This window comes from Colias croceus, chromosome 4 (genome assembly GCF_905220415.1).
Source record: "Colias croceus chromosome 4, ilColCroc2.1".
In the NCBI taxonomy this organism is placed as follows: domain Eukaryota; kingdom Metazoa; phylum Arthropoda; class Insecta; order Lepidoptera; family Pieridae; genus Colias; species Colias croceus.
In genome coordinates this window covers 5,576,758-5,698,653 of record NC_059540.1, presented here as the reverse complement: position 1 = coordinate 5,698,653, position 121,896 = coordinate 5,576,758, and the positions used below count along the sequence as shown (strand labels likewise).

General features: G+C 34.0%; 6 protein-coding genes across 8 annotated transcripts; 2 read left to right on the top strand and 4 right to left on the bottom strand.

Moving 5' to 3' along the window:
* Positions 1–214: 214 nt before the first annotated feature.
* Positions 215–60,592, top strand: LOC123690883 (transmembrane protein 132E). Of its 2 annotated transcripts, none has more exons than XM_045634999.1 (20): positions 215–619; positions 45,861–46,692; positions 48,946–49,092; positions 50,430–50,697; positions 52,630–52,773; positions 53,240–53,414; positions 53,667–53,815; positions 54,910–55,111; positions 56,131–56,303; positions 56,636–56,804; positions 57,217–57,489; positions 57,821–57,955; positions 58,099–58,139; positions 58,225–58,426; positions 58,586–58,895; positions 59,018–59,120; positions 59,356–59,477; positions 59,587–59,882; positions 60,085–60,174; positions 60,408–60,592. In XM_045634999.1, the coding sequence occupies exons 1-20, from the start codon at positions 589–591 to the stop codon at positions 60,590–60,592; spliced, it is 4,047 nt and encodes a 1,348-aa protein (XP_045490955.1). In that variant the 5' UTR covers positions 215–588. The 2 variants fall into 2 exon arrangements, with proteins under 2 accessions (XP_045490955.1, XP_045490956.1); XM_045635000.1 differs by lacking the exon at positions 215–619 and adding an exon at positions 44,733–44,771.
* A 3,624-nt stretch (positions 60,593–64,216) lies between these two features.
* Positions 64,217–66,456, bottom strand: LOC123690894 (39S ribosomal protein L16, mitochondrial). The gene is made up of 5 exons (XM_045635013.1): positions 66,294–66,456; positions 66,141–66,218; positions 65,905–66,062; positions 64,862–65,104; positions 64,217–64,471 (listed from the first exon to the last, which is right to left on the bottom strand). The coding sequence occupies exons 1-5, from the start codon at positions 66,322–66,324 to the stop codon at positions 64,256–64,258; spliced, it is 726 nt and encodes a 241-aa protein (XP_045490969.1). The 5' UTR covers positions 66,325–66,456; the 3' UTR covers positions 64,217–64,255.
* Positions 66,457–68,381: 1,925 nt separating this feature from the next.
* Positions 68,382–71,247, bottom strand: LOC123690896 (glycolipid transfer protein). Its single transcript, XM_045635016.1, has 5 exons — positions 70,816–71,247; positions 70,323–70,378; positions 70,122–70,234; positions 69,618–69,774; positions 68,382–69,080 (listed from the first exon to the last, which is right to left on the bottom strand). Exons 1-5 carry the CDS (start codon positions 70,946–70,948, stop codon positions 68,913–68,915), a joined length of 627 nt encoding a protein of 208 aa, XP_045490972.1. The 5' UTR covers positions 70,949–71,247; the 3' UTR covers positions 68,382–68,912.
* Positions 71,248–73,140: 1,893 nt separating this feature from the next.
* Positions 73,141–75,380, bottom strand: LOC123690888 (putative zinc metalloproteinase YIL108W). The gene is made up of 2 exons (XM_045635007.1): positions 75,193–75,380; positions 73,141–74,941 (listed from the first exon to the last, which is right to left on the bottom strand). Exons 1-2 carry the CDS (start codon positions 75,355–75,357, stop codon positions 73,289–73,291), a joined length of 1,818 nt encoding a protein of 605 aa, XP_045490963.1. The 5' UTR covers positions 75,358–75,380; the 3' UTR covers positions 73,141–73,288.
* A 32,546-nt stretch (positions 75,381–107,926) lies between these two features.
* LOC123690890 (cytochrome P450 306a1) lies at positions 107,927–113,135 on the top strand. Of its 2 annotated transcripts, none has more exons than XM_045635010.1 (8): positions 107,927–108,023; positions 109,621–109,941; positions 110,015–110,160; positions 110,681–110,880; positions 110,973–111,423; positions 111,496–111,642; positions 112,460–112,634; positions 112,914–113,135. In XM_045635010.1, the coding sequence occupies exons 2-8, from the start codon at positions 109,623–109,625 to the stop codon at positions 113,093–113,095; spliced, it is 1,620 nt and encodes a 539-aa protein (XP_045490966.1). In that variant the 5' UTR covers positions 107,927–108,023; positions 109,621–109,622; the 3' UTR covers positions 113,096–113,135. The 2 variants fall into 2 exon arrangements, with proteins under 2 accessions (XP_045490966.1, XP_045490965.1); XM_045635009.1 differs by lacking the exon at positions 107,927–108,023 and adding an exon at positions 108,471–108,708.
* A 347-nt stretch (positions 113,136–113,482) lies between these two features.
* Positions 113,483–116,844, bottom strand: LOC123690889 (cytochrome P450 18a1-like). Its single transcript, XM_045635008.1, has 6 exons — positions 116,300–116,844; positions 115,746–115,867; positions 115,434–115,658; positions 115,147–115,351; positions 114,779–115,043; positions 113,483–114,697 (listed from the first exon to the last, which is right to left on the bottom strand). The coding sequence occupies exons 1-6, from the start codon at positions 116,682–116,684 to the stop codon at positions 114,271–114,273; spliced, it is 1,629 nt and encodes a 542-aa protein (XP_045490964.1). The 5' UTR covers positions 116,685–116,844; the 3' UTR covers positions 113,483–114,270.
* Positions 116,845–121,896: the final 5,052 nt, after the last annotated feature.

The following is a 121,896-nucleotide window of genomic DNA, read 5'->3' as shown; positions in this document are numbered from 1 at the left end:
GGTAGAGCTATATAAACTACACGTGGCCTATCTCTCTTGAAGGAAGAAATTGAGGGATTTTTCAAAGGAGAATTCGTAGTGCCTAGTTAAGGATGTTCGTTGTGGGAAGGAGGCGTCGTCGGTCAATACTAGGTGGTGCGGTGCGGGCGCGGTGCGCAGGCGTATCCCCCGGCCCCCGCAGTTGCCGGCCCACTCGGCCAACTCGCGAGTCAGCCGTCGTGCGCTGCGATCGCGCTCGACTGAGCTCTCCTAGTCATTCTCGAGCCATGTGAATGTTTTCATCACAGAAGAGACCTGTCAACTTTTGTTTCCATCGTTTGGAACAATGAATAATTCCCTGGATAATTAGACTTTTTCTGAGCGTCTGCTCCTAGACCTCGAAAGACAGCTTTCGCCGGGTGGCTAGTTTTTCTCAAGCTTGTGGCCGTTGACACTGCAGCGTGCGGGTCCCGCAGTGCGCGAGTGTGTGGTTGATTGGCAAACGAAAAGACGACAGCTGAGGCGCGTAAACATTATAGAGTTTTAATTGACGAGACGATGGCTACAGTTCCAGCGTAGGTCCCGAGACTTTCATCAAAAACTGAAATCATGTGGGGACTAATACTACTATTTATCACAGGTAAGTCATGTTATGCTGCTTTTTTCTGTGTTTGTTTTTATTATTTATCCGAATAGCAAAAAGAAATGAAGGTAATGTGTACAATAAAATAAAATATATATCTACCTATATTGGGAAGGTACCTTCAAACTTCTTGTCAGTTACCTATGTTTGATCGCTTGTTCTTAATTGTTTAAATTATTATCTTAACTTCACTCATTGAAAGTACTTTCCACGCTGCGCTGTTGTATTTTTTTTTAAGTAGAAAGATAAAGTACTTATGGACATGGATTCAAACCGCGGAATGCAAAAAGTTCGCGAACTAACTTTAAAGGAACTCTACTACTATTAAATTTAATTCCCATGAAGACGACTGACTCATCATAAATTGGTTTCGCGTCGTTTGTTTTTTTATGTTGCAAAAAGGCTTAAAGTTGATTACTCCCATACAAAGTTAATGCTTGTCATTTTAAAATGAATTGCCTCCATTATTTCTGGAAGTGGCATTTGTTATTTCACGCTAAAGGATTGGGAAAGGTAGCGTATCAATTATGTTCCAATTTATGGGATTCAATTTCGTATTATTTAATTAAAAGAAAAGTACTCACCACTATTCAACAAATTATACCTATTATAAAGACATCGATAACGTATTATTTACTTGGGGTAACTTAATATTATGTGGATGTTATGATTTCTAAAAGGGCCGATGTGGTAAAAGGAACAAATTGGATCATTTCTAAGAAAATAAAACATTTTTTGCTTACCCAAACATAATTTTAGCATTATTAAGAGGACGAAAAATTTTGGGGTTCTTCAGGAATTTTTTATACTCCTTTATATGAAGGACAATTTAAAAGATCGGAATGAGTGGATACGGAAATCGATCAGCCGTTGAGCAGCTTTTTTATAAATAAACTATTTTTTATATATTGTGCATGAATTACTTTTGTGTGAGATACATTCTTTATAATATGTACTTCTTTAAAATTGTTGATATGTATTCCTTCTTAAATCTGGTCAAGATTTGGGGAAAACTGACAGGTGTTCAACGCAGGTACCAACCTAAATTAAAGAAGCTTAGCCCGCTCGGCAACTCTTAACAAAGATTTGTTTAAAAATGGACGAAAAAGATGCCAGATGCGATGAATAAATTTTACTTGAACATTGTGTAAAAGTTTCCTGATTGAACAAAGTATTATTATTTATGAGTTTGAATAAAACAATCTATACATATATATAATAAATCTGTAGAAGGGTCAATTCTGTACATTGAAAATATTGAAAAAATAAATATCAGGGGGTGTTACTGGATCGATACCAAACCCAAATATGTGATTAAAAAAATTTTTGTCTGTCTGTCTGTCTGTCTGTCTGTCTGTCTGTATGTGAAGGCATCACGTGAAAACTAGCGGTTCGATTTCGATGAAACTTGGTATAATTATACCTTATTATCCTGGGCGTAAAATAGGATACTTTTTATCCTGGAAAAATACGTAGAAAAAAATTAATCTTAATTTTTCAGTTTTATCCATAGACGTCCATAGACGTTCTGTAGAACCGCGAACACACGTTGCGTATTATTATAGGCCTAGCCGTATTTGGGAATTGGGTCCAATAGATTTTTATAAGATTTTATTGTCAGAGGTACCTACTCAAAATGGAGAAATAAACCATCCACGCGAAGACCGACATCCGCGCGGACGGAGTCGCGGGCGGAATCTAGTTCTTAATAAAATAATACTTTTAAGGTACTTATATTGTTAATATTAAAAACATTATTATTTACCTAAATGATGACCTTAAAAATCATGATAAGAGTAAAATAAGTTATGGATCCCCAGAGAATGTACCTACCCTTTTTCTTCGAACAAGTTAGAAACTAAGAGAAATTGCGTTTCGATAGTTTTTTAGGGCGTACCCTTTTTAATTTTCTTACATGAATTTTTTCTTCTAGCCAAATACATATTATGTACTCTATTATTTATTCGTATGTAACCCCTTTCAATCTGACTAACTAACATTTATTGTAGGTAGCAAATATTGGAGCGTAATGTAATAGGCGTTCCAACTCCCAAGCTGCAACTAGTTTTTTCTACAAGTTTAAACTCAAAGGCGGATGCTGGGCGCACCTGGCCTTTACAGTTTTTTTGTAGGCACAAAAATGGCTCAGATTTACACTCTTAAATTGTAGGTAGATCGATTTACGGGTTATATGAAAAAAAACATAACTATGATACGGAAAGGTTGTAAGATATAATTTTGCAAAAGACATAGTAATTCAATTTTCCAAAATTTATTTTATTCATTTTCCCTAAAGATTTGGATATATTTGATCCATTCGTTGAATGTTAAACTAAACTGTATAAATTGAAGCACATTATACAGTTTCGGTTCGTTAGTCTGGTTAAATGGTAGTTGAACGTACTAATAATGAAACTATTGACTATTGAATGTATGTGAAGACACAGTAATGGTACTGACTACATTTTGTTTGCTAATTTGAGAATTTGCATTTCGGTTTAGGATACAACATTAAACGACAATAATAATAAATGTAATGTTGAATCGTATCAAACAATGTCGGTATGGCATAAGTAAAGCTAAATAATTGTAAAGCTTAAATAATTGTAGAATCTGTAACAACGACGTCATGTCGTTGGTCTCTAAAGTCCATATTGCTTGTATAGACTAAGAAAGAGTTTATCATTGAAATATGTACTTTTGATAATGGGACGTAGTTAACATTAAAATTCATAGAACAGATAGGTACATTAAAACTATATTGCATACCTATATATATATGAAAGGAAAGCAACGCTTTGAGTCGAGAGAATGGAGATGTAAAAAAAGTCTAAAAAATAGAGAAATATACGCAACATAACATTTATGGTAAATAATTACAATAAGTACCTTATTATATTTTAAGAGCTACGAGAAAGATATGACACAGAGAAATGGATCCCGAGTTAAAAATAAACGCACAAGTATGGAAACATGCATTTTTGTCATTGTTCTCATAATAATACAATATCTATTTTGGGGTGGTGACAGAGTCTGTTACGGAATGAATGTAGGGAGCCGATAAGTGGTCGGGGCGCCAGCTTTCATCTGGTTTGAAGATATGTGTTTACAATCTTCGCGCATTGGTGTGCGTTTACGCCGGGTATACATTACTTACTAAAAAATACATTTGCTTTACAATATCTTACTTCTTATTGCAGATAAGTTATTTCGGAATTATAAATATTCATTGATGAGTTCGTTTGAATAACTCTTTGTTATTACTAGAGGTTATCGTAATTTCACGGTCATAAAAATATCTTGATATACCTAACTAGTATTGTGTAGAGTCATTTTATTTTTGTAGAGCGAATAAAATATTTGTATGATTTTTGCCTAAAAATTAGAATAACAATGACTAAGCACAACTTAAAATGCGCAAGATTATTTTTACTAGTTCGAGAGATAATACCTTAGTAGTTAATTTGCTCCCAAAAACTGAAAAATCTGTGCTAAAGTTGATTTTTTAACAATATTTCGCCGATACTTCGAACGCAAATTGAAAAACATTGTATGATGTACTAGTGACTCCATAGCTCAAATATTTGAGATCGGGGAACACAGAGGCGGCTGCGAATGGTATTTACGATTACAGTGTCCTCCCCGCTCATTCACAGTAGCGGTGACGTCGGCGACGGGACTTATCTCATAAGATAACCTTTTTATTTATTACCTCCCTCGTGTATCGATATTCGACAGCGCCAAACGTGTTTCTCGTAATGACAATACGCGACGCTTTTGAGCCCTAAATTAATTAAAACTTATCATCTGTTGACCCTTTTTTGTTATATTTCGTTTACATAAAAATCTGTCCCAAGAATATTCGTAGTAAATTGCTTTTTGCTCTTGTATTTCGAATCTTATTTCGAACAGCACGCGTCGGATAAGATTTCCCAGAAGCAAAGAGATTTTATTAAATTTTCTTATTTTCGACCGTAGTACATATATCTCGATGTTTTCGACCAATTGTTCGTTGCTTTAATATTATCAGATGTAACATTATTTAATAAGGCAATGTCTTTTGTTTTGGCCGTATATACATATTATGTTTGTATAAATATTGATACCTACTACATTATTATTTTTTTTTTAATTCTCATATAAACTATCTTTTTGTTGTTGCAATATTTTAATATTGGCCATTTCAAAATACAATAGCAAATTGTTCGTATTTATTTAAAACAGAAATTCTTAAGTAGGTGCTATATAAACAAACAATGAACTACAAAATTTGCTCCTTTTGTTATTTCTGACCTTGAATGAGGGTTGTACAGCTAGTCTCGGCACGTGCATAAAGTAAAGTGATAATGATAGAGTGGCTAAAGGGGACTCTTAATCAACTGAATAACTAATTGAAGTCGGAACACTCGAATATGGGCAGCGGCCCTTTTGCGGCACCCTATGTGCTTTTGTTGTACTCGTAGCGTAACACAGAGCAGTTGGAATCGTTTTATATGAAAATACCTACATATTATGGAAGGCTCATTTTGTTGTAAAAAATGGCTTATTTAAACTTTTGCGTGGAATTTCACCAGATTTACGATGCCGTGAAATGCCAAGCGTTTACCTCGGGCTAGTTTGAAAACAGTATTTTGTGGTAATCTTGATAAGTGTGTCAACTTGTAGTTGTTTATTAAATTAATTAACAATCTGTCATGTTCAGAGCGACGGAGCGCAGCGTGTGACGTTCGTGACTTATTGGGTCAGCTTGTACAATTATAAACGTTTGGGTGGGAAAAGTAAATTAACAAAACTATTAAATTGTCGGACTTATTGGTAGATTTGACTGATAACATGAATAATTGCGTCATCCTAAATAGAGAATCTTAAAAAAGAAGTCTCGGGTACTCTACAGAATGTGCTCACAAGTCACAACCTATGTAGGTACCTACTTGCTCGAACAAATTTTACGGCAAATCGTGGCGAACTCAATCCGTGTTAGTAAATTTACTATCCACTGAAGATTATTTGTTACTAAATTAATTAAAAACAATTTTATAGCCGCGGTCTCAGAGCAAATATTAATAAAGATGGGTGCCGGAATGGGCGTCTCATAATTAATATAAGCCGTTATTTGTGCGGTTTAAAAATGTAATATGTTGCACGTAATTGGGTCAAAGAGACGGCCAAAGAAGGTCGAGGAGGATAAGAAGAGGGTGTACGAGCTTCGTACTGTGCGTAGAAATGTTTATATTCTATCCGACGCGACATTATTACAACACTACATTCCCACTGAAAATTTTATGGTAATGCGACTCACAATCACGACCTCGTTGGCAACAGATCCTGGTATTTGGATATTTCATTCATTCCATGATACTTACATAAAGAAAGCACACATGTCGTTACGTAATGGCGTTGAAATAAATAGTTTTTCACATGGCGCGCTCTTTGAAGTGGAATAGTAAACGACAAATTTCCAATTGCTATTAAAGCACTATGTATGTTTAATGGTATGGGGTCGTACGGACGATAATAAAATTTGATTACATTTGATCATAAATCTTTTTTTTCTCATTATCTCAGTCAGTAACGCCGGGCCGTCGCAGGCGCGGGAGACAGGGCCCAAATCCCCATGTTTTGACATACATACCCGTCGTATTTATGACACACAGCCCGCTTGTAGCGATCTGACACGAGATTTATGAAGTCACCATGTGTGCTTAGAAGATTGGATTGCTTTTACGCAATAGGAATTATGTTTTGTTATTATATCTATATTTTCAACGTCGCGTCGCTTACATTGTCCATAAAAAATTGAATTTGATATTGAAGGTGTTTAAACAGTTTTGGTGTAAATTATAATTTATTAAAGTTCACTGAGAGTAGTTATTAATTTAAATACTTCGTTATTTTTATGAATACCTACAACCAATCATTACGATGCGATAGTTAAAGTTCAGCACGTTTGCATCAGCAATTTATATTTAAAAGTTCAATTACTGACCGCAATCATTCAATAGTATGTGTAAGAGCAGAATTGTATAATGACTAATAGCCACTAATTGAATGTTTAAATTAAAAACAATTATGGTCTAGGAAATAACTCGTTAAATATAAATCGCCTTTATTTGCTATCTCTACTAATAAAGGCGTGTCAAAAGCTGTATTTAAACATGGAACAAATAACAATTACCGTAGGAAAAGGGGAACTATGGTCCTAAACTAAATAATCATAATTTATCAAATTTTACGTAAACAATAGCGGGATTAAAAAGCATAATTAATAATTAATAATTATTTATCATAGTGCTTTGAAATATTTATCCGCAAAATAAAAAAAAAAATATATATATTGAAAATTTCCATAACCAAATACACGAATTTATTGTTGTTTGTACATTTCGTATCTAGTGGTTTGTTCTTGTAGTAAATGTCTTGCAGAATTATTTCTCACGTATTATCTTTTTGAACATATGGATCCACTTGTTACCAAGCTGCATTTATTTGCTCTCATATATTTAGATAAAAAATATTGCACAACAATTTGACTTACGCAGAGTAGGTTGAGCCATGAGTAAGCTCTATTCTCTGCCAATCCTTATTGTGGAATGGATCCATTAGGGTAACATTCTGCAGAGTCATGTAAAACATTTGGGTCGCTACAATTCAAAATTGTCGTACAAAATATAAGAGTAAAAAATGTTTGCCTACTTTCCTCAAAAAGTCAAGAAGTGTTTATTAATTATAGAGCTCACGAGCTCATTAAAGATATTGAAAAAAGCTTGCGACTAGAAAAAATATTAAAATATGAGGGATGGGAATACATTTTTGATATGGCTAATATTGGATACATTAATTAATGAATGTTTACTTTGCTTATCTTACATTTACGAGTAGATTGTATATACCAACATTTGAAGTTTAAAAACTACTCTGAGTAAGAAAATCATTTAATTAAAACTAGAAAGGTTTGTTGCATCATCTATTGTGACGATATAATATTTTATTTATCCCATAGAAAGTAAACTAAGAATAAGAGAAATCAATTACCATAACATTAACTTCGTGACCCGCACAGGTTTATCTCGATAATCGCACCCTCATCTCACATCCTGTTCTCCAGTGAAATTAATGATTTTCTAAACATGATTTATTTTCATTAACTGTTATATTTGTGTACAGATAAGGCTCACAAATATATTACGTTAGTTCCGGTGTAGGGCGAGCGGTCGGCGCGTCGATACATGGAAAGCATTTTAAGCAATTCCAATGATATCGCTTCTTCCATTGTTCCATTTATTTTGAGCGCGACCTATCGATCGGCTCACATAAAGAATGACTTCATAAGATTCAATACCTAATACGGATTATGTCACAAAAGAGGAGTACAATGCATAAGCTCCTTTAAATGTTTAATACTGGCCTTTATTAGTTTTAACTTTTATCGTTCGCATCGATGTCTTTTTTAATTATCTATATTATACTGTAGGATTTTTAAAAGTTAGTTAGGCATAATAATATTTTGATTGATAAGAATGATTACTTATTTTAAAAAAGATTTATTTACATTACTAAAAAATGTAGTTTATTCAGATGTGGATAACCTTTTTTGCTAGCATGTTAACTCGCTATTCGTGAAACTTGCTAAATACATACCGAAATAGATTCATATTTTAATCTCGTACTAACCTACATAGCAAAATTACGCTTTCGTTGGGGTTGTATCAGGAAAGATTAAGCCGGGATGGGGTGGTTGCATGAACGTGAGATTAACTTAAATTAGAACATGCTTAATCTAAACGTAGTCCACATTCCAATCTAAAATGCAAATTATCATAATATACATTTTTTATTCATGAGTGGTCATTGGGTTGCGCATAACTGCTTTAATACGATTAATCGGGCCTGTTTTGTAATGCTAAGCCATTGGCTTGATAGTTGATACCTATTAGTGTTCATAATATATGGAAGTAGGTATACAACTTGCGGCATGAAGCCACATAATGTGGGTAACTCGGTAGCAACTTGATACAAATCTCAAACATTACTCTGAGCTCACTTAACATTCTTACGGTTTTCAAGTTTTCTATGAATGGACTCAATTTGTTTGCTAATGTCGTATTTAACTATAAAATTGTACTTTTTTATAATAGTAATGTTTAGGTAAAGCAATTGAGTAGAATTTGTTGTCAAATAGATTTATTTGCTTTTAGCGTAACTTTCCTTGTCGTCTACGGCTCTACGCGAACTTTTTACCATAAATCGCAAAGATATTTGTTCAATACATAATTTATCGATGTTCCTTTCAATGAGGAGTTACGAGTTATCTTTTATCGATACTTTATATCGGGCTTAGCTGTTAGAAATCTGAGTAGACATTTTTTCCCCACGCCGCGTGTCGCGATACGGGCGCCGGGTTTCTCGAAGAGGGGATTATCCAGACATATGAGGGGTCATACAATAAAACACATTCCCTTCATTCTTAAAACTTTGCAACTTTATCGTTCTCCGAAAAAGCTGAGTAAAATTTGCTATTTACTTTACGTTCGCAATAACGATGTCATTACTTTTTATACCTACATAACATAATTAATAATGGAAAATGTAAAAATAAAAAATGACAGAGAATCACACGCTTGGATTAATATAACATAATAAATCTATAATTCAATATATTTTTACGCGCAAAAATGTACACTGAAAATGATACTGACGTAAATGAATATTCAGTAAAATATTTAAATTTGTTGATAAAATATTATTGATATCGATTCGTCTCATTCAGTAAAAAGTACTTAATAAATACCGTAAAAATATTTACTACAATAATTGAACCTTTGGAACCCTTGAACGTTAAATGGCTCTTGGCGGAGGGCGGGCATCTGTGTCCTCTTAAGGGGATAGTTTGTAGGGACTAGGGAGAGCTCTACTAACCCCTCTATTTAGTTTATTTAGTTACTGAATGCCGAGGTCATTGCGAATTTGTTTTATTCTAATCGTAATAGTACATTTAAGGGCTAGATAGAACGAAAACATTGTATGTATGGTGCCTACTGATTAATACGCTTTTGATAATTATAAATAAAAAAAAGATTTATAATTTGTGTTTAGTAGATTTCTTGGTATATTTTTAGTATATTTTGAATGTATACATTTAGAATTATTATTGTAGATATGTATTTTATAAATATTCGATTAATTAAATTTTAGAACGCTTCGAATTCTTCGAACTAAAATATCATGTTTACATTTATTAAAATGTTTCATCCATCCTGTAAGCATGGATAGCGCAGTCCATTAAATTATTGACGTGATAACAATAGTTGCAAATATTTAAGCTGCGGTGGTTATCAGACAACACTGTCATTTTATGCACCGCATATATATACACCAACTGTATTTACGATAATGTAATTATAGCAATTAATGCGGTCAATTTCACGCGTTATTATAAAGAGATGCAATTTTAGATAAGATTAAATACAGTTTAAAATCGTATTCTAATTTGCATGTTTATTAAAAATTTCAAAGGATATATTTGATTACTTCATTATAGAAAGCAATTTGATAATTTGAAATTATTGCAATCTCATGTTTTTAACTTCGGTATGTACCTAACTACCTACTCAACTAAACTAATACACTCTTCATACAAATATAAATGAATATTCTGACGAGTTTTATATGAAGTTACATCATACACAAGAATATATTTTTGCAGTCACATTAATATAGGTTAAATTATAATAAAGAGTGAGGATGGCTTAGCTCAATTAAAGCAACAGTATCTTCAGTGACAACACGGTGTATAGCCCACATAACTTTTGGCTTTCTTTTCAGACCATAAAACCGTATTATCCCCTTTATAACCGATTATATAAGCCTTTTAGGAGGCCTGGCGCTCATTTTGTAATTCTGTAATAATCCCGGCTCAAGCAGTAATCGTTGTCGCTCGATTTTATTAGCCTATGCCATTGGTTAAGCTGCACTTGAGAGCATTTTAATTAGTGAAATGGACACTGCTAGAACTACGGAGTCTATAGACATTGTAGAAGTTTACTCTTCCTGCTTTAATTAAATGAAATGATATAGTTTAAGTTGTATTTTGTAACTGCTTTAGTAGAGTGCAAAATATTAGCTTTGAAATGCTTGATGATCTTCTACAATCCTTTCTATAACATTTGTAATTAGGAGATACTAGAAAAATTTATTACACATAAAGTAAAACAAATTAGAGCAGAACACAGTTGGATTCCAGGAACAATAATGAACACACGCAGCTCATCTTAGAGATGAAACTGTGAAATCTTACATCATTCAAACGGTCACATGTCTAAACAACAAAACATTGAGCTTCGCAAAGTTGGCGTTATTGCATTACTGGATGCAATTTTGAGTCCATTAATCTTTGCCGACCTGTTTCGTTGTTGTGCCGTTTCAAAGCTAACGTGCATTAATAGGTACCTTTCCTATTTCCGCAAACGAAATAGAATATTTTCTTTGCAAAATACGAAATATATTTTTCTTGAAGCGCGATTAATGTGCTTTTTAAAAAGCGTTTTTTTTTCAACCGGTTTTACGTACTCTAGAGTGAATTAATGTTTATATATTTTGGTAAGAATAAACATATACACTTGTGTGGCAGTAGATAACTATACTATATTAAAAATATCAAAAGATGTTGACAGGTATTTATACCTATTCATGATTTTTCAAGAACACCCAATTCTTTCGTAAAAGCTCAATCAATATAAATCTGTTCTACACAATAATAATATTAACTAGTGAAGTACCTATTTCATAAAAGCACTTAAACTGTTAAAATATTTGTTTAAACAACATCACTCCATAATCAAGATCAATGCATCTTATAAAAATAATCATGGCGATGGATCTATAAACATTGGTCGACAGATCAATTTAAAACATCTTTTAGATATACCTACTTTGAAGTGTCTGTTGCAGGGTTTAACGAAAGCCGATAAAGAGAGCTATTCGGAAGATTTATAACCAGCCAAAGTTAACGACATTCGCCATTTGGGACACGCACCGTTTGTAACTTGCTTCAGTCGAAAAATTTACTTTAAAACTTCCAAGAACAGCTTTGTTTAAGTGCATTCTAGTACGTGACGACAGAATAGAATTCTGTCTTAGGGAGAATTTCGACTATTAGGTAGCAAATGTATTGGTACAAGAGTGTTCAGTTAAAGAGTTGCTTTGGTAAAAGCTTACTCAACCGCTTTTAATTTAGTGAATCGAGTCACAAAAGATTTCATCTGCAAGAATGCTAGCCGAGGTTCCAATAGTGATGATCGTGCATATGCATTAAATAGCTTCTTTTGTTAAATGTTCTACAGCCGCTATATTAAGTTTAATCTTTTATTCCCTACCTACGCCAAACCATAACCAATCGAAATGATTCAATCTAAAATAGTTTCTTAATACTGTAAGAGCTTGAAATGTTATATGCATAGTCAGATAGTCTATAAGTTATTTTCATTATTTTATTCATGGTTATTTACCTTTAACAAGTAAATCATAAACAGTCTGATAAATTCCAGTAAATACGTAGAAACTGAGAAGATAATCTTTTGATTTAATGTTTTATAATAGGCTTTGTTTGACCCTTGCGAAGAATGTACTAGCCGCTAGCGCATATACCTATTATGCAAATTATATTTAATGCATAATTTACATATACTTTGCATATCCCTCTTCCTCTTTCTATATAAATTTTAATTTCAGGTATTATTATGCGGGTCTATAATAAATTCAAAATAAAAAAAAAATCCCTTCTTTAGAATTATTGTAATGTACCTACGCAAAGTTATTTTTTTGGCGTTATGTATCTGGGGGCATGGTAGTGCCCCCGCCAAGACGAGCCAAGCGAACAAGCGAAGCGCACGGGCACTACCTACCTTTTCTCGAAGCGCTTCGACGTTTTTTTGAACCCTCATAACTTGGGTTTGGATTATGCTAGATCAACAAAATTTTCGGGATATATTGTCAATAGCGGACTTATTGAACATATTAAGTTTTAATTACATTAGCTTTTATACTTCTGATTTTATTTATATCTAAAAAACGCTAATTTCGTCACTGACTCACTGATGATCATCAAAATTCTTAAGGTATTTCCTAATGTCCTAGAAAGCTGAAATTTTGTATGTAAGCTAGTATTAGCACACAAACAACAAAAAAATTATAAAACTTGTAACTTTCATCCCCCAACCCCTTAAACTAGGGGTTGGGAGTTTGTATGAGACCTGTAATTTTAAATTAAATTTTGATGACGCTAGAGGTCTAATCTAATAATCTAAAACTTGGTTCCCCTAGATATATATGTATAGGTACTCCTTGTTAAATAAAAAATTAATCGACATATAAAATTACGTTACAAACAACTTACAAAAAGAAATGAAATCCCACCAAAAACATTTTCATGTAAAATGTTGCCAAGACGAGCCCATATGACTCGCACTGTCAAAAAGTTATCAGATCTCATATAGATCTCATAACTCTACAAGGCCTTACTTCACAAACTCTACACCTTAGTCAAAATATGTGGCTTGACCGTTCGTTACTACAAGAACTATTATGTATAACACAAAAGTAATGAACAGTGAATTAATTTTTCACCTTACGCCGATGAGAATGTAGCGAAATGGCCAAGCCACATATTTTGACTAAGGTGTAGAGTTTGTGAAGTTAGGCCTTGTAGAGTTATGAGATCTATATGAGATCTGATAACTTTCTCGTTTTACTTTAACTCGTCTTGGCAACATTTTACATGAAAATGTTTTTGGTGGGATTGTGTATTTCTAGTTTCTACGTAGGTATTTGAATGTCACACGATCATAAAAAGTCATCGATGCTAAAAAAATATATTTCACTTTAGAGACGTTATGAAGTAATATATTTTTTATTGTGAACACCAACGCTTGAACTTAGTGGTTTCTCTTTTGTTACGAGTCCTTTAGGTCAAACATAAAACACCATATAAATTCATCATAATATAATAGTAGGTATTTAAAAAATATGTTCTTATCACAAAATTATATTGTTATCATTATTAATAAAAAAGCAACATTAGAAATTTCCACGCGTTAAATGTCTGTCCGTAAATAGTCCGTATGTATGTAGTTTCGACCCCTTTCGGCTTTCGCAAAAAAGGGAAAGGCTGGTTTTCCCTCAAATGGTATCACGATGCGCCCCCTTTGTTTCGTCTAACGTAATTATGGAGCTTAATTACACGACCACAGCGGTGTAGATAACGATCACGATAAGTCAGCGATACGTGTGGATAATAATAAACGAAGGCGTCTAAGGAACGTTGCACTTTGTTCCCGCTGGAAATCACGGTGAATAAAAGTGAAGTCGCTATCTGTAGGTACACATGTCGAGGACTTTAAAGAAAACACCTAAAGAGAAACTCGTTTTCGTAAAGAAGTGGTAATGCACAATGCGGTGCCGCGCCGTCTACTGTCTAGCCATTCACATTTCAGTGACGCCGGCGAGACGTGTCATGTAGAGGGGTAATGAAAAAGTTACGATTTGGTCTCATATAACTGTAACTATAGTCAGTTTTACATCCTGTTAAAATGTTGCCGAACATTCAGTCTATTTTAAATTGAAGACGCGACATGCGTAAACAAACCTTTCCTTAAATATACCTACACAATATAATGCTGGACAATAAATTTTAATGGCAGGTCAATAAAGGTAGGTGTTTTATCGCCATTCTTCAATAAAATAGAGCTATTCCCCGTGAAGACGATTAGACTTTATGTCCTCAGATGATGCAAGAATGATTCATTACAAAAATAATTTATATTTGTACCTACGTACGGAAATTGTTTAAATATTAAGTCGAATTTGTATGCATGGGATTTAAATCTCGAAATAAATTCTCTAAATAGTAACTTAACTTTGTACAAACGGGTTCAATGTAATTAAAAGATTGCATCTAAATCGCGACTGTCAACAAAACGCTCGCTACAAAACGGCATAGCTAAGATTAAAGAACTATACTTCCTTTGTGGAAGAAAATCAATTATTTATAAAATAACTGCAATTTTTGCAATTTTTAAATGTTATTCGTATTAAAAAATCTGTTATTACTTTGAACACATCTCCACAATTCGATGCGCTTTAATTTAGAGAGATTAGTAGAGCTGAAGGGATAAAAATAAATAAATATATCATTTCTCCATCGCGTCTTAAGTATTTCTTCCTATGTATGTAATTTATTTCTGGAAGTAGATATCTACAAGTATTGTACTCGTGTAAATTCAAACACAAGACAATACGAGCACAACTTCTCTTCAATTTAAATACAGTCAACGTACTACGTCTTAATTTAGGTAATACCAAAAGCTCTTAAGAATTTCAGATGCTACTTCGTCGCGAGTTGTCAAGTCTTGCAAACTCTGAAAATTCGGCATAAGGCTTACTTGCTCTACAAACTTTGTTTTGTATATAAATTTCCTTGAACTATTTGTATCCATCGTGTATGCTTAATCATAATATTCAACGGTTATTTACGTTTAATCAAGTATTTGAATTACTTTTTCTTTCTAGATAAAGAGAGCAGTAATAAGCAACGTAGACTATTTAATCATATACTCGTATTTGTAGAAATCACGAATGTTACAAACGTGATTGGGTTTGTCGATTAGTGTTCAATCAGACGGAACTGATTTAAGCTTAGGAGGTCGAATTTGGGATATAGAATAGAACACCTCTTTTACGTAGTGATTAAGCCCGTCTCTGGATTTAATTCAATCAATAGGTATTCTACTAAACAAAACAGTTTTCCTTACTCGGTTTTATTGATCATCATTAATCTTTTTTTTCTGAAAGAGTATTTGTGTTGTAAGTATACCGCACAACAAGAGTAGATTATATATTGAAAAAAAAAACAACATATTAATATCTATACAAATATTATAAAGAGGAAAGGTTTGATTTTTTGTTTGTTTGTTTGTATGAATTGAATAGGCTCCGAAACTACTTGGCAGATTTGAAAAATTCTTTCACCATTCGAAAGCTACATTATCCACGAGTAACATAGGCTAGGTTTTATCCCTGAAATCCCACGGGAACGGGAACTATGCGGGTTTTTCTTTGAAAACGCGGGCGAAGCCGCGGGCGGAAAGCTAGTGTAAAATATACAAAATTGAATAAAACTTTTCTAGATAAACCATAGGTATGTACTGGTTGTCTTTAAAAAAAGAATGAATAAACTTTTAACAATGCAATGCCTCAGTATTGTAATGGGCTTAGCGCTGATTCCATATTGTTGTTACAGGTATTCATCAGAAAATAAATATTCATACTAAGGTTTTCATTGAGCTCATAACATAAGCCTTTCCGCTTCTGTCTAAAATATGGGGCGCCCATTATTTAATAAAATAATAGCCTTTATGGTGTATAGTGTAAGAACAGTTTGTATAAAACGTAATTTTTAAACATTGGAATGTCACAACAAAGACACCGTGTTGTACAATATGATATATTGTTCTAGATACAAGATAATATGTATTTTATGAAACATTCTTTGCTAATAAAAGACTACAATCTCACTGAAGTCGCATATTTCATAGTTATTGCGAACATTAGCTCGTTTCTACGTTACTAATAACTGAGATGTAACTTGCTCTATTTTCAATATTTTTAAGTTTGTTTTATTTTAAAACTCTCAATTAATTTGCCTTGTTATTCTTTTACTTAGAAAAAAGATGGATTGTATTCCGCTTCTGATCAAACACTGCCTCTTTATCAATTGTCTCTACTCTCTTCTAATTTAGCATTCTTTGCATAAAAATGTCCACAGTCATTAAGGGCTATTAGGAAGAAAGCCAACTCATAACGTAATAAGCTACCCTCAGTGTAGGAAATAATGGTATAATTGAGTCTTCGCAATGGCAGAGAGCTCAGGTAACCTTTATGTGGAGCTAATGAAACGGGACCTTTGAATTATACGACGAAAGCTCCGCAAATTACCGTTATGGATTGTTCAGAATCCTCGGTTTTCCCATTTCTGCAAGCAGAGTTTGTTTATCTAACCAATGTAATTCTATTGACCTTTTGAAAATAAAGAAATGGATTACCTCGATGATCTAATCTAACGATATGAGTTACTGAAAAGGTTTGTTTATTTGCGAATTACATTTGCTAACGATTGGTTCGGTTTTTTTAGAAGCTTTTAGAACATTTTCATCAATAAAGTAATCTATCAATACAATTTGCGTGAGCATTGTCTGATTGAATACAGATTGTAATTCGGTGCATTCATCGTTTTAGGTGCATTGGCCGCGTCGACGTTTTAATTAAATTGACTCGTGTCCACCGCGACTCGCTGACCCGCAGCGAGCGCCCGGTGGAATACGACACAAAACCATTTCATTCCACTCTCGTTATGATGTTACAGCCGTTTATACTCTGTGGCCAATATGTTATTATTCCGTTAATTGCTAGTATCGATTATTACGGTTGCATTTCTCTTTAATACAAATAATGAAGTTGATTTAAAATTTTGACCAAACATTTTTACACTATTTTATAAAATTCGTTAGCTGAAACCAACGCTAAAATATAAGGAAATTGAATTGTCAACCCACTACTCCTACTTTATGTTGTGGAACGTAGAAAATTGGGTTACAAAAATTATATTATACTCGACCCGCTCCGTATCTTTGTACAAATATTGTTGTTGGATAAACTAGTAAAGAATACTTCGAACGTACAATATTTGTTGCGGAGGATAATATTTTGCAAACTATTAGAAGGTTTCTAGTCTGGTGTTCTTGTTTAGGTTGTTCTTGTTACTTGTTAGTGCTAAGTTCTTAAGGTTTATAAGTATAACTATACAAAAAAAAATCTAGTATACAATTCAATATGTAAAAAAATGCATTAAAAATATAAAATTAGTCTACACTGTTCTGAGGGTTTTATGTTAATTCAAATTTCATACTAAAATTATGCAAGATACTGAATAACCGTTATATCTTTGACGAAACGCCGTCGAAGTTTCATTAACAACTTCCTCTTCCTCATTACTTAACATCAGTATTAACGCGGGATACGTGTATGAGGAACTTTTAGTTGTCAACATAATATCTCAACTCCCTGAGCGAACAGCTTTTGTACAAAAAGCAGATGTAGGTACTCACGACTAAAGGCGCCCATACGACCGACCAGGGTCAACGGTCGGTTGCGCTTACGTATGGGAACTGAAGATAAATATTTGAATTTCAACACTTAATACTTCCATATGCTTAGCAAATTGATTATGAAGTGTTCGGGTAAGCAAGTGGTGTTTATGTTGAGGATTCTGGGTCGAGTTAGTGCTCATGCGTGTGCGCATGTGGAGATTTATGTGGAATGCTGGTAAAATATTGCACCAGGTGCACTGTTATATTTTACAGGGAAAGTTTAACAGGAAGCGTTAAAAATAATAAAGTACGAACTTACATGTTTGCAAAGCGGAAAGCTAAATATAATACGACGATGTATTGATAGATTCTCAGACAAGTAATTCATACGTCGTTATGTGTATTTTTAGAAGATCTACGATGCATTGTTTTAGAACGAAAATTAAAGAATACAGGTATAATAAAATTTTATTAAAAGTTTCGATGCTTGTTATCAAATCTCTTGTAAGTTTAGGGGTAACATTTATTCAATCGTATAGTACTTATACGATTGAATAAATGTTATATTCACTTTATTCCGTTTTATCTTTAACAGAGAGATAATGTAAAGCAATCTTACGTTAAAAAATATTACACTCTGGAGAATTCAGAAAACGTGTTATGTGACCCTTACAAAATAAAATATAATCTACATAAAAGTTGATTACCATAATATATTCTTATTTTACTTGCATCTAATTGCGTTCCTATTAAAAGAACAATATGTTCCTTTTTACGAGAATAACAGAAGACGTAAATTTAATTAGCCAAGAGGGAGCGTGACGCACGGATCCGGAAGAAAAGCAAACAATTCTGTACTTAACTAGATTAAAGCCGGAGTAAAAAGGTAAACGATCGTTCTATCAATGTGGTCAAATTATATAAAACATAGACAATACATAAGCATCCTATTATTTGGTTATATAGTCGACAAAGGATAAATTGCAAACCGATATATACATTTTGATGATAATTTTCTGGTCATAAATATTAATATGAAACCTCTGTATAATACTGGACTTACGAACTTGGGTCCTTTGTATTGTATAGAAATTGTTTATTACATTGACATAAGCAACAATAACATTTTGGGGTTTTAGATGATGAATGGTGCCATTATTAACAACAATGCGGTACCTATATTGCACGCCTCATAAGCGAAGCGTTGAGGTGGGTACTACTGTCACTTCGCGCAAAACATCTGATTTTTCAAACTTAAAATGTCTTTATGTATCATACATTGCACTTGTAAGATAATACATACACACACATATTAAGAAAAAACACTATTTTTAACATTCATGATATTTTTGATGTCATTTTTGTTATTTAAACTAGTTAAAAAACAGTTTAAAAAAGTTCTGACTTGGACGTCCGTGTGTCTGTAGGTATGTGCGGAGGATTTTCTTGTTAACACGATAGCGACCGAAATACTTTACTAATCGAGTCTTTTTTTTTTCTCTTACGCTTGAGTATGCTCAGGAATAGAACCCTTTCATTTTTCAGGGTCTGATTCGATGTGGTTTAATTGTTATTAAATAAACAAAAAAAAAAATATCGACTGTTCTCCATAATTTTAGTATATCTATATATTATATTCTTTATTTTATTTTATTTTTTTTTTATATTTATAGTGTACTCAAAATTCACCATTATAAACTCGATTCTTTATACTATAAGCCAAGGTTTAAAAAAATAAGTTGGTAGTTAGTCCCTTAAACCTGCGCAGTTTCACATCAGCTCAATTATTACGGTACCGCTTTCTTTACTTTTCCAACTGTTTTATTTTATTTCTTTTTTATATTTATAGTGTACTCTTTATAAATAATCAATTTTATTGTAAAGGATGAGATTATGAGGCGTGCACTTTTGGATTTTCCAAACTATTTTTTACAATGTTACTGATTGACAACATTTTAATGGCACATGAAAGTAATAAAATAATACATTTGTTAATCCCCTTAATGATACCGATAAAATCAAAATAACAATAACAACAATAACAATAAACAATAAACTTTATTTCCAAAATATAAGATGCACAGAAATTGAAAACCCTTGCTCCCACTGTCCCACACTAGGATTAATTAAATGAAGATAATATATTAAAAATAATACTAAGAGAACACAGCTTAATATTTGAGGCGTAATTATAACAGCCGTTATTGTCATGTCTATTCCTCTACACAGATGAGCGTCTAATGAATAGTGAATATGTATCTAGAACAATATTTATATTGGTCTCATGTAGAAGAATGTAACTGGAGAGCAAAGGCACTGGATCTACCCACAAACGAGATACCGCACTGCTTATTCATCGTCACTTAATCATTCGATACAGATTTCACTGTATGCTGTTACTCCTCTCACGAAGGGAATTTATTTGAAAATATGAGCGGTAGAATAAATTTATTACGTACCTACCTAATCCAGCGTTCTGTTACAACATTTTAGTTGGGATGCAGTTTCAAGTTTTTAATGATAACACTTTTTAAACAACTTAATAATTTGTAAGAAACATCTTGTGATTCGTAACTCGTAAGATTTTTCCTACTATGTATTGTTAGAATAAGTTTGTAAAACAAGAAACTATAGGATTCTTCAAAATTATATCTTCTAATGATAAAACAATGAATCGTTATCAATAAATAAAAAATAGTGACTGTAAATTAGAATAAAGATGATATTTAAAATTTGAGAGCTTTTTAGTACCTATTTATAAGTGATGAGAGATGATCTCATAAAAATATTTTAACTAGGCATAGAACAAAGGTCTAGCCAAAATAGTTCAAACAATCGATTTCGGTTGCCTAAAGAAACACAATAACAATTAAATCATCTTGCATATTCATTATGTAAATAGCATGCATATAATAAAGCAACATTTATCTGTATGCGGAATACGATTTGCGTCTATGTAGAGTAAGGACTTCCGATTACGTAATTACATTTCATGGAATCGCATCTGATACAAGGACAAGAATGCGAGTTATGCTGCTTGCATTAAAAATTATCGAATTCCTGATTATAACGTAGCTAGAATACAAATTAGTATACTATCAATCGGAAATGTATGTTTAGCATTGAACTTCCCTTCGCATAAAAGTTTTAAAAGGTAAAAGGTAGAATAATGCTTATTGCTTAGCACAAAAACTAATCTGAGCTATATTTAATTAAAGAATTAAGTTCATCGATCCTTTAATCTAAATTTATATACGTCAATCATTTACTAATAAACATTTAGTATTTACCAACGTAATTGTATTTACAAAGGTTCTAAACTTATCTTTTGAAGTTAGTCTACTCCAGATAACATCATTTGGACTAGTTACCTAACTCCACTTAAATTAACTTATCCAAATTTGGAAATTAAAATAAATTATCAAGACCACTATAACAAATTAAATATCATGGGTAATGGGGTTATGCTTATAAATAACAGGATAACATCTGCTCTTTTCACAGCGTCAAAAGAAGATTCTCCTATATCCAAACTAGAATTTATATTACGTATTGTTGAAAATTCAAAGTGTATTAGGTATGCATTGTTACTATCTCGTACGCTTTAATGGTACTTTATACTCCGAACATTGCAGAGACGAGCTAGTTATGATAATAGAGGAGGTGCAGGCGTGCATGTCAATGGTGGTGCATGTGAGATTACACCTTAAATGGCTGTTTATCACAACACGAGTTTAAATGCTCCTACTCCCACTTTTACATAATATATTAACTGTTCCATATTGTTATTAATAGAGCATTGTCTTCGAAACAAGAAATAACATGAGCCATGTTGTGACCACTCACGTAGTGGTGTTATTTTTCCTTCTACCCCTAGTTACGGTTTGTAATATAAAAGTTATGGCGTAATCGGCATGCAACGTGTGTCCGCTCACGCGATCTTATGACCTTAACAAAAACTTTACTACCTTTCTAACTCCGCAGGGCTTAATTTTCGTATGAAAATACACCCTACAGGACAATAACCACTTCAGCTTGATTACGGCGCTGTTATGCGTGTTTATTTATGTTTTTGTGTTTACTAAAATGCAAAAGTATTTGGTTGGTACTGATAGCGTAATGTTTTAATCAAACCTTAGTAGATAAGAACAAAGTTACTTAAGTGGTGGCTAAATTCTGTAAGATGGTTGAGCTTCTTGTTCATAAAGATCATAAAGAAATCAAAAATATTGGATGTAGCGTAGTCCGTAATTGTTCATACTCCCATTCGTTTGTTAATCCCCTAAGTCCCACATTAATTAACACGTTACGAAAAATTTTAATATCATACATAATAATTATTAAATTAAAAACTGAAAATTAAATCTGAAAATTTCAAAAGCGAGTTGATCTCGACTTTCGAAGTTAGTTACTTGTCAATTTTTGTAGACATTTCTAATTAAACTTTCCAACTCAGACTTTCCTACTTGTTTAAGTTTTACGTTGGCGTTATAACTTTATGCCGGTTCATATTCGTATTTATGATAGATATTGTGTATAATATGTTATCATTTAAAATATTTCTTTCATAATAAGCATTCATTTCATCAATTACACAACCGCATTCTGCACAAGGAACAAGACCGTAAAATTAGATAGCAAATCAGTCCGTTTTTAACGCTTTTCATACGGAGAGCCGCCTATCTATATATTTTAAACTTATCACGGATGACATCAATATTAAAGGATGAATACATCTAATAGAAGTACATATAATATATACCCAGTATAATTATTATTACTACTTAGCTCTTTCCTTACACGTGCCTTATTTTACGTTGTCTAAGAATTTAATTTAACGATGAAAATGTCTGAAAGCTTAATTAACGCCCAGGAAGTGAGGCGTTTAAGAAATATAGCTATGTATGTAGGATACGTAGAAACCTAGGGATCTTCTCTCCCCCTGAGTATTCAAAACGAAACCATCCATGAGGACACGTCGTTAGGAAATATAAAATGTTATGTAGTGCAGAAATAGAAAATGTTATGTAACTCAATTAAGGCTTGAGCTACACACCCACACATATTTTAAGATAAAGAAAAGTGTAATAATAGGCTCGTTTATCAGTACCTATAATAGTCTGAATAATACATGATATTACTTTATATAAATTAGACTAGAAATTTTCTAGTAAGTAAACGAGAGAGATGAATATCGTTTAATATCAAAATGTTAATAAGTACAAACCTCTTTCAGATTTATTTCTACGCTACCGAGAACTTAATACTTTGTAGAGAGAGCTTTAATTATTTTCAGAAACGCCGTGTGCACCTCTGGAACAAGTTAAAATTCGAAACGAAGTATCGATTTTTCTATTTTTATATACGTAGGTACCTACTCTTTATTTCAACACTGCTCACCTCGTTAGCGTCTTTTAATTGACTAACTAAATTCAGGACTGGCAATAAGTAGTTCATGAGGTCAGAATAATTGGTTTATTTGTTATTCCTTAATCCTTATGAGCTCTATGGTTTTTTGTGATATTTTTATGTAAAACTTTCAAAATGTACCTACTAGGTTAATATTTTTTTTAAATGTGTTTTTTCTAATGTATGATACATTTAATTACATATTCTATTTTATTTAGGCTCTATAATGCTAATGCTTCCATTCCGTTAGGTATTTTGCAAAGCGGCCGCGCAGCGCTCTCGGGATTTTCATTTGGTAGCATTGTATTTTAGGTATGCTGAATTATTCAACAATGGGATGCAGATAGTGCAGAAATACGTTTTATTTCACTCTGAAACATTCTAATAATGAATTATTAAAAAGGAGTTTTGGTATAAATAAATGACACGCGTAACGTATTAAAACCATTCGTTACGCGTGTCACATTGATATTTTTATCTCATCCAAATAAATGAATTTTCTATACTCTGAACTCGGAAATTAAATTGAACGTTATCGTCCAAGTTATATGAGGAAGAGAAACATTTTCTAATTAAAGTTTTCCAGTGAGTTTTCGACATACTCTCTCCTAGCTCCTAGCTTTAATAGTTCCGATGTCGATATCACAGTAGACTTCGCCAGGCTTTTACATTATCTATGTAAGCAGACTTGCCGGGTAATGTATGTGTAAATAAGCTTGACGCTACGCGGTTATGACGTGTACGAAAATGCGATGTTACAGAAACGCTGCACGTTTAGATCTTCGAAGTTCTGCTAAGGAAATGACAATTTTAACAATATATTCCTGTGCTTTTGACAAAAGTAACTTCATCATCCTTTAATATACCTGTACATCGCAGGGTAGAGGTAGTAGGTAGGGCAAGCTGGGTATGGTTGCACTGATCGATATTTCGACACAAAGGCGAATAGCCTTTTGTGTCCTACTAACTTGTCCCCACATTCAAGCTGGACTTTGCGTCTATATCTATTCAGATTTGAGACTTAATTAAGCTTTCAATAAAAAATTACAATGAGGTTGATAAATAACTCTATTACAAAACTCTTGAAACAAGATACGTACGTAGGTACCTATTTGTTTCATTAATTAAGTATTCATTCTAAGAAAGTTGCAGAAATGAAGGCGGAACAATTTTCATCTCGCTTTGCATTTCGCAGGCAGCAAATCTTGGCCGCCTCAGGGAATATTATAGAAGTCTCGCGTTCAGGCGCAATATCTTCAAATGAAACCTCCGCCTACGCTGCGTAAACTTCCGTAAACAGGCTGAAATAACTCCAGCTTTTTCTAAAAATATTCTCGTAAAATTACACCATAAAAGCAATATACAGGAGTAAATTAATGTCTTGCCGTAGATATCAAAAATTTTGATTGAATCGTAAACTTCCTCAATTTCGAGGTTATTCGAGCTTTTCTTCAATTGTTATTTTCTTTAGCAAGTTAATGTACTTTTTATGTATGCTTTTCGGTTTTACTTTTCTATATACGTATAACGGCGGCTAATATTTTTATTTTATTTTATAGACAAAAAAAAACTCTAATATTCCCTCTTATAATATTTATTATGATTCATATAAATATTAGCAACTTGTTTAAAATATGTAACGGGGTGTGCGCCTACAATTGTCGAGATTAGAATACATGAGTAAATGCTCACTGAGCATTGCATGTTAGGTATTTCTAATCAATAATTTCAGTTTCGTGACAATGGCTATTATAGTGAGCTGAGTGTCGTCGTAAAACAACCAAATCAATAAAAATTATTTTGTTATGTTATCTTTAGGAACATAGGTATGCATATTAATGGTGTGTCTCTAATCAAGTTGCGAAGTGGACGATAAAAACAAACAACATTTGTAAAGTACCTTTCTGCTTGTATTCTCCAAAACTACAAATATGATAAAATCTATTTTTTGAAATAACCTTATCTAAACTATACCAAATATAGTTACATAATTTTACATAAAAGTTGGGCAGTTATATCGTATACCCAAATCTTTTTATCACTGATCACGTTTCGATTTAGGCCATTCTAGGAAATTGAAGCGATTCAATGCCTTCCACCTTAGGTAGGTATTCCTATTTCATTGTGTATGTATTTGTAGACCTAGTACCTACACTACAAGATACAATTAAATAGACAGAAAATTGGATAGTGGAACGAATCCGTTGTTTTTTAACTAATATTTTGATATAAACCTATTATTATTTACAATATATGAAATTTTGTAATTTGAAAACTGCAAGATGCTAATAGGCCTCAAAAATAACAGAAATAGAAATCTAATTATACTGAGACTTCATCTAATAAAGTGAACTAAAAATCAACCCAAGCTACAGTCAATCCGTTGAAAGCCTCTCAAAAATAGCTTGTAGAAGTCGATATTTCTAAAACCAGTCTTCATTACTTTATCAGGTCTCCATTAGCTTCTCCTGGAACCAAGAATAGATCGACTATATGTGTTGCGGACGGCGATTACATAGACGACGGCGTTGCCGAGCTACAGGCAACGGGGAGCGCGCCTATGTAATGCGCGCTATACCCTCTGGTACGGACGGCAACTACAGGGACGACGGCGGCGCCGAGCGACGGGCAACGGGAGCGCGCCTATGTGATGCGCGCTATACCCAGCGAAAACGGCACCGGGCCGCGGTAGTGGGGTCGAGTGGGCGGGGCGTATTGTGCCCTTACGCTCAAGTTGCTCATTATACCCACTGTTAGTTTTAAGTAGGATAGAAATGTACTTAAGCTGTAAGATTTGTAAATATTGTATGGTAAATAAATCACCTTGGAAATCGCTGCGAGTTTTAATCAACAAGTGGGAACCTCTGCGCCTCACCCTATTCAAGAACATACAGTCCACTGACCGGGGCTATAATTAATAGTGCCTGGTCCATCGACGCGCCGGATTTTGTTGAAGCAAACTTCACTGCGAAGACGACGTGCTTATTAAGAAGAAAGAAGATAATACGCCGAGCTACGAACGTTGCGTATCTTCAGTCTTAAGCACAAGACGCTCAGCCGAACGACGACTGCGCTGCGTGTCTACGAGGCTGATTTATCTAACGCGGTTTACCGCGGCTGTGTGTTAGCCCACCTAACGGTGCCAAACGGGCGCACGCAGTTAACGCCGCAAGGCGGGAGTGACTGTTCGAACGCAGTCACCAGTTCGCATCCAACGCGACTGTACAGTTCGACTTCGCCGGTAAGGCGCGAGATCGTGTGAGGGCCGGACTGTAGGCACGCTGACGGGGCAAGGTGTTCCTCCTTGTCCTCGAGCAACCTCACGCACTTGCGTCCTCTGCTGGGTAGTTCCTTCCTACCTCATCCACCTTTTCCATTCTCACGGTGAGCGAACACTGTTGCTACAGCACCTCGCCGTGGGCTGTTAGGGCTGCTAGGGACGTTAGGGACGTTAGGGAAGATGATGACCCGCAACCGACCGAAGAAGACAGACGAGGCGGATGCAGCGGCCGTTACACATACAAGACCGCCCGCATCACCGTCTGAGCTACGAGAAACGACGACGACAGCACCCGCAGAAACGGAAACGCGAGTAGACGACACTCAGTCACAGGCCTCAGTCAGAACGACGAGATCTGTGAGATCGCGACTGAAGGAAGCACAAGCAGAGGCAGGAAGCAAGCTACTAGCGCTCGAAAAGAAAATGATAGCGCTCGAAAAAGAACAAATACTTAAAGAAATGGAAGCGAACATTGCAAGAATTGCTGACGACGCTAGCGTTGTTGACAGAACGGACGCGCTACCGATAGAGTCAGAAGATCGAGTACAAGACTGGCTCAAAAGACACAGCCAAGAAGCGACCGCTATGCCACAAAGACACGGTGACGCCCCTTTTCCAACACGGGGGGAGTCATCGCGACAAGTCGCGTGGACTAAAGATACGGTCGGGCAACGTAGAGATGAGTTACCCGTCGTAGAACACGACACAACGAAAGTCGGAACACCGAGAGCAAGATCCCGAGATCGCGGGATAGAAAAGCTAACTGAAGTCTTTGAGGAGCTGACGAGACAAAGGCCGCCTCCAAGACAAGGCTTCGATTTACCTCAGTTCAATGGAAACGTAACAGAATGGCTATACTTCAAGGCCGCGTACGAGGACACGACGCGACTGTACAAATATACAAACATTGAAAATCTAGCCAGGTTACGTGCTTGTTTAACTGGAGCCGCACGCGACACTGTTGCGGTTCTATTAAGCACAACGAACGATCCTGAGCTAATAATGAGAACGCTTAACCAATGCTATGGTCGACCCGAAATAATTATCGACCGTGCAATGGACGAGATAAAGAAGCTGCCGCGACCCGGCACGACGGCTGTAGAACTTAACCAATTCGCCGTGAAAGTACAAAATATAGCTTGGCTGTTAAACAGCATAGAGGATAGAAGCTACGTTAATAGTACGATGCTCGTCAGAGAAATATTAAATAAACTGAGCCTGCACTATCAAGCACGGTGGACGGACTACGGTCAAGCACATGGCACGACATATGAGCCCATATTTCTCACATTGTCGAATTATCTCATCAAAGAAGCGGATCTACAACTTACATACAACTACAGTAAGAAGACAGAGACAACAACAGTTGAAAAAAGAGAGAGTCGACCGCTACGCCGCGCGAACATTTATGCGACTAATAACGATGATAAAAAGATAAGTTGCTTATGTTGCGGGCGCGAGCATGAAACACCAAAGTGCAAAGAATTTGCAAATATGTCACTAAGCCAGCGTTGGGAACGAATGAAGAAGGCGAGAGCCTGTTTTCAATGCATTGTTAGCACGCACCTGCGATCCCGGTGCAAGCATAAAAGGTGCGACATAGACGGGTGCGATAAACCGCATCACCCGATGTTACATGAAGAAAAAATAGCGATCGAAGAGAAACCGACTGAAGTTGTACTCTCGACTACTATTAACAGCAACAACCAAGCTGTTTTATTAAAAGTATGTCCGGTGTACATAAAATCGGATGGTGAAAAGCAAATCAAAACTTATGCTTTATTAGACGAGGGATCAACAATATCATTGATCGACGAAGACCTCGCACGAGAGCTTGAATTAAACGGACCTACGCAACCCCTACGAATAAGCGGGGTGGGGGCGTCAAGCGACATTATGAACAGTAGATCGGTGCAAATTAAGATAAGCCGACGACACAATGGAGCGACACACGCGATCCGTGTGCGAACAATGACAAACCTAGCAATAGGTGGACAAACAATAAGCGCGAACACGCTGAAATACGATCATTTAAAAGGATTGCCTTTGAAAGACGTCATCGGTAAAGTCAAACCGAAGTTGTTAATCGGGTCCGATAACTGGGACTTGATTATATCAAGAAAGCTGAGAACCGGCAAACGTGGCGAACCCGTAGCGTCACTCACACGACTAGGGTGGGTCATACACGGCACCACACCCAAAACAACATTAAGTCGTGAAAATGTGTTACATACGTATGAAAACGACGATGACTGCGTTAGTAACAAATCATTGGAAAAACTAATGAAGAAAAGCTACGAAATCGACGCACTCGGTATAAAAGTAACACAAAGAAAATCGAGTGTCGACGAGCGCGCTATACGCATATTCGAAGAAACGGCACGTCGCATTAACGGACGTTTTGAAGTAGGCCTGCCATGGCGAACCGACAAACCTACGCTACCGTTAAACTATGAGATGGCTAGAAAAAGGTTAAAATCCATTGAGAACAAAATGGATCGATGCGAAGAATTCAAACATGCATACACGGCGGAGATTCAAAATCTCATTAACAAGGGATACGCCGCACCGGTAACAAACGATGACTTACCGGCGACTACTACATGGTATCTCCCGCACTTCGCAGTCGTTAACCCAAACAAGCCGGGAAAACTCAGAGTAGTGTTCGACGCGGCCGCAAGAGATAAGGGCGTCTGCTTAAATGACGAGCTGCTAGACGGCCCCGACTTACTTCAGTCACTGCCGGGAATACTCTACAAATATAGAGAAAATGAAGTCGCAGTGACGGCCGACGTCAAAGAAATGTTTCTTCAAATTAAGATTAGAAAACAAGATCAAGGCGCGCAGCTTTTCCTTTGGCGAGGCGATGATAGAACGAGCCCTCCGAAAACGTTTAAAATGACTTCAATGATATTTGGAGCTCGTAGTTCGCCATTCATCGCACACAGCGTTAGAAACAAGAACGCTGAAGATTTCCGATTATCGCATCCGCTAGCATATGAAGCGATAACGAAAAATCATTATATGGATGACTTCGTCGATAGCTTCAGGACCGAAGACGAAGCTATACAAACAATCAAGGAGGTCATACATGTGCACGCCCACGCTAGCTTCACATTAGCTGGGTGGAGTAGTAATCGCGACACGGTGATACAACACACGCCGTTCGACCTGCGAACACGGGCGACCGCGAGTCTAGTGGCCACTAACCACGATATGAATAAGACATTGGGAATGGTGTGGATCCCGCGAGAAGATAAACTTTCTTTCAACACATGTTTAGCGAGGATTCACACCGACGTGAAAGAGCGCCGTCGACCTCCTTCAAAGAGGGAAGCGCTAGGAACGGTGATGTCAATCTTCGACCCGCTGGGACTCATAAGCTATTATACAATCACGGCCAAAATAATACTTCAAAATTTATGGAGGCTGAAGCTTGATTGGGACGAGCCCATACCGGCAGAAGACTACGCTAACTTCGATGACTGGCTGAAACGATTAAATGACATCACCAAGCTGCGAATACCACGATGGTACGGCAATACGGGGGGAGTTAAAGTCGAACTCCACGTTTTCTGCGATGCCTCTGAGCAAGCGTACGCAAGCGCCGCCTACTGGCGCTCCGAAGAGCCGAACGGAAACGTACGCATAGCGCTGATATCTGCTAAAGCGCGAGTAGCGCCGTTGAAAACACAAAGCATTCCAAGACTCGAGCTGCAGGCCGCACTAATCGGCGTACGTCTTGCGTCCGCTATACTAAAGGAGCATAGACTAGCCGTGGCGAGTCACACATATTGGACGGACTCAACAACCGTATTGCAGTGGATTCGAAACGATAAAGCTCGTCACACTCCATTCGTGGCGAACAGGCTGGGTGAAATAGCCGAATTAACGAAGATAAATCAATGGCGGTGGGTGCCTACCGCCGACAATGTGGCGGACGACGCGACTCGTATCAATAACGAAGAAAAGAACGAGAACGACCGTTGGTTCACCGGCCCTGCATTTCTACGCGAACCGAAGGAATCATGGCCCGAACAAGCACCGTGGCTAGAAGTGGCGGCTGTTGAACATCACACAGCCACAGAACGAGCCGACATACGACAGAGCGTACCGGATGTAACACGCTTTTCAAAATACGAGCGTTACATACGAGCGATCGCCTATGTGCTTATGTTTATAAATCGAGCGAAGAAAATCAAGACGACGCTCGACGCTAATTTGCTAGAAGAAGCCGAACGCTTAGCAATAAAAGCCTCACAACGTGACAAGTTTGAGGAAGATATAGAAAGATTGACGAACAAAAAGTCAATATGTCGAAGCAGCAGACTAGCCAAACTTGACCCCGTGCTAGACGAATACGGCCTCCTGCAACTGAACGGCCGCTTGAAGCACGCAGCCATACCGAACGTATGCAAGTTTCCCGTCATATTAGACGGCGGTCATCGCTTCACAAGACTATTAGTGCGAAGAGAACATGAAAGAGCGCTGCACGCGAACAATGAGCGTGTGGTTAACGACCTACGGCAGCGATATTGGATATTGCGAGTCAGACCGACAGTTAAGGCCGTAGCGAAGGAATGCTCGACATGTCGTATAAAGAAGGCCACGCCCACTATGCCGAACTTCGGTGACCTACCTGCGGAGCGGACCGAGGCATTCGTGCGACCATTCACGAATTGCGGACTCGACTATTTCGGTCCAATGACGATCACAATAGGACGCCGAAGAGAGAAGCGCTGGGGGGCTCTATTTACTTGCCTTTCAACACGGGCTGTACACATAGAGTTAGTCGGCGCTCTCACTACTGACTCTGCAATAATGGCGATGCGGCGTATGGCAGCGCGACGTGGGTGGCCGCGAGTTATGTACTCAGACAACGCAACTAATTTCCGCGGCGCTGATACTGAGTTACGTCGAGCCATTGAAGTATGGGAAAGTGAACTTAAAGACTATGGCCTACAACAGCGAATGAACTGGAAATACATCACTCCCGGCGCACCACATCAAGGCGGCGCGTGGGAGAGACTTATTCGTTCTGTAAAGACTTCGCTTCTCGCCGTACTTTTCCAAAAAGAACCGCACGAAGAGATATTAATTACGCTGTTAGCGGAGGTTGAGCACACGATCAATGCTCGACCGCTAACACACGTGCCGGTGACACCAGAGGACCCGGAGGCACTCACTCCGAACCATTTTCTGTTGGGTGGCCCTTCCGACATGCCATTAGTAGGCGCATGTGAACATGTAACAAAAAGAACATGGAAGAAAGCTCAAGCGCTAGCGAACGAGTTTTGGCGGCGGTGGGTACGCGAGTACTTACCAACACTCAACCCACGCGGCCACCTGCGACATGATAGACAAGCGCTTAAGGTTGGCGATATTGTCATTGTTGCCGACGCTGCGCTTCCAAGAAATGTATGGCCACGAGGAAGAATTACGCAAACATTTCCCGGACCGGATGGGGAAATCAGAAGCGTCATGGTGCAATCAAGAGGGCATCAATTAAAGCGACCGGTAACAAAGGTCGTCGTCCTTCCCGTAGAAGAGGCTGCGTCCCGAGGACTTCACCGGGGGGAGGCTGTTGCGGACGGCGATTACATAGACGACGGCGTTGCCGAGCTACAGGCAACGGGGAGCGCGCCTATGTAATGCGCGCTATACCCTCTGGTACGGACGGCAACTACAGGGACGACGGCGGCGCCGAGCGACGGGCAACGGGAGCGCGCCTATGTGATGCGCGCTATACCCAGCGAAAACGGCACCGGGCCGCGGTAGTGGGGTCGAGTGGGCGGGGCGTATTGTGCCCTTACGCTCAAGTTGCTCATTATACCCACTGTTAGTTTTAAGTAGGATAGAAATGTACTTAAGCTGTAAGATTTGTAAATATTGTATGGTAAATAAATCACCTTGGAAATCGCTGCGAGTTTTAATCAACAAGTGGGAACCTCTGCGCCTCACCCTATTCAAGAACATACAGTCCACTGACCGGGGCTATAATTAATAATATGCGTGTTCGAGCCTTGTATTTGCATAATGGACACAACATCCAATAAAATAACATAGGGATGCGGAAAACGAAGTAATATAACATTGTAAAACTGTTGTACGTACAGAAATGTCAAAGTTCTGGGGCGGGTTGAAGTTGGAAAGAGGAAAACAGACTGTAAAACTTTCCTCGGTTTCCAACCATTTGTCGAGTCACGCAATAGATTGACCGATTTCATATTAACCTACTTTGTACCATAGAGTTTGTATTTTGAAAGGACGTATTTGATGTTTTAGTGAGTATGTGAGTATTTATATCTGATTTTAGTCTGGAGTTAACGATAGTATGGGCGGAATAATGAACAGAATAATGTAATGAATTTCATATTTTCATCTTCGTTTCCACTATCTAATTCCAGCAGAAGTACCCACGTAGTTTTTACTTTGTATCAACTAATATCCGTATTTATGAATATTATACAGTACTTTTCTTATTATTCCGTAAATAACACTGCTAAGAAACATGCTTTAACAACATGAAAGTCTATAATTTTCTATGCTGGCATATATGTGAAACATGTTATGCATTCAGTAGGTAGTAGGTTGAGAAGATGCATAAAACAACAGTTCTTCGATATCCTCCTATATTTCAACGTTCGTTACATCATTCATATGGGGTTAAATAACAAGGAAATAAATCGAGACTGTCTCCCATGGCAGATATTGTTTTAATGGAAGAAAAAATATTCGAGATTTCTTTGTGTCGCAATCGGTAAGAAAACATCTTTCTTTGGAACGTATATTGTGCGTTTATTATAACGCTTTGTTCTTACATGTAAAGTATATATGTAAATGAAACAATGTAACGTTTTATAGTGACAAGCAATTTTCCTGTTTCTGCAAGTTTCGGGCTTACACACGCTCCATCATGTACGAAGTAAGGGTGTTCGCAGTTTTTATCGCGTATCCTGCAACATCCTCCCGTCATTTACAAAACCCTCGTGGTGTCGACAATGGACTTTTTATCGGCTTGCCGCCTTCTTCACTCTCTCACAAACATGTCGTTTGCCGGTCATAACGTTCCAAGCAATATGGTGTGTATCGTGCCGCAAAATTTTGTAACTCGATTTACACTCACTGTTAAAGTATTCTGGCACATCAAACTGCTTCAATTATCGTAAATTCCAAAGTTGTTACGTCAATAACAATGGTTAGGTTAGTTGTTGTAATATTTTTATGGCGGAAAATAATACACTGCCCATCGAAAATACTTATTGCACACAATAGCACATAAAAAGCTTGTCAGTAAAATATATATGGGTCCAGCAGTTTAAAGGATTTTAACAGCTTTGTAATATGTGCTTCCAATTTAACAAATGATAAATATTTTTATGTCTGTCCTTTTAAATATGGATTTTTAGCGTAAATGAATGAACATTGAACATCGAACCTTTTAATGAATTTGAGATTAACCCAAAATATGTAAAAGTGTCGTGGAATACCTAAGCGTTGTCCAAAATTGAATCACAAATTACTTCGGTGTAAGTATGTGCTTTTTATAGCTGATTTAATACAAAGTGCCGTGAGAAATTGCTCTTATGCAACCTTTGAGAATAAGTTGATAAAAAGCACTAATGTGCCGCATGCGCGTGGGAGATAAAAGTAATTTAGTGGCCCCTCAACGGGAAAATGTTATCGGAAGGTGCTCTAGTTGCGAATGTTTGCTCGTTCACCTTACAAAGCAACTTAATATATCAAACTGTCGACTTGGGACTTACCCTGTGCTGAGCCACATGATGTTACATGAACGTTGTTTGTCCCCGTTTAGTATAGAACTTTGCTACTGTATTTTATTGGACTGTTTTCTGTTTTGTCTGTTTTCCGATATCCACATACGTGTATCTACGAATATTTTGAGTTTAAAATGAAGTTTGTTTGTATTGCTTAGAAGACCTAAAGCCCTTTCACTTCCTTCAGTTCAATATGGGATACAGTTTAATCGAAGCTCATCGAATGCAATTGTATATTGTTAAAATCAGGGCCTCCTGCTGTGCATTCGTGAGCTTGCTGACAGATCAGGTACCTACGTAACCTTTGAAAATAAACGAACATCAATAAAATATGTTGCTTGTGGAATAGGAACATTTATTGTTGTAGCATCACAACCAGGGCCTTCTTTGTGAATAGATTATTGTATGGTGATTTTTTAAACGCTATCTTAACTAGGTAATAATGAATGATAAAGATAAGTTAGTGCCACTAGTAATTATTGGAGTAATTTTTAACAGTTTAATCAGGTAATGTAAAATAATTTGAAAGCTCTAAATTTCAAGTTATTACGTTTTTCATTGGGAATAACATATAGCCATTAAATTAGGTATTCAATAAAAATGAACATAATATAGTAGATATACTTTTGAAATCAATTCCAATTAATAAAATATTTAAACTATGGTCTACCTAATAAAGTGGAAATCACACTCTTCAATATCACCTATTTTAGCCAATTAACAAAATATCACCTTAATTAAAACGCAAATGAAATCCACAAAGCAAGGTAGGAACGGGGTTATTAAAATTTCATAATTTAAAAAAGAGCAAAAATTAACTGTTTGTTGAAAAATGCAAACGTGCAATTTACATAAATTCTCTGAATTGAACGGCACCTCGAAAATCCGCAGGAAAGCTCCACTTTTAACTCTTTACTGGAGAGGTTTATTTACTTAAGCCTGAAAAAGAACTTATTTGAAAACGTGCCTACTAAAAGGAATATAAGATTATACGGAATACGTTATACGATGTGTTTATGTTGCCTTAAAATTGCACCATGTCTTTTCTTTTACGAAAGTAGATAATGGTCTTTGATATTGTCTAATGTGTATGTACTTTATGGATTTTTAAGGATGATGCATTTGAGAAAGTCTGTTTCTGAATTTTATGTGAATATGAACCTACTGGCAATATGCAAATATTATTCATTGCCAGAATTGCACAGAAATTGGTTATGTTTCGTACGTTGGTTTCATATATCGTCTTTACACGTTTCAGATGATTAAATGTATACTTTTAAAACTTAATAATGTTAATGCATAAGATAATTTATGTGCATTACAACCTACGTAAATTGTAAGTCTACTTTCTTAATATATCTTAAAATGGTATGGAATCCATTTATTACAGAATCTGGCGAGAAAATGAATCAAACCGGTATTTTTACCTATATCTGTTTACTCGTTCACACTTTATAAGATGTGAGATATGAGGTTCCTATTGTACTGTGACAAGTTTCTATTTTTTACATGTTTCGTATATTTAAAATTATTATGCTAAACCATCAATATTTTCTTGAATTCGAAAATAAATTAATACATCATTACCTACTTTGAAATTTTATGAAAATAATTTATAGGTGGCTGTAAACCTAACTACAGTCACGGTAAACTACATCACAAAGAAAATTCTAATAAATTAGGTAGGTACAATACTTATAATATTATCTAGTATAAGAATGAGATTAAATTTACTGCGCAATAAAGCGAAATTCTTCCAAGAAGTTTCCGTACAAACTTCATAAAGTACAGCTCGGAGTTCTTTGCATACATTTCCGATCACGAAAGATTTTCAATAAGTAACTCTTTGAACGGGACTGCACTTCTAGTCGAGCAGTAATTTGATTAAGCCGAGTGCATTAGTGATGTCGACGTAAACGGAACTACGCTTTTCTCTCCCAGATATATTCCTGAGAACTCGTTTATTTCGACGACTGGAAACTAGCGTCCGTTGTTTGAGAAGTGTTTGAATCGTATTCTAATTGGAGCGTTTCTGAGAATTTTCAGTGTTAGACGATGAGTTTTTAACGAGAAAATGTTGACAATTTTTCAAACGTGTTTTAAATTTTTAGTGCAATATTTTTAAGTTGATAAATGTGGTGATTTTAAAAAATGATTGTGAAAATTGACTCTTAAAAAGGTAGTTAAATATAATTTTATTCTCTCGTAAAATGGTGTAGAATGTTAACGTAATAGGTACGGTACCTACGTCGATAATTATTGTAAAACCACATCCATTATCTATGATTCTGTACTCCACAGGGTACGCTGAGAGTTGTCGACGCCGGCCTCTGGACCAATTAATAGCATTTACGTTTTGAAAGTCACTATTTAGTAGGTACCCAAATTGTGTACGATAAATTTGCGGTTTAGGCAAACAATTATTTATACCAATTGTACTTAACTGCTAGTTACGAATGAATTGTGAGTTGGCATGTAATGTTTGTATACAATTTATGATGTTAGATTACTTTGTAATTATCGAAATAGCGGAAGAACAATTGGAAATAATCATTCCAAAAGTTCAGGTTAAAATCAAAATTCGTGAAAGCTTTTTCCGGGAACTTTAATTGACAAAATATACCTACAAGCTACAGGCAAAATGTCTTGTCACTCGTATTCTATATTGGGGCATGGCGCTGATGTATTTCTACATCTGTTGCCCTGATCGATTTTACATTAGAGGAGGTTTAAGTTTAGCGCTATGTGGTTATGCAATATGCAATATCGAAGGATTCATATATAGGCTTTTTATATTCATCGCTATTGAAATGCTAACGTAATATAGGGTTGGTTTTATTCGATAATACTGTCTCCTTTAGACTTTGAGAGGACAAATTTAATGTATATACTCGTCTCAGCAAAACGTTCTGAAGATGATTTATAATCTGTACCAAAACAACTAAATGTAATTGGCGTTTTCACACAGGCATCGGGATGGGAGCTCATTTTGCTACAAAGTCGTTTGAAAATGGTAATGATAGGGTAGTGATAGGTGGATTAAACGTGCATGATAGCTCCAGTGGATGGTATGGCGTGTGAACTCGCAAACGTTAGATGCGGCCCTTATTTGCATAACCGGACGTGTCACGAATAAAATGGAAATCACCTAACAGCGAGAGGAACGACGCTTAACTGTGATGCTCTCAATATTGCCTGCATTAGCCAAGTTCGCTATTAACGCGTATTCGCTTTGAATGTACAGGGCTTATTAGCTTTCAGTACTCAGTACTGACATTTGGCTATGAAAGGTATTGTGTGCATACGAGTGCTGCCATGTTATCATGTTCTAATACTAAATTATAAGCTTACATAAACAGCAGGGTGAGGCCAGAAATATAGAGTGATTTAATATATTATGTTTGTTTTTTAATATCTCTAAGGTAATTATTTAATTTAGGATTTATATTTTCCGATTTAATTCCGTGAATACCTGTAAGTATATTAAATAAGATAGGTAGGTATTTGTAATTTAATGAAAAGAGCGAAACAATTTTTTACAAAATAATTAAAACGCATTAAATTATGAACATGATAGATGGGAATAACTTACATACGCAAAATGATAACATCATTCCAATTAATTAATTAACATTTATGATAAACGAGCCGCTCGGGCACACTCGGGGGCGGTTTGCTCTTAAAATATGAAACTTTGCGACATCTTTACCAACCCCCGAATCCAAGTTATGAATTATGGATACTTTTAACTTTTTCTACGGTCATTGAATTTAAAGTAAATTACTCTATGTCAAAATGCTTTTAGGTTTGGTAAATAGCCATTTACTACAATGTTTTTCCATGATAAATAAATCGATTTAATGTGCAGGGCAAAATAGTTATTTTAAAAACGAAATTCGACCCCAGTGTCGACTTGAAGTCAATATCACGGGTGATTTGCACAATCTTGCTTTATTACCCAAGCCTAGCCCAGTGCCAGCAAAAGCTGAAACAAATTACAATAAAGTAAAGTGTAAATGGAATTTTCTACCGTACCAATGTGCTTTGCTCTCTTGAGACCTTTGACTCTAATAATTTTCCAGTCCGTAGTTCTTCGGATTATCTTTGGTATCTTTAGAAAAGTTTAAATTATCCCTTCCGTCTTAATTCTGGATATTTTTTCTATGCATAGTTTTATACTTTGTATTAACTTTAAGTATTATTTCGACAATTATATAAATATAGTATAAAAAGTACCATGTGAAAATATAACAAAAAGTAGATACATACATTTTACAATACGTTTCTTGTTACAATGTTTTTCACGTTTCAATATTCATTTCCAGTCAATGTATGCAATGTTTCTCATCTAGAGTCATTAAAACAACCCTGCAGTATGCCAAAGTAAGCCTTACAAATCCTTATCCCGCGACCCAACAAATAAGGGATATGAAAACAAAGATCAAGGGGTGCCACAGTTGTATTTGCATTTAGATGGCGCGACAAGTTATTATAGAGACGTAAAAGAAACGTGAAAAAGCGCCAGTTATATTTTTCTAATTATAAACAAACCATTTTCCAGACGTTCCCACTTAATGAGGCTTTCGTCTGACTCATTTCCATAAAACCGAATTTTAAAAATGTACACAACCGAGCCTTTTGTTCACAACGAGTGATAAAAACTTTCCCAACAGTTCAAACATGAGTTGCAGTGCGTCACATGAACAGGTGTACAGTAAATCTTTGTCGTCAAACAACAGATAAAGAGCACCGTTACACGACTTGGACCTAAGGGCCTAGGTGTGAAAAGTCGATGCATGTGTGTGCCAAGTTGGAGCTAAGACGGATTAATATGCAGACGTGTGAACAAGACTGCTTTGTAAAGAGGGTGATCTGTCTAGGAAACTGATGGGCCGATTAGTTAGTTACGGCGTTGCGTAATCGTTCGTGAAAAGGCTTCCATTTGTAATTGACCCTAATCTACTTAGCTTGGAATGGATCGGACAAACTATCAGGGATCAGGCGATATTTTCTATGCATACATAGATTCTCTGTTCTTCCGAGTGTCCTTAATTATTCAGGATATTTATCTCCAGTCTTGACCTCATAAATAAAACATTTCATATAGCATTAGTACTTAATCACGTATTTATGTAAATAATATGATAATGATTTTATCTTAAGAACTTTACAGTGTGTTTGACACATTTTATAATCTCATGCAATCGATAGTTTAATGATAGCTGTAACTGTAATGTCTGGTTTTACCACTTCTTGATATGTTCTGTTTAGTTTATCTCTATGTTAAAATTATAATTAATAGTGTATAAATGTTTGCGTCAGAAAATTTTTCCTGAATTTTTTTTTTTATATGTAAGTACAATGAATTTAGGATACCTTTTGGAAAACAAATCATTGAACATTAGAATATGTCTATAATCTTGCATTACAATTCAAACATTGATTTGAAATTATATTAAAAAGCAGTTTAGTGCAAATAGAAACTACGAGAAATGTAAAAGATAAAGCAAATTCATAGTGGTGCTCTTGAACTATTCTCAAGAGGTTCATGTGCTGAGTGGAGACATTTTCGAGATGTCTTCAGTCTTCACCTAAATAATGCTGCAGGGAGCATACAGAAATCTTAGACTTGAAAACTTAATCGCACATTTTCAAAATCTTAATTTCTATGATAATGTAGAATAGATTATTAATATAGAATAGATTTAACTTAGAACTTAAGAAGTAAATGAATATAAATATTTAAAATAAATCAAAGTATCTACTTAATTATTTTTAACAATTGTTCGTGAAAAGGCTTCAATTTGTAATTGACCTAAAATATTTGATGAGTGATTCTTTGTTGCTAAACGACAAATAAGTTTTCTTGGTTGATATTGCTCGATAAGAGAAAAAAAAATAGCAGTATATTACGCGCTTTAATTCATCATAGTACGCGTTTGTTACGCGATAATTGTTTAAAACAAAAAAGCTCTTGTGTTTATGTAGAACGTTTGCTTTATCGAATAACTTTGTAAATATTATCGCATGACTCAGAAAATGCACGGTTCCAAGAAATTTATCTCAAACATACAACCGATTCAATATAAGCACATGACTTTTCACCTGTTTCTTTCTCTTACAGTATGTGTAACAGTGACAGCGATTGTTTGAGATCGATTCTTACAGCGTTGACCGTAATCGTAAGTTATTCGGCCAATCCCTGAGTACATAAAAATCCTTTATGCTGTAACCAGTAATAAATATCGTTCATAAACAGGTTTACGAAATCGTAAACGATGCACAAATGGTTTTGTTCTTTGAGCACTCTTTCAAATACATATAGATAACATAAAAGGATCAAAGATTTACAAATAGCTCAGGTGGAAGTTTTTTCGTGCAGTGTTTAAAATTGATTGCTTTATTGTTAAATATAAGTATTATTTAATTATTTTAATACTTAAATTGTACCATAAATGACTTAGATAAACTAAACATAAAAAACTGTATGTTGCTCTCAGATCAGTTACAAAAAATTACTGTTTTCAGGAGCCTGTTACGCACAAAAAAGAAAATATTATCGTGGTTCAGATTTATTCTCCCATAAATGATTTAAAAGACAAATTACGTTTCAGTATCTCCTGTAAATGTGACAATACGGCAGAAGGTATTTAATTGAATGTGGTACTATAAATATGCTAATGTTGGCTTTCGTTATTCAAATTGAAAGAAACGGAGCAATTTATTTAGTGGCCACCCCGCCATGCACGAAGGGTGAACCATAATTTTTTATGCGCCGTTCTGTTACCTCGATTTTCTTCGGTTTATTGTTATTTTATACAAATTTTGAAAACCTCCATCGGTTTATGTTTAAAGAATATTGTTACAGCTACATTCCGGGGTAAAAGATGAGATAATAACAAAACGATTAGCCTCAAGCTATAACATTTCATTACGAATCCTGAAATTATAATTTGAATAACATTTCGAAATATTATTTATTTGTTGAAATATATCAGTAGGTATTTTACAAAGAAACATTCAAATTGTACCTACATTAGACCGTTAACGATTAAATGAAAATGCGTAGTTTTCAAGTGTGATCATTCTAATGGTAGCTGAATTATTATGAATAAGAATTACATTTATTATATGAAAAGCCGTGTTGTGTTAAAAGTGTTTAAAATAACATTTATTTGATAATGAGAGATAGTCGTAGTATCTAAGCAAACAAAAAAGCTCTTAAAATGAAGACGTCAAAATGAACACAGAAAATATTTATAACAAATATCTAGGTATTTTCTGAAAAACAATTTCAAATTACAAGAACCGCAGATTTTTATTACGACAAAGTATTCGCACTTCGTTAAATTCCCGGTTCGCAGTTTTAATTGCTTTTACTGTTGTCGTAAAAAGAGAACATTCGGGAAGGCTTTAGTTTTTCCGATCGATTGGAGCGTAGAGGGTGATAGGCGTTAGGGTGAGGCACAAAGCATGATCGTTATAGTACAGATAATATATCTAATACTATAGGTAGTATATTATTATTAGTCTGTGCTATAGGTAACAGCTCCAGCCTAATCCAAGATAAAGCAGGCGTGACCGCTATGCGTCTTTATTAGGCTGACCTTTGAAGGCCACTGAGACATTCTCCTTCAGTTTTAGGTTTTTCATGTATAAAAAAGTCGAACTTTATAACTTGCCAGACAACGTTTACAACTTAAGTTTTGCTATCGATATTCTGCAAATTGTGGAAAAATTAATGTCTATTAGTAGTTTCAGACTGGAAGATTTTATCATAATTGATCTAATACAAATAAATAAAAGACGTGTGGCACTCAAGGACTGCCGCGGTAAAGCTATTGCATGCTATGCCTTCAAGCCACACCTCCGCCCGTCGGAGTGGGAAGCGTGAGGTTTTTTCGTTACGGAATTTCTCGATTCGGTCCCCGCGCTCAAGGCCCGCGATAGAAGCTATGCAATAGCTTAAAAACAAAAAATCCTATTCAGTTAAATATTTTTCAATAGCCTGATCCAATTTTGTTTTAATCAACTCGACTTTCGAGGGTTCTCAAATTAAAATAACAATAGCGGGACGGAGTTTAGTGTTATTTATTATAACAAGAATTGTTTTACCACTTATATCATACATTGTCATAAGAAAATTATATTTACAAAGGAATTTAAAAATATGAGCATTAATACACAAATTAAAATAGTCATCACTACAGAGTATAAAACAAAGTCGCTTTCTCTGTCCCTATGTCCCTTTGTACGCGTACGTAACGTACTTTGTTGTATGTATCTTTAAAACTACGTACCTAACGGATTTTGATGCGGTTTTTTTTAATAGATAGAGTGATTCAAGAGGAAGGTTTTAGTATATAATTTATTAGGTTTTAGACAAAGCGGGCGAAGCCGCGGGTGGTAAGTTAGTATAGTATATAGCTTTTAAAGATTGTTAATTAACGTTAAAGCTGTACAGCGACGGAAGATTCCATTAACGTACAAATATTAGCTCATTTATTACGGCTTCGTATTATGATGACAGTATGACCTCATCTATTTCAGAAATTAGCTGTCAGTACATCTGCCTCATTTATTATTTGTCTGTACATTATGTGCCCTGAATGTTTGAATATGAAACCGAATTATATCTATAGAATCATTGGTAAAAAATCATATAAAACTCTATTATACTACATTAATACATTTATAATATTATTAATTAAAATTATTATCTTTTTTTTACTAGACTGGTTCCTCAAAATTAATGAAGCTGTCAGTACATCTGCCTCATTTATTATTTGTCTGTAGGTACATTATGTGCCCTGAATGTTTGAATATGAAACCGAATTATATCTATAGAATCATTGGTACTAAAATCATATAAAACTCTATTATACTACATAATACATTTATAATATTATTAATTAAAATCTTAGATTACAAAATAAAAGACAGATGGAGCGTTGCCGAACTAAACCGAATAATTTATCGTCATTTTCAATAAAGCTATGTGTGCTGTCATTTCGCCGCTGCACTGTACGTACACGGTGCTTCTGTGTGCGTGTAATGTTGCCAGATATTGAAAAATTTCCCAAATTTTTCCCCGACTACGGAAAAAAGAGGGTTATGTTTTTCGAGTTTATGTATGTATGTATAATATTTCTTTGACACGCCCTGCAGTATAAACCGTTGGACCGATTTTGAGTTGTGAGGTTTCATTGCAATGATCTGAATTATTAAGTTAGTGGCGGTAGTGACATAGGCTATATACATAAATGAGAAGTCAAGTTTTAATTTTTATTTAAATTCTTTTATTACATAAAGTACCTGCCTACTAAAGTTATATATGGACAAAATAATTGTATTCAATTTTTTATTAAATAAATTACATAAAAAAAGTTTCAATATTAACTATAATAATTATATTATTTTTTATTTTTCATAATATATGAATACGAATAGCGGTAGTTTTTAGTCGAGAATACGGGACATTTTATTTTCATCATATCCATCATGGAGTTCACATAAATTAAATCGCTAGCGAAAACGACTCTGACGTTTTTAAGCTTTATAAAAGTAACAAAATAATGTATTATGCTTATTAAAATAATCTAATAATTATCATGAACCTTTAGTGCACTATACAAATAATCACATTCACGATAGAAAAATCCAACAGCATTACCCTGAAGATCTTTTAACCATTTTACCGTTTTACCAATAAAAATGGCAAATTCATTTTCAAAATACTGGCAACATACGTTGAAGTTTTGTATTCCTTCATATCTGTAAAATTATTATTCGTATTAAAGAAATAAATCAGCCAAATAATCTACAGAAAACCTGTGAAACGATGTTTTATCTTTTTTTTTTGTTTTCGGGAACAAATTTTTCAGCCTTTTATTATCACAAGACGGCATTTTTTTACTAAAATTGCAAACCCTTTTTGACGTATTGCATGACACTATATGCGCTATAGCACTGGTGCAGCGACGTATTTGTTTTTGATTTCGTATTTTCTTTGACAGGGGCGACGAGCGGTTGTCATGCTCCATCTGTACTTTATTTTGTAATCTAAGATTAAAATTATTATCTTTTTTTTTACTAGACTGGTTCCTCAAAATTAATTTGTCATTGCGTCATCGATGATTAAAAAAATGCCAATTCCATTTTCAAATTTACGCGCCATGACGTGCTAGAACATACAACACAATAACAGACGGAAAATTAGAACACGTACTGATATCGTAGGGAAATATTTCTCAAAATGCAATAAAGAGTACCTATCATATCTTAGCGGGATTGAAAGCCGGGTATTCTTTGTTCTAAGCGCGTCACGTGCTAAAGCTTTTTATTATACGTGCTCTATCCTTGCGACGGTGAGAGCTCTACGGCGCGTGTTCTGAAGAGTCATTCCGTTGCAAATGAAGCCCTCCCGTGCTCAAGGAAACCACTATTATCATATAACATTGTTTTAATAAGTGTTTGAAGTTGGAATTACTTTTATTGCTACTTTAGAAGACGAATGGCGATTCTTTGTGAACATGAGTTAATAAGTGAGTTGATAAGTTGTGACTTTAATTTTTTTAAAGTTTCATATAAAATAATAAAATATGGAACGTTAATATATTCGTGTGCCTGTGTTAAGGTAAATAAGTGCAGTTTTCACGTTTGATTGAATTGTTAGCAAACTTAATTACATACTATAATCAGAGTAAAGTTGTGTATAAAATTCGTTGAACATAACTAAGTATTTACTTTCAGGTTTAATTAACAATTTATATGGAATCATGCAATTTTCACCTATGAATGTAATCCTGTAAATCATTATGCATACAAATGCACAAGTGGAGTTATAACTGCGTTAAAAACAACCGACTTCAAACTTGCACGTTTGCAACATTTACAAATACAGATAAAAATGCTCATAAAATAAAAAACTACTGGGCCTTTCCGAATAAAATTTTTATGGGACCAATTCGACACCATCCCGCTTCGAATAAAAAAAGAATCACGTAAATCGGTTCAGAAATCTCGGAGTAATCGGTGTACATACATAAAAAAAAACATACCGGCCGAATTGATAACCTCCTCCTTTTTTTGAAGTCGGTTAAAAATGAACTTAATGAAGAGCGTAGAGGCACGTTCCAATTGGAGAATGTGACACAAATCCCCGCAATCAGTGAGACGGCTGACGATGCGACGCCTGACGATGCATTTGTCAAAGAAATTGTATTCAATTATTCATTCAATTCAGACCCGCTTTTAATATTAATGAGCCTTTAATTATTGCAGAATGCTAATCATAAATTTACATTAACGTTCGCTAAATGTTATTATTTAGGGCTAGTATAAATTAATACTAAACATTCATAATTCATTATATTGTTATTTCTTGTACTAGTTTGCAACAGCCTTCATAATTAAAAAAAAACTAATAATACATTCAATTGTTTGTAAACACTGAGGCACAAAATATCTCACTGCATTATACGATTGCAGTTGGAAGCTCGCCAACATTTAAAGCGTTCTTTTATCTCTTGTCAACCAAAAAAATAAAAGTGTGCATTTACGTATGTCACGGTATTTACTAGTGATGACAATGTTATTTTATTGTTGTATTCATTTACAATGTTTGTTCACAGGTTCTGTGGTAGCTGTAGAAGTCCACTTCGAGAATAAAGACAGTGGATTTTTTCTAAAACACACGGCGAGATGGAATGGAGCTGGACCTCCACCGGAGCCGATGGGTACCGCTCTACCTGGTGCCCTTCTTTCTCTCGACCGTTTCACGGTTCTGCAAGGTTCAGCTCCGGCGTCAGTTAGAGCGACTTACGGGCCTTTTTCAACAAAGCAGACAGTGCCGGCTCGATATGCCGTACCTGATCCGTTAGAACCACCTCGAAGGAACGCAACATTACTTGAGCTACAAGACGCGACTGCTCACAGGCTCGACGTATCCGCCCACCTTGTATTCAGAGAATTACCACGCGATGCTCCTGTCCTGCGGGTTTTGTTCCACACTGGTGGCGAAGGAGGTGCGCGTAGAGCTGCCTCACGACTACGCAGAGTGTGTATAACTCTACATGCAAGCTTAGGATCAAAAGTATTAACCGCAACATGTGGCCCAGAAGGAGAAGAAGGTGCATGTCTTGCAGAATTGACTGTGCCTGCGGCTTGGTGGCCCGCTGACGGCAAGGGGAAAAGGCCTCCACGAGCGCTTAAATTAGCTTATAGTGCAGCAGAAGCTAATAGCGGTGAAACTGGAGAAGGAGTTTGTGGAAAAGTGTCAGTTCAACCCGCTTGGCCCTTGGGAACTGTGACGCTGGCCGGCGCACGTGCTGGGTACAGAGAGGCTCGGGCAGGCGACACAGCACTCCTTTTGCCACGCGCACCGTTATATCCTCATTTTCGTTTGCACATTCCTTTTGTGGTGCGCCGAGATGCGAGTCATTCGATCGGACATGTAGTAATCAGGTTAGTATTGTTCTAAATACCAATATTTTAAATATCTAATTAATTACAGTTAAAGTGTTAACTTACTAGCTTACTGTTAATCAATTGTTAATAACACATGAATAATAATTATAACATTTATTGAATTAATTTTTATAATCGATATGATTCATATTTAATAAATTTACTTTCAAATTTGAATTAGTATCAAATAAGACACGAGACGAAAATATTTCCATATCCTTGTTTACTTACTTCAAGTAAAATCAATACCAATCAGCGCTACCGAGTTATAACGGCGCGGTCGTATATAGGTCTACCAGAATCTGATGGCATATTTATATTTAAGAAATATAAGATTTTCATGTGGCAACTTATTTGACAACTATCAAAATGATTGTCAAATTATTTGTCTTTTTTGCAGTTGATGAATAATTTTTAGGATTTTGCCTAAAAATTCTTCGAAAATGTCGAAAAAGCCGCTGCGATCACAAGCAAGAGGTGTTGTTTATAATGTGTATAGAAAAACATTCGATGAAGAAGGGTCAAACACATCACAATTTTCAATTTTGAAGATTTTATTGGTAAATTGGACTTACCCGTTTTGATACTTTAAATTAAAAAAGATTATAATATTTAGGTAACTATAATATTGTTTGTTGATTAGAATATAATTTTATGAAAACTTATTAAAGGAGTTTCCAATACGGCTATTCGTCAAATCCAAGCTGTCCAAGTCAATTTTATAATGTGTGTATAAGTTAATACTTATGAAAATAAACATAGTTTTATTTTATTTTTATTTTATTTTATAAAAAATTATAAGCAGTTATGATCTACATTAACATTATATCGATATTTTCACATGGCATACTGGTAATGAATATACAAATATAGGTATGTGTAAATAATAATATGTATTACCTGTATAAAAGTAATATGTATAATTGTATACTATACATGTAAGTATGTACCTTTAAAATATTAAGTGGATATCTCATTATTAAGTACAGTATTGTCCACTTATGTAATGTGACTATTGATATTGAGGACAAAATAAAAAATAAGCAGTATCAAGATCGTTCAGTCCATTTTCCCCAGGGTTGCACACTCAAAATTTTGATTTCCCTAATTGCCATCAGAGAGAGCTCTTAAGTCCTGACATTGACGTGCAAATTGCTGTCACCATAAAACCTCTTTGAGTTGACATCAACTACGGCCCACGCACTCTGTAAAATAACTACATATAGAAGAGGTAACTTATTATGTTGGTACACAAATACCTAAGTGGGTAACTATTTGTAAAGTTACATATTATATGAATCTGTAAGGAATAGTTAATAGCTTTCTATATTATTTTTTTAACTATACCTAGGTAATTTTGTAACAGCTTCCTAATATCGCTCTTGATATTTGTAATTTTAGCTTACATGTCTTCATTGAGATTGAAAAATTAACAACTAGGTTTATTGCTTGAGCCTGAGCCAGAACAACTCGATATTAGAACTACGTTAATGAAGAGCTTTTAAGCAGTGCTTGACTTTTCGTTCAAAATCAGGTCAACGCGACATTTAAAATTCTCGATATTTTTGTCACGTTAATATAAAAAAGTGAAAGTTTTTTTTCTATTATAAAGAAAAACATTGTAGAACAATTATTCAAATATCTGCAAACCAGGTAATTGGAAAAAGTCTTTCATCAAAGGCGAAAAGCAAAAAATAAAGGTTGCAAGGATGAACATCGCAATTTAAATAATTAACTATTCAATCTAGCTTTGTTTAATGAATTACAATTTCAGATTTTTTCCTTCCCGATCGTTCGACCCGATTCGAACATTTTGTTGACTTTACGAGCTGACTTTTACTTGCTATCTTATAGTAAATTTGCAAGTCACTAATTGAATAAATTCCTTCCTTTGTTTATCTTTAATCATAAAGAACGTGACTTAGAACAGTAATGGTGTTCGGATTTGCGAGAGAAATTATAGTAAAGCTAGGATACACCTACCTACATTGTTTACACAAATCATTCCTTTGTAAATATGTTAAAAGATATAATTGTTATTTGTTCGCGCTGATTGAGTTTATTTGATTGCCTATGGAATAGAAACAAATATGTACAACAATGAAATGCCTAAAAAAAATTCACTGAATTTAAACAAAGCGAGAACGCCGAACGCTGTTATTGTTTCTCAAAATATATTGAGGATTAAAAAGCATTTCCACTGTTTTAATGGAAAGTAAAATTGAAAAAAATAAACGATTGTTTTGGCAGGATGAAAGTGAAATCTGGTTTGAGGTTGGTAAGTGTGACAGCGTCGAACTCTCACTGGGCGGTGACCGCGGAGGTGAAGCCTAGGAGCGCTACTGTGACTGCCACCCGACTTGAGCAACCACTTCGAGACGATAGTGGGTTAGAACTGTAAGTTTTTCTTTAATAAGCACAAGAAAATAAGACTTTAAATGTTTTTCAACATTGACTGTAACTTTTTCACAATATGTTAATAAAAATACCGATTTTTGAATGAGTTAATATAAATAAATAAAATTTCCTGTATTAATTTGAAACCTTATATAATAACATTATAATGATCAAAAACCTAAAAAAGCGAGCAATGTTTTGAGTTTTTTGCAATTTTGATTTTGATTTTGCAATTTTTTGAGCTTTTGAAGAATGAATGATCATTGCTAGAAAAGTGACTCAGTTAATGTTAACAGTTGAAATAAATTCGTATGGGTTGAAATAGTTTCGTATTTTCATATAATTTTATATAAAAGTAATCAGTCGAACACGAAGTTTGGTATTTTTAGCTCTACACAAGAATACACATTTTTGTCAAAACGAAACATTTGAATGATAGGTATTCAATGCGAATGGTGCTACTTCGATATAAAAATGAATTTGAAAAATATTGTAGGTAAATGTAATAGTATCTAGCAGATACAATTTCATAAAGTAAACGAAACGCATTCCAATTGAAGAAAAGCAATTTGAGAATATAAGTTTTATCTTCATAAAGTTTAAATAAAGTACAAAGTTAGGCAGATCTCGGTAAATTTCCCCGAGGATACATTAAAGAGAAAACCTTTTGTTGACTTGATAGTAAAATTAAAATGCGGCTTCTAATAATAGGTACGTTATTTTAGACAGCCTATCTTGTTTGTTATTTTAACGAACCGCTCATTTTTTTTTCAGTGTATATCTAATGTATAAATTGCATTATAATTTTTTTATTAACTTTAAAAAATATTATCAGAGATCTTTGAAAATAAATGTCTCTAAACCTAGATGTTGTTTTGAAACAGTCATTGTTTAAACATTCGTTTAAATACATTGTTAATTTTTCACTAGTTTAACATTTGCAATGAACACGTCGTTCTTGGCAGGGTTTATTGGCACAGTGCCTATTTAAAATGGAGTTTAACGTTTTGCATATACAATTAAAACAAACTAAATGTTAAGTTAAAAGTAAGAAAAGTCACTGTTTACAATGATAAATCTAATTATTTATGTACCCGTGCAAAAATATCTTTAGATACATATTATATTAGTGGATGGCTTAGTATAAATTGCACTTAAAACGATTATGAGATAAATTGCTATAGTTATAGATATGTCAATCTAACTCTATCCCAGATATCATCTAACAGAAAGACGTTACCTTGACATTCATAATCCTAAATCAAAATTGCATATCTAAAACAACAAATTAGTTCCACAATCCTTTCAAATATTGAATAGCTACTAATTCCATACAGGGACGAAGAAGACACTAGTGGTGCGGGTGGTCCAGGATGGGAAGAAGTTCTAACATGGTTAGTGGAAGTCGGAGCTGAAGGAGAAGGTGACGCTGAGGGTTCAGAGGGAGAATCAGGTCGTGGTACAGCTCGTATCAGCTGGTCAGCAAGAGTATCGTCTACACCCAGTGGTACTTCCACTACCGAAGAGACTCCTCATGAACATCGAGTGAATACTCGACTGGATATTGAAAAGGATGATATACAAGCTGTATTGCCGATTTCTAAGGTATGTATTTTTAGTACATGTCATTTACGGTTAAAAAATTATTCTTGTTATTTATAAAGATTGTGATGAGTATTGTAAAGTAGACTTTAAGCTTCGAATAAGATTTAAACGTATAATAGTATTATTATTAATAGTACTAATAATTAGTGAAAACAGAACCTATTGTGTTTTTAATAAGTGGATAACTTAATTTTGAGTACATGATAATACATCTTTGCATAGTTATTGAAATCATTATTACCACAGAGTACATTATTATGATTATTACAAAATACCATAGTTCGTTACTCTTGATTAAACTCGTTAAACGGTTATAAAGTTTCCAATGAGCTACGATAATGTTTAAGCTGATTATCATGCTATTATTATTCACTTAATTTTACGACTACCTCGATCGAGTCTGCCGCACGAAATTCACAATTTATTAAGACACCGATAGTAAAGATAAATTAAGTAGTTTCATCCTCAATAATTAATGGATCAGGGGAGCGAAGAGCACTTTTTAAGGTATTAACGCAATAACGATATCTTTATTGACTCTCAAAGGTTCTTAGATTGACCGAGGATTACTAACTAATTGGGTTGTAATGGTATCGTATTGAGAGATAATATAATACTTAAACACTCACCTTGGCTTTTTAGTATTATTACTGTTACACGATAAGATCACTATCGAGTATTAACCTAGATTGCTAAAATTAAATCAATAAGTATCAAATGAAACAAGTCAAGTACGTACCGTATTATTTTATGTACCTATTACCTATCCGCCTAGATGGTTTTAAATTACAAACCTCAACACATTGATATTTTATGAATGTAGACCCTGTGGTAGAACTAAACGAAACTATTTTTAGACAACAAACATATAATGTGTTGACATAAATAATTGTTTAGTTTATAAAAAAAAATAGTATAATTTAAACCTTTAAGTACCAGGTGTAACGTTTAACAGGTATAATATGTTAAAAAACAAAACCACAACGCTATTACCGTACGATCCATTTCCTTATAATTAAATTTACCCGCTTAGTGGACACAGACTATAAAATGAAGCTATTATAATAATCTTCTTGTGTGGCTCGTAAATTGAAAACACTTCTATCGGTGAAATATTTCTCTAAAGTTATTAGCATCAGTTATTAAGTTTCCCTTCGGGCAATCAGCGGCCATGCGGTTTCATTGATGGACAAAACTCATTTCGTGATGGAATATACCTAGATAATTAAAACAGTCGTAGCCGATACAAATGAATCGACAATTGAACTAACTGTAAGTGCGTGCTCTCAATTAGTATGATATCATTTTATTGCCGCAACATATATAGAAGTTATTGTGAGCCGTTATCTTTCAAATTAATTAGGATACATAAATGCCGACACTTAAATGTGGTGTATATTATTGTGGTGACAATTATTTTCTGTTATATTATGTTCTTTGCTTCACTTTACTCGTGTACATTATGTTATATTGCTAAGTAGAAATTTAAAAATACAAAATCTCCGAAGATCAACGTTGAAATGAATTTATTTCCCTAGCTTTAAGCATTTTACATTTTGTATCCAAAATCAAACTTAGACGTAGACTTCACAAAAAACTTGATATGTAACTACATATTTAAACTACCTACATATTTAATAATATAATCGATACTACTCAAATTCTGTAATATATATTTTATACTAAGAATATTACGCTTTTCAACATAAAAAATTGGACTGTTAGACTTTATTGAAAATATTTAAATTAATATTTTTTTACCACAGTAAAAATCTCAGCGATCATCAGCATAAAATCCCGCCTAATTCTAATAAGTCTTATCCTGCCCCGGGATCTAAATTCTAATTTTTTGCCATTCTTTAAAATTTCTCATTTATAAAGAAAAATTGACTGCAGCAAAGCTAAAATTTTAATTTCTTTGTATTTGTTTAGAACTGGGAGGTGTTAAACACAGCAGTGCTCACGGGTCGCCAAGTTTCGCAAGCGATGAAGGTGCTGATAGTGTCGCAAGCGGGGCAGGTCGCTGACGTCACGCTCCAGAGCTCTTGCCACTCGGAGGACGAGAGCGTCCTCAAAGTGAGTAACACAATAATTAATAGTGGCCGTAATGGGTGCGCACTTCAATAGATTGGAGGCCAATTCGATCGAAGGGTCGCTCTATTTGCTGGTACTCTTATGACCACATCTTACACGTACTTGTGTCAAGGTGCTAAGTGATTAATGTTACACATTATCGACCTAAAGGAGTCCATCATCCAGTAAAAATATTAAGATCCTCTTAGGTCATTAAAATGCTGATCAGTACTTCTCCGCACAGAAAAATGTATACAGACGAAAAATTAAGTGTTCCTGACTTGTTAAGTGCTCTCAATAAATTTTCCTCGAGAAGTCAAATGTTAAGGGACATTTTCGAGGCCTCGTAAAGTACGGAAGGTTAATTGCCTTTCTGAAAAGAAAAATCTATTCACAAAATTCATCCCATAAGGGTCATTAACGCCCTAGAGTACGTACTTGTACCAATACCCATTCTTCTCTTAAATAGGTGTCGTCATCGTGCAGTTCCGTCTATGTGGATGGGTCAGAAATTCGAGGATCTTCAAACGCTTCAGTGATTGTGAAGTATGGAACATATACCGGTCTAGCAAGATTCACTGTTTGGATGCCGGAATACCCGCTTGAAATCGACGTGGATGATAATAGACTATCACAAATTAAAGGTAAAGCCACGTTCTATTTAACTTACAAAACGATACACGTAGTATTAAAAATAACAATTGCTCGTTAACAAAACCAAATGTTTTTCTGAACATTTCTGTTGCGTTCCATTTATTATTCGGCCGATGGGAGCCGTTTCGTGTTTCATGTAAGGAAACAATGTTAAAATCGTCATAGTTTTTTTTTCATACGCGAATGTACAACCTACATTCCATCTGCATATTGACCTAGATGGGGCATTGTTTTCTTCCCAGGTTGGAAAGTTTTAGATGAAACGAACGCTAAAGACAGATTAAAAAGGTCTCTTTCGTCGAGAGGGTGGGGTGCAACCAGACCCGATGGCCCTAATACCTTGACGGATCAGCGCTCTTGCCGGCTCAGATACCAACAAAGCAACGTCGAGGTTAGTACTAAATAACGCTAAAATACAAAAGACAATTTTAATTTTTAATAGGCCTCAATATTAAGTCCATGACGTAAGTAGCGTACGAATCAGGTCAAATCAAAACAATAAAAACTTTACTTGACCTAGCCTTGTGTCGATAAAACTCAGCAGTTCTCACTGAAATGTATCGTCATTTCGTATAAAAGTTTCTATTTATAGAATCTTTAGATATAGACAAATTGGAAACTGAATGGCGTTCAATGTCGGTTAAACAGAAATTTTATACATACTTAATAAATATTCAAGTAATTACTACGTAATGAATTTAAACTAAATACTTAGCTTTAGATATTTTTCGCTTAAATTGTAGCAGAGCTTAATAGCTTCAAGAAATCGATTAATACGATACTGGTGCAATAAATCATCTGTGTACTTCAGTATTTTATTTACGACGATAAATTATTGGTAATCTGTGTCAACACATTTTGCATCCTGGAAGTTAGCCAATTTATGCTTTAGACAAAATAAGTCGAACATGGCCATCCACCTAAATTCCTATATTTATAGAAAATAGAATAACGGATCTTTGAAGTGACTATATGAATTTGGCACTCTATCAAACGGGTCCTGTTTTTAGGGATATCTTTTTTGCTTGCATTTTTATTCGATAGAATTGGTTATATCGAAGAGTAACCGGAAGATTATTTTAGATTGATATCGTTGTTTTCTTCTTTCTTACCTACTATATTATTATTAAATGCTATACATATCATGATATAAGTTCACTTTGGATATTAGGTGGATGCTTGTTAGGTACTCGAACACGCAAAAACTATTGAACAAATTTTGATGATATTTGGAGTGTTTATGTATCAGCTTTTGACGACTTACGCTTCGAGTTATATTTTATTAGTCCGGAATGAAGTCGAATACCTTATAAACATACCTACCAGAATACAAAAGATAAAGAATTATTAGCATTCGCCCGAGAATTTGTCTGCGATACCTTGTTGGTATACTTATATTAGGAAAATGTATAAAAAATTAAACAGTACGTTATAATAATAACATGTTCATTCATATGCAGTACCCAAAAAAATGTATATCCACAGGTTTACGCGCGTTTCCTAGCCAAGGACCACGACTCAGGTCGTGTCTCCTACTTCGTGTCCCGTCGCACGTGGCTCAAAGTGACGGAACTAGTGTTGTCACTGATGCGTGTGTCGGACCCGCGTATAGCGTCACTACGGAACCGCGTGCTACAGGGACGCAGTACTGGACGCACTGAGGTGCAAGTGCTGTCGCCGATAACTGGTAATTATATGTGTTTTTTTATTTATTTTAATTCAGATTATACATCCACATTTGGTTACAAAAGTCATTATATAAGCATTAAGCAGATATAATTATTGTTCTCACTCATTCCAGTCCATTTCTTTCCCGTCGTCAATTCTTTCCTTTTTTTAACCCCTTAAAAGTTGGCATTTGCACTAGGTACCCGCAAATGTTTATGGGCGGGCTTGCTCTATATTAAAAAAATTGATAGTCACCTCAATTTTTATTTATTATTCTGTGTTCTCATAAAAATTGTACAACACACGTAATTGTGTACATATTTTTGTCGCGTGTTCAATCGTTATTGACTAGACAGAAAATACGAAAGAAGTATTGAGTTTGCAAAGTAAATTCAATTAATCAATTATTGCTTTCGTTCCTTAATTTAAATTCATTTCGCAGACTCATAAAATATATTATGAGAGAATATGTCTGTCTGGCTTCTTAATTTTCTTTATTTTATTTTCTACTACTATTAACACGGCGTTATTGTATGCAACATAATGTTTTCTGTGAAAAATCAACTGTGTAACTGAAACGAGTCCGTGTAAAAACAAAATGCGTATTAAATTGCGTAACTCGAGTCTAAGTGTTCGTATTACGACTGCTCATAATTACCACAATTATGGCTAAGAAATGCTTAACCTGGAATTCTGAGCTTTTGTACGGTGTACTGTTTCTATTGATTCTAGAAGGGAAATAATAATATGAATGTTGCAAACAAGTCTTTTAATCAAGCCTCGTTTTAGCCTATAATTACCTCCTACTTGTGTCCGAAAACGCCTACCTACTAAATTTACTCTACTAAATTGATTTATTTTAAACATTTTCAAGTATCCTTGAACAAGTTTGAAATTAAGGTTTACTGGACAACAATTATAAAATACCATTTGATCAATAAAGGCTCTATAATATGATATTTTTGAAAAAAAGTGTCTACGTTTGGTTGTCAATAAAATGCTTGGAATTAAAAAGACATAAAAAAATCTTTATTACAGGCCGTGTAATTGGTCTCCGCGAGGTCCGTGTGGTCAACGACAAGGTGTCGATTACCCGACTCCTAGTGCGAGTGATATCTGGTTTACAACTGAACATTTCTCCAGACACGGCCATTGAAAACGGATACGTGTCCGAAACTACTGTTACGAGACGATTGACAGCCCAATACCAGGTGAGATGGGGCTTCCGAAGCTTTAGTGTGATTTATTAGGGCAGGAAATTGATTTATCGGAACGCAGACGTGAAGGTAGAATCAAATTGTTCGATGAATTTTCGTTTCATAGGATGAAGTAGATTTGAAAAATTGATTAATATGCTCTCCTAAAATAGCTATACGCAATTCACATACCATTTTCAGTTTTAAGACGACATAAAAAATGCTGACGTTGATTTATTTATGCCAAATTATACTTTTTTTAAAATAGCATTTTGTTCTTTTACTATTCTAATTCTGTATCTCCTTCTCAATCAATAATAATTATTATTTTTTCTTATTTATTACAGGAAGGGCTTCTAGACATAGACATAGAGTTTTCCGACGGAACTCACACAGCACTGCGCGATGTGGCCACGTCAGACTATCACTTGTTAGTGGAAAGCTTGGATATTGAAGTTGTGGCCTTTGCGCCCATGTTGGCTTCTGTACATCCTAGAGTTATTGCTGTCGGTGAAGGTATGATATCATTTTTTTGAAAGGTATGATTGAACCTTGATATCTTCAGTTAATATAAGCAGTAAAAGTAAACTTATTCTTCATATGAATAATAATGAGAAATAGGAATTTTTCTTTTAGCAGTATAAGGGTTTTACCACTTTCTGAAAATGACCTTGATATACTTTTTGACACTAGTAAACGTGAGCTTCGTATATTATTTGATACTTAAATAAGCTAAGCAGAATATCCAAGGGTAACCATGATGTCTTGCAGCAGAATTATTTCCAGTTTGAGAAAGAGATGGCGCTAGCCGACCTATATAGATAGCGCTCCTATTTTTCCAAACTGGAAATATGCTTTAAAGACATCTAGATACGACCTCCAGCTGTGAAACCAGGAACAAGACTAAATTAAATTTTATTTTCCACAGGTAGCGGCGAACTACTACGCGTAACCCTGCTAACACCCGATCAGTGTCGTTCCGGTCCGATCCGGCGAGTATCTCTCCCCGGGAAAGGCGACACCAAGACTCCAGCGAACATTAAGAACATTCCCGGGGCTCTAGCCACAGCTGCTGCTAGTGTTGATGTCGACTTCAGTGGAACTGATGCTCCACAGAGACCAGATACACCACAAAATGATGATATCATGGCTAGGGGTGGGATCAGAACTGGAATGAACGACCTGACTGATCTGCTTAAAGGTGAATTGTAGATATGTACGGGTTGAATTAGTAGATATTGAGTTGATTGTTGATAGTTCTGTTGAGTAGTTATTTTTTTGGTGTGTCAAATTAAGTCGTAAAGTAGCATAGTCGTATTTAAAAAATATTTTATGTTATCTTATAAATCAATTTTCTTTTGTTTTTTGAGATATTGAAGTAATAATATTGATATAATATAATTAAAACCTAATAACTCATTGTAATTAAGGTAATATACAATCTTAGTTATCCAAATTACTGTACCAAGTAGAATTATTACTAAAAAAACCCTCTAATAAAACCAATACTAAACTACCATTTGTGTTTGTAGATATTTCACGTATTAAAGATGAAAACAACCACAATCCCACAGTGCAAGCGCAGCAATACGGATCCATTCACCGACCGAACGCCGCTCACCATCCGAGGCATATTGCGCAGAAAAATGAGTCGCAAGTACAAATCGGTTGGTATTACATATAAATATATATAATGTATATTACATAAAAATAGGGAGGACGAAAATTTTTTTTATCTAGAGAAAAAAAATAGTAGGTATTATAAAAATATTACTGAACTCAAATTTAACTCATAATTTTGTCGTTACAGGAATGACTATCTTACTGGGAGCATTTTGTTTCGCGATTATGGTAAATATTATTAAGTTCACTATTCATTCTATTTTCGTTAGACCATCTTTTTTTTCTTATTCATATTTTTTTTCTTTTTTTATAGGTATTTGTAGTGTCATGTGTTGTATATGCATACAAATTGAAAAGAGTGAACAGTCCAGGAGGTGGTGGATGTAGAAACAGTCCCGGAGCTACTGAAAGTGGACGCTTACAAGTTACCAATTTGGTTGGCACTACCCTTGGGTTAGCTAAAGAGAAGCCTTCAAGGGAGTCTACTACTAATGCTCATGATTGGGTGTGGCTTGGTAAGATTACATGAAATTTAATGATAAATGAACAACATGATATAATATCGATCACAAATAACAATCTAACTAGATACAATTAATAATAAAAGTTTTCAGTTTTCAATAAATTATCTGTTAAGACATATAACTAATTTTTATTAAATTGTTCATTTACAGGAAGGGCAACAATCGAAAAGAACGGCAACCGCCACCCAACAAACAGAAACTCGATGCAACCGATGCAATGCGACAAGGGGAACAACAACCAAGAGATGCGCATAACGTCCAACCCTTTGAACTACAACTACGTCGACCCAGACGATGCTATCCGAGACAATGGAAACGTTATGGTCACCAGCTTTGATAACCCCAACTCCATAGAACTACCATCACAGAACGAGAAACGTGACAGGATCATAGATTCGACGACATATTGCAAGAAACCCTCGAGACACGCGCGGACAAACTCCGGAGACGGTCATTGGCAGTAAGATTATCATTGCCATCATTTCTTGCATGCTTCACACAGCCACACAGACATTTTACATGCCGACTAGATTTTTGCTAGGTTATTGTTGCATTTGTGTATAATGTGTTGTGTAATTTTAGGGATACCAATAACCAAGACGAGTATCGACCACCCGTGCCACCGCACAGAAACTCTTCGACACCTCAGCCTCAAGTACCGGTGCCTCCACGGAATTCCAATAAAGTATGTTGCTATTTCATTATTTCTCGTACGAATAAAAAAATAATTAATACCAACTTGATCCCTCTTTTCCTCTAGTACGAATGTATATTAAGATTATGTGCTTCTCCAGAAAATAATCTATCTCTCAACAAAATTTTATTCAGATCCGATCAGATGTTTTTACTTGAAATAGTCACTAAATCAGTATGATTGCTTTTCAAACTTTCAAAACTTTATAATAATGTTCTTATTTCAGATTTTGCCGGAGTCAGTCATGCCACCAGCTAGACGAAGCCACTCCAGGAATCATCATAAGAAACACGATCGCGAGCACGAGCCTACCAAGAGATCTCCGGAAAATCAACGCCACCCAGACCGGTACGTTTTTTTTATAATAACTACTTCTACAACGTCAACGATTTATCGAATAATGTGATCAAAACTATTCATAATACGGTGCTTAATTAATAATATGTCTCTATTTCAGAATTATTGATTTGAATAAAGCCGAGTCCCCATACATTCCGAGCCGAGAAATTAAAGACCAATACAAACGCGATTCTTACCCTCTTCGACTCCGCAACGACTTTGACGACGATCCAATGGAAAACCTTACTAATAAGGACGATTGTGCAAGATTATTTGAGTTTGATAACGATGCTCCTCTTATCATGGAGAATAAGGACTATCGAGAGATTGTTGGCCTCAACAGAGGAACTGATGACTCACGACGCACCTTCACTAAGCCGGAAAGCCCTGACTACATGCACGACTCTGGAATCGGTAATAATATTATGTTTTTTTATTATACCACTTTTCGAAGTAAGCTTATTTACCATTTGATATACTTCCCTTTAAAATTTCTATCTTTTTCCTATTATGTTCTTACGCTATGATTGTCTAATATAAAATGTGTAAATTTTATTACGAGCGAATCTTTAAACATTTTTACTTTTATTGACTTAGTATTCTCTGTCATTTCCAGGTCTACCTGATTTGCAAATGAGACATAAGAGTAAATCGAAGGATACTAATGGCAAAGGAGATTTCGTTGAATTGTCCAACCAAAATAAAGGTGAGTTATGTTTCACTACGTACCTACCAATCTATTATTATTATTTACTAGCGGTCCGCCCCGGCTTCGCCCGTGGTACATATTTCGCAATAAAAGGTAGCCTTCGTTCTTTCTCAGGGTCTAAAGATTGTCTGTGCCAAATTTCATCAAAATCGGTCCAGTACAAGCATTGGTGCGTAGAGCTCAAGGAAGTTATACTGCATATTGTATTTTAAACAAATGGTTTCCACCAGGTACCCCATCCCCCGAAGTGAAGCGCGCCACCATAGTGGGCAACCCGATGTACTCGCGCGGGGGAGCTGGGGTGGGGGGAGCGGGGGTGGGGGGAGCCGAGCCAGCCGTAGAGCCGCTCGGCCTCGACGACCTGCACATGGACTACGATCAAATCATGCACTATTTCCATAACCTCAAGGTATAAACCGCCACCGCCCACCGTCCCCACGCTTCTAGTGTAGACGTTGCTGTCGCTTGCGATACCGCTCGGCTGCCGCGCGTTCTGTCATATCGTACCGCGTACCGGTGTCTACGTAATCTACTTATGAATTAGAGCCTGACTTTTGATGCATTTAATGTCGATGTAGTATAGTATTTTATATGACTACGTTTTATACGAATATACATTGTGTCGTGCAGTATTAATTAATGTAAGGACGTGTAGCTGTGCATTAACGGTATTGTCTCATAGAAGTAACGTTAGTCTTGTCTCAGCGAGTATAATGTACGCCTCGGTAGCCCTACCTTTATATTACGTCTAGTACCGCCTCTATATCGTTGACATCATCCCCTATATTTTATCTCGTAGACAGCTAGAATAGAATCCGTCTCTTGTCACTAACCTAGAAGTAGCACATCTCACCGTCGATCACAATAATCAGTAATCACATTGCAATCGCCGCAAACTATGACTCATTCGATAAAATTTTTCGCAGGAATCGAACGCCTGAGTAGAGCAGATCATTGCAAAGATCCGGCAGATATTGTCTACGTTTAAATATCAGCATATCACCAAAGCTGCTCCGATCGACGTATACAATGCGCCCGCCGGAGCGAGCGACGCCGGGCGCGAGGATAGTACTATTGACTCAGTCAACAACAACCTGCCGCCAAGCGCCGCACACACACACGAGAACGTTACCGGTTCTCGTGCCGCGCCCACGCAGGTGCTCTGTGACTCGATAGCGCACAGAAACACCTTTATGAAACGCCGCCTTAAGTTCCTCCTGGAACACTTAAGCGAGGCGTACGAGTAGAGTTGTTGGTCAATATATTATCCTCCGTACAATATGTGTCCGAAGTGGATCCTTGCAGTGATCGAAAACGATATAAACTATGTAATTGTTTTATACGTATACCTTTAACGTTTAACGTATTTACTCTAGTCATCGACAAAGTTGCACATGTTTATGTAAGTATTTAATGATGTATCTGTGTGCATGTAGTTAATACTCGAATATAATATTATAATCTATGATAATGTTGTAGATAGATCGCGTTGTCTGTTTGACGATATGACTTCTTTGGTTTTGGTGTCTCGTTAATAAAATGATATAATATACGAGCTTTTAGCGGTTGGAGCTACAATTATTATCCAAATACCAAAATAAAAAAACGTTGCATTTTTCTCTGAATAGTATGTACATATTTTCCATTATAGATGATGTGAAAACGCTACCTCACTTATGTCTTAACTTATAGCTTAGCAATTACATAGATCCATGAGCAAAGCAAAATGTATTTATATAACAACTATTTAATACGCCTATTTATTATTTTAGGTTCTACATAATTTATTCCACTTCTTTTTCCCTTAACAAAGACATGAAATAGGCTTTAAGACTGCAGTTTGCCAGTGTTTAGAAAATATAAATTAGTTTAGGGACTATTTATAAGACAAACCTAGTCAAATAATGTTTATTGTTTATCTAAGGGCTAATTTTTATTTGCTCAAATTTACTGTTTTCAATATAATATTCTGACTATAGGTAATTTTACGTTCCTATTGTTTCACCACTTCATTTATTGATGTTGAACAAAATAAAATTTGGCCTAAAATATCTTCCACGTTTGTGTAACTTTATAACTCGGGACATTACTGTACAACGTTCTATACACGCGTACATTAATTTATCTCAATCAATATTGTATAACTTTGTGATAATATGGCTGCTCTTGTTCATTTTTGGCGGCCGACTTTAAATTAAAAAGCCATATCATATTATGAAATCTAGTTGCTTGTATCATATATTGTAATGTATCTTATTAATTTATTAAAATGTAAATTGCATTTACTTGTAAGTTAGTTTTATAGGTTTTGTAAATATTGTTATGATGTTATATAATTTATAGGTATGTGTGCGAAGATACAAAGGAAATAGATGTATAAATGTGGTAGAGTTGCTTATATACTATCGACAGAGTAGGCTGCACTGAATTATATAATAAAAGTTTCATGTCTGTTATTATTGTACACGGAATAGTAAATGTAATTGATCTTGTAATTGTGTATTGATGTGACCCTTCTAGAAGATGTTTCTAGCGAAATCTCTCTTTTATGTTAACTATTTTTTCCTTTTCAAAGCAAACTGTTATAACGATCTATTCAGCTTTAACTTTAATCTGATAATATTGATATTATTCGTAACGTTTGGGCTTTTGTCGTTAGTTTAGGGACAAGTCACAGATCACTTATATACCTATATTATGCAGTAGAATTTGTTACTACTTACTAAGTATAACAATTGTTTTTGTTGGGTTTTTCCTTATATAAAGAAGTTTATTAATAAATTATTGCTACAGACTGAGGCTTGTCACGAGAATCCCTTAATGAAATGTCAAATATAATAAACAATTATGAAAAAATCCAGTTGTTTTTTATTTAAATATCATCCGAAACTATGAGAAATAATTAAAAACGCTGAAAGGTGACCGATTTGATGAAAAATAAAACTGCATTATTATTATTATAGTTTTTTGATAAATCAATTATATTCCTTGCCAGGTATAGAACCCGTTGATTTTGAAAAAAAAACTTAAAGTAACTAGGTACCTACTACCTACTTATTAAACCAATTGATGGCGGCAAATTTACGGAAACCTCGGAGCAATTAACAAGCCATTGCTAGTTAGTTAATTGCTCCGAGACGAAAACGGTTTTATTTTCTACACTACATTTTTCGTAATGCCAAATATTTCAGTATCCCACACCCTGTTAATTTTTAAAAGCAGGAAGGGGAATTGGAAAAAGCCTACTGTAAAATATTATACTTACTCTAAGGAAAAAAGGTTTATATTTTGGTATTCAGTAATTTCTATTTTAAATCGGTGAATATGGTTAAACACACGTTAAATATCGATCGTTGTGAGCATTACCTCAAGAGAAGTGTGGCGTAAAGTTTTTTAAAATATTGGGCAATCATATTAGCATACCTATATTTTTTTCGCTAACTAAAACATCTTTTTTTTAATGGAACTAAATCGATCATGAGCTGAGAGTTGAGAGAGAGCGAGGTTGTGCTTTGTTATCACAAAGCAGAACCTCATACAGCTAGTCGCTACCTTTTCTAAAGTAGAAGACGCAATTAATCTAAGCCGGGCGCTACAGCAAACAGGCTCAAGAATATATTGCCCGCATTCAAATCTATGAAGCAGATACTGAATTCGTAGGTATATTCTCTATATTGTAGGTATGAAGAATAGCAATACTGTTTTCTAATGAGTATTTTGTACACTATTGACTATAATTATGCTGATATGAGTCATTCTTATATTTTGCAAGCTTAGATTTTGCAAGTATCAAAGAGTAGTAGATAATAATAATGTCATACATTTCACATTTTAAATATAGCGCCATCTATTGGAACATAAATTTCGGAGTGATTCAAATATTTACGCAGTCTCCAGACACAAAAATCATATCATGAAACGGCTCCGATGCGACAAACAAACTTAAGTTTTATAGCATCAATTAAATACTTTATTAATTAATGGGGCATTGAGGAATTAATAGGCGAAAAAAATGAGTGACAAAAAAAAAATACAATCATTACTATTCACTAAATTATATTGTCTATTCCATTACATCTTACAAATATTTGCAGAACCATCTATGGTCATATTTCGATATATGCTTGTGACAGCCGCCCATATTGTTTTGGATTAAATATTTCATTGTGTAATTATTTTGGTTATTTTCTTCCCTCCACTGTTCGTCGGCTGCATGTTTCTCCATTATTTCCTGTGACACTGGCTCAGCTTTGAAAGGCAGTCTCTCGGCAATGATTCGTAACATGTTTTTTACCTGTAAGATACAAAGGTGTAAAATAAATAAAGACGGTAAAAAGGAGAGATTGTTGTAAATTTATATTTATAAAGCATTTGAATGCCATTAAAACCAAAAAATATAGATTCATTTTAATTATAATAATAATAGTCAAGACAAATAAGGAAACATTTGACAGTTCAACATAATTCAAGAATGTTGCCTTGTCAAATGTTGCCTATAATGACTCCACTTTTAGTTAAAATTCATAACAAATAAGTGTAATTTTCATATAACTACCAAATGAATTTAAAAAAGGCATACACAAAGATATAATGGACTTATATCATGATGAGAAACTAATGCACATTATCTATTGTTTTATTGTTATAGGAGACTGTACTGAAATTCTAACGAATATTTACATACCTCAGCATATTCACATTTTCCACCGACTTCAAAAATTATGCGTCCATTTTTTATCGGAGTGACATAATGGTCAATAGCGCCTTTACCACCTCCCATACGTTGGCCCTGACCCTTCTTTGTGATTGGTTGCCACGGAGGATCAATACGCCAGATTGCAAACATTTTCTTTTGGTCCAATCTCCTTGCAACTTGAAGACGGACCATCTCAAAATGTTCATGACGCATTCTACCGCCACCCCTTGCCTATTGGAAGATTCCCATGTTAATAAATAAATATTTTGAGGTTGATCCTATTATGGATCAATCTATTAGGGCTGATCTGCAGATGTTTTCTTTATTCCAGTTATTAATCCGTTGTGATGGAGGAATACTTTTAAAGTCAAACTTCTGTAAGTGCAAGTAAAAGTCACTTCAGTAAAAGTTCAAGGTCGCGTCATGGCAATACCGTCACACGGAGTGAGGCGAGGATTTTGGTATTTTTTAATCTTGCCAAAGAGTTTTCACTTCTGACTTTATATGCTTGGTACACACGCCCATTCTTTAGGTGCGTTGAGAGTAAAATTTCAAGGTGGTATCATGGCAATACCGTCACGTCATGCAGTAAGGCACACACTTTTTATCATGAAGTTTGTTTATTTTATGATATTATTTAAAATGAATGATAATAATAATTAGGTCAATGTGGGTAATTGTAAACAGGGGTGAATGAAAACAGTTGTTTTAAAGTGGAAGTAGAGTTCCACTTACACTTTTAATACCAATTCTAAATGACTACAACTGTAAACAATATTTCATTTTATAGATCAGATTATGGTTTTTCAAGTGTTTGGAAATTCATCTGACTGATTATAGAAAAAATCTTGTTTGTTGTTTACAATCACCCCTGTTGACAATTACCCACCCTGACTTTAATGATTGATGTAGCTGAAAAAAAAATTTATGTCATCTTGGAGCTTTTTAATGTAGATTTAATTAACACAACCTTTTTACATATGCATAATATTTATATGTATTATAAAATATATAAAATAAATGTTACTGACCACAACACCATACTGTTGCAACTGCAATGTATTGTGTACTGGTTCAGGTCCTCTCATGTAACGCAACCTCTTTTGCATTTTAGGTGGTTTTATATTAGAAGGATAGAGGGGCACTTTATCATATACTCTCAATCTTTGCCGTTCCGGTATCTGAATATCTGAAATATTTTTAATAATATTTTATTTCATAAGCCCTATTATTAGTTTATTTTTATTTATTACTAAAAAAGTCATACCGTCATAGTTTTTCGGAGGAGGGAAGTATTTTATTCCCGCTGTGAAGATCATCTGAAGTTTTTCAGGTCGTAAAATATCTGTAATTTAATTCAATAAATTAACAAATAGGTTGAGATTGATTATCGAAATATTGTTTCATTTTGATTACACACTTGCTGCGATATTCCACGTACGCCTCATCATTTTGTATGATATTTTATTCTAAAAAGGTATTCAATATTAGACTTTAAATATATTTTTGTATGTAATGCAAAGAAAAATGATATTAATTATTATTTTATTTATGTAAACATTTTAGGTTATGTGAAATTAAATGTAGGCGAGTTTGACGTTTAACCCAATGGGCAATGGCTGTCAATTGTCATTAGTGCCATTTCAACGTGACAATGACATAGACGAAACGTTTTAAAATTGGTTTAATTTGGTTTTGGGTAATTGTGATTCTGTGATAATTATAATAATCGATAAAAAATAAAACAATATAATGAGAACTACGATATATATTATCTGATTTGATAACGGTCCTACTTCTTCTGAGGCTAGGAGGCTAGCAACCTGTGCTAGCAACTAAGCTAGCAACCTTCTGGCAACCAACTAGGTTGCTTAGTGGTTGCCTGTGGTGGTTGCTTAGCAATAAATGGTAAAAAACAAATAATAGGACAAACCTTGGCTCTTGGGACAAACATTATGAATGATAAATTATTTGCAAATAGATGAACCAAATATTAAATGAATAATATATTATGTAGTACGAATAATCTATAACTTTAAAATGTACAAACGTTTCTAACTTCTAATAATAAAAAAGAAAAATAATGAATTATAAAATAATGTTGAACTTACAAAAGTGCTTATTTATCAATAGTTACGTTTATTGTGTATGGACCATTGTTGAATTATTTTATTTTTACGTTAAGGTTTGTATACCTACTAATTTGAATTATTTTTTAAGATATTTTTTCGCGAGAAAAATAGGTAACTAAGTATTTTAGTCAGTGTGTAGAAAAGCTATATAACTATCTAATTAGTTATATGTGAATAGCTGTTAAAAAAACTTACAATTCTCTTTAATTTACAGAATAATGAGTATGATCAGTTAATAAAATATCTATCAATAACATTATTCATAATGTTCACCAGCATAGAAAGCATAAGACTGTATCTTGGACATAGTGGAAATTTATTATATCGGGTAAGGATTTGGTAATTTTAATAATACACAACAAAAAATTAAGGGACATATTATATTACTTATTATTACGGGTGACAAGTGGCAACCCTACCACTAAATAGTACATATTATATAGTATAAATTATTACATGTAGATATTGCCACCACGGTGCAAATAATAATTGTTCCAATTTAAATTATATATCATTTCAGGTCCCAGAACTGGCCAGTTTTTTAATGTTAAGTGTATTCATGCAATTTCCCCTCATAACCTATTTTTTATTCAATCCATATTTAATGAATACACCTCTGGAAGTAACATTGCATGCTATACTCTGGATCACCATTTCGTCAGAAATTCTGCTTAGTTTTCAAGCTTTAAAGCAAGCATCTTCCATAGCAAAAGGGGTTTATTTATCCACTTCGAGAAATAGACTTTTATGAAACTTGAACTTGAACTGGATCATTGAATATCAAAGGTAAAACAATACCTATCCACAAAAAATTATATACCTAAGCAGTCTATGTGAGGAGTAAGAAAATTACAAAATAAATTACATAAATAAATGGAGAAATAAAAAAATTGTATTATTTATCATTTTATTACTTCACATTAAAGCTTCCTCATTGGTTTATTCTGTATATCTAAGTACTTCATAAGCTAAAATAGTACAGAATTTAATAATAAGTGTTACTTTTGGAACTTTACATACAAAAATATTTTAGTACCTTATACACCTTTTCTGTGTTACTTCATACACTACAAAGGCGAAACTCTTCAATGAAAGGTATTTTTAACGTTTGCACAAACAGCACCACATTATTTTTGATTACAAAAAAATAATTAATTTGCTTACACATAATATTATTCAATTGAATTATTTGCACACAACTGTAATAATACGTACTTGTTATTAGGGATTTAATCAATATTATCGAAAACAGATAAATAAACACATATTTTCAATTCAAGGACCATTTTAAATATATTATGAAATGCGTATTATCTTTTCGTGAAATTATTATGAATATTATAATTCTTTAATATAATATGTGTATGTACTTACATTGTAACGTATGAACTGTAATGCCTGCTCCTGATTTGTGCATATCTTATGTCTATTTGAATAAATTAATTATTAATAAATATAATACCATTTACGATTGGGTTTCTGGCCAAAAATTATTAATTCAAACAGTTTTATCAATTTCAATGAAAATCTGGAAGTAAAACAAAATAATAAAATGTAATTTTTATCAGTAGAAAACAAATTATAGGAGCAATGCTTGCCATTATCAAGTTCAATATTTTTTCTTAATTTGTACTTCCAGATTTGTTACATAAAATTTAAAAATACATATTACGATAGAAAATCTTTGTCTTTTCTGTTTTTAATAACTCAACAATCTCAATTTGTTGAATATCAAATTACAATAATTATTGTATTTGTTACTGGTAACTTACACAAAGTTATCATTTCATGGGAGTCAAAATTGCCTACATATAGTAAAAAAAAAGACGTGTGGATGTCATGAGAAACAAAATTTTCAGTGTAACAAAATTTTGGAAAAGATCACAGTGTGTACATTAATAAAGTATCTAAACTTCAAGGAATAAACCACTGTCTTTAAAAAAATTATCAATTTCCGATCTTACAACATGTAAAGATGATGTAAAAGTTGCCATTTTGGTTTCAAATGACTCAACACTGGCCAAGCCTAAAGATGCGATTATTTGCGGAAATGTAGGAGACATTTTGCAGATGACCTGGAAATAAAATATATTTATAAAAAATCTCACAATGAAATGTCTTAAAGTGGGCTATTTAACTAAGTTGGTTGGAGATTTAAAATTGTTAACTATAATGGAGAATTAAAAAGTTTTAATTCTGTAATAAATAAGGGTGGGTCTGTCTTTTTTTTAAATATCAATCAATTTAAAGTATAATAATTTTGCAATATATTTGGAAATGTATGCTACAATTTCATTACTTAATTTAAATTCATGTTAAGTGTAGTAATTCACTAATCTTCAAAGCAATTGCAAAATTAAAAAGACAAACAAATAATGATAAAAATCAACACTATGGATTGAATATAATCTAAATATTATTACTAAGCTGACTTAGTTTAAAAACAGGTAATTACTAATTTAATAAAATGTGTATTTCTATCCACATAATATGTTTCAAGTTAAATATGATATAATACGATAAAATATGATATATGAAAATTTTTGCAACACAATGTCACCACCAATTTTGTGGTTGCAGGGCAGGGTTAATAAAAATATCCAAATATGTACCGAGAAAAGGCGCTGTACTATCCAATTATGATATTTTTTCACAGAGCCTTCATAAGCTGATGAGAAGATAGCCTTCATGTTTATATCATCACTCTTGACTTCACTCTTCAAGCCTTGCAAAATACCATCAAATGTGAGCTCAAAGAACAGCAATGCCCTGAAATTTGAAATAAAGTCATTTTGTAATTATAAATTTCACATAGAGCAGACAGAAAGATTAACAACATACCAACAGAAAAGCTTTAATGAAGAAAATATATGTGAATATCCTAATTTCAATATAATTTTTCTATTTACAATACCAATAACTATGCAAGAATCAATTTAAAAACATCGAAATAAAACCTTGTACACATCTTTTCATTGATACAGTCAAAACATATAGAACTATGAGTGAGATATAAAAGATTTTACAGTCAACCTATATTTAGGTTGAGAGTTGTAGGTCAACAACGGCTACAACTGTATATAACAAGGGCTATTAATTTATATGTACATACCTACCTATTGAGCCATAATGTAGCCTCAGCACCCGTGCATCCACCTTTTGATTTTTCTTTCATTATTAATTCAAATAGACAGGAATTCTCATCATGAGTAAAACTGTTTTTTATTTTCTGGAAAATATAAAAAAAAATCAATCATTTAGTTTTAGCTTGTCATAGATAGGTATAATGATTGCTTTAAAAAATAAATTATACTTACATCTATATTACCTTGCATGTCATTTTTTACAGGACTAAAGATTTTGCCAAGACTATCTGCAATACAAAAATAGAAGACATTTTTTTTTTCTTAGCAGAAATAACCAGATTATTATATGTATGAAACCAATATTGTATATCTTCTTTCATATTATAGATGCTCATTTTCATCAATTCATTTATATCTTTATATTAAAGAAATAACATAATAACAAACAGAATTCAAAGTTTTTTTAAACTAATAAGTCTAACCAAAAATTATTATGATCAGTCAGTCCAATCAAAATGACAAAAATTTTATTTTTTTATGTTTTACTAGAAAACTACTATGTACTTTATTTCCGTGAATATAGAGGGATTCGTTATATCATTAAAATAAACTGTATGTGGTATATATAATATATATTACTAATATAATAATTTATAAACGGTACATTTTAAAGTTTTGTATGTCGATTATCTAACCATGAAAATTACTAGTTAAATTTACTTACCAACAATTGATACTAAATCTGATGAAGCCTTCACAAATTCCATTAAATTAATTCGTCCATTCTGTATAGGTGGAAAGTAATTCAGGTCTTCAAAATCAATTTGTTTTTGCGATTGAGTGGACGGCCCTGCCATGGTAGATAAATAGGGGACATCGTATGTTTCATTGTTAAATAATTTTTTTACAGCTTACTATATTGTTATCAGATAAGCAAAGTGATAAAAACATCATTTCATTGTAAATGAAGATAGGTAGGTATTAAAAAAAATCATCATGCTTTGGTTTGCTAAATTAATATTTTGACAATAATAATTGACTGACATTAAATGTCAACAAAATCTGGTCAATGGGTTGACTGTTGAGCTTAGTGTGTTGCTAGGCTTAAACACTTTAAAATTTGAAAAAATAAAATTTAACACATACATTTACAAAGCCATGTTAATGTGCATGTTAATTATGAAATTATTTATAATAAAATATATACATAATATTGGAGTTTGTCTCTCATAGTAACAATATAAAAAAAATTATTTTATCCGTCTTATGAAGTTATAATAATTATGCTGAAACTTGAAAATATTTTAATGTACAAAAGTTGTATTAAAAAAAAAACACTAAAAACTAATTCACGTTCGGAAAGCAGAGTTATCCCAGTCAAGCAAAATGGTGAAGCACTTCGAAGTTAGTGCAATAAACATTAAATGCACATTAGCTAACTATCAAGTTTAGATGAACACAATATAGCATATGAATAAACGAAATGAGATTTGGTACTATGCAACTACTTTGTCACTGTCGAATATTATTTTAATAATAATTATTGATATTATACTCAATTAGTTAGGTCTAAGCTAAATGGAACAGCTGTATTAGTTAGTACTGAGTACTGACACCCATAATGTTCCGTTTTAGTACCAACGTACTAAGTAGATAATATTCTGTGACCAACGTGATATTATTATTGTATAGGTACATTAAGTATTAGAACTGTCCTATTCGAAATGTAGGTACCTACCTATACAAAATCACGTAGGCAAAATTAACGTAATAAATTACTAGACTTGCTTGCAAAATCCGTGGCGGCTTTTCTTGGACTCGCATTCAGCGGCTGATTTATCTATTTTACTAGGAAGCAACGGAGCAGACGCGTCACCTGATGCTCAGTTTTTTTTCATGTCAGAGCAAGCAAAGGGCCAGGTGGGCCATTTGATGTTAGTGGTCAACACCGCCCATAACTAGTAACACTGGCGGCATTACAGATGCTTTGCCGGTCTTTTATGTACAATTATGCTCTTTTCTTTAAGGCCCTAATGTCGTTGTTGTTCGGGAACACTGCAGGTGGTAAATCGTTCCATAGCTTCAGTGATTAGCGTCGCTCATATGCTCAGTTTTAAAGAACTATCAATAATTTAGTACATTTAAAATAACTTGCAAATGGACCAGAATAAGACACCCGTAAGAATAAATTAATATTTAAGGACAGAAAACGAACGTAGCACTTGCCACTTACTAGGGTATGGTTGTATACACAGGTTGTATATATGCGGCTCTGTTAGAACTCTTTGAGATTGATCTATAAAGAAAACATTTATGACTCTGTTACCTTTAACTTTGATTAAAATATAACCAATAAATACAGCTAACATACAATATTATTCTAGAATAAACTATAATTCTGAGATTAATACTTTAGTACACAGGAGATTTCTTTGAGCATGTAGCTCAAGTAAAGGACATTTTCTCATAAAAAACTTTTAAAATAAAACAAAAGTATGTATAGCCACAGTTATAGTCTTTACTTATAATATCACCGGCATACAGCGAAAAACTTATTCATTTGATAGTTTTAAGCTAAGGCAATAAGTATTTAACATAACTAAGTATAATAGATTTTAGATAATTGCTAAAATATACAGAAAATATATACTTCAGATTATCATAAAAGTTAATCCCTAACCTTCCCTAACTATAATTTCTTCGTCGATGGTAAATCATTTGTCGTTTGTTACACATCATTTTTTTATTTTTAACATACTTGTTTAAAAATAAATTATGTATTAAGGATATTCAATTAAATGTATATTTGTATGGCATTAAATGTATTTTTGCTTACTTGTAGGGTCAAACATAAAATTTAATTATTTTTTGGACTTTATAGATTATTTTTCGAATTTCATAGGCTACACTTAAAAGGGTGGAGTAGTCAGTCAGTCTTATGTATTAAATATTTCGTTTTAGTATGGGCTCCGCTTTGCAATTTTTCTCGTACCTATTACTATTCTAATTTTATGCTTAGCTGAAAATGTTAAATTATAATTTATATTATTGTAAATACGCTATTGCAATCTTACTGATTTCGCCACTTTTCAGTCCTTGCTAACATTTATGTACATGCTCTTTATTGTCACCATAATTGCCACTTTTTGAGTTTGCCAACCAAATGGTTTTTAACGATTCCATCACTATTACACATTTTAGTATGAAAATGTTTGTTTTAACACGTTTCCTAAGTCATCTTCTACAATAATTGTTAATATTCTGCTTTTTGGGGAAAATGTAAACGGAACTAAAAATCTCTTTTCCGGAAGAACATTAGTGAATTCGTATGAATCCAAAACCATCCCACTCGTCTCATCTCTAACTTCCACAATTCTTATTCCGGCCGTCGATAATATCAACATCTTGTTCTTATCAAACTTTAATGATCGTGTTATGGCTTGTCTCTCTCTGCCGTACTCATTGTTAAACCATCTATGGTATGATAACAGAACTGCACAATTTCGGGTCCAATAAATTGAATCATTACCATTTGAACGGTTTGCATTTCTCTTAGACTCTGACATTCTATTAGTTATTGTAGAATAAACACTAGAAGGTCTTGTTATGGGAGTAACGTTGGGACTCCGTCGAACTATATCCGATTTGGACATAGAAACAAAGTTACCAAGGGTCGTCTTACTTCGGGGTCCCAATATTCTCAAGGGTTCGGCCACATTCATAGTGACGTTTATATTTCGTTGTAAAGAAACTGTAGAATGTTGCACTGGCTTACCATTAAAATTATTCATATTGTCTTTTGTTAATGCTGATCTTTTATCTCCGACTAGAAACACACGATCTAAATTGTCGAAACCTCTGCCCATGATTCCATCTTTTGTATGACCAAGATCAAAAGTATGACCCAATTCATGCAAAACAGATCCCAATGTTGTTGCAAAACACCCTCCCCATGTTCCACGATATCCACTATCGTCCATAAATCTTCTGGTATTGACAGGAGTAGGGTCCAACAATTTTGGCACAATGTCTGCAATAGTTGATGGCCATGTGTATAAGCAAGCTGATCCAAACAAAGCTAATCCACCTCCACCTAAAGCCGCATATGCTTCAGTGTAAGATACAATTTCGTCATGGGTAAGAGGTTTATCATTATCGGTGCCTTTAAATCTTGTACAGGAAATAAATCCTAAGAACTTTCTTTCATTACTTCCTAAGTCTGATAACATGAGTTCTCTTCCGAAATGTGTCCATAGCTCATCCTGTTTCATTTTTCGCGCTTTATTTACATTTAAGGAACTCTTAAAAACAATGCATTCGGGATTTTTATTGTTTACTTCATGTTCAAGTTGAAATGTTTTACGGCCGACACCGCTTTCGTAAAGTTTTTCGGCCGTGACACTCTGTATAATCTTTGCACCAATAGCAATGCGAGAGCAGGCACTCTCAATGGAGTTATCGATTTCAGGTGGACATTGAAAACAACCATCGTGGCCTTGACAGACTATAAAGACTGGTGTAACTCTCAGATTCGTCCTGCGCGGTTCGTACCTTAAAATAAGATTATTTTTTTGCATACCGTTAAATTCTAAATCAATGATGTTTTCACCTTTCTGAAGATCAATTAACATTTTAAATTCTCGGTTATATACATCCCAAAACGTCTCGATTTTGTTTCCACTGGTCGTTAGAGCACATTTTATTTTTTCATAATTATTACAAGCGCCATAAGTGATAATACCTTTTAATAAAACTAAAGAATAATTTACGGTTTCACCGTGTTGAAAATTTGTAATAAATATAGAGTTTTGTTCATTTCTGTTTGGTTCATTCGTTCGGTTGTCCATCACCTGGAAATAATTTTATTATTGCATGTTATGCCATTGAAAATCTGCCATTATTGTTAAGCCTCAAAGGCTTTAAATCTTTTTAATGTTATAATTAGGTTAAGCGTAGATATAGAATACACACATTACGTTACACTTATCAACATGACCTTCATTTAAAACATTTGCTTAAACTTTTACTAAAATGAGAACATGCCGACATTAGAAGTAAAGGTCGCCCCAAATGAATAGTTTCGCACTGAAGCATGACTCACCATGATGCAGTTAGCGTCGAGCGCGCACAACCAGCGCGACGGGAGAACTGCGGTGCGGGCGGTGCGGCGCGGTGGCGGTCGGCGGAACAGGCCAGTCAGCCGCGTGCAGCGTCGATCCTCTTCACTTCCCTTTTGCCTGAACGTCGGGATGGACACACTGCGCATGCTCGTAGATGCAGACGCACATAACACAATAACGATTGCGACGCTTTGCGATACAGACTTACTGTCTCCACTGCCACGAGGGAAATTTAAAAAGTCCGATGCAGCAAATAAATCATGAGTCACCGTTTTTAAGTGTCTTTGTTTACTCCAGCGCTCTTTATTTTAAACGGAATATCTCCAATTTATACAGTGAAGGATTTATATAGTAGATCGTGGTAGAACTGAAGTTAAAGATAACGTCATCAAACATGTATCAGCTTTTCATTATTGTTGTGTGAGAGATAATACATGACGTGTTTTGCTAATATGTATATAATCTAAGTATATAATGTAATATTTATGTTATTTTATTAAAAAAATACTATTAATTTGAGACCTAGTCCATATTTGAATTTATTGATATTGGAGTTATTCTATTACATACATAATTATATTCTTGTCTTAAGCATATAAATTAAAGTATTCATTGGAGCCGTATAGATTATATTTATTATTTATTTAACATTGAGAAAAGTAAGACAAAATTAAAAGCTGTTCTATGAAAATGTTTTCTGTTATTCAAATACACGAAAATGCGTAAATTGCTGCACTTTTCTGTTAGGCGCTTTGTTTTTGAAAGAGTTAGAAATAAAATTTGATAGAAAATAATAAAAGCATTGCATTTTTACCTGACTGAGACATAAGGACGGTCATGTTTTTCGAGTGTATATATTTCTTCGGCAAACTTGTCGGACTTTTATGAGAGTAGTGTCACAATATACAGATACATACAGTATAGTAAGGAAACTTCATACAAAATGTTCGAAATGGCTCCCCTCCCATCAAGCGTGTTTTCGAGGGTATCGAGGGGGATCGATAGTAGCGGGTGACACATCCACAGATTTTGAATGACAAAGATACATAGCAAGAAGCTTATATCTAATACACTGGAGATTGCACTATGACCATTAACTTGTAACAAGAAAATATGACGTTGAATGACGCCTGTATGTTTTTTATCCCTTTCACACCTAACTTGGCAAGTTGGTGTGAAAGGGATAAAAAAACATACAGGCGTCATTCAACGTCATATTTTCTTGTTACAAGTTAATGGTCATAGTGCAATCTCCAGTGTATTAGATAATATAAGCTTCTTGATACATAGTATAGAAAAAAGTTTAAAGTGATGTCATTTCACATTAAATAAATATCGATTGTTTCAGTTTGTAGCCCTTTCAATAAATATATTTGTAAATACCGTATCTGACTACAAGTTAAAAAGAGACTATTTTTTAATTTCTATAGATATGGCAGTATGAGTTTTAAATTATGTTGACATATTTTCTACCAAAATGATAGCTACAAATAGTACCTATTAGGAGTCCAGTCTGTTTAAATATCGCATCTATTTTTTACGCAATCTAGAAGAGCACGAAAATATAAAAAAAGGAAACCTTAAAAAAATCTTGTTTAAATTTATGTGCATAATTACGTAAATATTAGGGAAGAAAAAGATAGATATTATAATTATTGTATTTTTATCGATACGTGGCGTCTCCACTTTGTCAAGCACTAAGCCTGTCAAACTATTTTCTTTTTCTTCCTAAAACAAAAAGGTAGAGGTTCTATGCTCGTATAATAATAATTTTAATTTATTTTTGCCTGTGATTTTTGCATATTTTGTGTTTTTTAATTTAATTTAATTTATCGTTTTAAAAATAATTTAGTAGGTATACCTACAAGTATACATACAAGTATTGTTAATTCTGGTTTAAAATAATTATTATTGAATATATGTATCATACAAATATCAAGCATTATAAATAATTTAGGTACATTAAATAGCCTTCGGCGTCCATAACAAAACTAGATTTCGAAATATAGCACTGATAAAAACGTATTTACTTTTACAAGCTGTATTAATTCGGATTGTTTCTTCTTGTAAATTCATATTTAGGCTACACCATTTTTGTATTTTAACGGGTTTTAATCTCCAAATTACCACAAAATCAACTGTGAAAAAAAGCAAACAGAAATATACAGGCCGAATTGATAACCTTCTCCTTTATTTTTCAAGTCGGTTAAATATCAAAAAGTAACAGCCCTATAGCTATACGTCATAATTTCATGGGGGGGGGGGGGGCTTAGTTTCCTAACTGTATGTACGTAGTATATATCTGTCAACTGTGGTAGTGTCAATAGATTCGTCAGCCGTGAGTGACAATGGGTACATAAAAAAATACAAAATCAAGGATTTTTGGCGCCAAAAAGTAATTTGAAAAAACATGACGTTTTGAGTTTTTGAGTTTTTTTTAAACATCCTTGAAGATTGGTTGATGTGTGGTTGATGTACTTAGATACATAAACCAATCTTCAAGGATTTAATAGTGTATAATGACGGCAATCACATCATCACACATCACATCGATACAACTTTGAAACACTCAGTAGGTACCTAGTACTATAATAATTCGTTACTGAATTTGTTACTTCATACCATAATTAAATTTAATATAGGAATAGGAAATGAAATTTATGCCAATTTTATGCAAAAACTCACAATTCTGTTTCTTAAAATATTCCGACACTAAAATACTAACATAATTTGTAGAGTCAAGTGATTGTGATGATTAAAAAATCTTTTTTATTTTCTATGCTTAAAAATAAGAAGTTTATTCGGTCAAGAAACAATGAAACATGATCTTTGATGATAAGAGGGGATCACCATATTTTTATTAGTAATCACTTTCAGTGTAGATAATTTTAATAAATACACAAGCTCTTTATAGGCATAGCAATTTAAGTTTGTTCACTAACTAGGGGGTATGATCTCCAAGTCAAATATCATCATAATAAATAATAATATTAAAATGTGTAGGTACTAAATAAAAAGTAAAGATTCGTTAAACACTGAGTACTGACGTAACTTAATACAGATTGCGAAAGCCTTTCCCTTACATATCTATAATTTATTTCAAGAAATATACAAATACCTTACAAAGACAATATGCTCATGATGGTTGTTGTTGAGCTGTTTCCATACCATTTTTTCCGAGAATTCAGCATGAAAGTCTTTCAGTTCAGCTTGAAAGCGTAACAGATAGAAAACCCAGATATACTTTCACATTTAAAGGTACCATTAGTATTTCAATTAAACGTATAAAATGAAAAAAGAGCAGATGTCGTGTTGTTCGGTTTTTATTACATTGCTAAGATTTAGGTACCTATATTGTGACTGCCAAGATGAGAATATCGTAACATTCGTTTTAGTTCTGGATGCGAGATTAGATTTTAAAGATAAAAGATAAAGATAATTATATATAGATTTTCAAAATCATTAAAGTATATTAAATTCAAAATTCAAAAAACTTTATCATCAAAGTTTTATACAAATATGCAGTTTAAAAAATCTTTAAGCAGTTTCAGAATAATCTAAAAACGTAAATAATCCATTTTCGTTTTCAGAGTACGAGTATGCATATTAATTTAATTGTGGTAACTAGGTAGTCATTTTGCAATTCTTAGTATTCTTTGTGAATACCGAAAATATTTTTCTTGCTATGGCTACATCCAAATAGTTGATTAAGTACCAATCAATTAACCATACGCCAAATTTAGAATCTGCACGCATACCGGCACATAGGTACTTACGGTACGATAGTTATCCTGTTTTTCCCAGTAGACATATCCTGTTGCACGACGATGCGAAGCATCAGAGAGTGCTTTACGATCGAAAAATTTTTTTCGCCTCATTTTTGCAGCTATTCTTATTATTATAGCCTTGTTAGTTCACGGAATCAAGATATTTTACATACTATTGTCGAGATAATTTAATGGAGATTAATCCCATACTTTTTAAAAATTGATTTACTTCAATAGAATTGGAAAAAAACACCGAAATAGGTAAAAAAATTTTCCTGTCCGTCATGTGTGAAACCTGAAAACACTATAACTTGTGAAAAAATCCATCATTTGAGTTATTTTTTTTTTTAAATATTCTAATCGACGATTGTAGGTCACTGAATGCGAATGATTAATTAATTCAGTGTCGTTTAATTGCAATTAATAAAAAACGAAGACTACAAGACTGTATATCTATATATATATATATATTTTTTTTTATATTTCATAATTAAATGAGCATTATGAGTCGTGCACTTTTGGATTTTCCAAATAATTTTCATCACATATCTGATGATCTTAATACGTCACACGTCCCAAAATAGACCTATAAGTTTCAAAACTATGCACATCATGGACATAAACTTTATCGAGTTCTAAATCGTGTTAGATAATATTATGTTGGTTTATGGTACGGCCAGTGAGGTGAATAAACTTTCCTTGGCGTGTGTTGCCAAGTGAGATTATCTGATGACGTTGGTATGATGATGAGTCGGGTGCAGGAAGTGGACAGGGCAGCAGGAGCCGGTCGTTGTCCCACTGAACGCAGCACTTTCGCTTTTATCGGAGAACGAACCCGGCCCATTACTACCGCACTCACGCGGTTACACCATCACGCAGGTCGTTTTTGGCTACGTTTTTCGTATCGGTATGCATACTAATGCCACTTTATTAGGATTGTGATGGTAAGATTTCTCTTTGGTGCATGGTGTGGACCTACTGCTTTGCAATTGCTACTTAGTCTTAGATATGAATTGATCATATATAATTATGGCAGTTAATAAATATTTATTCAAAATGTTTTTTAGGTCGAAAATATGCAAACTCTATTCACTCGTTTGGTTGTCTTAACATTAACAAATAATTGTATGATTTAATTAATAATTTGGTTAAACGATACATAAGACTGTGTTTAGCGATTTTTTTTGAGTCTTGATCTTTGGAATTTTTCGAATTTCATGTTAACAACATTAGGATGAATTTATTCTAATATGAATCATGAAAATACCTAACTGAGTCGTAATAGTAAACATACGTCTTAAGTAGAGTTACCTGAATGGTAAATAATATCGGCTCATTATGCATTCATGCTATGAAAATTACCTCAAATGATATAGCTATTATAATAAGTGATAAATTATTTAATAAATTATATAATATTGTAGTAAATAACGTTTATTATTCGTATATTAATTAATATTATACTGCGACATTTGTGGTACGCTGCTTGTGTGATAACTCATTGATCAAAACCAAGTGTATATCAAAACCACTTTAGATCGGAATTAATTAGGCCTTTGGTATTTTCCCATTCGAGTCAATATTATTACAAAATAATTTTGAAGTACGCAGTTAATAAAATGACGTATTGGAATCTGCCTATGTTATACGATACGAATTATAAGATCTATATATCCTTTGGTATTTTCCCATTCGAGTCAATATTATTACAAAATAATTTTGAAGTACGCAGTTAATAAAATGACGTATTGGAATCTGCCTATGTTATACGATACGAATTATAAGATCTATAAATTTGATTTGAGACCTTTTTTTATAAACTTACAGTTTTCGAGAAAAACTGAAAAAATCTGAAATTTTGACCTTTGACCCCAAATAACTTTTGAAGCACACATGGGATAAGTGGGGACTTTTCAATTTTTATTTGTTATGGTACACTCCAGCTCCTCACCAAAATTTGGCTTTGTCGGAATTATCCTTATTTCAATACTATTTTCAAGCCTAATTTGACCGGATTATTTTAATAAAGCTCCAGTAAAATTATACAAATAAACTTTACTGAAACTTATAGATTTACTAGCAAAAAATCTTATAGGTTATATTGGACAATTCCTTTTACATTTAATAACGCAATAAAAGGTATTTCATTGTCAAACTTCCCACCCATTTCACTAGATCATCTCATGTAGAGCAGAACCTCAGATTTTTGTACAACATAATTACTACAATACCATCTGAGAGTCTCCTTAAGGGGTTAGAAAATTGTGTTAAAAAGAAGGTTTCCACCTGTTTCACCAAATTTTACTTTAATAATAAGTAAGTACCTACACATTAGGCTCAATGAACACGGAGTATCGAGAAAATTAGGTACTTTCTGTAGAGCATTTTATTTGGATAGTTATAAAGTTGGGCGACAGTTGGATTATGCGTAAGGGCCCAGGGTTGCAGCGTTTCGTAGGTTCGTGTCCAACATTTCGAAACGCTGGGCTTTGTTAATAATAATGAAGATCTGCGTAGTTTCATCACAGTGCGCTTGTTGAATAATAACGTCCGGTTGAATGAACCATTGCATCGTGTCCTTGTTTTCTGTGATTTTCCATGGCGGACTGTCGTGGCACGTGCTTAACAATCAGATCTTGGCATACCTTTTGGTACTTACACAGATATCGAAGCCATTCTCACGTGCATCTTGTACAACTGATTTGTATGCAAGATAATACTTACTTCACGTTAATTAATGCTCGATTAGATACATCTACAGTGCCTAGATTTACTGCGCATATGTAATGAATACGTTCGCGCTGCAATGCCAATAGTACAAGGTGTCGTTAAGTGAAGATCATTGTGATATTCTAACCATTTATATTAAATTACAGCTCCTCAACAATGTAGATATTAAATAGCATTTCAGTAAAAGAAAACAAAATAAAAAATAATAAATCCTGGAGGATAAATGGAGCTTTGAGCCACATGACAATATTTTCTTTCAGTTTTATTACTGCTACTGAATTTGCCGGTAATAAGCAACCCTTTCTTTAGCAGAGTGAAATCTTTTAAATTGTTTGGGTTTTACACCAGAAATCATAAATAAGTGAGAGCAGAAAGCATTATGTAATTTTAATAGCGATCCTTAATTGAGTTAAAAGAAAGTTATAATCCCACCTCGTTAAGACACGGAAAAAGTCATTAAGATATAAAACTGATTATAAAAATTAAAATAATTGAAAAAAATCCTTCAGTTACACGTAAATGAAATGAACTGAATTATACATACTCTAGTTTTGTAATAATACATAAGTACATCATAATTATGAATATATTTATGAGTTCTTTAACATAACTAATTCATATTATACAAAACTCGAAACAGATATGTACATAATTTAAATTGGAGATCGGTTAAAAGTGTTACGCATTTTAACTGGTAGCATCCATTTAACCACGTCAATTTTTCGAGAGATCAGAATGATAAATTGTAAAACTTGTTCTGTGAACATAGTGAGATCGATAATAATAATAATTTGACATAGCCTAGAGGCACATTTTGTTGCTAAGCTCTTAGTAGAGCAGTGGAACACTATTCTGTTATGTTTTTAATACGGTTATTTTTTTGACAGACGAAGTTGTCGGGTTTAAGTGGAGCCCTTCGGTATTTTGATTTACTTTTTCTTTATAATGTAAAAACTTTTTTACTTAATACGTGTAAAAACGTTCTACCTATAGTTAACGATTTGGCCAATGTGCGTTGCTTTTTGGTGATAAATATTTAAACTATACTCTAAATATTATATATTACTACTTTATAAAATAAATGAATATTTTGAAAAAAAAAATACTACATTTTTCAAGTTCTTTACAAGATCAGAGACTCAAATTATAATGCAATCAGATATAATCAGAAGTCAAATTTAAAATGAATTATTATTATTTTGAAAGAGGGAAGATCAACTGATATTATACATAACCTTAGAAATACAGAGTTAACAGTTATTTTGCAATGATAGCTTATTTTCCTTAATAAAATGATTACCTACTCAACCATTGATGTACAATTATCTTTTTAATCGCTAGTATTCGTATAGTTGATTTTTTTTTTAGAAATCAATCAATCTAACTGTATTAATAGAAGAATATTCCTCAGTAACAATAGCTGCTTGCTTACTACCTGACCTAATCGCATCGGCCATACAACATCCGCTCAAGAAACTGACCACTCATACTGAATATGAAATATACGCAGTTTAATGTGTCACTTTTTGTCAGAAGTAAGCATTTTCGAGTTCGGTCGTTGACCCTAGAATTGCGTAGGCTAGCTACTTTCTCTTGGTGTTGGGGCAAAGCGGGGTGCGGCAGGGAGGCGTGTAGGGGGTCCTGCCAAAATAAGTACGTGAAAGGCTGCGTAGCCATGCCTTCGGATAGCTACCAATGAGGCGGCTCGAGGCCTACTACTAATCTACTCACGATAGGCAATGCTCTGTAAGGTGTTATGCCTTAAGTCCTTAAGAATTGAAAAAGCATTTCTTTGTGGAATGTTGTTCAGCTCTTCGCAAGCAATCAATTGAGTAACCGAGGTCGGTGAACTTAAGGCGAAGTAGCTGCTTCATTGCCAATCCGAAGACGATTTTGGTAACTCGAGGCGAGTTCTTAAAGAGTTGTATAAGCGCTGTGACGCTTTCTACGGCTTGTAATCAGAATAAGCAAAGAAGTGAGCGGAGAAATTTTCAACGTATAACGGCATTACTGTATGGAAAATAAATGCTGATAAAATGTTACAGATATTTTACAATTATTGAATTTATATGAAGCTTTTTTTGTAAAGACACAACATAATATCCTTTTTCGCTATTCGCCAAGCAGAGTTGTTTTAACATAAATTGTGTCACTGTGTTCATTTTATGTGTCCCTGTTTAAGACTAGTCACAATAATTGTAAACATGATTATGTCTTGGTTATTTTAGGGTTGATTAGCAAATATTTCCTAATTAATTTGTAAATATTATTTGTATCATAAAAAGGTTGAAATATGTTATTTCATGTAGTAAAATAAAACAAATTCAATTGGCAGGAAACAATGATAGTATTTTTTAAAAACATCTCTATCTTATTATTTTATATAATTTAAAGACATACACTTCATAGACATATTATTTGAATGAGTGTATGCGAAAGTCTCTGTTATATTATATAATCAAACAAAGTTGTTTCTTGTATTACAGGGCAATGCTCAATCATGCCAGGACTATAAAACAATCCAATCTGAAGTACATTTAATAACTTTATATAACGTCTGATTATAACGTTTATGGCATATGTTTTATAATTTATTCAAAGTTAATTCCCATGCACAGTTTATGTGGATCACGTTGCGGTCGCGTTGCGCTGAAACGCATGTTACGAAAAGCATCGCCGGCGCCACAGGAATACCAATCGAGCTGAATTGGGCGCCTTACAAAGGTCGAAGGCAAAATGGTTTATAAAAAATTGCGAAACATCTACATAAAAAGAGTTGGCACATTGGACGTGCTTACGGCGCCCCGTTCTCTCTTTTGAAGGTTACACCGCGAAGTTGTGCGTGTGTGTACCGTTAAAACAAAACTGTCATAATTTCGAAGACCTAGTTTACCAACGATAATGTAACTGTATACATATGAAACGCGGCTACGGCGGTTTTTGGTGTGAATCTTTCAAATAACCATGTACTGGGATCCGGACTTGTTCTTTAATTTGAATTAATGTTGCCTTTGATAAAGTTTGCGCTGAAAGAATTTTATATGGTTTCAGAAATGTGCGCAGCGTATGTGTTTATTTTAACAAAATAGGTTTTGATGTACTACGGGTTCGTAGTCGCGTTGTCTACGATGCGCTGCGTAGTACCGTGTTCGCAGCCGCTGGCCGCCGCAACTCCGGCGCGGGCGCTAGCGTGTGGTGGTTCGCGGTCGGGTGTCGTATTTCTAGAGCATTGAACCTCTGCAACCTTGTGCGTTGAGTCCAACCGCTCTCCGTACGCTGACGCAACCGCTTCAGCCCCTTCTCCAATTCTACTATTCACATAATTATCCCTTTAGGGCATATCCATTCTTTATCGACAACAATGAATGATTATTAAGCACCCTTTAATCGGCTTTTGAAAGGTTGCAGTTAATTGAAGGTGATTATTTGCGGAACGTGATAAGATACGATCGGATGTATAGTTTAAATAACATTTATTATACTTAGCGCTTGGCCTGAAAAATCTAATTTATAAACGTTACATTTTATTAGCGGTACCTAATAAAATTAGTGTATCGTTCGCGTTATATTTGCTGTTATTTGTTTTAAGTTCGATGTGATAAACGGCGTACCCATTGAGAGCGTTAACAAGTATGCAAGCGCTAAGTAGTATCGGCGAACCGCAAATAGTCCGCGAGAAGTGCGAATCGTTCGCGGGGCTACAATTGACGGCTGCCCGAGAGCGTTGCGAGGTGACGCTTACGTAAATAGCTGACATAACCGAGTCGACGACCGCTCTTGCGCAACCACCGCCGAACCCGCAACCCCACGCACCGCACCTCCTAGCCGCTCACGGTCCGATCCCCCACCGCCATGAAAATTACCTAATTGTAACCAAAATGCGTCAAAAGGACACTGGTTTAACGCCCGCGTTACCACATCGGCAATCATTGGAGCAACAACCTCAGCGAACTCAATTCTAACATTTAACTTGCGTTCATCTTGTTTAACATTTACTATGCAAAACTGCTGTGAATGTGTGACTATCCAATTTGTAAATGCTAGAATTTCGACATCGTTGCGAGCGACGTACTTATGAACACAAGATGACACTATGAAATAAATGCAAGGACTAAATGAAATGTAATTAAAATGATGCAGCGAGTGCTAAAAATTAAAATATGCGAGCGCTTGCAAATTCTTTGCAGGTTGTAGGAACTTCGATGCCGTATCGGTCGCGAACGCATTTGTGGGTATGCAAGTGACGTATAGGTATGGAACAGTTATCCTTAGTGAACGAAAGTGAAAACTAAATGCGGGTATGGTCATTGACCCCAAGCGGGTCGTCGACCGGACCGAACTGCAAAGGCCGTTTGTAAGTAGAGGCCGTGTACATAACATTTACCAATGATGTGGACGCGCCCTGACCAAACGTGCACGCATCGGTAATGCACCCAACATTCCATTTATTTTATGGGCAGTTTTTATTAATAAAAGTGAACGTAATATCGACGCTCGAAATTTCCTCTATTTATTCAAACAATCGTAAGTGTTAAATCACCCAGTCGTTAATCTATACGCGTACTCTTCTTAGTCGTAAAATAAAAATTCAGTGAAAGTTGTGTAGAGCTATTTTTTACGATAATGTTGTTTTAATTAAGGTAAATGTTTATTCTTAGTTATTACCTAAGTCGAACATGGTATTAATATGATTACGAAGTTAAAAAGCTCGAACTTTTTTGAACTTTTTTCAGTATAAGAAAATTGGTAGTGGATAGTGGTAGTTAGTTTTGTAAAAATCATCACCGATTTTCAAATTGTGATACTTTTGTTCTAAATCCAAATATTCAATTAAAAGCCATTGAGATAATATTAATATGGAGACGATACCGCCTACATCACTTATGTTCCACTCAACATACGTCATGTGGCGTAACTGCACTCAGTCGCTTGCTCGCTCATTGGCGCGAACGTCACGCTCATTTTTTATTTGTTTTAAATTGAAACGCATCAAATATGCCTACGTGTGTGTTACGATATTGCACAAATAATACAAAGAATACGGAAAAGTGCAAAGGATTATCTTTTCATCAGTAAGTAACTAGATAATAATTTTTAAAACTTAGTTAGAGCAAAATTTTTGGCGGGCGACATTTTGTCATAGATTAAAAATTTAAGATATGACATTGGGCATGAAATAAGTGTTGTTAGTAATATTTGCTGGCGTATATTTTTATAGTATAAAATAATAATTTGACATATTTAGAAAAGCATAGACTGGTTGTTAATTAAATTAAATTAATTTATTTGTGAAATCATGAAATATGAAAATCAATTACTCAATCACCAATTTTTTTTTTGTTAATTGATTTTAATCAAGTTTTTAATTGATATTGTATAAGCTACTGACTTGAACGTATAATTGAATTATTATTTATTTATCTGCACTAATATTATAAAGAGGAAAACTTTATTTGTTTGTTTGATTGTAATTAATAGGCTCATAAACTACTGGACCGATTTTTGATGAAAGGAGAATGCCCATTTTTGGTACTGGTTTTTCTCATGCATCAAGACAACAATACTATTAAAAAAAATCTCGGCAATTTAGAGGCCTTCTTACCATCGGAAAATATATTTTGAACAGGGAATGTTTTGTAAAATCTAATAAGACATGTAATTGTTTGGATCCGTTATTATAGATTTATAAATATATACTTAAAAAATGCCAATTGAGTTTTTATTCGGTTTACATGTTGTTGTTGTTGTTGTTGTTTGAATCATTTTTTCACTACATATTCGAAGAAAGAAACAAATAAGAAATAACTGGTTACCTACCAAGCTATGTCATAATAATATTTTTTTTATATATACATATTTATATTATTTTACTTCACTATCTTTGTTAAAACAACCTACAGTGTATAAACAATACCTTAAAGAGTGATTTTATGTTAATTGATTTTTTTTGTAATTCAATGAAAACAATAATCGATATTAATACATTTAGCTATTTACCATAGTAAATGTAATAAGTTACCGCTTGGTTACCGTGGTAACCGGTAATTAGTGTCCATTACCGGTTACTGGTTAATGGACACTAATTACCGGTTACCACGGTAACCAAGCGGTAACTTATTACATTTACTATGGTAAATAGCTAAATGTATTAATATCGATTATTGTTTTCATTGAATTACAAAAAAAATCAATTAACATAAAATCACTCTTTAAGGTATTGTTTATACACTGTAGGTTGTTTTAACAAAGATAGTGAAGTAAAATAATATAAATATGTATATATAAAAAAAATATTATTATGACATAGCTTGGTAGGTAACCAGTTATTTCTTATTTGTTTCTTTCTTCGAATATGTAGTGAAAAAATGATTCAAACAACAACAACAACAACAACATGTAAACCGAATAAAAACTCAATTGGCATTTTTTAAGTATATATTTAGGTTATCTTGAAATCCGTCCCGGAAGATTTCTGGTGCCTACCTACACTAGCCGATGAACAGATAGACTTTGTCTGAAAGCATAAGCTCTACGCATAGATTAAATATGTTAATCGAAAAATAACCTTTGGACGATAAAATGTTACCTAAATCACACATAAACCTTACTAAATCGGGGTTATTTAAGTTTTGAGGTTATTTCACATTTTTCTCAATATCTTGAAAACCCCTGTTTTATCACAAAAAAATCAATTGGTAAAAATCTTTTGAATATCGAAGAACCCTCCAAAACCACTCTGGCATTGACGCAACACTGTACTGTGGTCCATACTTTCATGGGCATTCTCCTTTGGCACAGACAATCTTAAGACCCTGAGAAAGAACATAGGCTACTTTTTATTGCGAAATATGTGCCACGGGCGAAGCCGGGGCGGACCGCTAGTTCAGAGATAAGTAATTAATATTTTTTCTATTCAAGGTTTCCATGTCTGGGCCGTGAAGAAAAGGAAAAATTATTTTTTTTTTCTAAAAAAGGCTCAATTTGTAAGGAATAAAACTTCCCATAGCCCTGACTGAACCTAAAACACGAAAAAAATTAAATTATTCCATATGACGTCACTATTTACATCATCCTATATTATATGCCAGATATTGTTAGCCCCGCGTAGTAAAGTCAGTTTATACCTAAAATAAATATTAAGTAAGTACAAAGAAAATTTCAAGTCAACGTGCATGTAAGGTGTGGCACCCAATAAAATAGACAGAATGAAACAAAGTGTCGCCTCTATAGCGGTAAGTCAGTGACATCGCATAATCTATGACTGTCTAGCCGTCATTCGCGCGCCCCGCGCCGCCGCGCTTGGCGCACAGATTTTGTTCGTGGTGTCTGCTCCATATTAATATTAGCTCAATGTTAAAAGCATGATTTTTTTGCAATACAGAGCAAATCATAAAATAGCAACCAAGTTTTTTTTTTAATTTCAGTATATTTATATCTGTAATTGAACTGATGTATATTTAGTTATTTATTATAAAAATAAACGTTCAAATGTAATTATACTATTATCAACAAAATTGCACAATAGCATCACACACACACCTCGGCCATATTATTATAGGCTATAAATAAGAAGAAAAGTTGAAACTTTTGACGAACTCGTAGAAATATATTTTGATGCCACGGCAACATCGCAACTAGGACGCGATTACACCAAACGGGTTTCGGCTTTTTGTTCATGGATATTCGGAACAGAAGAGAGAAATTTGGTGAATATAGTAGAACTAAAGAGGACACGGTTACAAAGGAATCTTTGGTTCACATACTCGCTCACTATTACTGTGTAGAGTCACTATTACCTTGGTCAAAGTAACTTGCTCTATCTGGTACTTAAACGTTACAATGTAAGCTTTGTGTATGTACCTAGGTGTAAATAAATCGTTTTATTATTTATGCTCTCTACTTACTCGGCAGGTAACTGGAACTTCTTGACTGTGACTATTTGATGTCTTAGTCACCTGAAGTTATAATTCTAATCATCATCACAATTAATGTACTTACAAGAATTGTTGTAAGGTATTATAGCAATACAAGTTTATAATATTAATGCATTAAAATATTTTGAAAGAAATCCCCATTGCAATACCGCAAGTTTCCATAAAAGAATGCATGCAAGGATCAGTTCCAACGGCCGCTTTTAACTTTATCTTAAGCGTATATTTCAATCTTTACAACATTCAACTCGTACAATGTAAATAGATCGCACATCGCAATATACCCACCGATTCATTAAACGGTTTTACACAGATAAGATATTCGGCGACATGAGTTACACGACATGTCCATAGTTGGGTAAAGAAATGCTCAAATTGCTGATTATATTTTCGAAAGCACAGCGAGTCCTTATGTAAGAGTTCAACGTGATACTTCGTGGAGCCGTCGCAGGCCGTTCTGCGGGCCACTTTCCTTCTGACCAAATATTTGCTTAACAATGTTTCATAAAGTATCCCTACGATAAGCGAACACGATTCAACATTAGACATTGTGTAAATGGAGACTCACCAGGCAATAATATTAGCGTTTTATACCTCGCTTCACAACGTTTATTAAATATGTCGTGTCAAAGTTTATGATAGACGAAGGCATTTCTGTTCTCATTCATGCAATAAAATAGTGAAAGCAATATCCCGGGGAGAATCGTGATACAGGTTCTAGAGTTTTGTAGGTCATTCTAGATGTTAGAACGTTTCCTACCTTAATGCCACTAGTGAGTAGCTCTTGTGAAACGTTTGCTTTGTTATGTTTGTTGTACTGCCGAGCAAATGTGCCGCGATATATTCGTACATTTGCTTAAATATTTCAAACTAAGTAAACTAATCGTAAACGGAATCCATCGAAATCTGTAGTGCTATTTGATTAAAAAAAAAGAATCGCACAATTTTTGCTTCTATTAATAAATATTCATTTTTTATTTGTCTATCTTGGTTCTTTTACTCGATTAGCTTTCTTTTTTTATTTCATATAATATTATTTTTGAACAATTACACAGTAGTATCAAGTAGTATCAACAGATCAACTAGTAGTACTATAAATTGCTAGAGGCTAATGTAATTTGATATAATAGCAATAATCTTTAAGTTTTTGTAAATATACAAATACAAATAGGTGTAAACATTCCTAGTTCTATATCACATATATTTTATAGCGTGTGTGTGACACTTATCATAGGCAATCAAGGGCCCTACTCAGCTATTCCAACACGTATCCAAAGGATGTTTATGTTCGTAGATCACCGCAGTGTGTCGAGTATCATTCGAAGAAGAATCTCGCATTGACAGCTGCCACACCATCGGCCCGGTCGTCGACCTCCGGCTTCGCTTTACATTTGGCGAACAATGATTTGGAGTGGCGAGGTGAACGACCGCGCTCGGAGGGGCTGAGCGTGGGCAGTTATTGACCCATATTGGTAGTGAAATGTAGATCAGTGGGCGAGAGCGGCGAAATTTGCTGCGGAGTCGAGAGTCTGCGCACGGAACGACCGGCGCGGGCGTCGTATGCGCTCGCGCGCCGCGTCCGTGCCAGCGCTGCGAACGGCCCGCCTCGCTATGCATTGGTTAATAGCTTTTACATTGTATCAGATACGGGACTTCAGCATACACGATAATATAGACCTCATATTAAATTATGTACCAGTAAAGCAATAAAAAGATATTTAAAACATATATATGATCGTTATTTACATTTTACACAGCATCAACTGACGATTGTTTTGTTTGAAAAATATTTTTATTATATTTTGTTTTCACAATAAGCCTCATTTAGGCGTATATTTTTCATACTTGCTAATTTTATTAGATCACAAAAAACATATCTATTAGCAATAACAACTTAACAACAGTACAAAATTCTTCGCAACTGGAATTGTAACTTACGGATTTAATTAGAAAACTGTGTCATATTCTGAACAGTTGCTTCCTAAGCACTATAAATTGTATGCGTAAGTCTTATTATATGCCTATCATTAGATGACAAAATTTGTCTACTATATACTATTACTATTTTATTTGTGCTGAGTGCTTAGAATTGAGATGTGCTAAGTAACATTTTAACATTTTTGTTTATACAATCATACTCGTTTAATGTTAACAGTGCTGTTATTAAATTCTTCATAGTTGACATAATTTTAATCGTTTAATTATTTTGTTAAATATGTCTTTCTCTTTATTTTTAATATTAGATCAGATTTGCTTGATATTCATATGAAGATGTATAATAGTAAGCTGCCTATCTTGCTTTTAATGCTATCAGAAATAGAAATGTATTTTAACGTAATAAAGTTAATCGGACACAGGTTAGCTTCCAAACTAAGAAAAAAGCCTTAAATTTTATACGTTATGTTTTTATGAATGTAATATATCTAGCTCAAAGGTAAAAGGTTAATACTTAAATGCTACGACTCCAGCCATTGTAGTAAATCCGCCCTTTCCGGGTAATTACCACACGGAGGAAAGATTAGGTTATGTTCACGCTCGTCACGAACCGAAGCAAATTCTGAACAATATATGAACTGTTGAAACTTATTTGAATGACATTTATTTTAAAGGTAAGCAGTATTGTAATGTAGAAAGACATATTAGGGTAGCATATTGTGATGATCTACCTACTTAGTGATGCTATACGATTTTAGTATATAATTTATTAGGTTTCAGATAAAACGGGCGATACCGCGGTTGAAAAGCTAGTAAGAATTAGAAAACAGGCTTATATCAACTATTTTATAAAGGAGTAATAATTAAACTGTGATTTAAAATGACCTGAAATAAAATTTGAATTATATTCAAGATTTTTCTAATGAATCTATGGTCCGCCCCGGCTTCGCCCGTGGTACATATTTCGCAATAAAAAGTAGCCTATGTCCTTTCTCGAGTATCAAAATATCTCCATACCAAATTTCATGCAAACTGGTTCAGTAGTTTAGGCGTGATTGAGTAACAGACAGACAGACAGACTTTCGTATTTATAATATTAGTATGGATTATCATGTCTCAAAAAACGTGATTTGTTATATCATTCATATACATATCTTCTATTTCTTTCAAGGGTGTCTAAAAGTCAAGAAAAAGGGGGTGTGTGGGTGTGGGTGTGTCGATAAGGGTCGATTCCCAGAAGGATTTCTCGATTTACATAACACCATGATCATTTGAAAATGATTAGCACTTAAAATAATGGTATTAGAAAAGAAAGTATTGTAGTATGGCTGTTATATAATTCGTGACAGATTGTTTCGCTTTCTTTTCATATTTTGTTAACAATAATCTCACTGTCTTTAAACGGCTTTAACTAAAATTTTAAATTGATACTCGTAAACGATGTACGTATTAAGGTTGAAAAAATACCATACAAAAGCTATTACGCAATATAATTAAACTGCAAATAAATACTACATTTATGGTAAAGAATTAAATTTTTGGGTATTAGATCTAAAAATGATTTCGTATTAAACGAAAGACAAAAAAGCACTGAAAAAAAGCTCTAGTATCCGATTACTGTAAATCTTAACAACTTCCTCACGCTCAAAGTAACAATGAGTAAGTTCATATTTATAGATGGTTACAACTTATAACTGCATTTTCCTTAAAAGTTCGTTTCGGGATTTTTACACCGGAACGAATGCGATGGTGGCGATTAACTACAATCTCATAAACCCTAGGATTGATTTTTTAGTCTTATAAACATAGAAATAAAATTATATAACAAAACAAAAACAAACAATCTATTATTTCTTATAACGTATTCTTATTATATAATATAACAAATACATATCTAACACCAAACTCCATAGCACATTCAATTATCTCCTAAACTTATAACAGTATTCATTTACTTATTTCGAAAGCTTACTACTTTCCAAATTGCAAGCTATTGAACTGTGCTTTGGTAAACAAATATAACCTTTTATATATCACTGCAACGTGTTATGACAGTTTGTTAATCAATAGTAAATGTAATTTCTATATTCACACGTTCCTCGCGGTGTAGTTGATATATAGATTGTGTTACATGAAAGCCAATAAAATGGCAGATCTAATTATAGAACACACGCAGGGAAACGCCTTATGTCATGTCTCACAAGGTTGGTGTAAGGAAATTGGTACTAAACTACTTTCCGAATGTGGCTTGAAGAAAGTACTTTTACTCGAAGACGTACGCCGTGGCACAGTTTCCACGAGACTAGCTTTTCACCGCAAATTTAACGACTCGAACCAGTCGGGGAAATAGATGGGATCACTAAACACCGGATGAACTACGGCGTAGACACAAGTTTATTAACTTTTCCGACTTTCCAATGTTTATGTTCGGGTAAAATATATGTACTGGTCTAAGGTACTGGTAAACTAGATCTTGCGTTAAAATTGTGAATTATGTTAAAATGTGTACTAATTGCGTTTAAAATCTTTGTCAAAAAATATCTTTTTATTGTTTGGAAATGGAATAAATACCTATTGAAAAGTTGGAACTAATCATTAATTTTATTTTTTCCTTTTCAAGCGTTCTGTAATTTTGCTTAATGCCACCATAATATTTTAAAATTTTTCATAATTTTCATTAAATAACATCCAGTTACACGTTGCTTATTCTATGAAATAATTCTGCCGGAATCTATACAAATAAGGCTTTTCAGATTTTTTTCACGTAAAACCACAGCGTAAAACATAGTCTCTTTAAACTGGTGACCTGAAATCATCGATTTTGATTTTTTAAATAGATTTTCTACACAATCACAGCTGCTGCTTAGGCAAACCAGTTTGTAATTTTAATTTTAATTTATAGTGTTACAAACTTAATTAATACTTTTACTACTTAAATAACAGTAAATGAATAACAGGATATGCAAAGTGAGTTACGATTCGTTCTAAAGACTAAGATCCGGAAATTTTATGTATTCTTTAGTTGCTATGCGGCGGTTCTCAGAATCGTTGGTGTCTTAAATAAAGTCTGACTCATAATACCTAGCCAATGACTCCTATCCTTAAGGTCTTGAACTATCTTAAGGTACTTTTTATTAAAACGACGATACGAGTAATTTTTATCTCGCATTTCCTGTTATTGTATTGTTACTCATAGTATCCTCAATTTTCATTAAATATAAGGTTAATTTTTGTAAAATATACCTACACATAATTCGTCGTATCCTGTCATTGTTAAGACAAAATAACAAACCCATACTTAAAAAATCAGATTACAAGATCACAAAGCGAAAAAGTACTTCAAAGCAGGCACATCTAAACGAGTTTACAAAAACAGACAAAAAGGAACAGCGAAGGAAGGTCGTTTTCGTTACACATGTCTAGTTGAAGCACAATACATGCTCTTAATAATAGAAAGATAAATTATATTCCCACAACAAGTTCTTAGAATGGTCTCATGTTTCCTTGAAGTATACTTCCTTTGCACCTGCTCTTATTCGGACCTCTTTTAATTGTAAGCGTGTAGCGAATGCGACCATCAATTATCGTGACAGCTTCTTTTTGTCTGACTCGACTCGCCTACATGTGTGTTATAATAACTCGTATCCACAGCTTAGTTGTAGGCCAATGGGAAGGTCTCTGATATCATATTTTATGCATGTAAAGACAATGCTTATGTAGGTAGATAGGAATATCTTATCGTATCCCGAGCATTTACAGATAAAGTACTTGTGATAAATACATTTTTTGAAATATAATTCTTTTTAAATATAAAACCTTTTCAGCCATAGTTTCTGTTTAAATACAGTAATGAAAAGCTTCTTTTCATATCCACATCATTCATTAGAGAACGTCGTTTAACACGAAAAGAGTGCTCACCGCTTCGCTTAACATTTATTTTTTTTCTATTTCAAATATTTTAATGGTATTTGAAATTTACAACAACGGCTTAAAGAGTTGCTTCTATGACGTATCCATTCAACGTTCATATTGCACTTTCATACCTTATAAATCGACAACGGTTTTTACAGCAAGCAAGTGGCCACCACGGCTGTCGGACTCCACATGAAAACCTAAGCACCGAGCGTTATGAATTCAGTGATTGTCTGTTTATCGATTCATAAACAGAGCATGTAGGTGTATCTCTACTCACGCAATCGAGTGACGTTGCGGTCCCGTCCTACATGTACCGTGTACATTTGACGTTTGCGATCGAAGCGATAATGAATGTAAAGGTCATGCTATCACTCGATGAGTGCCCGCTCTGACCTTGCTCCGAATCTCCCGACCTTGTTCTCTCCACCAGGCTAACGAGAACTGTCTCTTATCTCGTAGCTATGCATTAGTTTCAATGGCTGGCCCACTGCGCTTAATTAAGTGGCATTCCCACTCGTTACCACGCATATGCCCGTAGGGTTTTTGACTTAGATAATATACTCAGATACTCAATGTTACAATTTTGTTGTCCAAAGATGAAAGAACGCAGGCACTGTGTCAATGGTTATTGAAACCTATGCATTTCAACTTAAAATGTCGATATTAAGTGGGAGTAATTTAAAAAAGAAATATGCCACGTTCATTAAAAATTGTATCGCTATAATTCTGCGCGCACTTTAAAAGATTTTCACATTTCAAGCGATACTTGAAATCGCTGTTTTTAATAAGCGTAGGCTTTGCTACTAATGATTTCAGTGAATTATACATACGAAATGATATTTATATAGGTCAAATGTGTTTTATTTTCATGCATTTTGATGCTTGTTTAATTTATAATTTGATTCTGTATAAAATTCAATCATATTTTAAATTATTGCGCAGGATGCATTTTATTTTTCTTACATTATTTTTGAAAAATAGTCGATTAAAAAGTTACCGAATAATATATTTTGTGTTAAAAGATGTTCTTTGATTTCTATGTAATTTACAAAAGATGAAAAAATAACAGCATCGTGGTGATTTTCTGAAGGCGTTAGTGAAAGGTGCTTGTAAAGAACTAAGAAGATAGGAAAGGTTTCTTAAAACAAAGTTAGGTACATAACTGAAACTGTAGGTATATTCGAATTGGACAGAAAGATACATCGTATCGATCGTATGATAATAAATCATATGTGCACTTTTATCTGAAAATAGAATTGTCCAATTTTTTTCATTTAAGTATCCTAAGTAGATTTCTCAAAATTTATAATTACTATGTATAATTTGGAACCAGCACGATAAAAACCCCATGTAATAAATATAGAATACATATTTTCTAATATATATGTATCATATTAAATTTAAATTAAATCAGTCATTTTGTATGATTTATCAAAATGCACAAAATTGCATCCCAACTCGGGAAGGCCAATTGATTGAGTTATAAATATTCAAATATCTAAATTCATAAACATTTATGAATTGAGAATCTAGGGTTGAGTAGGTATCCAAGGAAAACTCATTATTTTTAATTTGGAAAAGTTCTTAAGGCGGGAATTCAATTAGCGTGTCTTTTATACTTTAAGCTCATCGCAGCGATGCAAAAGGTTTAGAAGTAATATTTCGCTAGAAGAAATGCTTTAAATTAAAAATATAAATAAATCATATTAATTAGAGGAATCCGTAACAATTTACTTAATAATAAGTCAGACAAATGGATTTATTTGCTTTGAAATTTCATTGTTGATTTTTTTCATTTCAAAGTTATTTAAGATATCTTTGCTAAATGTTTTAATGTCTTTTCCTGAGAGAGAAAGGACAAAAGAAGAGAACGCTGAAAATGCATTTAAATTAACGTAGCGATTTTCACTTATGGCGGAATCTATGCCATGTGTGAAAAGGAAGCCGAGAAACATAATATTATTATGTTGATAATAATAGGTGATTGTTTGCAATAGAAGAATACCATTAAAGCCCATATAGGTCTTCGGATCTTTGAGATCTGTTTATACAACACAGGGATAATATTGAACTTAAATTATCTAAATATAAACTACATGACGTAATGCATATACCTACCTACATCCAATACAATTGTCATTTGACATGCAATGAATGTATTTGAGTAATCGATACTCCGTGCAAACTTCTGCGAGGTGATTACAGGTTTAAAATTAGATGTAGGTACAATAAGAATGCAATGACTCATTCAAAGTTAGGACGTACTTGAAAATATTATAAAAACTCCGTTCTGAATGGATCTTCGAGATTAAACTAAATGAGGGTTAGCATGTCAAGAAAAAACATTACTTATTATTACACCTTCATTTATATTCTGAGAAACATTACGAATAAATTATATAAGACGTGTCTATTGTACCAATTCGTTTGATCTGCGAGTGTCGCAACGCATCAAGCCGATGCACGATGCGCGATGACATCCGTATCGTGAAGGGAAACCTTTTGTCGTCGAAACGTGATCCCATCCACGCTGTGTATTAATTTTCCATGGCTTTCTGTGATCTCTGCACTCCCCACCGCGCGTGAAAGCACCGCGGTCGCGCGCTGCTCCGAAGTGTGTCACGCAGGTCGACGAACGCCGGCCTAGACCCACATACTGCAATTGGGGCACAATCAGCGACAGTACAGCGAGCGCGTTGACCCCGCGCGGTGAAATGCTAACATCTCTCCTACACTCTTTCTCTCGAAGCTGTCACTTAGCAACGGCTTTCCCGGCACCTACACGCTTATAACCTTACACCTCTGTGCCGAGTCAATTGCGTATAGAGAACTGCCTGACTGGTCTATTTTTGATCGACAGCTTGAAGTGCGCGTCACGAATACGATAATGATGCCAATAAAAAACTAGGAGTTTCAAATGTCGTCTGATAAATATCCAACAGAATGTCATGTGCACGAGTTATCGTGCCGGTACCTATAATTTTCTCTCGAATATTCCGCTTGCATGTTGTCATTCGAACTATTTGACGGAAATGACACATAAGAAATTGTCATTAAAATATCAAATAAAACGAAATATTCTTTTTTGCCAATAATCAGTTTATTCGCAATTTACTCAAGGCGACAGGTAATGCACGTGAAAATTAATCATCTCGAACGAATGCTGCGGTTGCATCTTCGTGTGTAGTGTGTAGGTACGTGTGTGTGCGCTGCTAACGTGATCAACGTTTACAATAATTCTTAGAATGTTGAAACCACGTTTCCGTTTCACTTTCAGACTGATATTGTTCATTAAGAATTAAGCAAGCCGGAAAAAATAAATCCTCCGAGTTTTCTTAATGTCAATATACTCCTACTCATTAAATTGACAGCAATTTAAATAATAACGAATTAAAAGGATTATTTTTCCGACCCAAATATCGACCAATAGAATTGCACCATTCGACGTCACGTGGTACAACCTACATGGTATTAAACTGATAATAATTTTTAGAAAATTTTCTCTGGTCGTTGACGTCAAACTGACAGGTTGAATTCAATTGTGAAATTATTGGCCGACATTTGGGACGGAGAAATAATCCCCCGAATACCACACGAGCTTCAAAATTATCTGGCATTTCCCTCAAGGTTCCCTGCAAACAAATAAAGTCGTCAAGTTTTTTTAACCTTGACTAAAAACTTGACTCCTTCATTTGTTTGCAACGAACCTATCGGAAAATACCCGATAATTTTGAAGCTCTTGTGGTATAAATGAAAAATTGCATAACATCACATTGTTTTCTTGGCTTACACTGGCCTACACACGATACAATGATCTACTGTATTTTTTACTCACTTAAGAATTTCGTTTTATTTCTAATCGATAATCGATAATATTACAAGTATTAAATAAACCTGTAAAATAATTGTTACTATCTCATTGAATTTTAATCTAAAAATATAAATAAAGATATATAAAAGAAAGTCGTGTTTGTTTATCACATTTATAACACATGAACGACCGACCGAAATTATTTTTGGGTTGTTATATTTATCTCAGCTTTTATTGGAATAATAACTTCTAAAAAGTTGAAAAAACTTATAAAAAAATAAAGATTACCCGGACGGAGCTGGAGAGACCGCAGCTAGTATGTACCTACATAGGATATATATATACGTTATCATATGTGTTTGTCATCATAACGATATGTATAATATACATCAACATCCCGAATTCCGTTAATTGTATGAATGGAACATGGACTTGTTAAACTGTAATTGTGAATGTATCATATTCACAAAGGACCGACCTATATAATGCCGGCATAAAACACAGAGCTCCTATGTCATTGCATAGGTATTAAAATATATCCTCATATGGAAGCAACTATAGCTGACATCAAACCTTCTTTTAGGATAGCGAGACATAAATGTCTTTGTATAAACCTAGAAACATCTGGCAGTTACTTATTGTTTAATTATTGTTAGATTTCTCTTAGAACGAGTTAGACGCGAATAAAAACTTTTAAACTGCAGAAGTGAAACAAACAAGAGCGAATGAAAAGAAAGTAAAAATAAGTGCAATGATATAAATATAAACTAGGCGAACATGCACGGAGAAAAGTGTGCAAGTGAACGCGGTGCGATTTATCTCTTGTAGGGAGAAAAAGTAATGAGGATTCTAGAGGAAACCGCATTGATTGGGAGCAAGCATTGTGTATCATCACGTGAGCCGCGACTCGGTGCATTCATTGCACTTTTTTTCCCCTACTTCTTCACTTTCTTCTTATGTACACTTTCTAGGTTTCATGGTGAAATGCCTACGCTTTCTAACGTCACACTAGTGCAAGTTTTTCTTACCCGCCTTTCAATGAAAACGAGATGATACCGCTTCATATTATATTAAACACTCATCGCATTTTATGTTGTGTGTATATGTACATTGTTTTAGTTCAATATTCTTATCATGTTAACCATGAATTTGACACAATCTTGATTCCATATTTTATCTGAGTTATAATTTGTAGATAGCAAATGCCCTGATAGCTGAAGAAAAGTATTTATTATATTCTTTATGAATACTGTTTGAATTCTAATTTGGAAACAACATTTTGCCTCTCTCCACGCCTATTAAATATCGTCCCAATATTATCAAAAGTCTCAACTATCAATTATTTTGATACAATCGAAAGGACATTGAACAGTAATACCGAAAGTAGGTCAACTACTTCTCAATAGAGGTTTGCTCTGGAAATCTGCATAGACGGATGTTGAAGTTATTAGATATAGTAAATTTCTCCTTCGGTGAAACTTTCGGAGTGAGTGCATCGATGTCGGCCAAAGTAGTCGTGCACCGAGGAAATGGGTTTACGACAATAAACCTTAAAGCGTGTCTATGTAGGTCATCGCGAGACACGGGATAGTACTCAAATGTTGAACTCTATGCAAATCAGTAGGTACTTTCTTCCGGCGTGTAAAACGATGTCATTGTACGGTGATGGTTGTCGGCCCTCGCAGTTCAATTGAAGCTTTAGAATTCGTGAGCAAAGCTTAGTTAAACTTTCACATGGATATCGATAATGTATTGTATAAATGGAGATTTTATTACAGTTAATATAAACACACATATTACAGATAAATAAATTCCATCGAAATAGTATTTTAACCAAAGAATCCAAATGTAGAGTCGTTCCAACTGATAGATTCTAAATTGGTCGATTATTCAAAAACGTCAGCCGACGTATTGCCATGTGCCATTTGGTATGGAAAGATTGTGGATGTTAATTGGATGGTTTGTTCAATATTTGGGAGGTGAGCGTGACCACGACCCGCGCAATACGCTGCGCGGGCGCTCTCGGCCCGTTGCGGTAACCTACTTGGGGTGCGTTGATCTCTTTGTTTGTAAACATGGCGTCGCTGCCACCGCTTCACCGCGCCCTCTCCAATATGAAACTCGAAGTTTAACTTTCATATACCAAATGTACAAAATTGTACAAATGTACAATATACAAAATTTTTAGCTCATTTTAAGTTTTTAAGAAAGCGGCATAGTTGATTCAAAAAAAAGATAACGCGAATGTCTTCATGTTGGAATTGCAGCGTTGATTGATTTTGATTCATGTTAAATTATTGAAATTATAGAACACGTATAGCTTAAGATAGATATTTATTATTTATGTGATATATCATGTTAAAATATATAGAAAATATAAATGTATGTCAATTTGCTTGTTTAAGTTAAACTTTTCGTATTGATTTAAATATTTTTACTTCTTTTGTGGGCATTAGGTATCTATATAGCTTATCAGTTAATTAAATTTATGTTATTTATTGTTTAGCATACATATGCCATCGATTTTTTTATAATACTAGGTCAGTAAATACGCAGTGACAATAAAATACGTATGTACAGTACATTTAGCAGAAAATTTACCCTTTTTTATAAAATGCAGAGTGATTAATATAGAAAGGGCTTACCTAAGTGGTAAATTATTATATTTTGAAATAAAAAAGCACATACCTACCGCAGTACAGAAAAAATGAATCATATTATTATTAGGTTAAAATTATTACGTAGAGACATCGATATACAACTGACATTTACCCTTATTCAAACAAATTTGCTTCTTATTTAATCTGCTAGTTGCCACTTAATCCCTTATTACAATATATTGTGGTTTTTCTCAAAACTCAAGAAACACTTGATAATTGAAAGTAAGTCGTAAGTTTTTAAATGTCACTATTTATTTTATCTAAACCGGTTGACATGTGCGCTCGTTGTATTTCTTTTCATAAAACTTTTCAACATTGCTTATTATTAAATTGACGTGTCAGTAAAATTTTAATGTTTACTGAGGAAGTCTGTCAGATTACTGCCTTTTATTTAGTAAAAGAGCAAATGGAATTTAATAAACAAGTTTACAATTTCAATAAAAATATTATATACCTACATGTAAAGCTCTTAGCGGCTTAAAAATAGATAAAACAACACTCGGATCGTAACCTTGATATGTAAGTAACAAAGCTTTGTCAGCTCTCAGCCTATACTTGGCTCAATTTTATAGACCACTACAAAATGTCACGATCATTGCAAGGGGCTATTCATTGCGTACTTGACTTTCATTTGCAAGCGGCTGTACTAACATTTCACTAAGAAAATTATATTTCGACTTCTAAAAATGCATACGAGATATTTAATCGTAATTTTAACGTCGAAAGTGAGCAGTGTGTTTATTTCATGAGTATAAGTAACCATGTGGTCATCATAGGTTTAAAACAATTCGTGCGTATGAACATCGCATGAGATTTGACCCTAATTCGCGCATTCCATTTGCCACCATGGTCCACGAGCTGAGTGGACTCGTTAATTAAGATACCTAAATTTGGATACCTCTATATAATCGTTGCATATAAAATGTTAGCAAACACATAACAGTATAGGTAATACTATTTTGAATTATACATCGCTATTCGAAATAAAAACACGAAGTTATTTAAATGTATTTATTTTGGAATTGTAATTACCGGTAAGTTGTGTTAACAAGTATATTTTTTTAGGTCTTTGGCGGTAACTGGTGGTAGAACAAGATAAGAATATGTATGAGTATAAGTAGTATTTATTTTATTTGTTAGTATTCGTATGTCGATGATGTTAATTAATCTACATTCTACATTCACATAGCTAAATAGATTATTTTTAAGAGAATTTAGCACGTACCTTCGTATTGTCTTTAGGTACAATATTTTTACACAGTTAAAAATATTTTATGGTAGAATAATGATAATACAGTACATAAACGCATACCTACACATTTTTATGCCATGGAATGTTAAAGATGCAATCTATATTTTTTGTTGCATATCTGAAACTGTCATGGAAACTACCTGTAAATACACTCTTGATCCCTTCACTAGTCACAGGTCAATGAACCGGTACTGCACTGAATAATGCAAAAGTTTCAACGCTTAAACGTAATGTTAATTTGAGCTTGTTTTAGACTTTAGAGTATGGTTAAATAACAGTTGAAGTAGAGTTTTACTGGTACCTATTCTGAGATAAGCATAGGTATCTTATGTTATCTGGGTTTTTTTAATATACCGGAAAGTTGGGAAAGAACGTTCTTAATTTATGGGACGGCATGTCAAACAAGCATTAACAAATAATACAAAAAGTAAAAGTCGGGCACAATTACTCACGCAGCAGTTTACCGGTAGGGTGAGATGAAGCCGCTAGTCATTCGGTTTTTGCCCCAAGCTGCTCAGCTGCTTGTTTATAAAATATTCACTGAATATGAGATGATGTATCATATCTATATTGTGTATCGATACACAAAAAATGCTTTATATGTTTAATATATTATATAGGGTTGTACTTTCGCCGATTCATTCTTAAGTATCGAAATTTATTATTAATTATTTATTTTTTAAAACGTACAATGAACGAATGCGTTTATTTAAACTGGATATTAAGAAAAAAACAATAATGAAGTATCTGAGTATGTTTTTAAATATTTTCATGGCTCGGATAAGTTTATGAATGCTGGCATGTTTTAACATCAAATATTATCTTCGTAGGAAGTAGGTAATATGTAAATTAATAATATCACTTAATTTTACAACATATATGGAGTAGAAAACTCTACACATTAACATACAGGCTACGTTAACCTAGAAAACTCTACAAGGAACATATTTTTTCCTCCGCAGGTTCTATAAATAGGCTGATTACGTTCGTTCATTGGATATTCCAGGAACATTCTCGAAATTGTGCAACACCTGCAGTGTATGAGGGTAAAAACCTTGAATACATTGACCCGTCTTCGACTACATTTTTCACTAAAGTAAAAATAAAAGAAGGAAGAAATGTACATAGGATTCAAGCATTCCAGACCATAAAATTTTCAAAAGGAAATAAAAGAATCTAAGACGTTCAATGGCCCGTACGGCGAGTAGACGACCGCACTTTAAGTCGACGTTCGATTAAGAGGGGTAATGGGGAATATAGAATTATGTTTTCATACTCATTTAAACTATCCATACTAATATTATAAATGCGAAAGTAACTCTGTCTGTCTGTTACTCAATAACGCCTAAACTACTGAACCAATTTTCATGAAATTTGGTATGGAGATATTTTGATACCCGAGAAAGGACATAGGCTACTTTTTCCCGGGAAAATGAAGAAATCCCGGAAATCCCATGGGAACGGGAACTATGCGAGTTTTTCTTTGACTGCACGGGCGAAGCCGCGGGCGGAAACCTAGTATGTAATTTATAAAAGGAAAGAAAAATTACAATAGATTTTCTAAAAGAGTGATTTTTATTGCAATTTTCTGAAATTTAATGTCACATAATTATTTATGATGTAGTCTGATGCGGTGGTTTGGAATATTTTAAATGCGTACTACGAAAATGTGAACCAGCGAACCGTGATGCATATAAGAAATCTAGGTTTTTTTTTAATGAAATATTTTGAAGTAGTATGATCAAAATAAATACTTATTCTTAGATTATTAATAACAATAGTTTATTATCTAATTAATTTAATTAATACAGTAAATAATTTAATTATCTAAGGACAAATTATAAAGCTAATTATTATCATTGTATTTGGAGTCGAATAATACTTAAGTTTTTTACTAAGATTGTTTAACATATTTATTTATGAAATACAAATATTTGTTATTAAAATTAAATAATTAAAATTGATTACCTTCATTGTTTCTATCTAGATACCGAACATTCGTCACAACATGCACATTTTGGTTCCAAAAAGACTATTCACCGCCTTGTCAGCGGGGTACTACTTAATTTAAATCTGTTTGTGTGGTACGTAAAGTTAATTATGGACGAAGCGTTTGTCCTGTTTCGCGTTCGATAAAGTCGTAAGGTCCCTTTATATTTGTGGGGCCGTGCACCTCAAGTTAGCCTTGCATTGTGTCAGTAACACCGGTGATGGGATAACTGTACGATAGTTGAATGAGAATAACGAAAAAAAAGGGACCACATCAAGTACAGCTCCGTCGTGAGTCCTAGACGTAAGCTATATTTATAGACTTTAAGTAATGCATATAAAACTATTTTAAGATTGAAGAGAAATTGTTCGATTCATCAACGCATTCGAACTCATGATGTGATTTGGGATACGTGTAGAATTTAAGGATATTTTAGTCCTGTGGCGTAATTGGGAAAATTATAAAGTTACTTGCACAATTTAAAGTGATCTGTTTTAATAAGAACTGTACATGTTCAGTAATACTTTTACATTTAGTTTTTCAAGAGAATGAATTGAAACTTAAAAGTTCAAAAATTCTTGTTTGTGATATCTTCATCTTTACATCAATGATAAAATAATTTACTTATTTTGTATCATTTTAAATCTTAGCTTTACTAATTTCTTAATATTAAAATATGTAACCATATTCTAAAATCTTGTTTGAATACTTTAACACTTTATTTACGACTAAATACTGTATAATAACTTAAATATTGCTTTTAAAACAGGCTAACATTTTGATTTATATCTACGTGGAATTAATGAAGGACAGTTTTAACATCTTTAATTACATTGTAGCCTTTTATAACTTGTTTAATGTCAGCGATCGCTCAATTTAATGCTTTACATTTACAGTACTTATCGTATCATGGTCAAAGAAGTTACATTCTCTATTATATGCGCCACGAGTTTGGTTCTGTGCATCTGTGTGCGTTGATATTTGTATGTGTTTGAAATAATGATCCGTGGCGGTTGCGGCACGTGGATAGGCTTATGAGCAATATTTGGAATATTGCTAAGAGTTGGTCGTTATTATTGGTCCGATAACAGCAGCTCGGCCGCTGACCGACCTTCACACTTCACGTCGCCTGCGCCTGTGACTGCGTGACCTCGCCGTCCGTCTCAGGCTGACCAAGCTAACAAGCCCATCTATAAACTACAACTTATTACGACTCGCCTTCCAAACGGAATCGTTTAAGATGCGATGAATATGGTTAAGTCAATATTAAAATTTAAAACACTCACTATGTTAATGCAGATATTTGAACATCACATCAGATAATAAGAATAAAAGGCAACGCTCTTAACTTCTATCCCATGTCTATCCTCTGTACAAAAATAACAAACATTTCCTAAGTATCAGGATTTGTAGGAATCATGTTTCATAGAATTTAGCATAGAAAGTAATCATAACAATAAATTATTTTTGTTTTAATATTTAAAACAAAAATGATGATTAAGGAGAGCCATTTTTGGAGAGACTTTCATAGATTTTATCTGGTAATAATAGAGTAGGATTATTATATTCTTTTACTGTGAGCTCATACATTTACACGTTTAAAAAGAAAAAAAGACCCCGCAGTTATTTATGGGAACTCGACGATGAGCATAAAACGAATATGAATCAGAACCATGAATGGATTCAAAGGAGGAAAACTTAAAGATTATTCTGGAATCATCTGTGTTCTATGAAAATTTATCCTCATTACCCTCATACATTACATAACTTGTTATCTAAGTATGTTATGTAATTAGAATTACCTCAAATATATGTAGCATTTTTTAGAACGCGAACTTTTTGTCAATTTACTCAGAGGCTGACACAAGTCAAGCACTTTTCAAAAACTTTAAAGAGTATGTAAAAAAATTATGTACATTATGGCACGGTTCGGTCGTCTTTCGATCACGGATGTGCACAGGATGGAACTTTGATTTAAAATTACAATTTGATTCTTATGCAAATTAAATTAAAAAAACAATGTAAGTAGTACGATTTTCAAAAAATGCAGTAAGTATGGCATTTTTTAATTTTATATCGCCAACTATTTGTTTTATCAATAAACCAACTAGCTAAAGACTATTTAGAGACATCTATTTAATTTTTAAGTGGTTCAAAACGCCTTAATATCTTATGCCAAACTATTCACAAAACAGCTCAGTATTTTTTTCTCTGTCAAAAGATTCTAAAACAAAGAAGATCGAGATGTTTGAAAATGCTTGCTTCGCAAAAAGTCCACTGTTTGGTTTGCGCTAGGGTCGACGCTGTTGCTAAGGTATTCAAACTGAACTATTTAGGTCAGAGTTTTTGTGTCTACAACAAAAGAATGGAACATCGTGCTTGTCTGCATAACTCAACTTGATATTTTTTAGGAGAGGCCAGATATTTCTGGCGTCGAGCTTTCGAGCTTCCGACCACCAAATTAACATGAGAATATTGTAAAACTTTTCTGAACATTCTTATTAATTGAATGAATTCATAACATAATTGTATTGATAAACAAAATCTTTAAAGTAATACTGCTTAAATTGAATTATAAACCAAAGGTTTTTCCTTGATAATTAAGACCTGGATAATTTTAACGCAAAGTATAAAAATTGTTATTCACAATATGGAAATACGGATAATATTTTAACGCCAACGATGATGATGAGAGCTTCATAATTAGAATAATCTTGCTTGATGCCGACGTTTCCAAACATGTTTTAATTTTAAAATATTTCCAACTATTAAACTAAAACAGTGGAACGGTGAAGTGTGATCAGATACGTCAAGATAAATTGTAAGTATAGTTTGGTTTGGGACACACTGTTGTATCAAAATCATCATCACCTATCAAAAGTTACAAAAGTCGTAAATTAATGTCGATCGGTCTAACAATTGCATGTAACGATCTATCACGATTCACGACCTTGAAAGAAGTTTTTCATCAGTGTTGTACTTACTTAAAAAAGAGAGGAAACAAAAACTAATAAAAATGATTTCCTACTTTATCAAAATGATAACTTTATCATTGTAAAATAACGCACAAATACACAACACGCATTACTATAAGAATTTCATGACTAATAAAATTAGACCTTGTTTGTTTATTAAGTGGTTATTTTCTTTGCTATATTTTATTACATACCTACTTAAGCGTAATTATACATATGATTCGCAATTTTATACGATAAGCAATAAAATAAAAGACGTGGATTGCTCAGGTATCTCCTTACGATTACCGTTTCAAATGCCCATCCAGGTAGTCGTTTGTGCTCCATTTTGGTGTTCTGTATTACATATTAAACGAATGTATTATCATTTCATATTGAGTGATACCGTCAGTTTACTGTCGCCGGGCCACGTGATCAGAGGTCTAAACGATTTTTTAGTAGATTTCGTTGGCTTCGAACCGTGTCAGATTCCAGCGAATCTTTATTGCAGTGATATCATATTGTCGAGATAGATTGCAGCTTGCCAACAAGGTAAGAAACCCACTTTATTTATAGCCATTTACAATCACTGCACTGGAATTAACTGGCGCTTACCGTAAATAGGCATGTCATTTATAGAGAGCTCTAGATGCGTCATACTCACGCGCATGTTTTTATGTTGGTAGTACCGTAACGTAGAAATATTACAAAGGTCATTTAAGTCATTAAGATAACAAAGATTAAATTATTTTGCAGACGATAACTTATTGTAGAGAGATAACATACAATGCCGTGTGAAAACATTTTTGTTAGTATCGTTTTAAATCCAGATCTAAGAGAGCTTTTTTGGGAAATATCATAAACAAAGGCCAAAAAGCTTCAGGAAAATAACGGTCAATTTTATTTTTACTTGATGGTATCGAATTAAAATAAAAACGTTGTTTATGGATTCCAATAAGTTATTTTATCTCTCACGCGTCCTACTATAAAATACAGATTTAGTTACGCGCGAATAACGTGCGTAGGACGTGCGAAGGTAGTATCAAAATATTAGTTATATGATAGCTAGATAATTTGGCCAAGTAATTAAAAATCAATATCCTAACTACTTGTATAGTATTATACCCTCAATTTATAGCTGCTACGTTTTTCGTATTACCTTTTGTTAATTAATTCCAGACACAACTACAGTTTGTTTTATCGCACACGTAGGCCTACTTGGCGGTTAATTGATGGAGAGCGTCTGTCTAAGCTCAACATGTGCAGCTAGCTTCAAGCCTACACTTAATAATTTTCTCGTATACCTAACCTGTTATTACACGATTATTTAATAGGTCGGTTGAACCTATATCTGCAGAATTATTTCAAATACAAAACATTTATGTTCAAAATATAAATCAGTTTATAAATAATTATATAAATCAGTTTGAGTTAATTTTACTTAACTTCTTTCATTATTTACAGAAATGGATTTTATATTTCTTTGGCTGGTTACTTTCGTCCTAGGCTTCTGGATTTGCAAGAAAATAAAGCAATGGAAGGACTTACCTCCTGGGCCATGGGGCCTCCCTGTAGTTGGATATTTACCATTTTTTGATCGCTTTAACCCCCATCTTACATTGACGAAACTAGCGAAGGAATATGGACCAATATATTCAATTGGAATGGGGAGTGTTTACACGGTCGTACTTTCTGACCACAAGTTAATACGAGAAGCTTTTGCTAAAGACAGTTTCTCTGGTCGCGCACCGTTGTATTTGACGCATGGTATTATGAAGGGAAAAGGTATGTATTCGATCTGATAATCATGATTGTGATGAATCTTGTCACATAATAATGGTGTCCGTTGCTTTCGAAGGTATTATTTGTGCTGAAGGAGCCCTGTGGAAAGATCAGCGCAAATCGATAACGGCTTGGCTTAAGAGTTTTGGTATGAGTAAACACAGTACGTCTCGTGATAAATTGGAGAAGAGGATCGCTTCAGGCGTGTACGAGTTATTACAAGTAATTTTATGATTTTATCTGTATCTACTGAATATTTTATATTGGAAAAAGGCACTTAATACCTATAAAGTAATAGTGAACATAACATCAACTAAATAATATAAATAAATTTTTTTAAATTAAAGTCGTTTGTAAAATGATCCTATATTCTTATGATAAATATTAAAATTAATACTTATTTTCATAATTAATATGAAGTAAAACATACGTGAAAGTATAACACAAAAGCTTTAAGTTTGCATTAACTTGTACAGATTTAAAATCTCAGAACTTATTCGGCGATATTGCGGCCCATGCAGGAAAATGCAAACAATATGATTCAAGATAACAAAAAATGACATTAATATTCCAGAAAGTGACCTCTAGGTGGCAACAACAAATCTCAAGACATATAAAAACGACTCAGATACTTTACATTTGTTTTTATAATAGGTTGTTCAACAATCGTTGTGCCGAGCCCGGTTCGAATATTTTTACATAATTTTTGATGAGATTAAAAATGAGATAATTTAAATTTTAGAACGTGAAGGAAGCCTTAGGAGCCCCTACTGATTTGGCCGAAATAGTGACGAATTCACTTGGAAACGTAGTAAATGATATTATTTTTGGATACAAATTTCCACCAAACGATGTTACTTGGCAATGGTTTAGAGAAATACAAGAAGAAGGATGTCATGAAATGGGTGTAGCTGGTGCTGTCAATTTTCTTCCATTTCTTCGGTATGATTATTAACAAACAAAATGACAAGAATTATTAATTTTAAAATAAAACAGTGAATAGGTTTAGTTTATCAATTGAAATTACTTTTCAGATTTATACAACCATCCATTCAGAAAACCATAGAAGTTCTCGTACGTGGCCAAGCTCAAACTCATAGACTTTATGCGAGCATCGTAGCAAGACGTCGCAAAATGCTTGGAATTGAAACACCTGAGGGAGCTGCATACGCGGCACACGACGATCTCTATGACCAACATCCCGAAGGCTTTATCAAATGTATAAAATACAGTAAATATTCAAGTAATACTGAAGAGCATTACTTTGATCCAAACGTTCTAATTGCTTCTGAAGATGAATGTATTGTAGACAATTTCCTCAAAGAGCAAAAGCGAAGATTTGAATCTAACGAAGAGTCAGCCAAATATATGAAAGATGAACAATTGATGTATCTCTTGGCGGATATGTTCGGAGCTGGTCTTGATACGACGTCAGTGACACTTGCGTGGTACTTTTTGTACATGTCTATATTTCCAGACGAACAGGTTGGTAATAATTGTAATATTGTATTGTAATAAATAAAAGTCCCAAGCTTATAACTTTTCCTTTTATTTTAGGAACGTGTACGCCAAGAAATTATGTCTGTATGTCCGGATGACTCTCAAATAGATATTTCAAAATTACCTTATTTAATGGCAACGATATGTGAGACTCAAAGAATTCGCTCTATTGTACCAGTTGGAATACCTCATGGATGCACACAAGTAAGTTGAGACTGTGTTAAATGAAATTAATAACTAAATATTGAGTAATAATAACTGAATATTAAGATGTGTGATGGTGTCTGCTGGTACCCTCAATTTGATCTGTCAATAAGAAAGATATGACCAACCCAATATTTTCCTAATATTGCAATGGCCATTATTGCTTATTTTATAGATATCGTTTAATTTTACTTTTAACTTTTAACTTTTTTTATAGATATCGTTTAATTTTATAATTATAAGTCGATCCAACGTACTGAGTGTCACATGACGAAAAATGATGAACAAACAAAGATCTTCCGAAATGGAATGAATTGTTCCTATGTCTAGACATTGTTTTTCAATAGTTAAAATATAAGTAAGAATATTTAACTTGGAAAAAATATCTAAATATTTTCTCATTTTTTTCTTACACTCGTGTATGCTAAATTATAAACTTAACTTCGATATTTTTAACGAAGAAATCGGGATGGAAATTTTATATATAAGATAGTAGACATAAGATACCGTTCTCGAGTTCGGCATTCTCAACAATATGCGCATTTTGATTACGCGAAAGGTAAAGCTCACGACGCCCTTAGAGATTAGACTTTAGTTTTAGACGAATAATATTTTTATCCTTCTTGATATGCAATAATGTTTTCTCCTTTATTTCAATATTCGTTATTTGATATATTTTTATATAGGTGATGTTCCGACTCTACTTTATTTATGTTATGTTAAATACATTCATTTTTTCACTTCTTTCAAGAAATCGCTTATGACAGCTGATATAGTATACAGGGAACACACTACTAATAGGTTATTTTAATTTCAGGATACTTATTTGGCCAATTATCGTATACCAAAAGGAACTATGGTGGTGCCTCTACAATGGGCAATACATACGGATCCCAATATTTGGGAGGATCCTAATGAATTTAGACCTCGGCGATTTATAGATGATGAGGGTAATCTACTGAAACCACAAGAGTTTATACCGTTCCAAACTGGTAAGAGATAATGTTAAATATACATGTCGCAATTTATTTTTTTAATCTGTCCTTTATCATAGATATACATAGTTATTAGTTACTATATATAAGATACCATCGAATTATGACTAGGCGGAACGCAAACGGCAAGTTTGCATAAGTGACATAAAAATAAGAATGAAAGGACTGAAAATAATTTCACTGGTTTAATTTTAATATCACTGCTTTAATCAAAACCGGTTCACAAGTCATAGCAAAAATATGTGAACAATTCTTAATGAATGCGGATATTTTTAGGTAAGCGAATGTGCCCTGGGGATGAATTATCTAGAATGTTGTCAGTCGGTCTGATTACTAGATTCCTTCGCTGCGTGAGAGTACGACTCGCATCTGAACCACCCTCAGAAGAAGATCTTATGGGCAAAGTTGGACTGACGCTAGCTCCGCCCAAAACGATGTACATATGTGAGCTTTTGTAGGCATCAAAAGCTTTTTGGAACTAATAAAATAATGGATAAATGTGATTTGTTTAATTCGTGAAATTCCTTTTTGTACTTTTTGTACATGAAAGTTACATAAAATAAATGCTTCTGTAAATTGAAGGTAGTTAGAAGTAAAAGCTTTTACTTTGTCATACGACAGGTTTCTTGAACGAGTTCAGTTAATGGACTGCAATTGTTCTGTTTTGATATTAATTTTTTAATACTGTTGATGTCTTTCACTTATGTAATTTGATATTATTATTTGGTATTTATACCATGAATGCTATATTTGACTTAAAAATGTTGAAACTTAAAAATGTGTTTAACTACTATTTGAATAGTGATTATTTGAGAGGTAAAGGATGTATAAATCAAAGAGATAAATATATACGAATTTTTAAAGTTTATTTATAAAATTATCAATCTGTAAACATTTAAAAAAATAACGCAATATCTACAAAGCGAGGGTAAACAATGGTAATTTACTGCGGATGATGCGTCGCTTCACGCTTGTAATGTATTGACAGTAAAGCAACTTGGTTGCTAACAGCTTGTAAACAAAACTATTCAAAAGTTATTTCATAAAGTTATACTTATAGCGACAATATTACCGCTCTTAGACTAGTTGCTGGTTTCTACTCTACCATGGAATGTTACTACGTATATTACTCATGATAGGTACATTTAAACTAGAAAAGTATGAGTGAACACGTAAATTTCTTAATCAAATACTAACTAACACATTCATTACACAATTAACATGAGATCACACTCAACATTCAACACTTAAGTGACACTACTCGCACTAATAAATAATGATCTAGATTTATACATTAATTTGGTATAGAGAAACTAGAGCTTAAAATGTCAATAAACCTGTATCCTATCAATTTTACTCAATGCTTGATTGGCGGCGATCTCTAAGATCGGACATCTATAAATAATACTGTTGACACAAAAATAACATTTATAATCTCAACGATGGGAATTTTAGTACATACATCTAAAGTTAGTTCGGTTTACTATTTAATTGAACACTTTATGCACAGCCTGACTATCGCCGATGCGACGTCGTCACTTATTATTAAACTTAATTATATTTGTCATCGATGCGCTCTAAAACGAGTGATCTTGAATACTGGTGGGTGTGTGGCGGCAATGCGTCAGGGCACTCAGTGCGATCCGACGTGACGTAAGTGCGGGTGGTCTGGCAGGCTGGCGACGGGCGGGGCGGGCGCGGCTGGCGCGCGCGGCACGAACTTCACGCGGAAAGCTTCCGGCGCGATCGTAGCGCCCACCGTGCCCTCCAACGACGGCGGAGCGACCCCGGATTCCATTTGAACGTCGAATTGGTGCATCATGCTTGCGAAAAACATAAACATCTCCATCCGGGCGAGAACGTCACCCAGGCACATACGTCGTCCCACACCGAATGGCATAAAGTATTCAGGTCGTCGAATCTTGCCATTGTCATCGATGAATCTGCTCGGATTGAATTTGTTAGGTTCATCCCAGAGGTTCGGGTCCATGTGGACACAGTTGATGAGCGGTACTACTTGTGAACCAGCAGGAATCCTGTAGCCATTAAGATTGACATCCCTGTTAAATGAAAAAGAATAATGTTAGATACGATATTCATTAAAAGATATGCATCGTTACAGAAGAAAGTATTATACTTACTTAGTAGGTGAATGAGTCGTAGCTAAGGGGACAATGCTCGACATACGCAGTGTTTCCAAGATAGTCGTTTCAGTATACACGAGACTAGGCATATCTTCGATGGTAGGGAGGCGGTCGCGGCCCACAACGGCGTCGAGTTCTTCCTGAACACGTCTCTTCACGTCGGGGTTGCGTAACATGAATACAAGCATCCACAACAGTGATGACTTTATTGTTTCCACTCCAGCGGAGAAAAGATCGCCAAGTATTTGTTTAAGTTGCAATTCTGTAAGAGAAGTTCAAATTTAGAAAATTGAATCTTGACCTTTTTAAATAATAAAATGAAATTAATTTTCCAAGTACTTTTATTTTCAACTATTTTATCTTACCTTGGTCTCTTCCATCGAATAAATCTCCAGTACGACCTTCAGTTTTAGCCTTTTCGATTTCAATAAGATAAACATCAATGAGATCCCTCGCATTGTTGATATCTAAGGTTTCTCGGTGTTCGTCAATCAAAGTTTGATAAAACGAAAACATTTCTTCACGATTTTTAGCCACTTTCTCTTGAACTTGGGCTTTTCCCGGCAAATACTAGAAACACATTACAAATTAGTACTGTAAAGATAAGATATTGTTATGTATTAAAGTTCAAAATACATAAAATTATATTTACATTATATAGTGGTATGTATTCTCCATAATGAATTTGTCCAAACAGTCTCATGCCTTCCTCGATAAGATGATTAAGTCTCGCGAATCGAGCGTCACCGTTACTGAAGCGGACCGACATGGTTATGCCGCAAATCACGTTAGAAACACCTAGCGCGAACAGAGGATTGGCATCAATAGGCGCGCCATCAGCGCAATGCAGATTCACCATTAGTTCTTGAACTTCAGTCTAAAATTTTAATTGATATTAGCCTCGTTGTTCTTTTTATCTGAATAATTTTTAACGACACATTATTGGCATTTAGAGAGTACGAACCTTAATTCTGCCTTCCATAATTTTCTTGCCATTGCCCATGTATGTCATGCCGAATTCACGTAGTTTTTCGTGTAAGAATCGACGTTGATTCTTCCAGAGACGACCCTCACTGTTAATGATACCTGTACAGAGGGAGGAGGTTGAATATATGCATGTGGGCGGTGCTTTGTAGCTACGGGAGGCCTTACGGAGCACGAGACGCCCCGCGCGCATGTGCTTTCCTTATTATTTCTACTATATACTTTTCTTACAATTAAGCTAATATATTGAAATCTATAAAATATTATTCAATTTTAAATTTATATGTGTTATTTATATAATGTTCAATATTTCAAGTTATTGTTTTAGTGCTAACTAACAATTACGAACGTAACAGAAATAAGTTATATTAGTGTTGTAGATTAGAATAGGTACTCAACTTAAATTTTTCTTTTAATGTTAAATAGATCTTTTAATTTTTGTTAAACATTTCAAGTATTGAAATTTATAGCAAGAAATTTAAATTAAAAACACGACTCTTAAAAATATACAGTTGAAAATATTGAATTACTTACCGAGACCATCCAATGTATGCATCAGAGGCGTGCTTGGGCGGCCGGTAAATTCTTCACGGCGAAAAGCTTCGCGAATCAGTTTGTAGTCACTTAACACAACAGTCAGCTGGTTGCCGAGGCGAGCCGAGAACAAGGCGCCGTAGCAACGAGCCAGTTCCAGGAATGTCTTGTGTCGCACTCCCAGGAACGGCAGGTAGCCCACTACGGGCGGTCCCCACGGACCCGGCGGCAGCTTGCGGATTTCACGCACAACGTTCATGAGCCGCATCACCAGATACGCTACGCCGACTGCTAGTAGCAACGGTAGAGTCGTCCGCGAAGAACAATAATTCAACACTTGCCACAAACCCCATAATAACTTTGAATTTGAAAACATCGTTATCATTTTGAATGTCTTTGTTTTTATTTGTGTGAAATATTTTTTATGAACAGTCAACTGAACTGAACTGAACAAAAGTCGTGCGCGTACTTATCGCGGTAGTACGTCGCTGTAAGCGCTAATCGTATACCGCGTGCGACCGTCGTTTGCGCACTGGCGAGGCGCTGGCGTGGCCTTGCGAATAAATACGCGCGGGTGGCGCGCGCGCAGGTTCGTCCCACCGGCACTCCTCTCTCCTCTGCTTTTCCATCGATCGCCGGCTTGCTACGAGGCGTAGCACCACTACACCCGTAGATATCATGTTTCCATTTTGTGAAAAGTAAAAGTTTTTTGTACATTTTAAATGTGTATGATTATGAGCTATTAAGGTAATAAACAATAAATTTGTATAGTAAACCTCGTATAGTTATACAATAACATTTGTGAAGCGGTATTAGATAATAAGAACAAAACTATCGGTGTTGATTTGTGAGTAAGAGATTTGTTTAGCGAGGGGTGCAAGAGGCCAGCGAGGTCGAGCGGGTGTGCATGCAGATGATAAGATTAACGAATTGCGTAAGTTGCCGCGAAGCAAGGTAAAGGCGGGTCGACGACTCAAGCCGGAGAGCCTTGGGCAGAGCTCTACGAGTTTCGACCTCTGATCGACACTCGAATATCGTTTCCAAATTGACTAAATTATATGCATAGTTTCGATACGTGGACATTTAATGTAAGAAGTAAGTAAATAAACTTAATAATTAAATAAATGTTTATATTTCTTGCAAAGGTTGTAATTGGTATATATATTGTGTGTAGTTTTTTTAATTTTGTTGATATAATGTTGAATTATGATCGACGTAAAAAAATGTGTCTGCTGAGAGTTCAGTGTTAATTTTAATTTAGGTAATCGTGAAATATTTAATATCAATATAAATAAATCCCAAACATTGGTTGGTTAGTTATTCAGACAAAACAGACGTGATATAAAAAGTGAAACAGACGATTGTTAATGTTTGGGTAGCATTCTAGGACTAAGATTTTTGATAACAAAAAGATAAATCTAAACCCTTTGTTCTAATTCCAAGAAAGACTTCACAGACGTTAGAATGGTATCCGATATATTTTTATTTGGTTAGGAATTCTACGTGTCTACTTTTTAACTGTCTGCTGCTTAACAATTTAGATGGAAGAAAATAATCTTGATTATTTGCCGAGTCTTTTTTTTTGCTTCAAAATTACATGTTCATTTTCATTTACATTTTTAGTTTAATAATAATTAAACTAAGAATTCATTTTTCGCTAAACAAGTATTTGCATAAATTACAAAAGGAAATTGTATCAATAATATTATCTAGTTAGGTGCACCTTTCACAACCTAATTATTTATTGTATCTTAATTTATAGAACTATCTTTAATAAAAAATTGCAACTAACGAAAACTTATTTGTAAGTGAAGTTATAAGAAGTGTTAGTATGGTTTAGTTAGGTTTTTATTAGTAACGTTTATCGCGATATTTTCACAAATATTAATCTTGTTTGTGACATCACATTTTCAATGAATATATTTCACGCATCAAAAATCACTACTAACATTAAAACTAATAACAAAATTATAACATATACGCTGTCCGTCTACGGAACAACGTCTATGGATAAAACTGAAAAATTAAGATTAATTTTTTTCTACGTATTTTCCAGGATAAAAAGTATCCTTTTTACGCCCAGGATAATAAGGTATAATTATACCAAGTTTCATCGAAATCGAACCGCTAGTTTTCACGTGATGCCTTCACATACAGACAGACAGACAGACAGACAGACAGACAGACAAAAATTTTTTTAATCACATATTTGGGTTTGGTATCGATCCAGTAACACCCCCTGCTATTTAGTTTTTCAATATTTTCAATGTACAGAATTGACCCTTCTACAGATTTATTATATGTATAGATTAAAAAGCGGAAGAAACAAATCTGAAAACCTGACAACGCACAATGTAGGTACCAACAATGCAACACGCCGTACAATTCTGTGAGAGACCTAATTTGGTACTAATTAATATTTGCCTATCAATTACGGCGTTTTATCTATTTGCTGTTCTACAAGTGTGTAAATGATAATAAGTAAAACGCAATTGCACGATAAGATCGCTGTGTAGACCTACGTTGTGTCCGAGATTTTAGACAACGTTAGATTAAGTTCACCAACGAGTGCAACGAGCACTCGGCCAAAAGATCAATGACCGTCACATTGGGTCTTTTGTTGCAATGCTTGTGTCTTGTGTCTTGATATTATAATACGGGCCGAGCTGGGAATGTGTAACCGTTCGCTTGTTAACCAAAATAAATACTAAATACAAACACACAAAGAGATGTTTTTGATTCTTCACGATGTTCAATTGTTTTATCTGAAAATTTTCCTGCTACTGTGTCACATTTGTTAATTTTAAAGTAAATGTTAAACAATTATGAAACTACGATATTCAAATGGACTCGAATAAATAACGTTACCAAAATTTGTACTAAATTTGGATTTTCTTTGCTTCTGCAAATAAAAGAAAACTGTATACAATATGCGGTTACATGCAAATTATTTTGCAAAAATGTACTTTAACGAAACACACGTAGACTCGATAGTTAGTAGAAACGTACCCAATAAGTAATCCTCTATAAAAGGCAGTAATTTATTACAATTAGTTCGTACAGAAGATGAAATACCTTTCCAATAATTTGTGTCGTAGGCATCGTTTGCGTTCTCACAACTTTCAAATGGAGCCAAATGAAAAGTAGGCGTCATGATACTTTAAATATATTTATAAAGCTATTTCCAATAATATTTACTTGAAGAAGTAGTAAACTAATTAGAAATGTTAATATTAATATAAATAATTTCTAAATTCGAGCTAGTGATATAGAGTTTGTATGAAACAAAAATAGGAACACACAAAGCTTTATTATATGTTATGTAACAACTCTACATATTATCATTTATGATAATATAGGTAGTAAAAATTTATATATGAGCCTTACACACCTACATCAGATAGGTAATAGGTACATGAATATACTAGGTACATATCGTAAAAAGAACAAATATTCTAGAAATTATGGGGATCGTCATACCAAGCAACAATGATGACAATAATTATAAAATACATATTATTATATACGTAATACTTGTCTCGACTTCGACTTTTATTTTTTTTTATACATAGTATTTTTTATGCATAGTTAAATTATTATTAAAATTATGAAAAAATATTTATTCATTAAAATCACGCTACTATGAATGATCATGAACATTGGAATTCGAATAAACAGATTCATTCCGGTGTGAATTGCTACTTAATTTTCAAAAAGGTTGACTACAAAAATATTTCTGGAAATACCAAATATATATACATAGTTAATCGTTTTCATTGAATCCTTGAAATACTACTTTCAGTTTATGTAACTTTGTATGAAATATGTGCTTTTGTCCATTCAATTCGGTCAACGAACTCTTTGCAAACATTACGCGAATTACGTATATTCATTGTTTTATATATTCAAGACGCAGATGTGCAAGGGTATTCTTTACTTATCCTCATTAATGATACGCCTTGACATACATTTGTATTGATATAAATATGTAATTTTAATTGAATTTTATCTTCGCGTTGGTGAAAAACGTAGGTAGGTACCTGTATTGCAGACTACAGTTTATTTTATTATATCTCAATCTTTTCTCGAAGTTTTAGTGTAACAAAGCATTGTTGTATAATAATTAAAATGATGATGTTGCTAATTTAACACCTAGGTTACCATGTTTTATATGCAGAAGTATACTTCATTATTTTTAATTTGAGTTCGGTTCAAAAAATAACGTAACTAATGTATAAATCATAAATAACAAAAGCAAATACAAAGTTTATATAGATAATCAAAAAAAACTGATCGTGCATTTTGTACAATACTACTAATTTGTAATCTTTGTTGGACCATCCGCTGTTGTCATGTTCAATATTGCACTACTCACAATAAAAGTGAAATTAGTCAAAACTAGTGTTTGTTCTAGTTATTAAGTTAAGTACCTACGCATGTACGTGATCTCGATTGCGAAAAGCATCCAATCATCACTCTTTACTTGGCGCCGAAACTCCATGTATGTGAATTTTAACATAAACACCTGTACCAGAGGAAGTAGAGGTCGATTGAACATGAATAATTTTCATAAAACTCGATCGAATAATTTTACTTAATATTTCATACGAAATATAAAAAACGGACTAAATGTGTTATATATATTTATACCATTCTTGGTCGGGGATTTTTTATTCATTATAACGTTTGATACTAGAACTGAACATAAAATACAACCCATATTTGAGGGCAACAAATTAACTGATACCAAATCCTATTTGAAGAAAATATATTTGCGATTACTGCTTTTTTTTCACTAAACAACTATCTTGACAGACAATGGCTTTAAGTTTAATCTACTACGATGCCACATATAAACTTAAATACACATAACAACCTATTATACATTTTTCGCGGCGGTATTTATCACTTTAAACGATTAGCATCTATAACTGTTCATATTCAGTACTCTTGTCACCTTGGTTACACAAAGCAAACCCTTATAACAGGGACGCAAGTTTTTTATCAAACGAAAGCCCGCTTTCAATATATAACTGTAAAATAATGAATGAGACGATATTTTGATACTGGTGATACTGGTTTTTCAAACAACACACAATATTATATTTTTACTTTATACGTTTGTTTGATGAAATAATATCAATGTTGAAGCTAAGGTTTCCCACGACTAATTTTATTAGAATGTTTATTTTATGTTTGCTATCAAAGTGTACGATAATTACTGTCATTTAACTATTAAACTTTATTATAAATAGTGTTAATTATTCAATAAAGTTTTTTTAAACGAATAATAATAATACAATAAAAATCAATGTTACATTGAATCATTCAAAAATAATAAATGTTCTAAGTTTATGTTATATTAAATAAGTACTATATTTTGTATATACAAATTCGAACGGACTAATAATTAATTAATGAAATTTGTCTCTCTACAATTAAAATTATATACAAGTAAGAAATACTATAAAATATTGCTAATATTCCTTAGTCTCCCCAAAATCTCTGTGAACACTTGTAAATTTTTTCGGATGTAAGCAAATTATAAGAATAAAATGCAAATCAATAAATTCATTAGAGTAGTCACGTTTTTCGTG

Excerpts from the sequence above, each read along its gene's own strand:
- LOC123690883 (XM_045634999.1), top strand. The coding sequence starts at position 589 with ATGTGGGGACTAATACTACTATTTATCACAG. Across the intron at positions 620-45,860 it reads AATACTACTATTTATCACAG|GTTCTGTGGTAGCTGTAGAA; the intron begins GTAAGTCATGTT and ends GTTTGTTCACAG. Across the intron at positions 59,478-59,586 it reads AATCAACGCCACCCAGACCG|AATTATTGATTTGAATAAAG; the intron begins GTACGTTTTTTT and ends TCTCTATTTCAG.
- LOC123690894 (XM_045635013.1), bottom strand. The coding sequence starts at position 66,324 with ATGATGAGGCGTACGTGGAATATCGCAGCAA. Across the intron at positions 66,063-66,140 it reads TCCTCCGAAAAACTATGACG|ATATTCAGATACCGGAACGG; the intron begins GTATGACTTTTT and ends AAAATATTTCAG. Across the intron at positions 65,105-65,904 it reads TGCAACAGTATGGTGTTGTG|GCAAGGGGTGGCGGTAGAAT; the intron begins GTCAGTAACATT and ends ATCTTCCAATAG.
- LOC123690896 (XM_045635016.1), bottom strand. The coding sequence starts at position 70,948 with ATGGCAGGGCCGTCCACTCAATCGCAAAAACAAATTGATTTTGAAGAC. Across the intron at positions 70,379-70,815 it reads AGATTTAGTATCAATTGTTG|ATAGTCTTGGCAAAATCTTT; the intron begins GTAAGTAAATTT and ends TTTGTATTGCAG. Across the intron at positions 69,081-69,617 it reads TAGTACAGCGCCTTTTCTCG|GTCATCTGCAAAATGTCTCC; the intron begins GTACATATTTGG and ends TTTTATTTCCAG.
- LOC123690888 (XM_045635007.1), bottom strand. The coding sequence starts at position 75,357 with ATGCGCAGTGTGTCCATCCCGACGTTCAGGCAAAAGGGAAGTGAAGAG. Across the intron at positions 74,942-75,192 it reads TCGACGCTAACTGCATCATG|GTGATGGACAACCGAACGAA; the intron begins GTGAGTCATGCT and ends AATTATTTCCAG.
- LOC123690890 (XM_045635010.1), top strand. The coding sequence starts at position 109,623 with ATGGATTTTATATTTCTTTGGCTGGTTACTTTCGTCCTAGGCTTCTGG. Across the intron at positions 110,161-110,680 it reads GCGTGTACGAGTTATTACAA|AACGTGAAGGAAGCCTTAGG; the intron begins GTAATTTTATGA and ends TTTAAATTTTAG. Across the intron at positions 111,424-111,495 it reads CTATATTTCCAGACGAACAG|GAACGTGTACGCCAAGAAAT; the intron begins GTTGGTAATAAT and ends CTTTTATTTTAG.
- LOC123690889 (XM_045635008.1), bottom strand. The coding sequence starts at position 116,684 with ATGATAACGATGTTTTCAAATTCAAAGTTATTATGGGGTTTGTGGCAA. Across the intron at positions 115,659-115,745 it reads TTATGGAAGGCAGAATTAAG|ACTGAAGTTCAAGAACTAAT; the intron begins GTTCGTACTCTC and ends TTAAAATTTTAG. Across the intron at positions 115,352-115,433 it reads AATACATACCACTATATAAT|TATTTGCCGGGAAAAGCCCA; the intron begins GTAAATATAATT and ends ATGTGTTTCTAG.